Source organism: Protomyctophum parallelum (genome assembly GCF_964188405.1).
Source record: "Protomyctophum parallelum genome assembly, chromosome: 15".
NCBI lineage: Eukaryota > Metazoa > Chordata > Actinopteri > Myctophiformes > Myctophidae > Protomyctophum > Protomyctophum parallelum.
In genome coordinates this window covers 38,969,646-39,094,657 of record NC_139710.1, presented here as the reverse complement: position 1 = coordinate 39,094,657, position 125,012 = coordinate 38,969,646, and the positions used below count along the sequence as shown (strand labels likewise).

Sequence of the window (125,012 nt, the reverse complement as noted above, 5' to 3'; positions counted from 1 at the left end):
CTCTTTATAAGCTAAAAGTCATCTCCTTAGCTCAGTTTTGTTCATATTTATTTTAACAATTTTAGATAATGACTGAAGTTGTCAAGAAGATGAGGCCAGACCCATTTCAACAGAAAAAGGGTTCCATGGTGTAATGGTTAGCACTCAGGACTCTGAATCCTGCGATCCGAGTTCAAATCTCGGTGGAACCTTAGTTTGGTTAATACATTATCAACAGTCTCGTAAAGAAAGGTCACTTTCCACACTCGCGCAGGTTGCCACTTTAACAATGTCTTTATAAGCTAAAAGTCATCTCCTCAGCACAGTTTTGTTCATATTTATTGTAATTTTAGATAATGACTAAAGTTGTCCAGAAGATGAGGCCACACCCATTTCAACAGAAATAGGGTTCCATGGTGTAATGGTTAGCACTCAGGACTCTGAATCCTGCGATCTGAGTTCAAATCTCAGTGGAACCTTTGTGTGGTTAATACATTATCAACAGTCTCGTAAAGAAAGGTCACTTTCCACACTCGCGCAGGTTGCAACATAAAAAATGTCCTTATAAGCTAAAAGTCATCTCCTTAGCACAGTTTTGTTCATATTTATTGTAATGATTTTAGATAATGACTAAAGTTGTCCAGAACTTGCGGCCACACCCATTCCAACAGATATAGGGTTCCATGGTGTAATGGTTAGCACTCAGGACTCTGAATCCTGCGATCCGAGTTCAAATCTCGGTGGAACCTTAGTTTGGTTAACACATTATCAACAGTCTCGTAAAGAAAGGTCACTTTCCACACTCACGCAGGTTGCCACATTAACAATGTCCTTATAAGCTAAAAGTCATCTTCTTAGCTCAGTTTTGTTCATATTTATTGTAACAATTTTAGATAATGACTGAAGTTGTCAAGAAGATGAGGCCAGACCCATTTCAACAGATATAGGGTTCCATGGTGTAATGGTTAGCACTCAGGACTCTGAATCATGCGATCCGAGTTCAAATCTCGGTGGAACCTTTATTCTGTTTATACATTATCAACAGTCTCGTAAAGAAAGGTCACTTTCTACACTCGCGCAGGTTGCCACATTAACAATGTCCTTATAAGCTAAAAGTCATCTCCTTAGCTCAGTTTTGTTCATATTTATTGTAACAATTTTAGATAATGACTGAAGTTGTCAAGAAGATGAGGCCAGACCCATTTCAACAGAAAAAGGGTTCCATGGTGTAATGGTTAGCACTCAGGGCTCTGAATCCTGCGATCCGAGTTCAAATCTCGGTGGAACCTTAGTTTGGTTAATACATTATCAACAGTCTCGTAAAGAAAGGTCACTTTCCACACTCGCACAGGTTGCCACATTAACAATTTCTTTATAAGCTAAAAGTCATCTCCTTAGCACAGTTTTGTTCATATTTATTGTAAAGATTTTAGATAATGACTAAAGTTGTCCAGAACTTGCGGCCACACCCATTTCAACAGATATAGGGTTCCATGGTGTAATGGTTAGCACTCAGGACTCTGAATCCTGCGATCCGAGTTCAAATCTCGGTGGAACCTTAGTTTGGTTAATACATTATCAACAGTCTCGTAAAGAAAGTTCACTTTCCACACTCGCGCAGGTTGCCACATTAACAATGTCTTTATAAGCTAAAAGTCATCTCCTTAGCACAGTTTTGTTCATATTTATTGTAATGATTTTAGATAATGACTAAAGTTGTCCAGAACTTGCGACCACACCCACCCTGGGCAAGACCTAAGCTGAAAAGACTATCAGCGGAAGTTGCTGAATTTTAGTGGAAGTATTGCCCAAGGAAATGACGTTGATGCTTTACAAATCAGTTTACATTCTCAGAGAATGTACAGTGTCTTAGGTTGTGACCAGGCTTTTCTCTTCGCAGATAAGTAAGCCTGGGACCGAGGCTAGGCCACACCCCTTTCAACAGAATGTAAAACAAACATTAAATTATCTTTATTGTTAATGGCATTTAATTGTGTTAGTGACAAGATGACGTAAATGTTCCATTCATTGTAAATTTAACATAATAAAACATTTAACTAAAAACAAACATTAAACCTAAAAGCGACCCTCAAAAAAAGGTTTAAAGAGTTTCTTGTTGCAATTTGTTTGAGGTTAAACCATAGACTGGGTTAAACCCTCTAATGACTATAGGCTATAGGCCTACTAATTGTGGTATTGATACTTTTGCTTTAAGTTAACCCATTTAGACCTGAGGACGCATCTGCGTCACCATTATTTTAAACTTTAGGTGTTGTGTGCAAATCTTTTAATATAATTTCACTGTGAACATTTTTAACTCATATCTTTGCTTCTGGGGCTGGGGATCCCTGGAACAACATGTTCACATGGGTTCTCGGCCAATTAGGCCTAGGCCTACATGTAATTTTCGGGCTCCCTGACAAGGAAATAGTTTGAGAATCACTGATATAGAAACATAGGTTTTTCAGAAAACTGTCATGATTTAGTCTTTAGAGAAGGCATTTTTAGAATCTGGTCTCAGGTTTTAATGCTTAAAAAAAGCAGTGTTAGTGTGGCAGATAGGCTCATCATATGGAAGGTATTGTGCATTTTATGACTAAAGCATGAAACTTTCTACAGTGTACTTTCTATATACTATGAAGTTTGTTTTCAGACGTGGAACCACTTCTGAGTTGATGTCTGTAACTCGTTAGAGGCTGTACACATATCGGGTTGTCAAAAACATGCATTTTTCCCTTTTTTGCAGGCACAAAGACAGTATATCAATAAGAAGAGTTCTGGAACCCACTAGTCATCATCAAATTGCTTTAATAGGTTAAATTAACAGTAGAAGATATGTCAATTGGGTTTCATGGGTCATTAGGTCACACAAACACCTCACATAAACACAGACACAAAAATCGGATTTTCAACCATTTGTGTTCAATTGGATTGAGCATTTGACATCTCTTCTTTTATGACTAAAGCATGAAACTTTCTACAGTGTTTCTAAATACTATGAAGTTTGTTTTCAGACGTGGAACCACTTCTGAGTTGATGTCTGTAACTCGTTAGAGGCTGTACACATATCGGGTTGTCAAAAACATGCATTTTTCCCTTTTTTGCAGGCACAAAGACAGTATATCAATAAGAAGAGTTCTGGAACCCACTAGTCATCATCAAATTGCTTTAATAGGTTAAATTAACAGTAGAAGATATGTCAATTGGGTTTCATGGGTCATTAGGTCACACAAACACCTCACATAAACACAGACACAAAAATCGGATTTTCAACCATTTGTGTTCAATTGGATTGAGCATTTGACATCTCTTCTTTTATGACTAAAGCATGAAACTTTCTACAGTGTTTCTATATACTATGAAGTTTGTTTTCAGATGTGGAACCACTTCTGAGTTGATGTCTGTAACTCGTTAGAGGCTGTACACATATCGGGTTGTCAAAAACATGCATTTTTCCCTTTTTTGCAGGCACAAAGACAGTACCAATAAGAAGAGTTCTGGAACCCACTAGTCATCATCAAATTGCTTTAATAGGTTAAATTAACAGTAGAAGATATGTCAATTGGGTTTCATGGGTCATTAGGTCACACAAACACCTCACATAAACACAGACACAAAAATCGGATTTTCAACCATTTGTGTTCAATTGGATTGAGCATTTGACATCTCTTCTTAACATATCATAACATATATTTGCAGTAAAGAGTGTCTACCATGCAATGACATTATTAGAGAGGCCTAACAGTCTCCTGAGCATGAACAAAGGGCAGTACACTTGAGGGCAGACTTTTTGCACTTGCATCGCTTCGTGCACCCTTTCTTGCAACCACAATGTATCAGTTCATAGCAGCTCTGTGAGGCTTCTGGAAGGGTGGACCACAGTGGCTGCCATCCCAATTCTTCTTTCACCCAGCCCCAATCAGAAGGGCTAGGCTGGATGAAGGGAATGGCATAGAAGCCACATTGATGACCAACAGTGCACAGTGGCACAAGTCCTGTCGAGTAAGATACAATCAAACCAAACTGCAGCGACGGCGGAAGTCTCTTTTGGCCTTGGTGAACATGATCCTGGATGGGGCCAACATCAAACACCAGACTCAGCTTCTGGAAAAAGGAACTTCTACCGCTGCTCTTTCAATCTCACAGCTGTTGGTTTTCAGTGTCAAACATACACGAGCAGAAAAGTCATCAGGTACAGTACATCACAACCGTAACCGTGAAACTCCACTTCCTCTGTATGTGGCAATGAAAGTCCATGCTGTCACACGCAATAGAGGGCTAATTGACACTCTCTTCAGTCTGGGTATGTGTGTGGCATATGATCGCCTGCTGCAGGTGTCAGCTGACATTGCCAATGGAGTCTGCCAGCGTTTCATAACCGTGAAACTCCACTTCCTCTGTATGTGGCAATGAAAGTCCATGCTGTCACACGCAATAGAGGGTTATTGCGTGTGCTGCTCTGATGAGGTCCATTGAATGTCTTATCATGGCAGCAGAGTGTGCGTTGTCCAGGAATAAAGGCAATAGTGCATTGATGGCTGCAGGGGGGATTACTGTCTGCTGGATGTGAGCATGATAGGCAGACCATGACACCCAGGTTGCCTGGTTGGTTTCTGGATCATCCAAGGCTGCCTTCACAGTTCTCAACCACCCATCTTCTTCTCTTGTTCTTGCCATCAAGACTTTTAAAGGGCATTTTACTGGAGGGGCTCTGAAGGTCTTTGTCTCCGAGCAACTGGTGGCACATTGGTGTAGGCTTGTGGCAGTGGCATGAATGACCTAGTGGATAGAGTGGACTGGTTAATCACAAGCACACCACGGTCGAGCCTACACTTTCATGTGTAGGGTGCTGCATCAAGGAGATCCCAGTGCCATGAAAGGAGTCCTTTGCTGTTCCAGAGCTCGGATTGTGGTCAATATTGTCCTCCGCAGCTGTTGTGAAGAGTCCATTGCGGGCACACAACATCTTCTGCCATGAAACGCTGGCAGACTCCATTGGCAATGTCAGCTGACACCTGCAGCAGGCGATCATATGCCACACACATACCCAGACTGAAGAGAGTGTCAATTAGCCCTCTATTGTGTGTGACAGCATGGACTTTCATTGCCACATACAGAGGAAGTGGAGTTTCACGGTTACGGTTGTGACGTACTGTACCTGATGACTTTTCTGCTCGTGTATGTTTGACACTGTTGAAAACCAACAGCTGTGAGATTGAAAGAGCAGCGGTAGAAGTTCCTTTTTCCAGAAGCTGAGTCTGGTGTTTGATGTTGGCCCCATCCAGGATCATGTTCACCAAGGCCAAAAGAGATGTAGGTACAGACTCCTTCTGACAGTTAGGATGGAATGAGCCATCAAAGTTTAACTTCTTGGAAAACATCTCTCTCCATACCACTTGTGCTGCTCTCACTAAATGCATGGCATCACGGTAGTGATCACAGGCCTTCTTGAGAGCATCTCCGATATCATCCTGAAATGTTAATAGTGTGTCCCTTCCTTGTGTACAAGCCGTTAAATAAGCCTGTTCTTCAGTCTGGTTGTGTGGACACGATAATCTACTGTAGCACCGAGCTGTTTAAGTCGTTCTTGGTACAGTTTACCCAGGTTTGCCAGTTTGAATACTGGGGCGCAGTCATCACCTTATACTTTCCTCCATAAAGGCCAATAACTCTGCGAAAGCAATACCATGCAACTGAGTCTCTTCCTCATGTCCATCCTTTGAATGAGCCTGTCTTGATTTGTTGTAGAGCATCCGGAGGCAGTTTCGATGATACTTTGCCTCGAGGGCTATCATGTCCCCAGGTGCAAGTTTGCCTAGTAACTCAGTGTCTTCCGTTTCCAAAGCAGCTTGTCTAACATTGAAGTCCAACTGTTTTGTTGAAGCCTCATGTACGTAGCACTTTTTAGAGCCTGCTAACTTGTTGCAGAAGAAGCACACCCTGTCCTTAGTAGCCTACAGACATGGCTATCAGTGTCAGTAGACCGAGTGTGAACTTTGGGTACCTCTTCTGGCAACTTCCGCCGTCGCTGCAGTTTGGTTTGATTGTATCTTACTCGATAGGACTTGTGCCAATGTGCCCTGTTGGTCATCAATGTGGCTTCTATGCCATTCCCTTCATCCAGCCTAGCCCTTCTGATTGGGGTGAAAGAAGAATTGGGATGGCAGCCACTGTGGACCACCCTTCCAGAAGCCTCACAGAGCTGCTATGAACTGATACATTGTGGTTGTAAGAAAGGGTGCACGAAGTGATGCAAGTGCAAAAAGGCTGCCCTTTGTTCATGCTCAGGAGACTGTTAGGCCTCTCTAATAATGTCATTGCATGGTAGACACTCTTTACTGCAAATAGGATATGTTAAGAAGAGATGTCAAATGCTCAATCCAATTGAACACAAATGGTTGAAAATCCGATTTTTGTGTCTGTGTTTATGTGAGGTGTTTGTGTGACCTAATGACCCATGAAACCCAATTGACATATATTCTACTGTTAATTTAACCTATTAAAGCAATTTGATGATGACTAGTGGGTTCCAGAACTCTTCTTATTGATATACTGTCTTTGTGCCTGCAAAAAAGGGAAAAATGCATGTTTTTGACAACCCGATATGTGTAGGCCTACAGTATGTGTACAGCCTCTAACGACTTACAGCCATCAACTCAGAAGTGGTTCCACGTCTGAAAACAAACCTTTAGGTGTGTAGATGATATGCTGAAAGTTTCATGCTTTAGTCATAAAATGCACAATAGGTTTGCTTATCTGCCGTACTATGTACATGTCTGTGTGACGTCAGCACGTCCTTGCCATGCGTACACGCTCAAGATCAGTCTCCTCCTACGTCGGTCGCAAAAGCAACCGAACCAAGATGAAAACACATGAATTTATTTGGGGGCCAATCAATGCGCGATCATGCAATTCTTCTCGTCTGAAAATGATCGGAGCTTTAGTTTCTTGGGGTCGGAGAGAAAAGGTACACGACATGACATACAACCCTAATTTAGACAGTTAGAGTTAACCGACCGTTAGTAGGCTGCTACTGCTGCTCTTAAACGATGCTCGCCGTGTGTATATTATGCAGCTTCCAGTTTACGAGGAGAAGGGGAGGAGGCTGCGAGCGACGGAGAACTGGGAATAATAATAATTATAATAATAATAATAACGGGGCGGAAGTTATACCCCGTCCGTTACCTGGTGGTAAACAATAACACACAGTTTAATCTTCTCACATTGTCGTGGGGAGGAGGGGGGGATAACTTAAATGAGCGGGCGTTTATAATAATAATTATTATTATTCCTATTTTTATTATTATTGTCGGGCGCACATCATCATCAGCCGAGGAAAGGGCACGCAGGAGATGGAGAACTAAACGACACGGCACCGTTTTTGTTGGCGTTGAAGAAGAGAAGAGAAGAGAAGCGGAGTAGCCTAACCGACGGGGTAACGTTTCAACATTGTTGATAAACACTGGTGAGGTGAACGATGTGATAGCCTGCAGACGCACCGTACAGACCGCACTATCTGCATCCGACTCGACGGTTTAATATTGGTGCAGTCAATCCGAACACACAAGACTCTATAGTGTTTGTGGTGGGGTTTGTTTTTTGGACACTCACGAGTCACTATAAAACCCAAAGCTCACTGAATCCTATAGCTGCATATAGCCTATAGGCCTATATGAATTAAAAAAAATGTCCTTCACAATGGAGGATAATCTGGAGGAGTCGGGCTGGGTGGCCGTGCGGCCGAACGCCTTCGAGGAGAAGGAGAAGCACAAGTTCGTGTTCATCGTGGCGTGGAACGAGGTAAATATAAAGTCTGAGTCCACCCCCCCCCCTTTCACCATAGGCCTACTGTACTTGTTTTCCCCCTTTTTAATTTTTTACTTTTTTTTAACCTGTTTTCATAGAAGTGTATTATTTGTAGGCTACTTCTGATTAATTGAAAATGGTGGACCCTGTTGTAAACGAGTGTTATCATGGTGTCGTCCACGTCCACACAGTAAAAGGTAGTTTTTTGTATTGACTTGTGCTTTCGTTTGAAATCCTATACGCCATTCTTCTCCATACCTACTGCGAAATAAAACAATGTCAATTCCATTTCAATCAGGTGGAGGGCAAGTGTGCCATTACGTGTCACAACAGGACAGCACAGAGGAGGAGTATGGTGGGGAGAGACTCCGTGTTGTTGATGGTGATGGAGCCGGAGGAGAGTGCTAAAACAAAATGGCCCAAAACAAGTCCCGTCAGAGAGAAAGCTGTACTTCTAGGCAGTCCTGGGAGGAATAAAAATAAGGGAGCCACGGTTATTGAAGGCGTTAATAGCAGCCCTAATAAAGCCATTAAGTCGCCCCCCTCCTCAATTAAGACAACCCCTAGCCCTCCTCCTGCTGCCACCAGTGGGTCATCCTCGTGCCATCCTCGGTCATCCTCATCCCCTGCTATCAGCCCTGTAGAAGACATGGAGGTTCTGGAGCCGCTCAAAGAAGACCATGATTCTCTGCTTTCCGTGGAAACTCTGGAGCTGGAGGAGGTGGATGTGATGGATGCCGCCAGGCTGTGCCAGCAGCAGGGGGAGGACTGCTCCTGGGCCGGCCTCTTCTCCTTCCAGGTGACTCTACTGTTCATCACTCTCTCTCGTTCAGTTTATCCTATCATCAATGTGTCCGTACATGGACAAATTCATTCAAGTTGTATTTATTCTCAAAATTACACTGAGTAATTAAACTCATTTTCAGTGTCGTCAAGTAATACAATATCATATAAAAAAATCACAATACATCAGAAGATCAGGAAAAGCAAAACAAAAGGTATACATGTGAATTACATATAGGTTACAAATAGAAGCTTAGACACATTTCACAACGATCTAAAAACAGTTCATATTGTAGGGGTCTGTATGCTCACCAAGGTTTTTTAAACGACTCGGGGGTACCAATATGGTCAATTGTAATGTAGTTTTGCAGGTGATTTCATGTATTAGGGCCCCAGAAGCCAAAAGCAGATCTACCAAGATCAGAGTTAACTTTTGGTACCTTGAATTTGGGGAGGTGACTTGATCTGGTGTGGCAGGGTTCAGAGTCCCACTTCAGAAATGACGATCCGTGGCAAAGACTTTTGGTCTTGTCCATGGCACAAGATTTTATGTTTTACTTACACGTCATTATAATGTTCTTATTTTGATCATGCTGAATGTCAAGTCTCCAGGCTTTTTCTTCAGAATATGTATTTGATACTTATTTACTACGACACTATGGCTTAGTATAGTCCAACTATAGTACTAATGGTTCTCAAATGTTTTATTTGCAAGGACCCCCTTAACTCTGATAGTCGGCAGTGTTGGGCAAGTTACTTTGAAAGCGTAGCTTGTAAAGCTACAAGTAGCTCACCATGGCAGTAGCTTGATCAAGCTACATAGCTACCCCTGGAGAGATGTAGCTTGTAAAGCTACAGCTACATGGAAAAAGTAGCTCAAAGTAGCTCAGCTACTTTTTATTTTTCAGTGTTAAATTGAGAATGTACATGCGGGAGACCCCTCCTCCCCTCTGGGAGACCCCTCCCCTCTGGGAGACCCCTCCTCCCCTCTGGGAGACCCCTCCCACCCTGCTCCCCTCGGGGAGACCCCTCCTCCCCCTGCTCCCCTCTGGGATTCCCCTCCCACCCTGCTCCCCTCTGGGAGACCCCTCCTCCCCCTGCTCCCCTCTGGGAGACCCCCCCACCCTGCTCCCCTCTGGGAGACCCCTCCCACCCTGCTCCCCTCTGGGAGACCCCTCCTCCCCCTGCTCCCCTCTGGGAGACCCCCCCACCCTGCTCCCCTCTGGGAGACCCCTCCTCATCCTGCTCCCCTCTGGGAGACCCCCCCACCCTGCTCCCCTCTGGAAGACCCCTCCTCACCCTGCTCCCCTCTGGGAGACCCCCCCACCCTGCTCCCCTCTGGGAGACCCCTCCTCACCCTACTCCCCTCTGGGAGACCCCCCCACCCTGCTCTCCTCTGGGAGACCCCTCCTCACCCTGCTCCCCTCTGGGAGACCCACCCACCCTGCTCCCCTCTGGGAGACCCCCCCCACCCTGCTCCCCTCTGGGAGACCCCTCCTCCCCCTGCTCCCCTCTGGGAGACCCCCCCACCCTGCTCCCCTCTGGGAGACCCCCCCACCCTGCTCCCCTCTGGGAGACCCCCCCACCCTGCTCCCCTCTGGGAGACCCCTCCTCCCCCTGCTCCCCTCTGGGAGACCCCCCCACCCTGCTCCCCTCTGGGAGACCCCTCCTCCCCCTGCTCCCCTATGGGAGACCCCCCCACCCTGCTCCCCTCTGGGAGACCCCTCCTCCCCCTGCTCCCCTCTGGGAGACCCCCCCACCCTGCTCCCCTCTGGGAGACCCCTCCTCCCCCTGCTCCCCTCTGGGAGACCCCCCCACCCTGCTCCCCTCTGGGGGACCCCTCCTCCCCCTGCTCCCCTCTGGGAGACCCCTCCTCCCCTCTAGGAGACCCCTGCTCCCCCCTGGGAGACCCCTCCCACCCTGTGATACCAGGGCCAATCAGAGGCCAATTAGAGGCAGCTGTCAAGTGCTGATATGCCCTCAAAGCAATCAGAAAAAGGAACTGTCCTTGATTTTTCAAAGGGGGTTCTAGTACAAGAATTAACACAGCAACCAATGGTCAAAATTAATATATTTCTTTCATGTTATTGCCCAAAATTGTAGCTTGTAACTTGAGTAGCTAAGCTACAAAAAATGACCCAAAAGGTAGCTGAGCTACTTGACGAGGTACACAAATATGAATGTAGCTAAAATACCACAAGCTACAGCAAAATGTAGCTCAGCTACGTAGCTCAGCTACATGTAGCTTAATACTCCCCAACACTGATAGTCGGTGTACAAAATAATGGTGCGTTTGGTTCAATTTGTAGACTCATAGTTACAGACCTGTCATGGTCATTCAGAGCTAGCTCGTGAGTATCTGGTAATATTTGTCCGAGGCAAAAATGGAATGTTGACAAAAATGTTCAGCACAAGCTGTGTTGATTTTGTTGACTAAAACTAAGACGAAAAATGTTTGTCGACTACCTTTTTCCACTGACGAAAACTAAATAAAAACTAAGCTATGATGACTAAGACTAAATATACTGACAATTTCGTCAACAAATAAAAACTAGACAAGAGATCCAGTATAAGTCATTTTACAATTGGTTGCATGCTGAAAATAGACAATCTACAGCGCTGCGACACGTTGTGGGCTTGTAGATTGGCTATTTTCAGTGGGTGTAATATCAGCCATTACGACGGCATCAAGGCCCACCAAAATACATTTTGTTCGACTAAATCAACTAGATTTAGTCGACTGAAATCTCATATTTAGTCGACTAAAACTAGACTAACTAAAACATTCCACGTGATTAAAATGTGACTAAAACTATTCAAGAGACTATGACTAAACTAAAATCAAAATTTGCTGCCAAAAACAACACTGACATGATTATGAGGTGATCTTTTTTTTGCCAAAACGTGGCATATTATTTATTTTCAAAATACAATGAGAAAATAATAATCCCTGATATGAATATGAACAGCAAATGAGAATTTTTAATAAAAACTAAATACGATCCTGATATTTAGCGAATCAATGTTTTGATTTGCTCTGCAGCAGATCACTGGGGCGCCCCCTGCAGGAACGGAACAGTCATTACTGTGTCTGCACCGGAGAGTACTCTGAAGTTTTAACCCATTCTGGACGGGAACCCCTTTTGGTGTTTTTAACCATTATTTTAAACTTTATCTATTGAAAATTAGCAGATCTACAAGCTCATAGCACCGAGTGCCGCACTATGAGCTTGTAGATCTGCTATTTTAGTATTTTTTTTAAAATGTGGCGCAAATCTTTGAATATATATATATTCAGGGTCGGCGGCCAATTACATCATTTTTGGCGTCCTTGACATGAAATATTGAGCACCACTGATACAGAAACATATGTATTTCAGAAAACTGTCAGGATTTAGAAGACTTTTTTTTAAATGTCGACGTCAGGCCTAAATGGGTTGATGCTCTGAAGCTGTGGGGTTTCAACCCTTCTCAAATCAAGAGCCACGGACCAGCCTCTCAGACCCAAAACCTAGTATACAAGTATTCTGTTGTCGTCGGATAAGATTTTGTCCACAATTCCATGCTGTGTTCATTTTGGGAACCATTAGGAGAGATAACAGGCAAACGATGATAAAAATAACAATTCTTCTACATTCTCTAATTCTGTAAACTTCTTGTAAATTAAGTAATGCTTTAACAATAATGTAGTTCTTGAAAGTGTCAAATTAAACCATTTGGTTTCATTTTACGCTCTCAAGAGTATTACAGATCTTTATAAGAGTCCATTTGGTTACCAACTCTACATCATCATATGTGACCAAATTTGACTGCGGGACTGCCATTGGATTTTTTTACATGTCATATGGAAAGCAGGGAATCATAGCTTCAAATTGACATATTGGTTGTTCAGTTTTACCCACCAGTTTTGGAGATATGTCTTATAGAGTAATGTCTTGCAGAGAAACAGCGAGTTGAGAAAACAGGCCTGAAAGGTTCACTCCTGTGGTCTCTAACATTACACCTAGCTACATGTTTAAGCATTTATTTCATCATGTCAATTTAAGCTCTTATTTCAGACATGCTCTAGTATGTGAAGAGTCTGTCTGCCTGTGCTATTAACTCAAGAAAAATAAATAAAGTTTTTCTAGCTGGGATTTTGACTGCCGTCTCTCAGTCAAATCTGGTCACATATGGCAGTGGGGGACCATCTGGAACCCCCTCAGGGAGACCACTGCTCTAAAGGTCTACTTTTATTTTTATGAAGGACCTCCGGGCGGTCCACCTGCAGCTCTGCCAGGTCAACTCGGACCTGGAACCGTGCCTGCCAGCCTTCCCGGAGGAGCCCGGGTCGGGGTCGGGGTCCGGTGGGGGGTCCGGGGTGTGGAGCGCCCTGTTCGGCTCCACCGAGGTGCCGGAGAGCGAGATGGACGAGCTGTGCTACCGGCTGCAGCTGTACCTGGGCCACGCCCTGGACACCTGCGGCTGGAAGATCCTGTCGCAGGTGCTGTTCACGGAGAGCGACGACCCCGAGGAGTACTACGAGAGCCTGAGCGAGCTGCGGCAGTCCGGCTACGAGGAGGCGCTCGGCCGCGCCAAGAAACGCCTGCAGGAGGTAATAAAAGCCCGTGTGTTGTTTTTGGAAAGCAAATATTTAGATTCTTAGTTTTTGGTCGTAGTCTCTTCAATAGTAGTCACATTTTAGTCAGTTGTAGTGTTAGTCTAGTTTTTGTCGACTAAATACCATGAGATTTTAGTCGACTAAATTGTGTTTTGGCAGGCCTTGATGCCGTCGTAATGACTTGCTGAAAATAGCAGATTTTCATGAAAATCAACGATGATGTCGGCACGGTCGTTCTTCAATGTTTAGTGAAATCCAGGCAGTGAATGTGGTATTGCGATGTAATTAATTCTGCAGTTTGAGAACGACTGACATAGAAACATAGTTTTCTTTAAGAAAACTGTCATGATTTAGAAGACATTTGTAGAATCGTCCTCTGGTCTAAATGGATTAAAGCTAATGTGACACAGATGCGTTCCAGGCCTTAACCCATTTAGGCCTGACGTCAAAATTAAAGAAATGTCTTCAAAATCCTGACAGTTTTCTGAAAAACCTCATGTTTCTGACTGTATCAGTGGTTCTCAATATTTCATGTCAAGGACCCCAAAAATTATATGTAATTGGCCATAGACTCCCATATGAAAATACGTTGTTGAAGCAAAGATTTGAGTTAAAAAATGTCTGAAAGAATATATATTCAATGATTTGAGGCATATTTTCACGATATTTAAAAAATAGCAGACCTACAAGCTCGTAGCGCTGCACTCGGGGCCGCGCTATGAGCTTGTAGATCTGCTATTTTTCAATAGTTAAACGTATAACATAATGCTGAAAACACCAAAAGGGGTTCCCGCCCCGAATGGGTTACACTTAGATCATGAGGAGAGATACTATTTACTATCGTATGGTTTTCTGCTTTTCATCAAGCAACAGACAGAAACATCATCTCATCATCATCACATTGTGTGACGCCCTTCGACATTCCAAAGCTGTGGAACAGAGCTTTTGTTTGTATAGTTTTGTGATACTTTAAGTCAATCTATATAGCAGAGAATATAAATTATTAACCTATATCAGTGGTTATGCTTCTCAAACATTATTTATTGGCTCAAGTCAACCCCGTAAATACCCTTTTCATCCATGGAACTCCCCCGAATTACATTGTTACTTTATTGGCACCCTTTCCGACATAAGGGAGAGAGACCCACCCAGGTTCAAATCCCAGGGAGGACATAAAACATTCCTAACCCAGGCGAAGAGCTCAGATCATACAGTAGGCCTGGTTCCATGGCGTTGGCGGAAGTAAACAAAAAACGGTCTTGGCGATATTGTCTCTGTATCGTTTCCGACAGTCACTCACTCATATTTGATACAGTCTGTTTCTAGCGAAAATGTAGCAACATTAGAGTTTTCTTCTCTCTGTCAGTTGATTATTCACATCCATTCCGAGTGAAACGGCCAGGATGATTTGTTTACTTTTCAAACAGTTCTTATATGAGGCGATCTAAAATCTCCCTATGGGGATTATAATACAAATAAAAAAGTACACAAACCCGTGCCCTTTAGCGATATTGAGGTCAGACTTCGGTGCTCTATTGTGATATGCAAGAGTGAGCAGAAGCACACCACGCAGTTAAAAATGTATTACAAAAATAGCCGATCTACAATTAGTCTGCCTGCTTGCCCCACGAGATCTCCCTCCACACGGCTGATTCAAATTAATGATCACTGGCTCTGACACAAGTTGTTCTTGGCAGTAGCCTATAACTCCTATCCTGTGTTACTGGCTGATGTTGCTGCTGTGACACCTGAATCTCTGCATGGGGATTAAATTATGCTTAATTGTTAAGCCCCTTCAGCGCTTGATGGAAACTTGTGGACTAAGAAGCCTCCAGGCTTCGCCAGGATGTATCACACTTACTCCCACAGTAGGAAATACACAGACGTACCCAACGTCTGAGCGAGCAAAACGCGAGCCCAGGCAGAACTTCAGCCGTTCCCTTTGGTAGTTAGTGCCGGTATGGGTGTAACGATACATTTTAACAGCGATACGATACGTTCCACGATACATGTTTGACGATACGATACATGGATATTGGTTCATTATGACTACGATTCAATGATTTAAAATCGATACAGTAACTATTTAGCAAAGACATGAACTCTGTGTGAAACGTGCACATATCAAAAACATTTATTATTATGGATATAAAGTAAACGCAGTGTTTCTCTGGCAAATACATGGACATTATATTTGAACACGTATTGACAAACCTGCACCTTGACATGACCTTGACATGAACACAGAGAATGATTTATCGACAGTGAAAAAAATGTTCTTCTTAAAATTGCTAAATACAGCGCACAAGTGCTTAGTATTGATACAGTCCATTATTTGCATTGCAAAACGATACCGATAAATTTGCATTTCAAAACAAAGTCAAACGATACGATATGTTGAGTTTACATTTCGATATACTTAGATTCTTTAGAAGACATTCTTGTCGGGTGCATGCTTTTGGTTAGACATAAAAGGAAAATCAAAGACTTGTCAATATTCACAATTTTCAAGAAATATCAAAAGCAAATTGATGTGGGCAAGTGGACTTGCTAGCCTCGATGACCTTACAGGTGTATGCATAAAAAGGCTCAATTTATGCCATTTAGATACTATTTTATGTAGACATAGCACTCTATAGTAGTGTATTCACATTTTTGTTATATAGATATTCCACTGTTAGACGGTTGTTAGTTTCGTAGCTTACGTATGATCCGTGGTCACTATTGTTTGTATTTGATGTATTACCATGTGTTGTTGTTCTTGCTTACTGTAAATCACTCTGGAGAGCGTCTGCTAAATGCCTAGATTGTAAATTGTAAATCTACATGCCTAGCCTGAAAACCAGACCAAATCTGCCACAGGGGAAAATAGATTGGTCTGGCACTCCTCAGTTTCAATTACAGTACTCTGGCCATGCCAGGCTACTACAAGCCACACCATGTCATACGCATTGTGAGCTTGTTGATTAAGCTATTTTGACCTGGGAACGATTCTACAAATGCCTTCTAAATCCTAACAGTTTTCTGAAAAAGCTATGTTTCTATGTCAGTCGTTCTTCGATTTAATTCTTTGAGTGGCACGCTACGAGCTTGTAGATCTGCTATTTTTCAATAGCTAAATCATAACATAATGCCAACACCAAAAGGGGTTCCCGCCCAGAATGGGTTAGGCTATTTTAGCTGTTCTTTCTAATAATTATAGGGCTTGTACATTATGTGGTTTTTAAGCACGGCAAAACCCTGAAGTAAAAGTGCTTTGGCACCTGCTACTGTGAGTGACAAGTAACGCAATAATACATCACACAGCTGAAGAATTGATACAATACACTTGCAACTAGACTATCATACCAGATTCACAGCAAACTGCCCGAACCCGACCAGGCCCGACCCAACGTTTTAGGGCCGGGCCGGGCCTAAAATGTATGCTAATCAGTAGGGCCGGGAATTTGTTTATAATAATAAAAATAATAGTTCTGTTCTGTCTGTTGGTGTATTTATCTATTATGAAGATGGTTCTGACTGGCGTTTCACTTTTACTCTGTGTAGAGTTCTCAAGTTCTGCACAAACCCGACCAGGCCTCGGGCCTGATCAGTTAGGGCCCAGTTAGGGCCGGGCCTTAATTTTCGGGCCTGATGAGAACTCTAGTGTGTACAACAGCTCTAATCCCACCTTGTGTAGTACACACAAGCGTACACGGTACGTGTACGCTTAGTCCACGTTGGCTATACAGCCTTGTCTCACTGCAGAGCAGCAGTGTCAGGGGTCGGGTCACACATGTGCGACTGAAAGAGTTGCGTAAACTTCACTTCCATTCTAAGTGGTGGAGCTATGCCGGTCTTTAATTCTTAATTTTAAGAGGGCAATTATAACGTATTAACTTTAGGCATAATATAAGAGTACCAACTTACCAACGTTTCGACAAAAGTGCCTTCGGGGGCGCCCGCCCACTGACCTAGTGGTCCAGGCGCATGCCACATAATGGCTCTGGCCTGACAGTGCGTTGCGTGTTCGAGACCCGTGCATGACCACCTTTGCTGCGTGACTCCTCGCTCCCTCTTTCCTGTCAATCTTCACTTGAAACTATCAATAAAGGCAGAAAAAAGCCAAAAATATATCTTTTAAAAAAAGTGTATGAAGAAGACATTTTTTTGTGTTGAAACGTTGGTAATAAAGTATATTTGCATCGTGACTACGAGCTGTGCGACCTCTCTTCCCTGTCCAAGTTTGTCTCCCGTGGTCAGCACCTCCCCACTATTGGTGTGCGCTCCTTTGTTTGATATAAGGCGTATTGGCCAGGGATACCTTTTGAATGCTTTTTTCAGAAGGTGCAATAGGCTGCTGGTTTGAATTTGCCATTCAGACAATATAGTATATGCATACGTCAACATATTAAACTCCCTGCTTAATCTGATTGAAGCATGTGTTTGTGTGCTGGCTCTAACGTATCAGAGTTCTACTTCTACAGACATGCTAGCTAGAGCACATCAGCAATGAAACGTGAGAGTCATTTAGACCTTGCCTTAATCCCACTGCCTCGGAGGAATTTGTAATTTGAACTTTTCTGCCAGCAATATTGTTGTGTCAGCGTGTCTGCTTGCTTGCACAGCTGAGATAGGGCAGAGGCGAACGCACACACGCTTTGCGCGCACGCACACGCACACGCACACACACGCTCTGCACACACACAGAAACTCACTGAATGTCATTGTTCGCTGAGGTCTAGGAAATTTATTGCATTTTTTTGAAACCTTGGGACATTTCGTTGAGATGATATTATTAAATCATTAACATTTAAATATGCATTCCATGAAGTCTAATTTGTTTTTCTTAAAAAAAAAACTGAGTTGCCTCCGGGAGTTTAATTAAATGTCAAAACATTGATTGATAACTAAAATAAAATGAACATAAACATAAATCAAAACACCTCCTTCAGGGGTGATTTGTCATTGCACAAAGCACTTTTAAACCGCGGACCTTAGTTGCACATTTGGGATGCTGACAAGGTGCTTTTCATGTACAGCGTTTCTCACTGAAGCTGTCCAATGATGTGCAGAGTCATCTCCGCGTTGGAGAGCAGAGGTAGTGAACATATTGGCAAGGCTGACAAGACTGACAGGATGACTGACAGACAGACAGACAGACAAAATGTGACTCTGCAAGTGCAAACTGGCAACATTTTCTCTTTGTGTCCTAATCATTAGTCCACATTTTCATGTCCTCTGTCTCGTCTCGGTCTCACACCATAACCCATTTAGACCTGAAGACGATTCGACAAATGTCTTCTAAATCCTGACAGTTTTCTGAAAAACCCATATGTTTCTATGTCGGTTCTCAAACATTTTCATGTCAAGGAGCCCCGGAATTATCTGTATTTGGCCGCGGACCCCCATCTGAAAATATGTTGTTCCGCAGGGATTTGCGCCACATTTTTCAAAAATAGCATATCTACAATCTCGTAGCTTGTAGATATGCTATTTTTCAATTCGCTAAAGGCTAAAGTATAACATAATGCTTAAAACACCAAAAGGGGTTCCTGTTCAGAATGGGTTAATTTGACTGAGTTTGACTCTGTCTCGGAGCAAGAGACTGGGACTCGATCTACCCCGACCGAGTCCACTGGAGTCACAGGTCACTACAATCCAATGAGATAAATGTATTATACCCATATATTATTATGAGGAGTCATTCACATTAACATTGTCAGAGAGCTGTCTGGCGCTTTATAGACAGTTATCTTGTTAAGTATAACGGAGCGCAGGTGACAGTGTTTTCTGCACCTATCGGATGAGAAAATAGAACAACAATCTGGTTTCGGTTCTCGACTCCGTCTCGCCTCCCGTCGGTCTCGACATCGGACTAGACCCCCCCCCCCCCACACTCGGTCTTGACTTTGACCCCTCGGACTTGGTCTCGACTTGGACCTGCTTTAGGTGGACTCGACTACAACACTGCTTATAACATGAACTGCAGTTAAGACATTGATTGCCAGGTATATGAATAATCATGCACCTCTTCCTTTTCCAGTGTTTTTACCATATCCTGTCGACCCCCAAGATTGGTCCGGTTGTCACACATGGTCACGCCACAACACTTAAGATGTGCCTGGAAGAGACAATCTGATATTTTTTAATAGCTAAAGTAAAAAATACTTCAAATCTAAAATGACTGGTCTTAATGGGTTAACCCAGACCAAACACTTTGCAGCAGTACCTGCAGGCGCAGCTCAGTTTACACAACCAAAGGTATGGCTCCCCCATATCTTGCAAGTATGATTGAACCCTACAAACCCTCCCGCGCACTCAGATCAGCCAACGCAGGGAAACTGGAAGTCCCCACACTAAAAACGCCGGGACAACGCTCCACACGTCCCAAACTCTTCTCCCTTCTGGGTCAAAAACTGTGGAATGCACTTCCATTGCAGTCAGAACTGCAGCAATCACTCCCAATCTTCCGCCGTAGCCTGAAAACCCACCTTTTCAGACTCCATCATGGCCCATATAGCACTTACCCTAACCCCTTAGATAGCATTTCTGTTGGCTTAGATAGCATTTGACACAGACTTATAGCATGTTATGTAGACAGCACTATAATTGTATTGTATATAGTCATCGCACGCCATAGTACATATGTATAGCATAGTAGTAAATATGTATAGTTTATATGTATAGTGTATGTATAGTTTCATTATATAGATATTCCACTGTTACTTTCTTAGCTTACGCATGTTTCATGATAAATGCTTTTATGTGATGTATTCCCATGCTTTTGTTCTTGCTTAAATGTAAGTCGCTCTGGATTAAGAGCGTCTGCTAAATGCCTAAATTGTAAATTGTACACACACACACACACACACACACACACACACACACACACACACACACACACACACACAATGGAGGCCACGATTGATTAATTGCTCTTAATATAAACTCACATGCCCACCCACATCTCATATTCTTCTACTAATCAATGATGCACTATTAATGTAACTGCACAGAGCCATGATAGAGCTGTGTGCGTGCGTGCATGCTGTGCGCGTGTGTGCGTGCCTGCCGTGCGTGCATGCTCGTACTTCTATGCACTTTAGTGAGAGAGAGTGCCCAGGTCTATCTGTGGTAATGTGCTAATGTTTGTATGAGGACTTCACTTGTCTTGCCAAGGCCTTTCCTTCCCTGCTCTGTTTTTGGCAGAGTATATCCTCCACCACACACACACGCGCGTGCACACACACACACACACACACTCACACACACACGCGCCACAGATATAAACACGTGCTAGAACAAAGTACTCGTCTTTTTTATACTTAACCCATTTTGACCTGAGGTTGATTCTACAACATGTCTTCAGTTCTAAATCAGGACAGTTTAATGAAAATCCCATGTTTCTATGTCAGTGGTTCTCAGACTATGTCACGTCAAGGACCCCCAAATATTATTATTTATATTTGGCCGTCGTTCCAGCGACCCCCCCCCCCCCCCCCCACCCCCAGAAGCAAGGAGTTTTGAGTTAAAAACATTTGCTGTGAAATAATAATATATTCAAAGATTTACGGCACATTTTCACAATTTCTCAAAAATAGCAGATCTACAGATCTAACCGCTAATGTAATAAAATAATGATGATTTAAAGCTGCTATAAGCAATAATATGTCAAACCATTTTTTTGTAATTATTATTATTCAGACAGCCAGCAATGTGTAGAACACTCCCAAAAAATGTAGTCTCTGTGACACATCTAGGGGCCGCAATCTGCATTCAAAGATGTTCCTAGAAGCTTTGTCATTGGTCGTAAAAAAAACCCGGTCGCAATGACTAACCAATCAGGAAGTAGACAGGAAAATAGACCAATGACAAAGCTTCTAGGAAAATCTTTGAATGCAGATTGCGGCCCCTAGATGTGTCACAGAGACTACATTTTTTGGGGAGCGTTCTACCCATTGCTCGCGGTCTGAATATCAAAAATAAAATAAAAAATAAAAATAAAGGTCATTAAAATGTTTTACATTATTGCTTATAGCAGCTTTAAAGTGGTTTAAGAGCTATAAGGCGACGGCATAATGTGTGCCAGGTCTGGATGGGTTTTAAAACAGCCTTCCTGAGCAGAATGATCCAACGGCGGAGCTGTCCGTTCCTGCTGAGTGCTCTTCAACCATGCGGTCCTGTCTGTCTCCAACCAACCCAGGAGGAGAATAATTATCTGGGCCAATTCTTACAATCAGCATCAGGCACTGGAGTGGAGTGGAGGAGGCACACGGCATGATTTATACAGTTTGCTCCAAAATGTCTTCCTCTCTCCTAATGCAGTACCCTGTGGCTCTCCTCTCTACCCCTGCAGTACCCTGTAGCTCTCCTCTCTCCTCCTGCAGTACCCTGTGGCTCTCCTCTCTCCCCCTGCAGTACCTGTAGCTCTCCTCTCTCCCCCTGCAGTACCCTGTGGCTCTCCTCTCTCCCCCTGCAGTACCCTGTGGCTCTCCTCTCTCCCCCTGCAGTACCCTGTAGCTCTCCTCTCTCCTCCTGCAGTACCCTGTAGCTCTCCTCTCTCCCCCTGCAGTACCCTGTGGCTCTCCTCTCTCCTCCTGCAGTACCCTGTAGCTCTCCTCTCTCCCCCTGCAGTACCCTGTGGCTCTCCTCTCTCCTCCTGCAGTACCCTGTAGCTCTCCTCTCTCCCCCCTGCAGTACCCTGTAGCTCTCTCTCCCCCTGCAGTACCCTGTGGCTCTCCTCTCTCCTCCTGCAGTACCCTGTAGCTCTCCTCTCTCCCCCTGCAGTACCCTGTAGCTCTCCTCTCTCCTCCTGCAGTACCCTGTAGCTCTCCTCTCTCCCCCTGCAGTACCCTGTGGCTCTCCTCTCTCCCCCTGCAGTACCTGTAGCTCTCCTCTCTCCCCCTGCAGTACCCTGTAGCTCTCCTCTCTCCCCCTGCAGTACCATGTAGCTCTCCTCTCTCCCCCTGCAGTACCCTGTGGCTCTCCTCTCTCCACCCTGCAGTACCCTGTAGCTCTCCTCTCTCCCCCTGCAGTACCCTGTAGCTCTCCTCTCTCCCCCTGCAGTACCCTGTGGCTCTCCTCTCTCCTCCTGCAGTACCCTGTGGCTCTCCTCTCTCCCCCTGCAGTACCCTGTAGCTCTCCTCTCTCCTCCTGCAGTACCCTGTGGCTCTCCTCTCTCCCCCTGCAGTACCCTGTGGCTCTCCTCTCTCCTCCTGCAGTATCCCTGTGGCTCTCCTCTCTCCCAATGCAGTACCCTGTAGCTCTCCTCTCTCCTCCTGCAGTACCCTGTGGCTCTCCTCTCTCCCAATGCAGTACCTGTAGCTCTCCTCTCTCCCCCTGCAGTACCCTGTAGCTCTCCTCTCTCCTCCTGCAGTACCCTGTGGCTCTCCTCTCTCCCCCCCTGCAGTACCCTGTGGCTCTCCTCTCTCCTCCTGCAGTACCCTGTGGCTCTCCTCTCTCCCCCTGCAGTACCCTGTGGCTCTCCTCTCTCCTCCTGCAGTACCCTGTGGCTCTCCTCTCTCCAATGCAGTACCCTGTTGTGGCTCTCCTCTCTCCTCTTGCAGTACCCTGTAGCTCTCCTCTCTCCTCCTGCAGTACCCTGTGGCTCTCCTCTCTCCCAATGCAGTACCCTGTGGCTCTCCTCTCTCCTCCTGCAGTACCTGTAGCTCTCCTCTCTCCCAATGCAGTACCCTGTGGCTCTCCTCTCTCCTCCTGCAGTACCCTGTAGCTCTCCTCTCTCCTCCTGCAGTACCCTGTAGCTCTCCTCTCTCCTCCTGCAGTACCCTGTAGCTCTCCTCTCTCCCCTGCAGTACCCTGTAGCTCTCCTCTCTCCTCCTGCAGTACCTGTAGCTCTCCTCTCTCCCAATGCAGTACCCTGTGGCTCTCCTCTCTCCTCCTGCAGTACCCTGTAGCTCTCCTCTCTCCTCATGCAGTACCCTGTAGCTCTCCTCTCTCCCCCTGCAGTACCCTGTAGCTCTCCTCTCTCCTCCTGCAGTACCCTGTTGCTCTCCTCTCTCCCCCTGCAGTACCCTGTAGCTCTCCTCTCTCTCCCCCTGCAGTACCCTGTAGCTCTCCTCTCTCCTGCAGTACCCTGTAGCTCTCCTCTCTCCCCCTGCAGTACCCTGTGGCTCTCCTCTCTCCTGCAGTACCCTGTGGCTCTCCTCTCTCCCCCTGCAGTACCCTGTGGCTCTCCTCTCTCCTCCTGCAGTACCCTGTAGCTCTCCTCTCTCCCCCTGCAGTACCCTGTGGCTCTCCTCTCAACCCCCTGAAGTACCCTGTGGCTCTCCTCTCTCCTGCAGTACCCTGTAGCTCTCCTCTCTCCCCTGCAGTACCCTGTGGCTCTCCTCTCTCCTCCTGCAGTACCCTGTAGCTCTCCTCTCTCCCCCTGCAGTACCCTGTGGCTCTCCTCTCTCCTCCTGCAGTACCCTGTGCCTCGATTGGTTTAGATGCTGACTAGATGGTTTCATCTGAATCCATTCATGTTGCTAGGATGGTCTTGTGTTGTTTGGTGATAGTGTTGGTCTTTATCTCAATGAGACGAAAACTGAATGCGTAAATATATGCAAATCGAACAATAACCACATTATTTAAAAAGAAAACTCTTCTCAAACAGGTTGATGACTACAAGTATTTAGGTTCATATATATATCTTTTTCCCAAAAGGACTTTCAAACTAGGAAGGGTATGGCCTGGTCAGCCTGCGATGACATGCATAAGATCTGGTCATCCCAGTTTAGTAAGATATTTAGGACGACCGTCGAGCTGATTCTACTCTATGGACATGGACACTTTAAAATAAATTGGAGAAACGGTTGGATTGCACTTACACCTGCCTTCCTGAGAGCGCAAAATCTCTCTTGGAAGAGCCACCCATCGACTAATCTAATATACGGCAACCTTCCCTGTGTTGAACTACACATCCGGTCAGCTGTTGGTTAATATTATTTTCGCATGGGCTAACTGCGTTAGCTAGCTATCATCATTCAGTGATAACAGGTTGGCGAGGGAGAAACCCTCAAGATAACTTATACCCCCTTTATGGTTTTGTCCCCTCCACATACTAAGATTATAGCTGTGCTAACCACTGCATTGAAGAGCCATAATTAAAGTGGAAAACTACTACTTTCTTCCTTTTTTTCCCTTTTCACCTCCTCTATGACAATTTTCCTGTTTACCTCCTATGATGATTTATTTTTTACTATATAGTTGTGTATATTCGTACGTCTCTAAAAGTTTTGATGAATTGAAAATGGTGGGCCCTATTGTAAACAAGTGTAATGCTTTATGGTGTCGTCAACTCACATTTAACAGTTTCTTTTGTATTGAGTTGTACTTGAAATGTACTGTAATTCTGCAAACTGTTAATAAATCAATCAATCAGCCATTCAATCAATTTTCAACATTGAACTACATCATTAATATAACTTAACTGTTATAGCCTAGAACTGGAGGTCTAGAACTTGGGCTCAACTCGAAGTTATATAATGGCATAGTTCAATGTTGAGAATGAGTGGCATGGTATTCCCCTTCATGTCTGTTTGGGTTGTCAGTGGGAGCTTGATGGCTGAGTCTGTGAGGATATTGACTCTCTTCAGCAGTAGAGAGACATGCTTTTCTCTGACTGTGACTTACTGTAGTGTACACTCACACTTAAAGGATTTGTGCTAGTTTCCCCATTCTTTAACTGCTGTGTGTGTGCATGCGTGCGTGCGCGTGTGTGTGTGTGTGTGCGTGCGTGCGTGCGTGTTAGAGAAAAGGCTACAGAACAGGGCACCCTGCCCATTATGTATGCAGTCGTTGGGAATTAGTCAGCATGTGGTGGTGCTTACTTAGACATGAGCTCATCGCTTCTGTGGTCTTTTCTTTTTATGTCAGTGGTAATAAACCTTAAACATGTCAAGGACCCCCAGAATTATCTATTTGGCCGTCGACCCCCATCTGAAAATATGTTGTTCCAGGAACCCCTCCCAGAAGCAAAGATTTGATTTAAAAACGTTCACTCTGAAAGAATGTAATATATTAAAAGATTTGCGCCACAAAAATAGCAGACCTACAAGTTCACAGCGCAACAAACACACCAGTTAACCACGTTAACTCTCTGACGTGTCGATTAACGTGCATTGTCCCTGATAACATGATGTTCACACTGTGTGTGTGTGTGTGCGTGTGCGTGTGCGTGTGTGTGTGTGTGTGTGTGTGCGCGTGTGTGTGTTGTAGCTCCTGGAGAAGCATCGCTCCATGGAGAGCATGGTGGATCTCCTGCAGGTCTACGAGGAGGAGGACTCGGCGTACTCGGACCTTCTGGAGACTTCCACTCAGCTCTACCAGTTCCTCCTGCAGCCGTTCAGAGACATGAGGGAGCTGGCCATGCTGTGCAGGCAGCAGATCAAGGTCACACACACGCACGCACGCACGCACGCACGCACGCACGCACGCACGCACGCACGCACGCACGCACGCACGCACGCACGCACGCACGCACGCACGCACGCACGCACGCACGCACGCACGCACGCACGCACGCACGCACGCACGCACGCACGCACGCACGCACGCACGCACGCACGCACGCACGCACGCACGCACGCACGCACGCACGCACGCACGCACGCACGCACGCACGCACGCACGCACGCACGCACGCACGCACGCACGCACGCACGCACGCACGCACGCACGCACGCACGCACGCACGCACGCACGCACGCACGCACGCACGCACGCACGCACGCACGCACGCACGCACGCACGCACGCACGCACGCACGCACGCACGCACGCACGCACGCACGCACGCACGCACGCTCGCTCGCTCGCTCGCTCGCTCGCTCGCTCGCTCGCTCGCTCGCTCGCTCTCTCTCTCTCTCTCTCTCTCTCTCTCTCTCTCTCTCTCTCTCTCTCTCTCTCTCTCTCTCTCTCTCTCTCTCTCTCTCTCTCTCTCTCTCTCTCTCTCTCTCTCTCTCTCTCTCTCTCTCTCTCTCTCTCTCTCTCTCTCTCTCTCTCTCTCTCTCTCTCTCTCTCTCTCTCACTCACTCACTCACTCACTCACTCACTCACTCACTCACTCACTCACTCACTCACTCACTCACTCACTCACTCACTCACTCACTCACTCACTCACTCACTCACTCACTCACTCACTCACTCACTCACTCACTCACACACACACACACACACACACACACACACACACACAGGAAAGGATGTATATGAGAAGCATGAATATCAGTAAGTCATGCCTCGGGGGGATGAACAGTGAGAGATGTACTGTATGTTATATCCGGAAGGCCACCGGGAATCCATTCCCCACTCACTCGTTTCAAATGAATCTTGTGCCAGAAGTATCATGGGGCACCATAAGCACTTAAGCAGGCACATTGCTTACTAGCCATGGTTCATGACTCTCGTATTCATACGAGAGTCATGAAGAAACTTCACCCTGTTTTTGGCGAACGCTGCATTTACAAGATTTCCGTATATATAAACATTCAGATTTCAAATATAAAGTACTCACAATTTGTCCCACGGGTGTTAGTTAGTAGCAGCTCCAGCGATTAGAATTTCTGCATCCCGCGTTGTTTAATAAAAAGCATTTTTATCCGAGGTGTTATTTTGCCATTGGCTTTCAACTACGCGCCCCTATCGGTCGGGAGGAGGGTGGCACTCGGTGTGTTCGATATAGGTACGCTGACCGCCCTGCCAATACAGACTAATAGGCGAGTGCGCTCCCGGTGTGCAACTGTGGATTTCCCAAACGAACCCTGTTTGAAAAAAGTAGCCGGGGCGCTCGGACAAAAATGCTTTTTATTAAACAACGCGGGATGCAGCAATTCTAATCGCTGGCGCTGCTACTAACTAACACCCGTGGGACAAATTGTGAGTACTTTATATTTTAAATCTGAATGTTTATATATACGGAAATCTTGTAAATGCAGCGAGTGCCAAAAACAGGGCTAAGTTTCTGCATGACTGTCATGATAATCATCATGGCAGTCATGTTTCAGGGCTAATTGCTTACTTACTTAAGGTCGGCGAACATGCGCTGCTCCGTTCTTGCGGTTATGGTTAGGTTAGGGTTTGAGGTAGGTTGTCGGGCGCGTTTAGCTGGTTCATGTTTTGGGCCCAAACTTGCAGTACCATGCAAACAACCACACCTGAGAACTATTATCGGGCAGCTGATTGGCCTTGACAACTTGCCTGCCCAACATGTAATACCTAGAAACGCCTCTGTCTAGTATATGATGCATTCATCCCCATGGTGTATTGTGTCTCTACAGATAGAGGGTATGCCAATGCATAATATGACTGGCAAAGTGAGTTTAGCGTGAGTTTAACGTCGTTTAACCCATTTAGGCCTGGCGTCGAAATAAAAAAAAAGTCTTCTAAATCATGACAATTATCTGAAAAACGTAATGTTTCTATTTCAGTGGGGCTCAATATTTCATGGCAAGGACCCCAAAAATGATATGTAATCAGCCGCCGACCCCATCTGAAAATAATATGTTGAAGCAAAGATTTGAGTTAAAAACGTTCTCTCTCAAATTAAAAGATTTGCACTACATTTTCACGATTTTTCAAAAATAGCAGACCTACAAGCTCGTAGTGCGGCACTCGGGCTTGTAGATCTTTCATTGTTCACTCTCGAGAGTTAAAGTATTGTTAAACATCTGCATTACTTAATGTACAAGAAGTCTACACAATTATAGAATGTAGAATAATTGTTATTATCATCAACGTTTGCCTGTTATCTCTCCTAATGGTACCAACATCAACACAGCGTGGAATTGTGGACAAAATCACATCCGACGACAACATATTCTTTCGTTTTGCGGTCTGAGAGGCTAAATCTCATCAGATGGTGGATCCGTGGCTCAGATGCTGAATAAACAATGGGCCTTGGGTTGAAAAGGTTGAAAAACCCACTGTTCCAATAGAACAGAGTCAGCATGCAGGTGGTTGGACACAAAACACACCGACTAAACATGTGGTGCTGGAAACAGAGAGTGGTGGTCAGGTCAGAGGAAGTTCTCAAGCCCCTTAAAATAGGTTCTGCCGTGCGTGCGTGTGCTCACGCGTGTGCTGATACTGATATTTGCAAGCCTGGGCCACGTACTGTGCATAGACTGACCACGAGTGGCCTAACTTTCAGTGAAACTGAAACCAGATATAATCATTAGGGAAGGTGTATGCCCCCCGAGGGGTCGCGACCCACAGGTTGAGAACCCCTGGTCTACAGGTATGACTTCAGTGTCATATGTACGGATTTTGGGGTCTTTTAGTCGTGTATACTGTATGGAATTGCAATTCCGTACATATCTACGTATTTCTGTGAGATGGTTGTTGAATAAATACTGTGACCAAAATGTGCGTGCGCGCGTGTTCACTTGAGTGTGTTTCTGTAACTGTTCTTGTCCAACCTCCTCTGAGAACAATGAGATCATTGGTCATGGTGGGAGGCAGAGCAGCAGCGGCCGGGCGGCTGGTGAGCGAACACAGATTGTTGAAGCGTTCCGCAGCAGCTAGGACTGATAGCGCTGTTATATTTAGCTCATTGACTCATCAATAACACACATCTCTCTCTCTCTCTCTCTCTCTACGCTACGCCTGTCACACAGTACAGCAAGACACGTGCACTACTGGAATCAGCGTGTGCACACACGTATACACATAACACTGACATATAACGTATGCCATTGTACGCAGAGGACACACGCACGCACATATTATTATGGCCCCATTTTCTCCAGTGCCTTACCCCTTATCGCTAAACTTCTTTACCCTTTTTTACTATTTTGAGAAACATTTCTAAATAGTTCAAATCTCAAATCTACAAGCACACAACGTGTTAGGTGTAGATAGTTGACAATTTTAAAATGTTTTTCAAAATGGTAAAAAACAAACAAGAAAACAGGGCCCATAATCTCACGCACACACACGCGAACGCAAGTTTTTTATTCCTAGGATAGCTCAGGAAAGGAGCGCTCTACTACTAGTAGCCAAGGAAAGCTCCACCTGCGCGGGTGGAACTTTTGCAACCACAAAACCCCATTCTGCCAGTTGCTTCGCTAGCCTAGTGGACTACTACGCCGACTTGCAATCCACGCTTCACGTGTTTACATCCAACTGCCTCCACCATTTTTACAACCGCTGACTTTTTAATAGTTTTTGGATTAAGGTTGGTGAGGGGTGCGTTAATAGTTTTTGGATTAAGGTTGATGAGGGGTGTGTTAATAGTTTTTGGATTAAGGTTGGTGAGGGGTGCGTTAATAGTTTTTGGATTAAGGTTGATGAGGGTTGCGTTAATAGTTTTTGGATTAAGGTTGATGAGGTTTGCGTTAATAGTTTTTGGATTAAGGTTGGGTAAGGTCATTTTCGCTATTACGCAATTCCAGACGGCAGATTCGTCGCAGCATTGGATCCAAACTGCACCCGGAAGTTCGGCAGAATGCACTGGAGTCAATGAGAGCTCAGTGACCAGCTCATGAACAAACACTATTTCTGAATGACTGAGATATTTTGTAAAGTAATCACTTCTGGCAAATAACAGTTGTGTCTCCGTCACCGTCAGGGAATGTTCCCTTTTTAATCAATGAAGGGTGGCTCCACTGCCCACGTTGCGTTGCGTGATTGCATTAAAATTGCCCCGGTTCGTTTTTTGACGCACTCGACGGAGACTCAACGCGCCCGCTGGAGCCCCACTGTAACATATTATTGTCTGCTGTGTTGCTTTTCGATGTGTACACTGTAATTTTATAGAGGTATCTAAAGAGCAAAAAGTACGTTTCTATACGTGCCAAGTATCGCGAGACTGCCCACCGTTTCCTGTCTGGCACCTGTCTGTGTGGTTGGTTGGTGGTTGTGAGCCAGAATGGACCCTCCTGGATCTCCAGTTTCCTGCAGTCTCACAGAGAATAAGTCATGTCCTTGGGCCTGTAGGTGTACTGATGGGGACAGCCTTGTGGTTAGAGTGACCGCCCTGAAACTGGTCAGGTTGGGGTTTGATCCCCAGCTGGGTCAGTGTTGTTTTTGGCAGCAAATTTAGATTAGAGTTTTAGTCATTAGTCTTTTGAATAGTTTTCATTTAGTTTTAGTCAACCTGGAATGTTTTAGTGTTCTAGTCTAGTTTCAGTCGACTAAATATCATAAGATTATAGTCGACTAAATCTATAGTTGATTTAGGAGATGTCGTAATGGCTGATTTAAAACTGGCTGAAAATAGCGACGCGTTGTGAGCTTGTAGATCTGCTGTTTTCAGCATGCAACCAAGTAAAATTACTTATACTGGATCTCTTGTCCACTAGTCCCTTCCTAACATTTTAGTCTAGTTTTTATTTGCTGACGAAATTGTCAATATATTTAGTCTTAGTTTTAGTCATCATGGCTTAGTCATCATGGCTTAGTTTTCATTTAGTTTCCATATAGTTTTCGTCAGTGAAAAAAGGTAGTCGACGAACATCTTTCGCCTTAGTTTTAGTCAACGAAATCAACACTGTAGGCCGACCAAAGTAAAAAATCGGACCCAATGCCTCCCTGCTTGCTTGGCCCTCAGCAGCATCAATAGGTTTGGGATTGGGGGGAGCCCCCCCAGCTCCTTGGCTGCGGCTCACAGCTCCAAGAAACGGGTCAAATGCAGAGAACAAATGTCACTGCGGTAACATGTGTGACAAATCGTGCGACTTTGACTTCTGCCAGGATGAGAAGGCATGCACGTAGTAGAGAGGAAAAGTAAAAAAAAAATGTAATCCTATACAAAGCCAATTGTAACTTCAAACCATGATAGAGTCGTCGAATACACCCAAGTCATGGAATCTATATTATATTTATATTAAAAAGATCATTTGAAATATGAAATACATTTTTAAATGTAAGAAAAGAACACTTTATTCTTACTTGAATCGTGACCCATAAAAATGTGTCCGTGCCCACTGTCCCAAACAAACAGAACCACTTGACCATCCTGACTTCTCGTGCGTGCGTGCGGTGTCACTGTCAGACTCAAACAGCAGGAGAGAGTAAAGCATATGTCTGCTGTTATGTTAGTAGGTCAAAGTTGACAGTCAGCACTTTCTTTCAACTCGTTGCCACCACCACCATTCTCTCTTTGGTGCTCTGACTGCTATTAAGACTCTGTTGTTGTGACGCAAGTCACTTTACTTTTGGCCACAACCTCAAAAACCACAGGTCCCACCGAGATTTGAACTCGGATCGCAGGATTCAGAGTCCTGAGTGCTAACCATTACACCATGGAACCAGCTGTTTGCTCAGTCACGGGGGGGATGGGTTTCAAAGCTCTATTTGTAAAGCCTGTAACCGTGCAGCCTCTCTGGCTCTTGGCTTCCTCCCAGAGTCCCAGCAGCGGTGGTGGTGGTGGAAAGAGTAACCAAGTACATTAGCTCAAGTACGGTTGTTCTGTCCAATGTTTCAATAGCTAAAGTATAACATACTTAAAACACCAAAAGGGGTTCCCCTCCTGAATGGGTTAACAATCCATATCAGATTAATTATATGTATTTATACTGTATTGTGCTAAATGAAAACAGCAGCTTCCCCCAGTGTACCTACAACCTGTAGGCTGTAGGATTGTACTTTACTCGTTGACAACAATATCACAATGTTTTGGCAATACTTGCTCCCTTGTACGTACAGTACACTATAATGCATCATAAGCATGCTTATAATGCATTATCAACTACTTATACTGTAACACTGTACTTATAAGTAACTCATACATATGCATTATGCTTGTTATAACAATAATCATAACGCATTATAAAGCATTCATTCTAGAATTACTTAAGGTTTACATAAGGTTTGTCATAGTTGAAAACCTACCTCTACACCAAGTGATTTTCCTGGCAGTTCTTTGAAGTGTTTTTAATCTCGCTCTGTGCAGCACTTTGGAACTTTGTTTTGAAAGATGCTACTGTATATAAACTGTGTACTGTACAGGGTTTGATGAGGTCAGATCAACATATGGCATGTCAGAACAGGTCAGTATGGAGATCTAAGGGTGGCAGTGGTGGGCAGCGTCTTGAGTGTACAGGGTTTGATGAGGAGGGCCCAGGTAGGGCCGGGCCTTCATTTTCAGGCCTGTTGAGAACTCTAGTTTTCGCCGGCTGCCGGGCTGCAATAACTTTGGGGCAGTCTAGAGTTTAAATGCACTCTAGATCAGTCAAAAGGGAGACATCGAAGAGGAACATATGGAATGTCAGAACAGGTCAGCTCCATATAAGGAGATCTAAGGGTTTATGGTTTGAGGTCAGAAGTAGAGTTGCTGGCCAAAATTGATGATATAGGGATCTCCATATATGGGCATTCCCATATATGGGCTTAATATTGCTGATCTCCATCCCTGATGATGTCACATATATGGTCATGCCTGGGGTGACTAACTAATAGACGTTTTCATAGTAAATAATAATCTTGTGTATTATAACCACTTTTCTTAGTGTGATTATAACATTATGCTTTTGTGCACGAGTGCGTGTGAACATGCATGCGTGCGCGTGCGTGCATATATGAAGCTAGCACCAGTGAAGCCATTCTGTGTCGTATTGTGAACAGAGAGGTCTTTTGAGGTAACCTGAGGTTATCTGAGGATGCTGTTACTGTTTAACTTATATCCTGATGTTTTTTTTCTCCTTTCGTGAAGTTGAGTCATGTACGCCCTCTGCTGGGCGAAATGAGCACTTAAACAGTGGTTTTCAACCCTTTTCATGTCAAGTTCCCTTGTGTGTTTGGCATTTGAGCCATGGAACCACCATTTGATGACATTTAGCATCTCAGACCCAAAACTAAAGAATATTTTGTTGTCGTTGGATAAGATTTTCTCCGCAAATACACTTGTTTAAAAGAGGGTCCACCTTCTTCAATTCATCAAAACATTTAGAGACGTACAAATATACACTTCTATTTTGCTAAAGAAAAGAACAGGAATTCATCATAAAGGAAGTAAAAGGGAAAAGAAACACATACAGTGAGGGGGAAAGGGGTGGGTGGGTGATCAAAATAACTTTCTTCTACATTCTCTGAATTTTGTATACTTCTGGTAAATTAAGTAATGCAGATGTTAGACAATAATTTAAATACTCAAGCTTTTACAAAAAAAATAGGCTACTTGTATAATAAATGAATAAAATACTTAATTACTTTCCACCACTGGGTCTGAAGTCTGTTGAGGGTCATGTTACTGTTTAACTTTGTCTGCTTGTGTTTGTTTTTTTTGTAAAGTGAAGTTAAGTCTTGGTCGGGACATCTCATTGAGAAGATCAGAAAGCTAATGCGGTTAAGAGTCATTAAAGTTAATGATGAGTGGTCCTTGACGAGTCGATAAGGAGAGGTGAGGAGAAAGAGACTTTTTGACCAGGTGTGTCCCATCTAAAGGTCAGCGTCCCTGATTATGTGACGACGTGAACTTTAACCCCCCCCCCCCCCCCCCCCCCAGAGGGTCCTACATAAGACACTGTAAAAACCACTGTCACCTTAACCACTTAAAAGCAAAATTACACTTTGGTAGAGAATTGGGTTATGTAGTCACTTTCCCATGACGCAACGCATGTCGGACCAATGCATGCGCGCGACGGGTGATTTGTTCATGCCAGACTTTTGACGTGTCGGTAAGCGTGCCGCCGCACCCCGTTCTAAATAACTCCCGAGAGTCATGGGGGGTCTTTCAAATGAAAACGTTTGAGAACAACTGCTAGAGCACTTTTTCCGCCATGGTGGAAGCAGATGGCCGCCCACCTAAAGAACCTGGTCTGGGTCTGCCTGACGTGTCTTCCAGTTAAAGCAGGCGACATAGTGACTTCTCTCGGCCTCCGCTTTTTGTGTCGGTTATGAAAAACTCTGTAAATGCCTTAACCCATTTAGGCCTGACGTCGACATTTTAAAAATGTCTTCTAAATCATGACAATTTTCTAAAAAACCTTGTCAAAAACCTATATCAATGGTTCTCAATATTTCATGTCAAGGACCCCAGACATTATCTGTATTTGGCTGCGGACCCCCATCTGAAAATATGTAGTTCCAGGGACCTCCCAGAAGCAAACGGAAACGATCTGCTATTTTCAAAAGTGTGATTATAACATTATGCTTTTGTGCACGAGTGCGTGTGAACATGCATGCGTGCGCGTGCGTGCATATATGAAGCTAGCACCAGTGAAGCCATTCTGTGTCGTATTGTGAACAGAGAGGTCTTTTGAGGTAACATGAGGTTATCTGAGGATGCTGTTACTGTTTAACTTATATCCTGATGTTTTTTTTCTCCTTTCGTGAAGTTGAGTCATGTACGCCCTCTGCTGGGCGAAATGAGCACTTAAACAGTGGTTTTCAACCCTTTTCATGTCAAGTTCCCTTGTGTGTTTGGCATTTGAGCCATGGAACCACCATTTGATGACATTTAGCATCTCAGACCCAAAACTAAAGAATATTTTGTTGTCGTTGGATAAGATTTTCTCCGCAAATACACTTGTTTAAAAGAGGGTCCACCTTCTTCAATTCATCAAAACATTTAGAGACGTACAAATATACACTTCTATTTTGCTAAAGAAAAGAACAGGAATTCATCATAAAGGAAGTAAAAGGGAAAAGAAACACATACAGTGAGGGGGAAAGGGGTGGGTGGGTGATCAAAATAACTTTCTTCTACATTCTCTGAATTTTGTATACTTCTGGTAAATTAAGTAATGCAGATGTTAGACAATAATTTAAATACTCAAGCTTTTACAAAAAAAATAGGCTACTTGTATAATAAATGAATAAAATACTTAATTACTTTCCACCACTGGGTCTGAAGTCTGTTGAGGGTCATGTTACTGTTTAACTTTGTCTGCTTGTGTTTTTTTTTTTTGTAAAGTGAAGTTAAGTCTTGGTCGGGACATCTCATTGAGAAGATCAGAAAGCTAATGCGGTTAAGAGTCATTAAAGTTAATGATGAGTGGTCCTTGACGAGTCGATAAGGAGAGGTGAGGAGAAAGAGACTTTTTGACCAGGTGTGTCCCATCTAAAGGTCAGCGTCCCTGATTATGTGACGACGTGAACTTTAACCCCCCCCCCCCCCCCCCCCCAGAGGGTCCTACATAAGACACTGTAAAAACCACTGTCACCTTAACCACTTAAAAGCAAAATTACACTTTGGTAGAGAATTGGGTTATGTAGTCACTTTCCCATGACGCAACGCATGTCGGACCAATGCATGCGCGCGACGGGTGATTTGTTCATGCCAGACTTTTGACGTGTCGGTAAGCGTGCCGCCGCACCCCGTTCTAAATAACTCCCGAGAGTCATGGGGGGTCTTTCAAATGAAAACGTTTGAGAACAACTGCTAGAGCACTTTTTCCGCCATGGTGGAAGCAGATGGCCGCCCACCTAAAGAACCTGGTCTGGGTCTGCCTGACGTGTCTTCCAGTTAAAGCAGGCGACATAGTGACTTCTCTCGGCCTCCGCTTTTTGTGTCGGTTATGAAAAACTCTGTAAATGCCTTAACCCATTTAGGCCTGACGTCGACATTTTAAAAATGTCTTCTAAATCATGACAATTTTCTAAAAAACCTTGTCAAAAACCTATATCAATGGTTCTCAATATTTCATGTCAAGGACCCCAGACATTATCTGTATTTGGCTGCGGACCCCCATCTGAAAATATGTAGTTCCAGGGACCTCCCAGAAGCAAACGGAAACGATCTGCTATTTTCAAAAGATTTTTATACATTCATAAGGTCCTGGGCCTGGTGAGAGCAGGACTCAGGAGTGGACCTGGTGAGACGTAGGAGGGGCCCAGACAGGAGTCAACCCACAGAGCCCAGTCGTTCCATGAGCCAGAAGCGTACCTCCTAGCCCTGGCAGAGTAGTTCCAACGGACTGTGTGTCCTGGTCTTTCCCTAATCTAACAATACAAGGGTAGCTACTAAGGCTGTCACGATTTGCCTAATCCACGATTCAATTACATTTTCGATGTTAAGGTCACGATTCGATTTGATACGATTTTCGATACGATTCAATGGATATTTTTAAAAACCTATTTTCAGCACAGAGCGCTGTATGATCATGGAACTAAATATTTTCGGGTGGGGGTCGGCTGCCAATTATATATAACATTTTGGGGGTCCTTGACATGAAATAGTTTGAGAACCACTGACATAGGAACAAGAGTTTTATTTTCAGAAAAATACATTTTGTAGAATGTGTCTGGTCTCAACATGTCCTCAACCTCCCATTGTTCCACCGCTGTCTGTCTTCACCAGATCTCCATGGACAACGACTACCTGGGCCCCAGGCGGATAGAGGCTCTGAAGAAGGAGGATTCTGATTGGCAGAAGAAGGCCCAGGAGGCAGTGCTAAACATCCAGGAGTTCACCGTTCAATACTTTGAGATCACGGCCAAGGCACAGAAAGGTACTGGGTGGTGTTGTCACTGTGTGTGTGACTGTGTTCTAGTATTAATTCATACTGTATTAGCTGCACTGTATTGCAGCAGGATATTGATCTGTGCGCTGATGTGAGATGTGAAAAACAAGGACAAAGTATTGATCATTCCTCTCTCTTTATATTAGTCACTCTACGGTGTCTGCTTCCCTATACAGTGCTTGGTGTCTCGTCTGTGTGAACTAGTGTCTTATGGGGTTGTCCAAGTGTAAGGCAAAGCAGCTTGCAACATACTGTTCAATCTCCTGTGTTGGTAATATGACAGACTGAAGTGACCAATGTTGGCTGTGAGCCTGTGAATAAGTTTATGTGTTGCCTATATTCTGTACATTTAGGGCTTGTTTGGACTCTGAGACTGAGACACATGATGTTTTGAGTGCGTGCGTGCGTGCATGCGTGCGTGCGTGTGCTTGTGTTTATATTCGGCAGCCTAGCGCATACCAACAGACTGGTTGTTACAGAGTTCCAACAACTTGGGATGCCCAAAAAGGAGGCAAAAAGGCTGGCAAAGTATTGTAGTGTCTCTGCTATAATTGGCGCAGCCGCCACATATGGTGGAGACGCTGCTACTTATACCCATAGATATATGCTGAGTGGCATGCCTATTGTATGAAAACACATAGATATATGCTGAGGGACATGCCTATTGTAATATATGAAAACACATAGATATATGCTGAGTGACATGCCTATTGTAATATATGAAAACATGCCATGATTTTGTAAGTGTAACTCTACTGCACCTTTACTATTTGTGTCCTTGTATGCATCTCCTTTGTGTGGACAATAAATGGTTATATTGTGTGTGTGTGTGCGTGTGCGTGTGTGTGCGTGCGTGCGCAGCCGTGTACGAGCGTATGCGTGTAGACCAGCGCAGACTGGGCAGGTCTGCGTGGTCTGCAGCTGTGCAGCGCATGGAGCGTCTGCGTTACGCCTTCGCCAAGGAAACGCTGCAGCTGCAGAGAGCCAGGGAGCTGTGCCTGGAGCAGAGGAAACATGCACTGAGGGAGCAGGTACCGCACGCACGCACACACACAGTGTTGGAAAAAGTACTCATTGTGCAGAATGTGCCATTTCACAAGTTAAAAATGTGTACAAAATCTATTGAAAATAGCAGATCTACAAGCGTTGCGATGCATTGTCTGGGAAACATCTTAACTCGTTAAAGCCCTAGCTCTGAGTCAAAGCTAGATTTAAACCACCGGCCAAGGATGTCCATATATGGGTACATCCTAGTGACCTGTCCTGTCTCAGATGCAGAGTCTTTGCAGCGGCGAGGGTGCCATGGCACGCCTCGACCACATGGAGGCGCAGTACTACGAGCTGCAGCTGCGCCTCTACGACATCCAGGCTGAGATACTGCAGTGTGAAGAACTGCTGCTGACTGCGCAGCTGGAGAGCATACGCAGACAGATGGCCGGTATGTACGCAGCTGGACAGCATATGTACGCAGATGACTGTATGTACTGTATGTGTAACGCATACGCAGACAGATGACCGGTATGTAAACTAGCTAAAGCATAAAATAATGCTTAAAACACCAACAGGGGTTCCCGCCCAGAATGGGTTAACCTGTGTAATGGTGTTTCTATGTTCTCTATCATCTCAGCTAACGGCTCCTGATGTCTTTGTTGTAAATAAAAACCAGAGGTGTTCCTCCTGGAGGTCGCCTGTACCTTTGACTACAGCCTGGAGGAAGCCTTTCTAACCTTAACCCATTTCGACCTGAGATCAGATTCTATAAATGTCTTCTAAATCCTGACAGTTTTCTGAAAAGACTGTTTCTGTCAGTGGTTCTTCGATTTTTCAAAAATAGAAGATCTACAAGCTATGAGCTTCTAGATCTGCTATTTTTCAATAGCTAAACCATAACATAATGCTAACACCAAAAGGGGTTCCCGCCTAAAATGGGTTAAAGTGCTGAAATATCGACCGCTAGAGCAGACCATCTCACAGCTAGGCTACAATTATGTAAACTTAGATTTTTATCTTTGGCAGCCTATAGGGCATACATCCAAGTTGGTTGTGAGGGGCTTACAACAATTCATGTCGGGCTTCTCCAAAAGGAGGGGGAAGCAGCTATTATATTATCATCAAGGTACTGTTCAGTATCAGCTATTTGCATTAATAGGAAGCCGCTTGATTTGGAGGAGGTTTGTTTCCTTTAACTCAACTATACTGTAATAAGGTAACAATGTCTTTTTTGCCATCTATGCACTTTGTAACTGGCTGTTCTGCTATTGTCTGACTGCACTGGCAGTGTTTATGTCCTTGGTACAAGGCAGGCATTCCTTGTACTTCTGTTTATGTGGACATAGATAAACATTTCAAATGTGTGTGTGTGTGTGTGTGTGTGTGTGTGTGTGTGTGTGTGTGTGTGTGTGTGTTTGTGTGTGTGTGTGTGTGTGTGTGTGTGTGTGTGTGTGTGTGTGTGTGTGTGTGTGTGTGTGTGTGTGTGTGTGTGTGTGTGTGTGTGTGTGTGTGTGTGTGTGTGTGTGTGTGTGTGTGTGTGTGTGTGTGTGTGTGTGTGTGTATATTTGCGTGTGTGCGCAGAGCTCCGAGACGAGGTGGTGTATTACGACACCTATGAGAGTCCAGAAGCCATCGTGGTCAGGGAGGAGGACGTGGCAGAGAGAGAGGAACTCAGGAGGCTGCAGCAGAGCGTGAGGCACCTGGAGGCCAGGAGGGGGCGCATCACCGCCAAGCGCTCCTATCTGAAGAGCAAGCGGGTCTGGATTCATTCACTCACTCACCAGTCACCACTCAACATAATTAGCCCTTCACTTAAGTCCCTCCCCAACCCGTCCTTGTCCAATAGGCACGTTAGCAGCGAAGAGATAGGTCAAGCTGTCCTTCTCACCCATTGCATGTTAAATGACGTGATTTCTCCATATAAATAATGGATCATTTCAGAAGCAAAACCTTCAAAATGTCTTCTAAATCTAGTCAACCAGGCCTGCAGTAGGCTATGCAGTGTGCACTGGGCAAATGTGCATGACATTATTGCTTCCTCCCATTATGAATACAACGGAATGTCTGGTACAGTATGTGTGGTGGGTCAGTGCAGGCCTGGTAAAGCTCTGCTTTAGTGTAGAATGTAAACCCTAAAAAAGGATCACACATTTTTTACGTTGTGTTGCCATCATGTCTTCCATCCATTCCTCTCCATCTTCAGGAGATCTGTGTGTCCAACAACACGGACAAGCAGCTGGAACGTCAAGCCAGCCAGAAGGACACCACTTCCCAGCATGCCTCGCAGCAGCAGGTATACACAGTTTTCTGTGCGGTGTATGGAATGTAATGTTGCTGCATGTGATGTGATTGACTTGTCCTTGCTTTTCCTCCTGCACCATGTCGAGTTAACGTCTCTCTCTCTCTCTCTCTCTCTCTCTCTCTCTCTCTCTCCTTGTGTCCTTGTCGAACGTCCTTCCTCACCAGAGGGGGGAGGAAGAGGAGGATGAGGAGAAGAAGAACAGTAGAGTGAGTGAGGAGAGACAGAGGACTCTGGACAGGCTACGCACGTTCAAACAGGTAGAAACAGCCTTCTATAGACGTGCTTAAACGGCAGTATAGGAACACCTAATCAAAACAAATAAATCAGCTGCTTTGTTCTCCCAGAGCGCAGCCGAATGTGTTGCTATAGGTGTGTATCTTGGGACGCTACATCTGTCATTATTTTCTTTTCTTTTCTTAGAGAATATCTTAGTTTTAACTGTTGTGTAATTGCAATATTACGGTACACTCAAGGGTGTTCATTACCGTGATTAATGCACGCCTGCGATGCTGCAGGCGATACCTGCAGGCGTGCAGAACAACCTCGAGTTGTAATATTGCTTAATTACGGTGCTCTCTTTAACCCACGGTTTGTCTTTTCCGCCCTCACAGCACAACCCGGGCCAAGTGATCCTGAAGTCGGCGCGTCTGCGCGTCGCCCCCCACGCCCGACGGAGAGAGAGAGAGAGAAACCGCGAGGGGGGGAGGAGGAGGAGCGGGGAGGGGGGGGAGACGGGGTGGGCCGGGGGGCGGCGGCTGGGGGACAAAGACTTGCCCCCCTGCACGGTGTGCCACCAGAGCGCCAGCGTGCAGACGGAGCCCTGCGGCCCGTTGCCCCCCACCCTCTGCACCACCCAGCCCAGGGTCGTCGTAGCGCAGCGCTACGGCCCGCCGCCACCGGCCGCCCTGGACGTCTCTGCTGCCCCCCACGCCGAGTCGTCCTGTTCGTCGTGTTCCCTGCCCTCCCTCCTGGGTTCTCCCGTGTGTCCCCCGGCCCCACCACCGCTCCCCCCTCCTCCTCCTCCTCCTCCTCCGCAGCCCTCCAGAGAGGAGGCGTTATTCTCCTCGCTCCCCCCCAGCTCCTACAGCCCGGGAGAGGACTCGGCGCGGGCGGCGGGACAGGAGCCCCCTCCCTCCTCCTCCTCCTCCTCCTCCCTGTCCCCTCTCGGCCCCTTCGTCCCGCGCTTCTTCGACAGCAGCCAGCTGGTCAGCGCCCGGATGAAGCTGAGGAAGGTTCCCGAGTTGGACGGCCTCAATAGGAGAGGTACACCGCAAACCGCCCCGATCTCACCGCAAACTGCCCCGATCTCACCCAAACGCCATGAAATGACACGGCTTGGCAATTCCGTACATACACTACTAGAAAAAAATCAAATATATCCATGCCTTTACACCAGTGGTTTTCAACCCTTTTCATATCAAGGCTCATTATTTATTCAGCGCATGTGAGCCACGGACCACCATTTGATGACACAACGCGTCACGCTGCGACGCGTTGTGAGCTTGTAGATCTGCTAGTGTAAAATCAGTCATTACGATGGCACCAAGGCCCGCCAGAATACATTTTAGTCGACTAAATCAACTGTAGATTTAGTCGACTAAAATCTTATAGCATTTAGTCGGCAAAAACTGGACTAACACTGAAACATTCCAGGTGACTAAAATGTGAACTAAAACTATTCAAGAGACTATATGACTAAAACTAAAATAGAAATGTGCTGCCAAAAACAACACTGGCTGTTGATAAGGGCTGATGACGGAGATTAAATCTCTCTCTCTCTCTCTCTCTCTCTCTCTGCAGTGAGCTCGCCCATGGATGAAGTGCTGGCCTCTCTGAAGAGAGGCAGCTTCCACCTGAAGAAGGTGGAACAGCGCCCCCTGCCCGGAGGAGGAGGAAAGGACGGAGACGACGGTAAGGGCCTGTCACCATAGATGTATATAAGAAAGCTAGATGGCTCATTGGCACTCTGGCCAATGGAGAGCGATGTTGCTACGTGGTGGCCATCTTACCTCGGGGCAGCATAACATTGTGTCTATGGGGCATGTACTTTAAAATAACCATAACTTGCAAAATGTTCAACCGATTTTGTTATAAACGTCAGAGACTTCCGCATACTTATATGCTTTTATACGATGTTCATATTAAAAATTAAGCAGATGAGCGTCCTGAATCATAGCCACGTTGACAACGTTTGTAATAAACCAACCCGTTTGTAAATCCGTCAAGATTTGAGCGAGTTATGACTGTTTTTGTTTGAGCTGCCATTGAACATGCTGTACTGTAGTCCCAAAGCAAGATGGCCGCCGGTTGAACCACGTCAGAGACTCCGCCTTGAGCCATCTACCCTTTGTCTATGCGCGTCACAGTGATTTTCCATATATTCATTTTCAAAACGTGATTCAAAAATAGCAGTGAATAGCAGATCTACAAGCTTGCAAAACATCACTAGCTTGTAGATCAACTATTTCCGCTATTTTGTTTGTTTTGGAAAGAAGTCTAGTTTTCGTCGACTAAATATCATAAGATTTTTGCCGATTAAATCTACAGTTGATTTAGTCGACTAAAATGTATTTTGCCGGGCCTTGATGCCGTTGTAATGATTTTACACTAGCTGAAAATAGCCGATCTACAACGCGTCGTGCAACCAAGTGTAAAATGACTGGATCTCTTGTCCACTAGTCCCCTCCTAATATTTTAGTCTAGTTTGTATTTGTTGACAAAATCGTCACTATATTTAGTCCTAGTTTTAGTCATCGTGGCTTAGTTTTCATTTAGTTTCCATTTTCCGTTTCCGTCAGTAAAAAAAAGGTAGTCGACGGAACATTTCATTGGCATAGTATTTTTTAGTCGACGAAATCAACACTGGTTCAACACAAATGTTGTGATGGTTGTGACAACAACAGGCCTAGAGGACGGCGACCCCGGCAGCATCCTGGCCCAGATCCGTCGCGGCGTGAAGCTGCGCCGCGTGCCCCAGAGGGAGAGGCGGGGCCCGGGAGGGGGGGCGCCGCGGCCCCCCTCCTCCTGCACCGACCCGCTCACCCTGAGCATCCACGAGGCGCTGCGGCGCATCAAGGAGGCCTCGCCCGACTCGGACTCTGACGATGACGCCTCCTCCTCCAGCTGCCCCGACTGGGAGAGCTAGGAGGAGGAGGAGGAGGAGGACACGCACGCACGCACACACACACAGACGCTAGCACAATATGGCACTGAACATACTGTACACACACACACACAGAGATGGCACTGCACATTATAGTATGTACACACACAGCTACACTACACTGGTACCCTTCTCTTTCCGGTGCATTTACATTATCTGCTCTAACACATAACGCCACTGTCTGTTTCCTGTACATTGTCTGTCATGAGGATCACCGATTGTCTTTTTTTCCCTCACGAACGGCCGATACCGATCTTGAATGGGAAAATTTAAATATTTCCAAAATTATCAGATGCCTGATTATGTCAAAACCCACGTCAAATCTGATTGTTTTTATACCACTTAAAAGATTGGTTTCTCCAGATCGAGTCATTTGGACTGAAAATCGAGGCGGATCAATCAGAGCACCATTGACACCTCCAGAATAATCATATTAGGATAATTTATTATTATTATAATACACATTATGATATTATGATATGAAAGAGAACCACCGGTCTGCGCCGTCAGTGGTCTCTCCCTGAAATTGATATGCATAATCCGGCCGCCCGCGGACCGCCCGCAGACAACGCCTTCATCTGAGAAGGTTTCCTGCCCAGGAAGGAAGAATTTGATCCATTGGACTTTTTCTGACGATACCACCACCACGTACTCTCATACACTTTGTGTTCTCTCTCCGAGCAGTCGAGCAGCATCTGATAAAAACCGCATGTAGTCAGTGAGTCTCACCACCATGGCTGGAATCGTTACTGTACTGACCCATCCATTCATCGGTAGTCCCCCATTAAGGACCTCCCACCCCACCCAACCGGGACGGACCCCACCTTGAGAACTGACTGGTCAACAACAGTCCTACCCCGCAGACTCCGCCAAATGGAAGAGGCGCTCAATAGCGCCCCCCATCTGGCACAGTCCACACTGCATTCACCGTGACGAGGGATGATGTCACCGGTGTCTTTCTACTGTATGTACTGTACTGTACGGATCGGGTTTTCATTTCAAGGCCTCTAAGCAAATTGTAACGATATAAATGCCATGATTATTTTAAGGACCTTCATGGCCATGTTAAATAAGGACCTTTATGGCCATGTTAAATAAGGACCTTTATGGCCATGTTCTCAGCACACATTACACACACACTGCACTGCACTGTGCACTGCACTGAGCGTCTTCTTCGTCTAAACCGAACGCCTCTTCCAAAAACATATAGGCTGTGTGCTGTTCTGCATTTTGTAAAACATTCTAACAATAGAAAGGTGTGCGTGCGACCGTGCGTGCGTGTGTGGAGTCAGAGAATAATATTATCGGAACAATGTCCAATCTGGGAATTAATTCCTTACCCATAAAAAGCACTTGTTGGGCTAAAAGCGTCCTTAGCGGTCATCACAAATGTGGCTATGGCCGTTCGTAGCCCAAGGAGTGCTTTTCGTGCAAAACGAATGCCTGCAATGTATACTCTCTAGTGCAGAATTGATACTTTCACTTATAAGGATAAAATGTGAGTACTTTTTCCCAGTAGGAGCACACACGCACGCACACACACACACACACACACTTCTTCGTGTCATACTCAGAGACTAGCTGCCTCACGTCTAAAGTGGGTTTTCATGTATCATCACAATGTATCATCACGATACTTGATAGGTTATCAGATGTCTAGATCGTCTGTGCTGTTTGTTACAGTTACAGTTGTTACTTTTTGCTGTTTTGTTTGTTTAATTTCATCACCAACAAAGTACTGTGCGTTAAAGTTATAGACAAGTCCGCTTCCGGACACTATAAAAAGTTCTATGGAATAAGGTTTGATACTGGGTTAAATTAAGCCAGTAGTGAAGGTGGTCGAACCAAATGTTTCTTTAAGAATCAAGTGGATTCTTAAAAACTGTGGTTTTCAACCAGTGGTCCGGGGGCCACCAGTGGTCCTTGAGGGGGTTCCGGGTGGTCCGCATGCAGCTAAATGATGGAGTTGGTAACCAAATGGACCCTTATAGGTCTTAAACTCTAGAGAGCGTAAAATGAAACCAAATGAACCCGTAAATGGGTCCATGTGGTTTCATTTTACGCTCTCAAGACTTTCATTTTTGTTAAACATCTGCATTACTTCATTTTCAATAAGTCTACACATTTAGAGAATGTAAACATTTGCCTGTTACTGTATCTCTCCTAACAATGTTAACAAATTATATCAAAATATTCGAAGTTTTCGGTCTGAGAGGCTATAAATCTCATCAAATGGTGCTCTGTTGCTCAAATTCCGACAAAACAATGGGCCTTGAGGGGGCACGGTGGCACAGTCGGTATAGTGGGTTCGATTCCCGCTGGGGACAGTGCCCATACCCAAGGCGTGGTTGGCGAAAGGGCCCGTGTGGAGTTTGCATGTTCTCCCCGTGTCCCCTAGGGTAGGTACCCTCACACGCCTGATGGAGGGGAAAGGAACCGGTCGGAATAACGTGTTCCTTCCACGTGCTACGTCCAGCTGGGGAAACTCTCCACTGTCCGGTGAAAAGAAGCATCTTGGACTCCTCATGCAGCTCATAGATTTGTATGAACCCATTCTGAGTTTCTGACCTGAGATCAGATTCTAAAAAATGTCTTCTACGTCAGTCGTTCTTCGATTTTTCAAAAATAGCAGACCTACAAGCTTGTAGCGCGCCACCAAACACCAAAATGGGTTCCCGCCCAAAATGGGTTAAACAAAAACTTGACAGATAGAAATCATCGGATAATTTAAGCTTTCCGTGCAGCTGCAACGTTGGTGAGTTTAACGTTGTTTAATACAATCCGATAGGTCTTTTCTGTTTGGATATTTGGGCTGTCAAGGTCAAAAAGTAGTTTTCCGCCACTCAGTAGGCGTTCCCGCATAACGTCCGAGTATGATGATGATGTCACGTGTATACCCTCTATAGTATAGAGGGTATGCACGTGACATCATTCCAGAAGCCGGCATTACTGTATAGAGTCTATACCAGGGTTCCCCAATTAGAGGCCCGCGGGCCATCTGCAGCCCGCAGAGGGGGGGGGGGGGGGGGGGTCAAATGGGGTCTTGCCCTGAAATTTTATTTTCAGGGCAAGACCTCGACCTTGCGCGTGCCGACTCTGCCCCCAGTACCCTAGTCAAAATATGGCCCTTGAGGAAAATGATTTGGGGAACCCTGGTCTATACAGTACTGTTGGCTCCTGGTAAGAACGAGGTGCTGACGTTGAAGCGGCATTACTGGGGGACTTGTCATAGTTGCTTGTGAGATCACACGCAGCCATACAAACCGATTGGCGTATGTATAACCGTGGCCCCATCATCAGGGCTGCTGAACGGGGGGACATTGGGAACCACTCGGCGTAGCCATTTTCAGTGCGGGGGGTCAGTCAGTACTGGCCTGGGACGGTAGATTTCCCATGCGGTGGCACACACACACGTCTTATATGTTGTAGGTGTGTAGGACTATACTAGGTTTGTGTGATGCAGTCGTGCAGCAGAGCTCACACACACACACACACACATTACGGTGCAGAAGCCATGAAGCATGAACTATAAGCCTTAGTAGTAAGAAGATCAATCTTTGCTCCATTGACAAAATAGCCAAACGTGAGTTTGGGGGACAGAAGATGCTCTTTGGAGATGTACAGTACAGCACAACGGTAAACCCACTCTTCACCCGACTGACGTTAGCAACACAACTAGATGTGTTTTTACTTTCATCCTATAGTCTTGATGAGCGTTACTGAACGTGGCCTGTTCATCAGCTCCTATAGTCTTATGAGCGTTACTGAACGTGGCCTGTTCATCAGCTCCTATAGTCTTATGAGCGTTACTGAACGTGGCCTGTTCATCAGCTCCTATAGTCTTATGAGCGTTACTGAACGTGGCCTGTTCATCAGCTCCTATAGTCTTATGAGCGTTACTGAACGTGGCCTGTTCATCAGTTCATCAGCTCGCTCTATCTTATATTGTACATTCTAATGCCTTGTTTGTGTTTTGGTCATTTCACGATATTTTACAGCCAAAATGCTTTGTTTTGTTTTGTTTAATTGCTACCTAGACCTGTTCTAGCCACAAAGACTGTCCCGATAAGCCAGTGAGACACAAGACAAGTTCAATATTGGAGGTAAAGAAAATGTGTAAAGGAAAATTATGAAACAGATATATGGGTCGTGCATTGAGCTTGATCACCTAAAATACAGACTTATAAATACTTTCTTTTTTACACAATACTATTCTAATGATACCTTTTTACCCCTGCTAAGTCCTGCCATTTTGATTTGTTCAAAGACATAGTTTTTATTTTATTTACAAACTTATTTTCCTCTGCAGATTAATAAATCCTTGTAAACCAAATGCGCGAGAAAGTCATATATTTATTTTTTTACTGGACATTATTGCAGGACTGGAGTCAAGAATGTGTGTAGATAGATATGTAGATTATAGAGCACACATCTGTCAGAACGCATGCCCTGATAATTGTGATGTAGCCTATACAGTGTAATAATTATCTGGAGTAGCTGGTCCACTGGTGAAAATATTAAGTGCCGTGCTTTTTCCCCACCCTAAAACATGATCATCAGGTATCCTATAAGGAGGAAGAATGTTTTCCAAAAAGTATACAGTATTTGTTCAAATGTCGTTTTTATGTGGACTCGCCCACCAGTTCATTAACACGATGCACACCGAAACACCTCGCAACCGGTCAGATGACGGGTTAAGATTTAATGCCATTTACTCTCATGTCACACTTTTGTGACACTCTAAATTGTAGGTGTGTGTGTGTGTGTGTGAGAGAGAGAGTGATGGTTGGTATCACGGGGTATAGCTTACAGGCTTTAGTTCCGACATACTGATCATACATATTGATCCGACAAACCTAGCCCTAACCGCAAGCACGGAGCAGTGCATGCAAATACATTTCTGGGTGTATTAGGCCTACTGAACCACAAAACCACAGCTGGAAACCCCATATAAGCTATAAAGAACAAAGCTTGCACGGAGCATTGCAGTTCTGGGGAAAACTAAACACATTTTGGGTCATAAATCACTACATATATTATATTGCTCGCTTGTCCTACCATATCTCAATTACTGTGTAGAATGTGGGGAAACACCTATAAAAGTAACCTAAAATCACTGCATCCTGCAAAAAAAAGCAATCAGTTAACAACGAGCAAGGAAAAATATTTTGCCAGGTAATAGGCAAGTATCAGGGTCAGTATCATGGTCAGTATCATGTCAGTATCATGGTCAGTATCATGTCAGTATCATGGCCAGTATCATGTCAGTATCATGGTCAGTACCATGGCTAGCGTCATGGTCAGTATCATGGTCAGTATCATGGTCAGTATCATGTCAGTATCATGGTCAGTATCATGTCAGTATCATGGTCAGTATCATGTCAGTATCATGGTCAGTGTCATGGCCAGTGTCATGGTCAGTATCATGTCAGTATCATGGTCGGTATCATGACAGTATCATGTCAGTATCATGGTCAGTACCATGGTCAGTATCATGTCAGTATAATGTTCAGTACCATGGTCAGTATCATGGTCAGTACCATGGTCAATCTCATGTCAGTATCATGGTCAAGATTGAAAATAAACAAATAACACAACCGTTTGCACACACGGAATTATGCGGTCACTGTATTTGAATACATAACATATAATTTTGACAGTTCACAGAAGTGTGTTCTTTCTTGAGGCCAGGAGGGTTTGTCTTTGTTTTCCTTTAAATTAACAAAGATAATTGAGTTTTGCCTGATCACCAGCAGATGGCGCCGATGGACCCCACCAGCGTCTGGTTAAACCCATTAATGGGTAAAAGCCTTTCCCCTGCAAATGCGCACGCACACACACACACAGCATCTCATTACCAAATCACATACAGTAACACAAGGTACCCCTTTTTTAATATAAGTTCAAAATTACTTTGAATTGTCAAAAATATTGCCAGTCTTTTCATATACCTCTAAATGCATCGATGAAGATGATGATCATAATAATAATAATATACCTACTAATTAATTATATATCATAAGTTTACAAAAAAAATGAACAGAGTGAAAACCATCACTACTATACAAAGGCATTCATTAATATTAGCGTTAATTTTAAAGTGTTCCTGCATCTCATACTCCATGGCTGTCTCGTGTCTTCGACCGCTTATTAGTCACGTAGAGAATTCTCTGCAGGCGCAGCAGCAACACGACACATGTGAACGACGCAACGTGTCAAACGGACGATTTAGAAGATTGTTTTCCACTTAATATGATGCTGACCCAGACATGATGGGTTAGTTAGAAGATTGTTTCCCCCTCATATATGATGATGACCCAAACTAGCCTCGCGTAGCCAGCCCTTCATCTGCCTTTGCAATGCATATTGCCCCAGGCAGATGAAGTCTGGCCCCTCTCAATGCATATTGCCACAGGCAGATGAAGTCTGGCCCCTCTCAATGCATATTGCCACAGGCAGATGAAGTCTGGCCCCTCTCAATGCATATTGCCCCAGGCAGATGAAGTCTGGCCCCTCTCAATGCATATTGCCCCAGGCAGATGAAGTCTGGCCCCTCTCAATGCATATTGCCCCAGGCAGATGAAGTCTGACCCCTCTAAATGCATATTGCCCCAGGCAGATGAAGTCTGGCCCCTCTGAATGCATATTGCCCCAGGCGGATGAAGTCTGGCCCCTCTCAATGCATATTGCCACAGGCAGATGAAGTCTGGCCCCTCTCAATGCCTATTGCCCCAGGCAGATGAAGTCTGGCCCCTCTCAATGCCTATTGCCCCAGGCGGATGAAGTCTGGCCCCTCTCAATGCATATTGCCCCAGGCGGATGAAGTCTGGCCAAAATGGTGACGAGCCAACCAGATTCGTCTAGAGCCTTATATACTTATATATAACCAACCTGGGCCCAGTTTTCAAATATGGGGGAGAGAAATTGCGAGAAAATAGAATCTAAGACGAGACTAATATCCACACAGTGATATTAGTATCGCTACGCGAGTCTAGACCCAAACATGTCTGGGTTAAAGTATAGTATACACTCAGTGCTGTTCCAGGTGTCATTGCAACACACTCTCACAACCCAACAGTTAGACTGTGACTCTTATTGACCAAACGTCAACTTGTGACGTCAAAAATCTATCACAAATTGAATATGCCTTTGCGGGACTGCACTGCACTGCACTCCAGGAATGCGAAAGTTCTTAGTGTTTTTTGACAATCCAAACAAAACAAAAAGAATTGCCATCCCAAGCAGACTTAAGCCACAGGACGGGAGGCACCGCCGAGCTGTGTCGCCGTGCCGACGTACGTTGCGAAGTCCGCCTGAGTCTGCCGACTTGCAGCGCCTTCCGGGTTATGTCCCGATATAGGGACAGAAAGAATCGTAAAATCATATATATTCCCCAAAAGCCAACCCATTCAAGTCACATGTTGAAGTTTTTGCTCAAATTTGTCCCAAAAGGTCACACTATGTACTGTTGTCCCAGGATAGCACACAGTACGCTGGATAGCTCTTGGGATAGTCCTTGTGTTTTTTTTCTATCTATGATACAGTTTTAAACAATTTTACCTGAAAAAAACAATTAAACCATGTCTATTTAGGATATAATTAATTATGACAACAGAGCCATGATAATTAATACGCTCCCAGTTTTGAATAGCAGCTTGTTATCATGTTACACCCCTTGTTCGTCAGTTGGGGCTGCATACTCACTTACAGCACAGCTTTAAAGGTGCTGTATAAGTTATCAGTTTCAATTTGACCCCATTTACACTTGGCAGCCAAATCCAGCCTGAATCAGATCTCTGTGCCACATCCAGTATGGAATCAGATGTGTTTAACAAACAAGTCAACATGGAATCTGATTTTTTTTTTTACAAAATGTGACCTGTGCTGACATTTCAGAGGTGGTTTCAAATCTGATTCAAATCTGATTTCAGGAGATCTGTCTCAGTCTGAACGCAGTAACCTGATCTAAATCGGATTCCGCATGTGACTTGTTTGTGTTTAGACTTATTTAAACAAACCGGATTCCAATCTGGATGTGGCACAGATCTGATTCAGACTGGATTTGGCTGCCAGTCTGAACACACAGATCTGTGACAGATCCGATCTGGTCACTTGCAAAAATGTGAGTCGTGTGAACGGGTCCGGCCAAAAGATCAGATTTGAGAAATCAGATATAATCAGATTTGACTGGATCTTATCCTAAATGTATCTAAGAATGATTTTTTAATATGTTATTTGGATGACCCTAAGGATAAAAAAACATTGAACGATTACTATTGCAATTTATTTTGGGTTGCGCCCCTTTTTAGCTAGATTGACTGGCAGTGGTGGAAAAAGTACTCAATTGTTAAGTTGTTTAGTAAAATTAAGTAGCCTACCAATACTGCAATTTAGAACTACTTCGTTACAAGTAAAAGTACGGAATTGAAAATGTACTTGAGTAAAAGTACAAAAGTATCGGCATCAAAATGTACTTAAAGTACTAAAAGTAAAAGTACTCATATTGCAAAATGTCCCATTTCACAAGTTCAAAATGTGTACAAAATCTATTGAAAATAGCTGATCTACAAGCTCACAATGCGTCCCGTTGTGACGCATTGTGAGCTTGTAGATCGGCTATTTTCAAATGGCCGAAATGTATAGGGTTGAAGTGGTTAATGTATGTTTATTGTTTTCTAATCTAAATTTAAATCGCCAAAGTATCTATAGTAACTAAAGTTTTCAAATAATTGTAGTGGAGTAAAAAGTACAAATTTTGGCTCTGAGATGTTAGTGGAGTAGAAGTATAAGTACTGGAAAGTAAAATATGAATACCTCAAAATTGTACTTAAGTACAGTACTTAAGTAAAAGTACTTAGTTACGTTCCACCACTGCCTATTAGTGTTCAGTTTACAACTCTGTCTGCTTCTTGTTACAGTTGGTTTTCTTTCACCACTTCCCAGCAGCCACCACTATGGGAATAGAGAGCTATTTAAAGATGGAGTGCCACCATTTTGGTATTTTTCCAGTTTTTCATGTGTCTATGAGGTGACAGTACTTCATTAGACACCCTGGAGTCGTTTGTATGTGCAATGGTGTATTAACTTTGTATTTTGGGTTTCTTCTTGGAGGCTGAACCCTTGACAGTCAAACGTGCCAACGAAATAAACAGTAATATAGTGACATCACACTATCAGCCCCTCCCCTAACCCCTCCCCCTTTATCATACAACTACAGCTGTGGGTGCGGCTTCAGTGCAGGTGGATCATCACCCATCACCACATAAAAGCATAGTTTTAACAAATACTGTACACTTTTTGGAAAAAGTTCTTCCTCCTTATATTATAATAATACCTGATGATCATGTTTTAGGGTGGAAAAGAATCGTGGCACTCAATCTTTAACAATTACATTTTAACAACCGTAAATAAACAAACAAATAAACAAACAAACAAATGAATAAATCACTTAAAAGACCCCCTTTAAGCAAATAATACTTTTTTTTTTGTTCTCGTACATTCAATAGGTTGAAACAATATAGTTATACCACCACAATGTCCATCCCATTGCAAAGTGGAGCGTTTCCAAATTCTACACTGTCTGTCTGACCATTAATTTACATTATCAGCAGAGTACAAAGTTACTTTAATACCGGCCTGTGTAATAATACGTATATATAATTGACCTACATCTGAAAATATTTTATTCCAGGGACCCCGCAGAAGCAAAGGTATACGAGTTAAAAACGTTTGATATATATATTCAAAGATTTGCAAAAAAGGTTTTTCTTTTTAAATAATGGTTAAAAGGGACACTTTAAATATATGTTAATGACGTTTAGAAGATTTAGAACACTTTCCTGGGGGTCTTTATGCGTGTAATATGTGGTTTTATATATTTTAGATTTTAGCAGTGAGCCCAGTGTCTCTGATGTCATCAACACTGGGCTCACTTTCTTCCTGGACTACAATTCCCATAATGCTTTGGTGCACTGCTCCTCCTTGTGGATGGGGGGGGGGGGGGGCTGTCTTACTGAGACAACATGTAGTCCAAGGACTATTTAAAGAGGACGGGAAGCGAAGACCGTACGGTGGACTCCATGTTGCTCCCTGGAAGGAAAGAAACATGTGCAGTTGAGACCAGGAAGATGTACATGACAAATCATAGATATGGCACAAATGGCCCAGCAGATGGCGTGATGCCTGTAAATATATCACGTCCAACCAACATTACTGTCTGTGTGATGATCCATGCTGGGACTTACTTATCCACTTGCTGTTAAAATGTTAATATAAAAGGCAAAATACAATGACGTGACATATGATATACAAACATCTCTCATCTCTTTCAGTGGCATCACGCCATGCAACTTCCTGGTCTCAACTGCGCATGTTTCTTTCCTTTCAGGGAGCAACATGGAGTCCACCGTACGGTCTTCGCTTCTCGTCCTCTTTAAATAGTCCTTGATGTAGTCCAGGAAGTAAGTGAGCCCAGTGTCCATGACATCAGAGACACTGGGCTCACTGCTAAAATCGAAAATATCTAAAACCACATAATTACACACACAAAGACCCCCAGGAAAGTGTTCTAAATCTTTTAAACGATACAAAAAGGGTGTAGTGTCTTATTTAATGTGGTTATAAACATTAAAGTGACACAGATTTGTTCCAGGTCTTAATGGCATGTATATGTGTGTGGACACTAGTCTCATTGAAGCATGGAGATTGGTTTGCTTGGTTAACAAACACTTATTGAAGACACCCTGAGCCTTACACAGTGTACCACTATGACCGCCCGCACGCACGCGCACACACGCAGTGGTGGAAAGTAAGAACATTTACTTAAGTAAATGTACTTTTTGAGGTATTTGTACGTTACTTGAGTAATTCAATTATATGAAAACTTTAGTTACTAGTTACTTTGTAGATTTTGATTACTATTACAAAACACACTAACCACTTCAGCACTATATAGATTTTTTTCCCCTAAAATAGCCGATCTACAAGCTGCAACGCATTGTGAGCTTGTAGATCGGCTATTTTCAAAACATTTTGTATACATTTTTTACTTGTGGAAGGGGACATTCTGCACAATGAGTACTTTTACTTTTGGTACTTTAAGTACATACTGATGGCAATACTTTTTGCACTTTTACATTTTGAATACGGGACTTCTACTTCAATACTATACATTCATACAGTACTTTTACTTAAGTACAACTTTTTCCACCACTGCACACGACACAAAAAAAAGGTTCAATATTTGACCCCCCCCCCCCCCCCCAAAAAAGCACCCACGTCGTGGTGGGGACCATGTGGTTCTAACAAAGTGAATAAATAAATAACAAAGGCCATAATTGAAAAAAAAAAAGACCTAGTTTCATGCATGCACGATGATGTGAAATGCTTTCCTCAGTATATGGGGGAACCTTTGTGTGTTTAATTGTTTCTTATGGAACCTTTTTCCAGTTACATATAGAACCTTTCTTTGAGTTTCAAGTGTGTGTACCTTTTAAGAGCCACAAAGCCCAAAGGTCGAGAGTAGTCCATTCTATTATACTGTACTCTCAGAAAGGTATCAATCAACTGAGATGTCTCACCAGACAGGTGTCAATCAACTGACCTGCCTCACCTCTCTGTGAGTCTGCTGAGGAGAGTACCTGATTGAGAGACAGACAGGTAGACAGAGATATGATGTGAGAGACAGACAGGCAGACAGACAGACAGACAGACGGATGTGTTACCCAGAACCTGTCTGGTATTGCTGTGTGCGTGCGTGCGTGTGTGCGTGCGTGCATGGCCCCGAGTCGTTCCCTATCTATAATGGTGCGTTCACACAAGGCATTATGCAAAGAGGCAGTGGCAGTGGCTCAGGGGTAGAGTGACCGGATGGCAACTGTGAGGTTCCCCAGTTCGATCCCTGTGGGCTCCCCCCAGAGTTAGTGTCGAAGTGTCCTTCTTAAATATATATTTTTATCCCACGATTTTGTAACCCATTTTTCACCCCTGTGTCAATCATCTAATGTGATCCTGGGCTCTACACACCCTCCACCAACCTAGTCCCCATATATGGGGGACATGGGGAGAGCAACGGACTTGAACTCATGCTTCCTTCATGCCTGAGTGTCCAAGTTGCTCCTTTACACCTGACAGGGAGGAGTTTCCCTGGTTGAAGTGTCCTTGAGCAAGACTCTGAACCCCTTAATTGCTCCCGATGTGCATGTGCCCTGCATGGTTTCCTCCGCCATCGGTGTGTGAATGTGTGCGTGAATGCAATGCACAATCTATGTAAAGGTGTATGAATGTGAGTGTGTGAATGGGTGAATGTAATGCACAATCTCTGTAAAGTGCCTTGGATAAAGGTGCTGTATAAATTTACCAGAGATGCAAAGATCTCAGCATATTTGCCGCTTGGTAAAATCTGTTGCTCACACGGTCGCTGATGGCGTCAAGCCTGTGCGTCCGTATAGTGACGCGTGTCGGAGGCGCGGTGGCTGGGGGGGAGATTGATTTAGAGAAAAACAACAACAATCCAGCAGGACTAGAAGAAGCAGAAGAAATTGGTTCGACTCCCGATCCCGACGGCCTTTACGGCATGTACCCCCCCATCTCTCTCCCCATTTCCTGTCAGCCTACTGTCTATCCCTCAATTTTGTTGTGGCAAAAGCCACAACAAAAAAAAAAACATTTAAAAAGGCGTCCTTAGCCAAGAATGAGCTAACTGCTGAAGAAGTCGCTGTGTCATTGCAGCTATACAGTTGTAGATTTGCATCTGGAAGTTGAACCCACATGCAGCTCAGCTTCAATTCGTATCTTTGTAGCTTTGCATCTGGAAGTTGAACCTGCATGCAGCTCAGCTTCAATTCGTATCTTTGTAGCTTTTAGAGTCTTTTACAGCAGCTATATACAAACGTCGGATTCGCGAGTACAGGCTTTAGTTCGGACATACTATTGGTCTGCGAGTGCATCCCGGATTTTTGTTTCGTAGCTTCACGGCGCTGGCTTCCATTGACAATGAATGGTAGACCGTGTCTTTGCATCTGCCCCGTATGAACGCACCATAACGCCCCACACACACACACACACACACACACACACGGGACGTTTGGCAGGAAGGAAGACGGGTCAGTTGGCTGTGATGATGATGTGGAAGCTGTTTGGAATACAGGAGCCTTCCTCCTCTCCTGTCACGCCTCAGCTTATTCTGGGGGGGGGGGGGGGGGGCACAATGGAAGATGAATTACTCGTCTCTATATGTCATTTAAATATTATGTTCAATGTACAGTCATGTACAGTCATGATCCAAAAAAAAGAAATACAGAGTAGTTCAATATATTATTGTAAACAAAACTCCATGTCCCAGCATCCCCGGCCAGCCGTGATGTCACTGTGATGTCACTGTGTAGCAGTGATGTCACTGGTTGGTTCAGAGCCAGAAGGGTTTAGGTTACGTTGTTGTTTCCATGTAGTCCAATAAAGCACACGAACAGGACCATGTGTCCACACAATCTACACAGCACACACGCACGGTACGCACGCACGCACGAACATACGCCACTGGCGGGGGGGAAATCACTTTGGTTGGACGAGAGCATCTGCTATAGCTGGAGGAGGAGCATATTTCAGTGGGATTTACTGTACGTATTTGGCAGCTTTTTGACGCAGCAGTCTTAACAGCAATTATTATTACCAGCCGGTGACTTCGGCCGGTCGTCCCTTTGGGGAGGGGTGTGTGTGTGTGTGTGTGTGTGTGTGTGTGTGTGTGTGTGTGTGTGTGTGTGTGTGTGTGTGTGTGTGTGTGTGTGTGTGTGTGTGTGTGTGTGTGTGTGTGTGTGTGTGTGTGTGTGTGTGTGTGTGAGAGAGAGAGAGATTCTGCCTGGCTGCACCAGCAGTGATGCAGTTCCCAGATTCGGACAGCAGGTGGCACCAAGGGACATGGATCTTCACAAGCTAACCTCTCCCCCCCAAACAACCATAGACTGCATAGAGGCTTATAATAATAATTACTGTATGCTTCAGACCTGGAAAGATCAATCAATGCGGCCCAAGGTTATAGTTACAGCCCTGAACCAGCCAAGCACAAAGTGCAGGTCATCCATGTCTTTGCCAAATCTATATTATAGTGCCTTTTATTTGGGGTGGGGGCTGGAAGTTTAGCTGCCCTCTTTTGTGCCTAATTGGTCCTATGGGTGGAGGACCAATCTCAGCATGGGACGAGTCAGTGCACCGGGCAGCAGCAGAGAGGAGAGGGGAGTAGGAACAGGGGGGGGGGGGGGCGGGAGGAGGTAGAGCGGGTTGTCCGTCTCCGTCCCCCGTCTCCGTCCTCACATGTCAAAAGTGTCCTCCTTGGTCTCGTCGTAGCCTCCACTGAGTCGGTGGTCGGTGCTATAGCGTGTGAGTGAACGAACGAAGGAACGAAACCATCGTTCGGAGTGCTTTGAGTACGTTAGGAAAAGCGCTGTAAAAAAAACGCAATTTTTGTCATTAGATTTGGTGGGGAGGGGAGGAGGGAGGGGAGGTAAGGGGGGGGGGGGTTAATAAATATGGCTCCGTCCATGGAGTTGAGTTGAGTTGAGTGGGCGGGGTCCGGGACGGCGGTTGTGGGGGGTCTAGCTGGCCTCCTCGATGAGGCGCGCCAGCGTGTCCCGCAGTTCCGTCAGCTCAAAGATCTTGCCGTCCAGCATCTCCAGCAGCGTCCGCAGGCTCTTCCGGAAGCTCTCCTGCTCCTCCTGGTTCTCCTCCAGGCGCTGCTCCGCGCCCGTCAGCTGCTCCTCCAACACGCGGCCCCGCAGCTCCGTCTCCTGGAGGGAGGGGGAGGGGGTATGTATGACATACGTGGCCGGTTATAACCCATTTAGACCTGCGGACGATTCTAAATATAATGACAGTTTTCTGGAAAATGCTAGGTTTTTATGCCAGTCGTTCTCAAACATTTTCTCGTGAATTAAGGACCCCCCAAAAATATATGAAATTGGCCGCCGACCCCCTCTGAAAATATGTTTCAGGGACCCCCCAGAAGCAAAAGATTTGAGTTAAAACGTTTGTTTGAATGTATATTTAAAAAATTGGCGCCACATTTGAACATTGTGTGGAAGAGATAATGTGTCCTGAGAGACTAAAGAGATAATGTGTCCTGAGAGACCAGAGATAATGTGTCCTGAGAGACTACAGAGATAATGTGTCCTGAGAGACCAGAGATAATGTGTCCTGAGAGACTACAGAGATAATGTGTCCTGAGAGACCAGAGATAATGTGTCCTGATAGACCAGAGATAATGTGTCCTGAGAGACTACAGAGATAATGTGTCCTGAGAGACTACAGAGATAATGTGTCCTGAGAGACTACAGAGATAATGTGTCCTGAGAGACCAGAGATAATGTGTCCTGATAGACCAGAGATAATGTGTCCTGAGAGACTACAGAGATAATGGCCCAGATTTTGAAGATCCGTTTTACAATGGGGTAATACAGAAATTGCCCTCGCTCTGCGCACAATGGTATTATGAAAGGCATATCGGCCCGTGTTGAACGCACTCGGCCCGTGTTGAACGCACACACATTAAGGCATACAGCGTTCCTGAATATTTTAGCATTGTGTCCATATGTTAATTATTTTCGCTTTGCGCAATTTGCTATTAAGCCCCTTGACCTAGAAACACTCAGCGCATAACGATTAGACGTGGGTCTGACCACCTCATAAACGCAACAAGCACTGTTTGATTTTACACTTGAGCGGCTCTGGGAGGCTGCTAGAGTGTTGCCATGTCTGTTTATTATAAGCGGCTTCTTTTTCTGTAAAGTTGCTTGTAAATATTGGTAGTTGTACTATTTTGTGGTTGCTTTTCTTGTTTCTAAAGTGGTTATTTGGGCTTTTCTCCTAATGTTGTTTAAACCAGTGATCCTCACACAGCACATTCCCATGTCAAGGATCCCCAGATGAATGCATTTGCCCAACTAAGGACGGCTAATCCAAAAATTAAATTAAAAATTTCCAAGATTACTTTTGAAAATAGCAGATCTATACCAGCTCACAATGCATCACATTCATTCATTAAAACTATGAACTCTGACTGCAGGGGGATATATATAATGATCATTATAACAATGTGCAAGAACATATTTAAAAAGGAAGAACTTTATATTTGTGGACAATAAAAATATGTTTTTTTATTTTAATGTGGTGTCATTAAAATTAATCTGGATATGGCAGACTCACTATCTAGAAAATAAAAACACGGCACTTCATTTAAAATAGGTTGCAGACACTTGTTATATGCGCTTATTTTTATAGACCTATTTACTTGTTTCTATGAGACATGGCAACAGCCTTCTTTTGCGTCTTTTTTTGTAAAATGTTGAGATTAGAAACGGCCATAATTCTTTCATTTCTCAACCTAAATAAATAAAAACATCTCCATAATCCTTGGGAAGTTTGCTTTCATATGCTGTATCACACCCAATTCAAGTCTTCTTCAATACAATGCTACGAGCGAAGACCATAATACATCGGGGCCACAGGCACAGCATTAAGCAGCAACATTCAACTCATTCCTTCATCATGACTTGAATGAAATAAAATATAATAAACATTATTTTACTGGTGTTTTTCAATAGAAACAAATTATTTTGAGGCATAAAGGTGACAGCATGCAGTGCAATAGGAATAATTAACCCAAATGTGACAATGTCATGTCATGTCTTCTATGGTGCCAGCATGAAGAAATGTAATACCACGATCCCCAAAGTGCGCATTCCGTATGTGACATCAGCTGACTGGTAAAGAGAATAGTACGGACATGGGTATGTCTCAAACACGCCTTAAACACACCCATGACTAATTCAAGGCCGTTTTGCGCAATCCACGGGGTGTCGAAAGCGCTTCTTAACATGCCCAAAATTGCAATATGACATACAACACGCCCCCAGCTCATAAAACTGTAATATGATTAGTAATATTATTTGAAGTCCTTAATGGCACCCATAGTGTCCTAAGAGACTACAGAGATAATGTGTCCTGAGAGACTACAGAGATAATGTGTCCTGAGAGACTACAGAGATAATGTGTCCTGAGAGACGACAGCGCTCTGGAGATAATGTGTCCTGAGAGACGACAGCGCTCTGGAGATAATGTGTCCTGAGAGACGACAGCGCTCTGGATCTCACCTCCAATTTCTGGCTCAGTGAGTCTTTCTGCTCCATCAAGTCGTTCATGTTTTCCAGTTCCTCTTTCAACCTCTCCATTTCCTGCAGGACGCAAACCACAAATGTATTACTGCATTTATTGAGACACTTTTACACTTCAGTGTTTGGTATGGGTATAAGGCACACGACACTCACAGCCTTGTGGTTAGAGTGTCCGGCCCTGACACATGCAGGGAGGTCGGGTTTGATCCCCGGCCGGGTCATACCAAAGGCTGTGAACAATGGGACCCAACTGCAGTGCCTCTCTGCTTGGCACTCAGCATCAAGGGTTGAATTAGGGGTAAGTCCCTGCGACATACAAGCGTCATGTCCAGGGGGTGTACTTGTACATCAAGCTGCCTCACGCTACAGCCGACGCGCAGGTCGGCGGCAAAAGAAACTGATTGCTCAATAGATGCAAGTAGAGCGGTGCCCGTGGAGCCTCTACAGCGGTGCTGTCCCTTTTATGCCCATATATGGAGTTCAATGTCAGGCATGCCCAAATATGTACAGAGCACAGGCAGAGGCCCTTTTGGGAGGCGGTTCTGGTCAACCGTGGGTCCGACCGACTCGACACGGGCACTGCACCCATTGTGAATTTGAAGTCGGTGGGGCGAACGGTTCTCGAGTTACGTGGATTACACATGGACAGACGTGCAGATAGAAAGAGACTTGGTGCATTTACTGTATACAGTAGATAGTTGTAAAAGTCGTCACAGCACTGATGTGAAAAAATGCATCCCATCAAACTTTCAGACGCTGTTTTCCTCCCCGTGTGGAAGAAGACAAGGTTTGGGGTGGATGTTTACTGTGATCCCTCGCTCTTGAAAATATATAGATTCAAGACTTTATTGCCATGTCAACAGAGTTGATTGGAATTAGTTTTTTATACCTTTTTATACCTTTCATGTCCCCCAAACCACACCTCCAGTTTCAGAGGGAGCTTCTATACATATGATCACGGCTGCTTGATCACAAACCTAATTTAGGCTCCCCCGTGCGAAGATGTCGTGCGCAGAGAACAGCAGACCTCCATTGGCTGTCCTGCATGTCTATCACACTATCACTGTGTGCCTATTGGCTGTCCCGCATGTCTATCACACTATCACTGTGTGCCTATTGGCTATCCCGCATGTCTATCACACTATATTGTTGACTTGTCTGTCTAGCATCAAATGTTGGATGAGTGAGAACTTTCTCAAGCTAAATGAGGATAAGACAGAAGTTCTCATAATCGGTTCTAGTGAGCAGAAATAATCAATAATAAGCAGACTTGGCAACCATGTTACCAAGATTGCCTTTTTTCACCTTAGAAATATTGCACGAATCAGAGCCTATTTGTCCTTTGACGATGCAAAAACGCTAATCCACGCCTTTGTTTTTTCTCGGCTTGATTACTGCAATGCACTTTTTTCAGGACTGCCTAAGAAAACAACTGACAGATTACAACTTGTCCAAAATGCAGCAGCCAGAGTTTTAACTAGAACCAAGATGAGAGAACATATTACTCCAGTTTTGGCATCACTGCACTGGCTTCCGGTTGTTTTTAGGATTGATTTTAAAATTATTTTACTTGTCTATAAAGCTCTCAATGGTCTCGCACCTTCCTACCTACATGACTGCCTGCCTAAATATGTCCCAAACCGCCCCCCCCCCCCCCCCCCCTAAGGTCTTCCACTGCTGGCCTGCTCGCTTTGCCTAAAAAAATGGCAACAAAAAAATACGGGGAAAATAAATACTAAATACTAAATTGAGAGCTGTTTAACCATACAATGTAAGTCAGCGGAGAGCATATTTTGAGCATAAAATAAATTTCTATTCACAGGAGCAATTATTTTTGTCCACATGTGGGGTTACATCATGGGAAGGTAACTACAGTATACAATAGTATCCAACAAATATATATTCATATACCACTGGCCAAGTGGCTCTTATTTTGAAGAGGAAGAGGAAGTCCATTTCGGTTGTAACCAAGCTGCCATGACAAGTTGTTATGATGATGTGAACAAGAACCGTGGATTAAACACCAGCTTTTAGCTCAAGTGCATTATATTTACGACATGAAAACCACTCATCTGTGACTTAAACAATGTACACACTTTGGAAATTGGAAGTACGTTAAACATGGAACGAACCTCCACACGGCATTAGGTGAGTAGTTCATTTCATCTGTCTCATGGTGGCTAAAGTGACATTGCTCCAGTAACATCTCCAGGTGCACCATACCATGGACCATATGTAGCCGCAATTTGCAACTCTAGATTTTTTAAATAATGGGATGAATCTAGAGTTGCAATACCCTCCATTGACTCTCTACTCATCCAAATTGCATTTGCGATCTGCTTGGATTAAACTCACCAACATTGCAGCTCTAGGCCAAGCTTGAATTATCCTCTTTCAATCTGCCGAGCTTTTGTTTCATAGAAATCCACCGTAGACATGCTATGAGCGACTTTCTGTCAAGACATATTCTCTGCAGGTGATTATTTTTCTAGGTGTTGGAGTTTGGAAGCACTCGTTTTTATTAACGACGAGGTCAGTGTTGTGATCTTCATATATGGAGATGGCCATATATATGGTGGCGTGACGTGTCACGAGGCATGATGTCATGAGGCGTGACCATATATGGAGGTGTGATGTCATGAGGCGTGACCATATATGGAGGTGTGATGTCACGAGGCGTGACTATATTATGGAGCATCATAACTCCAAGCGTTATTTTGTATAGTGAAACTGAGGCACTATGCACACACACACACACACACACACACACACGCACCTCCTCTCTGACTCTGAGTGTAGATTCCAGTTCCTCGATGGTTTGGTTGAGTTCAGTCTTCTGGGATTTGATCACAGGACTCTGGTTGCTCTGACATTCCAGTTCGGTCACCTGTAGGAACACAAGCATCAATAGTATACAGGCCGGATTTGTCATATCGTATCGTATCTTATCTTGTTTTCTTGTATCTCTTATCTTTTCTTCTCTTATTTTTAGTCCTTTATTTTATTAGACTCTCCCCAGGTGGAAATATAGTGGCCCTCTGGAGTAAGTGTGGAAATATAGCCATATCTGTGCAGCACCCCAAGCTGCTATTTTGAAAGAAATCCCGGCACTGATTGTGTTAATGTAATTTACAACAATCTCTGCAGATGTATACTGAGGTGTCCTTATATGACCGACCATTGTGTTACGCATGAGTCCCTCAACTGGTTAACACTTAAATCTAGACGGCCCTTTCACTGGCTGCTATTTATCTTGAAATGCATTTGCTTTAACTACCCTGAATATCTAAAACAATATGTGACTAATTTTAACTGAGGGACTGCCATTGGATTTTTTATTTATTAAACAGACAGTTGAGAATACAGGCTTGAAAGGTTCACTTCAAAATTACATTTAGATTTTAGTTTTAGTCCTAGTCTCTTGAATAGTTTTCATTTAGTTTGTCACATTTTAGTCACCTGGAATGTTTTAGTGTTAGTCTAGTTTTAGTCAACTAAATATCATAACACTTTAGTCGACTAAATCTACAGTTGGTTTAGTAGACAAAAAAATATTTTTTCAGGACTTGATGCCGTCGTAATTACTGTTTTTTACACTTGCTCAAAATAGCCGATCTACTAGCTCACAACGCGTCGCAGGCTATTTTCAGCATGATGCAATCAATTGTAAAATGACTTATACTGGATCTCTTGTCCACTAGTCCCTTCCTAACATTTTAGTCTAGTTTTTATTTGTTGACGAAATGGTCAGTAGTTTTAGTCATCATAGCTTAGTTTTCATTTAGTTTTAACTTAGTTTTCGCCAGTGGGATAAAGATTATAGAAAAAAGAAGAAGAAAAGAAGACTCCTCATGCATTGAAGGAAGCATGAGGAAGCATGAGTTCAAGTCCGTTGCTCTCCCCATGTCCCCATATATGGGGACTAGGTTGGTGGAGGGTGTGTAGAGCCCAGGATCACATTAGATGATTGACACAGGGGTGAAAAATGGGTTACAAAATCGTGGGATAAAAAATATATTAGAAAAAAAAAGAAGGAAGCATGAGGTCAGTCCGTTGCTCTCCCCAGGTTGGCACTGGCAGGGTGAGTGTAGCGCCCATGATTACATTCAATAATTGACACTGCAGGGTGTGACAAAATGTGTGGGTTAAAATGGAAGAAAAACAGATTGTGCATGTTTCCCGCTCACCCGTTTGTGTAGTCTCTCGGCCTCCTCCTGGTAGGCTGCCAGCTGTTGCTTCCACTGTTTGACGTTAGCCGTGGACTCTAGCAGCGCCGCCGTTAGCTTAGCATTGTTCCCCTTCAGCGCCTCCAGCTCTGCCTCCCAGTGCTTGGTCATGGTGGGACTGGAACGCACGCACACATGTACACACGCACGTACATACACACGGACAAACACGCACACACGGACACACATGGAAATGTTGTTTCTCATTATGGATGAATGTGCACATGTCGTGTGTGTGTGTGTGTGTGTGTGTGTGTGTGTGTGTGTGTGTGTGTGTGTGTGTGTGTGTGTGTGTGTGTGTGTGTGTGTGTGTGCGTGTGCGTGTGCGTGTGCGTGTGCGTGTGCGTGTGCGTGTGAGTGTGTGCGCGCGCGCTTGTGTCTGTCTGTCAGCCCAGCCGACACATAAATGTTTCAGGGCCTAAATGTAATGTCTAAATGTATGCTTCCACATCTTCTGCGCTCCCTGGGAAAGTGGTGTGCGTGCGCATGCATGCATGTTAAAAAAAAAACTTACAAAAATGATTTGTGCATTTCAAAATGGTGTACATTGATGACAATAATATAGCATTCTAGCTGATCTTGAGGCCTCACTTTCATCTTCAATATGTACACATGCTCAAAGTCAAATCAAATCATCGCTATATGGGGTGATCATCAGTTCACACAAACCCGGAAAGCCGCGGGCATGTAGGAGGGGCTAGCGCCCCTCAAAAACAACCCCAGCCGGCCTCTTGTCTGTTGTAGACGGAGGGACGTGCACACATATAGACATCATAGGAGAAAGGGGGCTTCAGCCCCTGCCCTTTTACCTGTCTGTATAACAACTGCCCTCTCCAGACCACTCCTTTCCATGCCATGCCGGAAGGCGCAGCATTCAGGAGAATTCCTTTTTTTTCCCAGAAGTCTCCTGAACTTGGAACACAGCATTTTGTTTAGAAATCCAGGTCGTATACACCGCATCTCCACTATAGGTAAAGAGTGCTGGGTTGCGCCCCGAAAATAGCTGATCTTTAAGCTCTCAACTTTCGCTATTTTTGTCCAAAAGTGCCATCTTAACGGGATGTCAGCCCCTGTCCCTCTAACACTCTGCACGTCCCTGCATTGAGGCGACATCCCAAAGCCTGCACCCAATCGTGCAAGGACGCGCTGTGATTGGACACCAAATCTTAGGTGTCCCAAATCAGGAAAATGCGGAAGTAGAGCGTTCTTCCGAGTGCTTCAAAATGCTACTGAGCAACTTCCATTGAAATGAATAGCTGTCACTCCTGGTCCACTCTCTAGCTTTTATACTGTATAACTCTATGGAAATAACACACTGCTGAATATACAACCAAGCCGGTAATACAAATTTGAATGCTTACTAATTTCTTGCTAATGACCGCTCGGCGCTCGGCTCAAACTAATCAAAGGCTCGGAGCAGCTGCTGCTCATATCAATCAGTATCCATTCCAACATGACGGCCTCGTAAACAAACACGCTGTGTCGTTTACAACTAAACGTTGCTCTCAAGAATGTTTTTTTTTTAACATTTGAAGCGAGAAATACAGTAAGCTAGTGTTGCGCCCAGCACACTTTACAGAATAGAATACTTCATTACCGTATAAGTAAACAAAATACTTTGTCTCTTTACTTTGTCCCTTTTAGTACATTACAAATTTAATCTCTCATGATGACTAAAATGGATAGAGAACTCTCTTCGTGATCAAGCTGTTGGCCATTGCTTTTGAGGTCCAATCCTGGCATATGCATCTACGTTGAGTGGCCCACATTTCATGTCAAGGACCCCCAAAGTTATATGCATTTGGCCGCGAACCACCCATCTAAAAATAATTTGTTCCAGGGACCCTGAGAAGCAAAGATTTGAGTTTTCCTTTTTTTTCCACACATTTTCACGATTTCTTTCAAAAATAGCAGATCTTCAAGCTCAAAGTGACGCACACTGTGAGATTTTATATCTGCTATTTTTGAACAGCCAAAGTATAAAATAATCAATAATGGATAAAGTGGTTAAAATCTAAAATAAAACAGACCCCATTTTGGTGTTTTAAGCCTTCTGGATCGGAACCTCTTTTGGGGTTCTTGTTGCTATGTACAGTATATAGCAGCAAAAATATTTTTGTAATTTTTGAATAAAATATTTGACATTTTTCATAAAACTTAGGTCAGTATTTAGAAGGCGTTTTTAGAATCGGCCTCAGTCCGACTCCTAAATGGGTTACTATAAAAGGGACATTAAAGTCTACATATACATTAGAATTAAAGGAAGAACAATTCACCACTTAATTTGATGCGCTACAAACACTATATGAACTCTTGAGTAGCTAATTGCTAAGTTAAATGATACTACATCATTGTTTAATAATTAACATAATGTTACACCCTAGTAGTCTCAAAGGAAGAACAATTTACCACTTTATTTCAAGAGCCACGAACTGACCTGATCAACTCATCACGCATCATAATAAATGAGGATTATAATACTTGTTACACTAGCTTGTTGTGTACAAAGGTGGAAAGCGTATTTACTGAGGTACTTTTACTTTGCTAGAGTATTTCCAAAACTTTTACTTCTACTCCACTATCCATCTCGGATCCAAATATTGTACTTTTACTCCACTACATTTATTTGAAAACTTTAGCTACTCTGTAGATTTTGATTATTATTACAAAACATACATTAGCCACAAGCTCATCATGCATCGCGTTGCGTCGCAACGCAACGCATCCATTCTTCCATCCATCCATCCATCCACGCACCCACCCACCCATCCATCCAACCATCCATCTACCCATCCATCCATCCATCCATCTACCCGTCCGTCCGTCCGTCCGTCCGTCTATCCATCCATCCATCTACCCATCCTTCCATCCATCCATCCATCTACCCATCCTTCCATCCATCCATCCAACCGTTCGTCCATCCACCCATCCATCCACCCACCCATCCATCCACCCACCCACCCATCCATCCATCCATCCATCCATCCATCCATCCATCCATCCATCCATCTATTCACCCACCCACCCAAGCTCACTTGTGACTATTGTATAGGCAAGTGTAAAATCAGCCATTACGACGGCATCAAGGCCCGCCGAAATACATTTCCGTCGACTAAATCAACTGTAGATTTAGTCGACTGAAACTAGACTAAACACTAAGACATTCCAGGTGACCAAAACTAAATGAAAACTATCCGAGAGATTATGACTAAAACAAAAAAATCTAAATTTGCTGTGAAAATCAACAGTGCCCTGCATAGTATTATGAAAGTACTTGTGGATGCGTGGACTCCCTCCCTCCACCTCACTGCATGCCCCCTTTGATGTTTCTCACTGCGGGAGAGTGGGAGACGAGCTCTTACATAAACCCCACTCAGCCTGTCAGCGTGGAGGAGACCTAAATGTTCTGGAGTGCAGAGCGCGCGCACGCCCACGCCCACGCATGGTGTGGTAACTCCTCCAAGCGACACGCACAACAGGACGCTCAAACACACTCACACACACACACACACGTACACACACTCACACATGTATGCACACTCACACACGTCACACACATACAGTACACACACGTATACGAACACACTCAGAAGAGATGCTTATAGCTCGCTCCAAGACAGACAGACAAAAGGTTTCCTCTGTATGTACGACCTTGAAACAATGGCGGTGTTCTTGTTAGTGCTTCTCTGTGATGTTCACACCACGCATATACTTCCCACTCAGTCAGCAGAGAGAGAGAGAGAGAGAGAGAGAGAGAGGGACCACACATCTCACGCCCAACTCCCACCATGCATACATGCCTCCTTCTTCTTACAAAACCACTGTGTGTGTGTGTGTGTGTGTGTGTGTGTGTGTGTGTGTGTGTGTGTGTGTGTGTGTGTGTGTGTGTGTGTGTGTGTGTGTGTGTGTGTGTGTGTGTGTGTGTGTGTGTGTGTGTGTGTGACGCATAGGCAGGAGATGACATTTCATCCTACACACACACACACGTGCCGTTGTTGTACTACATCATCATGCATTGCACACATGCTCTCGTCAGGACACGCCGCTCGCTCTGCCACCAGCACACACACACACACACACACACACACACACACACACACACACACAGCAACAACACAGAGCAAGGATCCAGAGCGCAGGAGACAGAGAGCAGCGTGGAAGGACAGGAAAGTATAGAGACATGCTGCGTTCACGCGGGGCAGATGCAAATAAATATACAGCCTGTACCGTTTATACTTTCAATGGAAGCCGGCGACATATGGAGATATACAAAGATACATCCTCAGATAGCTGCTGCACAAGCTACAATTAACAGCTACAAAGCTATACAAGAACGTTGAGCTGGTTTCAACTTTCAGCTATAGAAAGATACAAATACAACTGTGTATCTTTGTATATTTTTTGCATCTGCTCGTGTGAACGCAGCATACGTTGGGTTTGGGGGGGGGGGGGGGGGTCTGTTTGCTGCTGGGGCGTACAACAGAGAGGGTATAACAGATCTGAAGTCTGTTCAGACACGCAAGGGAGGGAGGGAGAGCTCAGAGAGGTAAGCTATAGCTGCGTCTGCTTGTGTCTGTTACTATTAACTTACTTTAACTTTACTTCACTTATACTCACAGACCGTTGTTTTTGGCAGATTTTAGTTTAGTCTCTTCAATAGTTTAACATTTAGTTTTTGTCACATTTTAGTCACCTGGAATGCTTTAGTGTTATAGTCTATAGTTTTAAGCGACTAAATATCATAAGATTTTAGTCGGCTAAATCTACAGTTGATTTAGTCGACTAAAATGTATTTTGGTGGGCGTTGATGCCGTCGTAATGGCATACACTTGCTGAAAATAGCCCACAACGTGTCGCGTTGTGAGCTTGTAAATCTGCTATTTTCAGGATGCAAGTGTAAAATGACTCGATCATACTGGATCTCTTGTCCACCAGTCCCTTCCTAACATTTTAGTCTAGCTTTTATTTGTTGACGAAATTCTCAGTATATTTAGTCTTAGTTTCCATTTAGTTTTCGTCAGTCAAAAAAGGTAGTCGACGAACATTTCTCGTCATAGTTTTAGTCGACGAAATCAACACTGCTCACAGAAGAGCTCTCGTTACGGCTGTGTTCACGTCTGTTTGATTAAACCAGTTTGTTTAAAACTTTGTTAGGTTACAGTGCTGTTTGTTTTAGTGTATATATTGTAAAATACTGAGTCGTTGTCGAATGTTATGTTTTCTTCTGCTTTGTGTCACGGTACGCTACTCTGCCCTTGGACTTTGTCTGTGTTTTGGGACTTATTACTTGTATTTGTGTTCTGTACCTTATTTTGTAATAGTGTTCTGTGATTTCATGTCTGCCTTGTTTTCTGTCACCTGCCTTGTCTCACCTCCTTGTATTAGTGTAACCCTAGCCACCTGTGTTCTGTTGTCTGTTAGCCTATCCCAGTGTTGATTGTGTGTTTCAGTTCACCTGTGTGTAGTTAGTCTTGTCTATATATATGCCCCATGTGTTTTCAGTTCCTTGTCTGTTCGTTGTCGCATATGATGTGGTCAGTACCGTGTGTGTATTCTTTGTCCTAGTAAGTCGTAGTTATTTCCAAGTTTATTGTTCGTAATGATTTCTTTGAGATTAAAACCTCTTGAACATTCACTTCTCTGCCTGGTCTGGTCGTTTTGCATTTGAGTCCTATACCTCCGTGTCCACACCGTGACACTTTGTCCCCAAAATGATTAATGACCAATTAAGAACGTATCAATTATGAATAATAATTCTACAGTGTGGATGTGCTATAGGGCAAAAATACCACAACCTTTTTTTAATCTTGTACTTTGCACACTATTGTCTTTATGTCGAATGATGTGATAATTATACTCAACTGTGCCTGTGGTTCCTTGTCTTATTATGTCTGTTTCATCTAACAACCACAGCAAAGTAATTCCCACACATTTTTCTTCCAATGAAATTTCAGAACTTTTCCAAAACATTTCCAGGATATTTAACCCAATTTCCAGGACTATATACTGAATCCGCACAATTAGCGCTCATGCGCTGCAGCTGCACAGGTCATGTGGCAAACATACAGTATAAGCTTATATACGCATCACGCTGAAACGAACTGTGAGCTTGTAGATCTGTTATTTTTGTCACGCCCTATACATTATGCTGCAATCACGCAGCCCGTTGTAACAAAAACTACTTTTGTTGTCTAAAAATGTATTAATTGGAAATGCTTTTTTTATTTACAAAATAATTCCCCCAAAAAATGCATAGTTCATTTTTTTCCAGGACCCTTGATACAATTCCAGGACCTTTTGATCCAATTCAAAGCTTTTCCAGTATTGGAAAAAAGTTATTTCTACTAATTTCAAAACCTTTCCAGGAATGTCATGACCGTTGGAATCCTGCCACATGTTGCTATAAACAGTGGTTCCCAAAGTGGGGTCCGAGGACCCCCAGGGGTCCTTGAGGGAGTTCCAGGGGGTCCCCCAGCTAAATGATAGTTTGGAACCGAATGGACCCTTGTGGGTCTTTTTTTTTAAACATTTCGGGAAAAAATCTTGAAAGTCTGAGAACTAGAAGGCATTTGTAGAATCTTAAAGGTGTAGTGAAACGGAAATGGTGGGCATTTTATGTTGAAGTTTGATGATTAAGTTTAAAACTGGATGTCATCTTGAATGAGATTAAACACGGAATTGTTCTTTAATCAAAACCAGCTGTGTTGGAGGAGAACGAAGCTATGGGAATCAAACTCGTGAGCTTCATTTTTATTGGCTTTTATTGATTATCCATACAAACATATTTGTATCGACTTTTGATATAAAAACACAAAAATTAGAATTTGCCCATTTTTTGGCATCCATTGTTAGGTATGCCCATATGATGACCACGGATATGGTCTAAAACTGTGAAAAACGTATTTTTCATTTCACTACGCCTTTAACGGGATATTGTCGGGGGTTGTCTCTCGTCATTTCACACTTTGCTGCATTGCATCAGAGTGAATACCAGAGAGAGCATGTATATTGTATACTATCCATGGGTAATTTAATTTATGCATGTATGTAAATGCATAATGTATGAAGTGTAATCCGTTCTAATCACCACATGCTGAGTGCCAACAGGTGCTGCAGGTAATCCTTCCATGACGCACGCACGCACGCACACAGGAAGCACGCAGCATGGGACCGTTGTCATAGCAACAGCAAAGGAACACGTCAGGGTGTGTGGAACGGTGACCTATGACCTGTGACAGCGGTTCACAACCTTGTCCTGGATCAGGGCCCACTTGTATACCAGATTCTACAAATGTCTTCTAAATCATGACAGTTTTCAGAAAAACTTATGTTTCTATATAAGTTGTTCTCAAACTATTTCATGTCAAGGACCCCCAGAATTATATCTAATTGGCCGCCGACCCCCATCTGAAAATATGTTGTTCCAGGGACGCCCCCAGAAGCAAAGATTTGAGTTAAAAACGTCTCTGAAGGAATAAATATTCAAAGATATTTTCACGATTTTTCAAAAATAGCAGACCTGCAAGCTCGTAGCATGGCACCAAATGCTGCACTATGAGCTTGTAGATCTGCTATTTTTCAATAGCTAAAGTATACCATAATGCTTAACACACCAAATGGGGTTCTCGCCCTGAATTTGTTAAGTTGACGATTAACTGTCACACATAAAATATACAGTGTTTTATTGCATTGAACTTTGGAACGTTACAATTTTGTATGTAGCCTTTTAGGCTTCGTAATGGCAAACTGCACAGGGGCAGATATGACAACTAACTTAAATATATAAAGAAATCACTGACACGTTTAACAATAATAATAATTTAAAAAAAAAAGTAAATCACAGAGGGGAAATATTGTACTTTTATTCCACTACGATTCTTTTTTATTCTTTGTATTACAGTACGTTGAAGATTTTGATTAGGGTTAGGACTCGATACATTTTTCAATAAACTTAATTCTACTCCTTTTTCGAACATAAACATAAGTTAAGGATTATATGAAAGATCATTATTATTTATTTTTTTGACGCTTTTTTGTTTTAAATAAACACATTTTCCTTTATTTCCTTTGTCTTTTCTCATTTATATTTTAACATGTTTGGAATAAATAAATAAATGAAATGAAATGATTATTATTATTACAAAACACGATTTAACCATGCACTTCAGCCCTATTCGGCCATTTGAAAACAGCCCGATCTACAAGCTTGCATTGTGAGCTTGTAGATCTGCTATTTTCAAATGATTTCTTTTTTTTCTTTTTACATTTTACACTTTTGAAAACTTGTGAAATCTGCACTCAAGCAATTTGTTTAATTATTACTTTGTAAAAGAGTATTTAATTGCACTATGGATACTTTTATGTAAAAACATGCAAGTATTTTATTTCCACCACACGCTTGCCTCGAATCACACCGTCATCCATGTATAGCCTATGTCACTCTGCCTCCCTCTTCTCTCTCTCTCTGTCTGTCTGTCTGTCTGTCTGCTTTCTATCTACCCACACATGTGCGTTACGTTACGTATGCCCAGTGCCCATACACACACACACACACACACGGCTCACACGGCACGACGCTGACGAGGGATCTCCACTATGATGGAGACGGAAGGAGAACGACAGAAGACCCAACGCAGAACGCCATTGTGTCCGTCCTCTCTTTTCCTCTCCTCTCATTTCTTAATACCCAACAAATACCGTCAAAATAAATAAAACAACAGAGAAAGTAGTACTGCAGCCTTTTATTTATTTACTTAAGTTATTATTATTATTCAGTATGAAAATCAACTCAGTAGAGCATAATGTAATGTTGCACCATTACGTCATCTCTCAGAGACTCCTGTGCTGTGATGTGCGGTGCTGTGCGTGCGCGTGCGTGCGTGTGCGGTGCGGAGAGAGAGAGAGAGAGAGAGAGCGAGAGACAGAGAGAGAGAGAGCATCCGAGTTGTCTACACCAGTGGTTCCCAAACTTTGTCATGTCAAGGACCCCCAAATGAACACTTATTTGCCCGCGGACCCCCATTTGAAAAGATGTGCCAAGGACCCCGGACCCCCCATAAGAGAAGAGATTTGTATGGTTCTAGCTGTGATTTTCAACCATTTTCATTTCAAGGGCCCTCAGTTTGACATGCGTTATATATAGGCTACGGACAAACCTCAATTTAATGGGATTTCTATCTCTGGAACCCAATTTATATTGTAAAATCAAAGTTAATTTAACTCTGAGAGTGTACAAATGGAACCAAATGGACCCATTATTTGGTTCCATTTGTACACTCTCAGAGTTACAGACCCATAAGGGTCCATTTGGTCCAAAACTATCATTTAGCTGGGGACCCCCTGGAACTCCCTCAAGGACCCCACTTTGGGAACCTGTGGTCTACACAGTATCTCCCACCACCAGCATCATCATCTTCTGCATCTAATTGGGGGGGAAACGGTGGCAGTGAGCAGCGTTTAGAACGCCCCCACGCTGCTCAGAGAGTATATCCTCCAGCTCAGAGTGGCCTCCCGCTAACCAGAGCCATAGAGAAAGACAAAGTTACGACAAATCCGTTGGCGATGGCGGCTCTTCTACATAGACTTCTATTGAGAATATGGGGACAACAAAATAGGGACCAGAAGTAGGCAAAAATGCATTGGACGCGAGCAACAGCCCAGCTTTAATGATCTTAAATCCCTTTATTTTAGATTGTTTTGTAGTAATAGTACAACATAAACATTACAGAGACTTTAGTTGTTGTACAGTACTTTAAAACAGTTGGCATGTTGCACACATGCCTAAACTTGCTCTTATTTGCGCCACCCCCGTTGAAAACAATGTATTTCCAACTCCAGCTTGTCCCTCTCCGGGCTGCATGAACAGCGCCTCGTGCTCTCGGTTTCTGCCCCCTCAATGTCGTAACTCTTCTATTAGATGGCTCTGCCGCAAACCAGCGCCAAATGCCACAGAGAGAGTCGACCCCCTCAGGCTCAACGCTCCCACGCTCCCTCGCTGCATTAATTGACACATCAGCAGCCTGCTAGTGGGAGTTCTCTGACAGCAGAGAGATATTGTGGATAATATATTTTACATGTAAAGGTATATAATACCGTATTATACCGTGGCAAAAACAGCCAAGGTATTGATACTGTAGGTATTTTACTCTCAAGTAAAATTATTGTTAAGTGCCTTGCAATCGTGAAGCGAGGAACGCAGGTGTTGTTGCCTGGATCAACGACAGGTCTACTCCGGGTCTGTTGAAGAGGGGTGCAACAACGCAAGCGTTTGCTTGTTATCTCTCCTATACCAACATCAATACCAAATAAGATTGTTTAGTTTTGGGTCTGAGTGGCTAAAATGTAACCTCAAATGCAGAATAAACAATGGGCCTTGATATGAAAAGGGTTGAACACCTCGGATTTAGGTGACTAAAATCTTATGATATAATATAGTCACCTATAAGACTAGACTAAAACTAAAACATTTCAGATGTACAGTAAATGGAACAGAGCCTTGGTCCCACCACCATAATCAGAATAGGGTCGACAACGTGCATGGTGTCTGGTTGCTATGTGTAGGCCCCTATAGCTCACCAGAACTCCACTTGCCTCCACACGTCCACAGACTATTTATTCATAATCATAAGTAGTATAATTATACGGCCAAGGTTCTAGGCTTATTATCCCGCCCTCAATGTCTTCACATAATTGTACAGTTAATTAGGACTTAGTCGTCAAACAACGACACGCACCTGCCACCTATGGTAACATCATTCTACAGGCCACAGGTTTCTGCGTCACCCCCCCCCCCCCTCCCCTCCCCTCCCCTCATTGGTAATGGTATAACACCTATAGTAGAAAGGGCCCGAAAATAGGAAGAGTGTTTCTGTGTGCATAACATGAGCCTATTGGTCAAATCCTATGTTATTTGAATTGATGCGGAAATCGCAAAAACGACGTGATTGATTGATTGATTGACATCTTTAATTAGTAAGAAGTGTTGGAAGGTTCTACTGTTATATGTTGTTGTTCACACAAAGTTAGAATAAACTTCACTGTCCGTATAATATACTTCATTTGTGTGTGTGTGTGTGTGTGTGTGTGTGTGTGTATGTGTGTGTGTGTGTGTGTGTGTGGGTGGCATCCATGTGTGTTTCTGCAGTGAGTTCATGTTGGGGTGTCAGTGACTCATGCACACAGCCTCTCTCTCTCCCTCCCCCTCTTCATCTCTCCCCTCTCTCTATCTTGCTCTCCACTCTCTCTATCTCTGTCGCACCCCCCCCCCCCCCCCCCTCTCTCTCTCTCTCGCTCTCACTCTCTCTCTCCCTCTCTCTCCACCTCCCACTACACTACTACCTCCAGTATCTTGTATAAGTGTTACATAAACGCTGAATCAACCTTTAGGGCTAACGAGCCTCCACAACACCTCGCCAGGAGTGTTAGCCTTTTGGGCTAACGAGCCTCCAAACACCTCACCAGGAGTGTTAGTCTTTAGGGCAAATGAGCCTCCACAACACCTCGCCAGGATTGTTAGCCTTTAGGGCTAACGAGCCTCCAAACACCTCACCAGGAGTGTTAGCCTTTAGGGCTAACGAGCCTCCAAACACCTCACCAGGATTGTTAGCCTTTAGGGCTAACGAGCCTCCAAACACCTCGCCAGGAGTGTTAGCCTTTAGGGCTAACGAGCCTCCAAACACCTCACCAGAAGTGTTAGCCTTTAGGGCAAATGAGCCTCCACAACACCTCGCCAGGATTGTTAGCCTTTAGGGCTAACGAGCCTCCAAACACCTCGCCAGGAGTGTTAGCCTTTTGGGCTAACGAGCCTCCACAACACCTCGCCAGGAGTGTTAGCCTTTTGGGCTAACGAGCCTCCAAATACCTCGCCAGGAGTGTTAGCCTTTTGGGCTAACGAGCCTCCACAACACCTTGCCAGGAGTGCCAGAAACATTTACACAACATTCTGACCTCTACAAACCATAGTTATATAAAGGAGTGCGGACCGGAGTGCCAGCCCCTGCAACAGCTCTGGTGGAGTGTGGGGCTGTAGGCTAATAACTCAATCAATGTCATATAAGTGTCTGTGGCGAGTGTGCAGTGGGCTCTCCCGAGTCCCGACAGCCAGGTACGTTCAGAAATCACAACTACTACTGCACAGTGCCCCGCTTGTTTTTCACAGGCTGCAGCTGCTCCTCTGTTCACAATCGTGACAGGTACCGCCACAACTGGTGTACTTTACATACAGTGGCCCGCTGCGCTGTTTATAAGCCAAAGTACTGTCTGTGTGTGTGTGTGTGTGTGTGTGTGTGTGCGTGTGCTTGTATGTGTGCATGTTCATTTATGCAAATCCCTGAACAGAAAGCAGCGGTAGGCTATTTAATTTTTTTATATATTTTTTATATGATATTATGTTTCATTCAAAATGTTATAACAAATTATTCATTATTGATAAAAGGCCATAATGAACAGAATGCACTTTCCCCTTACTGCACCAAAAAAAGAACAATAAGATCATTGGTTATCATCATACATCATCACATTCCGGCCAATCACAATTGGCGGTTACAATTTTCTGCCCTCAATTTTTATCGTCAATAATATGTAACTTTGCTCAGCCAATCAAATGGGGGTGATCAGCCAATCAAATCATCGCTATGGGGTGATCAGCCAATCAAATCATCTCTATGGGGTGCTCAGCCAATCAAATCATCGCTATGGGGGGTGCTAAGCCAATCAAATCATCGCTAAAATGCACAAAGCAGGGCATATACTGTAGGAGGCCCCTCAAAAGAAAAAAAAGCATAATTAAAAAACAAAGCGTTGCTTCAAAACCAAGGTGGGTACCGAACCAAAATGTGTGTTCACCATTACACCGCTAATGTGACAAGGTGTTGCATGCTGGGTAATGTAGTGTAGACCAGTGGTCCTCAAAGTGGCCCAGGGGTCCTTGATGGAGTTCCAAATTATTTTTTACAATTAAACATTGGGGTCCCAGAGATAGAAATGCCATTAAATGGGGGACCGTAGCCTAATTCAGGTCAAACCTGGGGGTCCTTAAAATGAAAATGGTTGAGAATCACTGCTAGAACCGTAAAAACCTTCTCTTATAGGGGGGTCCCGGGGGGGGGGGGGGGCTCTGTGGGCTAACTAGTGTGACATGAAAAAGGCTTGGGAACCACTGATGTAGTGTAGACACCCTGGTAATACGTCACATAAAGCAAACATTCAGTAGCAAGCAAGATTAAATACACATGGGTTAAAAACAATAAAATAAAATAAAACTCATTCGTATTAGTGCACTGTAACACCCCCCCCCCCCCCCCCCCCCCCAAAAAAAGAAAGAATTACACTCATGTGAAGTGAGGGGTGCCCACTGGCTGTCACATGACGTCAGGGGGGGCATGCTGAAAAAGGTGGGGGGTGGTGGGGGGACGGGGGTCATGCTGATTTTAATTAAAAAGCAAACGTTTTTTTTTTTTAAACATTAATAGTTCATATAGACTTCAAAACAAACCACACAGGCGCCTGGTATTGTTAGACTTGGCAGCCGCATAATGACGTCACGTGGGGTGATGTTTATTTCAAACATTAAAAGTCCATAGATCTGGCTTCCACATGACGTCACGTCTAAAATGCTCTAAACAAACATTACAGAAAGCCATAGACTTGGCTGCCACATGAAGTCATTCTGAAAGCCAGAGGTTGGAGAGGGGGGGGGGCTATAGCGCCCCTCAAAAACACATGAAAAAACAAATATATATATATATATATATATATATATATATATATATGGCAAAAGTCTTTCATTTCCTGAGAAGCATCTGGCAGTTATAGATGTGCATCTGTTTTCGCTGGTCCTTAATGTCGACTGACAGTATTTATCAGCATGTATGGACGTCACAAACGTCATTCCAAAACCCTTCCAGGCTAAATCCTGTCTGTGTTTTTTTCTGGTGCCCATCGATCTGATGGATGGCCATCATTTACTATAATGTAGGTACACTCGTATAAAATAAGGATTTATGTACAACAACAACCAAAAAAAAGGACGATAGACACATTTGGCCCCAACCTCCCTCAACAACACCGATAGCACACACCTACATATAGGGGCCCTATTTTTCGCCAGTGCCTTACTCCTTATTTATACTTATGTGGTGACAGTGGTGAACACTGCACAGCTATGTAAAAACCCGGACGGCTTGATCACATGCATGGACTCTATTCTAGGGGGAATCTCTTGATCTGCTGCTGAGAATAGCTGATCTACAGCTCACTATATATATATATATATATATATATATATATATATATATGCGTCATGTTGCAGCACGTTGGACGCTTGCAGATCGGCTATTTTTGGTAGAGAGTTGGTGCACAGAGGAGTGAGAGAGAGAGAGAGAGAGGATTTAACCCATTCTGGACGGGTTCTTAAGTATTATACTTTAGCTATAACATTTGCTTTAGCTATTTTTGAAAGATCATGAAAATGTGACGCATAATGTTATTATGTCAAAACCCACGTCAAAACTGTCCATGTGTGTGGGGAGGAAGGGGAGAATGTTTAGGCCTCTCGCAAAGATGCAAAATGATATTATACTATATATCTGTATATCTGTATACTGTATATATTGACATTTATACCACTTAAATGGTGTAAATGATCGGTGTCTCCAGATAGGGAAAATTGCCGATCACAGATATGGTAAACTAAATGGCCGATTATCGGAGCATCTCTAGTTCGGTTAGCTTAGCCTGAGGGGAGGGAGGGTTGTAACGAAGCTGCCATGACAAGTTGTTATGATTCCATCATTTCCATTCCAAGCGCTAGTCTAACCAAGTAGTAAACAAGAACCCCACGTGGATTTAAAACACAAGCTTTTAGCCAAAGTGCATTATATTTACGACATTAAAACCATGTGACTTAAACAATGTTCACAAGTACTTTAAAATATGGAACCTCCTCCGGCATTAGGTGAGTCGTTTTTTTGTCAGCCTGCATGCTGGCTAAACTAAAGTTGTGGTAGAGATGTCTGCGCGCACCAGGCAACATCTCTACGTGCTCCTCTGAGAACTATATAGCCTCAACAACGTTATGTGCACCCCTGTCCATACAGAACCTCTTCCTTCAAGGGCCACTTCGCCCCTTTTGCAACCAGATCTTATTTTCATGATGTTTGGGACTCGGGAGACAAGAAAGTGGAAAACAGGAAAGTGTTTCTTGTCTCCCAAATATCATTAAAATAAGATCTGGTTGCAAAAGGAGTGAAGTGTCCCTTTAAGAGAGTAGAGTATTTTGCTAGCTGCTAGTGAGCAAGGCATTTATAAATGACTGTGTGGCAGACTGCGTTGAGAACCCTCTCTCTCTCTCTCTGCATGTTGTTGACCTGTAAGCAGGCTTTTAACTGTGTGGCGACACAAGCGGTTGTTATGAGACAACCTCGGCACAGAGCAGATCGACACAGAGTTGTGATGTTGGCAGAAGTCAGGATAAGGACAGCGTTAGTGAAAGCCTATCAGAATGAGATGACCCGACAGGCCTTAAACTGCCCCCTGGAAGAAGGAAAGATATGGGAAAAGAAAAGTGGGCATGAATCCAGTGTTCGACTTTTAACGAGCAGCAGCACATGAGATAATACATTTTGAGTCACAAGAAGAAGACGTGTGTGTGTGTGTGTGTGTGTGTGTGTGTGTGTGTGTGTGCGTGTGCGTGTGCGTGTGCGTGTGCGTGTGCGTGTGTGTGTGTGTGTGTGTGTGTGTGTGCGTGTGCGTGTGCGTGTGCGTGTACGTGTACGTGTGCGTGTACGTGTGTGTGCACGTGTGCGGCTGCATGTGTGTGTGTTGCTTGATTTACTCCATATGACTGTCTCACGTACCCAAATAGCAAGCTCATAACGTGTCGCAGTGCTATGTGTTGTGAGATCAGCTATTATGTTACTGTACATAAAGCCTCATTTATAAACTGTACGCTATAAATAATTAAATAAATGTGTGTGTGTGTGTGTGTGTGTGTGTGTGTGTGTGTGTGTGTGTGTGTGTGTGTGTGTGTGTGTGTGTGTGTGTGTGTGTGTGTGTGTGTGTGTGTGTGTGTGTGTGTGTGTGTGTGTGTGTGTGTGTGTTTCCGCCGTAGCCTGAAAACCCACCTTTTCAGACTCCATCATGGCCCATAGCACTTACCCTAACCCCTTAGATAGCATTTCTGTTGGCTTAGATAGCATTTGACACAGACTTATAGCATGTTATGTAGACAGCACTACAATTGTATTGTATATAGTCATAGCACGCCATAGTACATATGTATAGCATAGTAGTGAATATGTATAGTTTATTATGTATAGTGTATGTATAGTTTCATCATATAGATATTCCACTGTTACCTTCTTAGCTTACGCATGTCTCATGATAAATGCTTTTATGTGATGTATTCCCATGCTTTTGTTCTTGCTTAAATGTAAATCGCTCTGGATTAAGAGCGTCTGCTAAATGCCTAAATTGTAAATTGTAAATTGTGTGTGTGTGCGTGCGTGCGTGCAGACTTTGTTTTGACAGTGCTTTTCTCCAAAGCACTTTACGACGTATTTCACACATTCACACATTCACACATTCACACATTCACACACCGATGGCAGAGGAAACCATTGCAAGGCATCGACCTGCCACCCGCTTTGAATGTTATCAGCCGATAATCATCAGCAGGTTACTTCATTATCATTCGAATACAATGGAGCCAGCAGGCTCGCCTGGAGCCGACTGCTTGCGCCACCCCTTACCCCTTATCCCTAAACTTATTTTAAAACATTTTTAAATAGTACAAATAGCCGATCTACAAGCCAACAACGTGTCGATGTAGATTGGCTAGTTGAACTATTTATAAATGTTTTAAAATAGTAAAAAATGGCAAATAAGTTTAGGGTTAAGGGGAAATGGGTGGCGCATGTATTCTCCACTGCGATTAGGAAACACGGAAGTGAAATTACTGCCGCTGAAGCGAAAACATTGTCAAACTGACCTACGTGGCCGGTTAAGACCGATATGAGGTTAGGGGACTTACGGTACGTGGGCCGGTTAAGACTGATATGAGGTTAGGGGACTTATGTGGCCGGTTAAGACTGAGGTTAGGGTTAGGGTTAGATTTTGGGTTAGGGTTAGTAATAGTCAGACGCCTCCGCATTTCTACTAGGATTGTCCCGATCCGATCACTTGATCGGAAGTCGCGGGGCCATTCACGGCATTTTCCAATCGGAATCGGATCGGAAGCATATATATATATCCATATCATGATATTAGACTGGATATTGTCTGTAATTTTTGATATTTTACTATTGTGATGTGGCGTGTGTATGTGCACGTACGCACGTGTGCGTGCATGTGCATGTGTGTGTGTGTGTCTCACCTGTGTGTGAAGGCCAGGGCGTTTTGCGTGGGCTCCGGCCTCATGGTCTCAGAAGTGGGCGTGATGGTGATGATGTCACACATCTCGTCCGTGCCGTTGATGTTCTCCATGGTGGGCGGAGTAACGGGGGTCAGCGGCGACGACAGCTCCCCAGGAGACTCCTGTGTGTGGTCAAGGACCAAATTGACACTAATTAGCCCCGCAGACCCCCATTTGAAAAGATATGCCTGCAGGGACCCCCCCCCATAAGAGGAGATTTTTACAGCTCTAGCAGTGATTCTCAACCCGTTTAATTTCAAGGACCCCCAGTTTGACATGCATATTCGTCTATAGTCTATAGACCCCCATTTAATGGCATTTCTATCTCTGGGACCCCCAATTTATATTGTGTAAAATCAATGTTCTCTGAGAGTGTACAAATGGAACTAAATGGACCCGTTAGGGTCCAAATGGCTGGTGTAAAGTACATTTACTCAAGTACTGTATTTTAGTAGTCTCTCTGGTCTCAAATTTGTAATGACCTTTTTTTATTTTTTTTATTTTTTGTATTCAGACAGCCAGCAATGGGTAAAACACTCCCCAAAAACATTTAGGCTCTCTGACACATCTAGGGGCATTCAAAGATTTTCCTAGAAGCTTTGTCATTGGTCGATTCGCTTGACTACTTCCTGATTGGTTAGTCATTCAGCAGTTTTTTTCTTTTTTTTTCGACCAATGACAAAGCTTCTAGGAACATTTTTGAATGCAGATTGTGGCCCCTAGATGTGTCAAAGAGACTAAATCTTTTTGGGAGCGTTTTAGGCTACTCATTGCTGGCTAAAAAAAAGGAAAAAAAGGTAATTAAAATATTGACATATTATTGCTTATAGCTACTTTAAGTAAAACATGGGAGTACCGCTGTGTTTCTACTTGTGTCTGCAGACGGCAGACGGCATTTTTCATCCTGGAGCCGCGAGCCTGCATGGCATTCCTGTTAGTCTCTGAAGATCTCAGATTCTAATAAAAAACGCAAGATTCGCTTCGAGAACGCTTTTTTCAGTCCTTTCAGTCAGATTTTTACAGCTGTGGGTATAGTGACGGATCTCACTCGACCACTCCTCAAACAGAGCATCTATTTCATTATTTCCATTTAGTTTTTTAGTAGCACGACCTTAAAATCTAGGATGTGCATTGTGGACAGCAACATACTATAATTACAGTATGGCTGCAGTCACATTAATCCATTTAGTACCAACGAGGTCGACTAGTGGATTTACTAGTCGACTAGTTGAATAGTCAACTAGTTGCTTAATGCCCGCCTAGGTCCAGGTCCTATAGACCGTGCTCGCTGGGTTAGTTGTCGTCATCGTACCTGAGAAGGAGAAGTCGCCAGCTCCATCTTGTCTTGGCTCTTCTCCTTGGCCAGCCGAGCCGCCTCTTTGTACTCTAGAAACTTCTCTGCAAACTGAGACACAAACGAGACAGAGCAGGGTTGATTTAAACTGGACACAAACGAGACAGAGCAGGGTTGATTTATCCGACTACAAGAAAGAAAGTTCGTCGACTACCTTTTTTCACTGACGAAGACTAATTATAAACTAAATGGAAAATGAAGCTATGATGACTAAAACTAGTGAAGAGTTAAGTCTTAAAAAGACAAAAAGAGTGGCAGCACACACTGATAGCCAAAGTGCCGATTATTTAATAGGATGCAGAGTAAGAACCAACGTTTCGGCAGTACAACTGCCTTCTTCAGGGTATATATACATACATAGGCTATATACCCATTTAGACCTGACTTTGACAGTTTTCTTGAAAAAAAACGATATGTTTCTGTATCAATGGTTCTCAAACACAGAAGCAAAGATTTGAGTTAAAAACGTTTGCTCTGAAAGAATATATATTAAAAGATTTGTGCCACATTTTCACGATTTTTCAAAATAGCTAAAGCATAACATAATGCGTAAAACACCAAAAGGGGTTCCGGCAGAGCCGAAGAGTTTGATCCATCCTCAAGGGGGCCCCCCCCCCCCCCCCCCCCCCCCCCCCCCCCCCCCCCCCCCCCGCCGCAGCGCGGAAAAAAATAAGTTGTTTTCGCTGGCACTTTTAAAGCAGCTTCTATAGGCCAATGTCCAAGCCAAGGTGAGGACTTTCAGGACTATATTATTATTATTATGAGAGAGAGCGAGAGAGAGAGAGAGGGAGATATAGAGAGATACGGAGGGAGAAAGAGAGAGAGATCATAGGCGGCGGGTGCGTTTTACCTTTTGTGTAGGCTACAGAATTGCGTTGGGGGGGGACTGCCGCCGCGGATTTATTTATTTCCCAAATGGTCTAAAAATGAGTTCTTTAGCATACTTTTACCAATGAATTAGCCTATACACAGACAGCGACTGATCAGCCTATTTTGGACGATATGGGTCTTTTCTCGAGTCAGTGTGTAGTCTCACTAGTCTGTGGTTAGGTCTCTTTGGTGAATTCTTGATCAGTGTTATTATGTCACGCCTCAAGAACAACTACAAAAGAAACCCGATTAGCACTTTTTAACACCTCTTGGACGGCCGGTGTCTCTCAAGACAGACTGTTGCCTGAGGAACAACAGGGGAGGCGCTGTTTTCCCGAATATTTGACGATGGGATTCTCAGATTGCCGGCAGAGAGGTCCAAAATGTTCGGAATTCCCAGAAAATATATAATGTAAATGTAAAATGTCCACGAAAATCTTCATGGGGGCCGAAAGGGGCCCTAGGATTCTTCATGGGGGCCATGGCCCCGTGGCCCCCACAGACTCTACGTCGCTGGGTTCCGGTACAGATTGGGTTAAACTGCCTCAACCAAGGGCAGTTTCAAGTGCACCTGTTTTTCTTTCTTAGTATTAGATTTTTGTTTTCTCGCAATGTCCCGCCCCATATTTGAATGCTGGGCCCTGGTTGGTTATAACCTGGTTCCAGACGAATCTGGTTGGCTCGTCACCATTTAGGCTGTGAAGTCCTCCCACAATTGAGAGGGGCCAGACTTCATCTGCCTATGGAAATATGCATTGAGAGGGGCCAGACTTCATCTGCCTGGGGAAATATGCATTGAGAGGGGCCAGACTTAATCTGCCTGGGGAAATATGCATTGAGAGGGGCCAGACTTAATCTGCCTGGGGAAATATGCATTGAGAGGGGCCAGACTTCATCTGCCTGGGGAAATATGCATTGAGAGGGGCCAGACATAATCTGCCTGGGGAAATATGCATTGAGAGGGGCCAGACATAATCTGCCTGGGGAAATATGCATTGAGAGGGGCCAGACTTCATCTGCCTGGGGCAATATGCATTGAGAGGGGCCAGACTTAATCTGCCTTGCATTGAGAGGGGCCAGACTTAATCTGCCTGGGGAAATATGCATTGAGAGGGGCCAGACTTAATCTGCCTGGGGAAATATGCATTGAGAGGGGCCAGACTTAATCTGCCTGGGGAAATATGCATTGAGATGGGCCAGACTTAATCTGCCTGGGGAAATATGCATTGAGAGGGGCCAGACTTAATCTGCCCCCCATGGGGAAATGAGAGGGGCCAGACTTAATCTGCCCCCTGGGGCAATATGCATTGAGAGAGGCCAGACTTAATCTGCCTGGGGCAATATACATTGAGAGGGGCCAGCCTTAATCTGCCTGGGGCAATATGCATTGAGAGGGGCCAGACTTAATCTGCCCCCTGGAGCAATATACATTGAGAGGGGCCAGACTTAATCTGTCTGCCTGGGGCAATATGCATTGAGAGGGGCCAGACTTAATCTGCCTGCCTGGGGCAATATGCATTGCAAAGGCAGATGAAGGCTGGCTATGCGAACTTGCGAAGCTAACACAGCCACACAGCTTTAATCTGCTATGAGGTCAGATGTGTAACTCCAGTCATTGGCGGAACGTGGTGTCTGACTAAAGGTGATCTCAGGCTATTTCAGTGATGGCAGAGATACAGTATAGACCTCAGAGGGCGGTGAACTCAACACGCACGCACGCACACAGTATTTATACATGCTACTTCTGTGTAGAACCAGTTGGTTCCATGTAGAACCTAAAATAAGTCTCCACAGACTATGATGTATAAAGTTATTTTCAATCTGTCCTATTGGAGAGTGATACGTAGATTGCAAAGTTAGTTCAGTCAGATATACTCGAGGGTTAGGCACAGACACTCAAAACTATAGTCATATAGGAAACGGTATAGCAAAACAATGTTTGTGTTTACACAAACCCGCAAAGCTGGACATAGGTCAAAAATGCGATAAACATGCTCTGAAAATGCACAAACATTTTCAAGATTTTCGAGTGGGCCTGATCCAGGGAAGGTTGAGGAACAGTGTTGATTTTGTCGACTAAAACTATGACAAAAACTATGTTTTTTTGCACTGACGAAAACTACACTAAAACTGGACTTACAGTAACGTGTAACTCAATATTAGTTGGCGTCAGTACGGGACAGAGTGCAGCGGCTTTTAGTCTAACAGTATCAGGAGTGCAACGGATTGGAAAGACAATCCTTTCCTAATGTGTCTGATGCACCAAATGGCTTTCAAATTATTCTGTTAAACTGAGAGGAGGCTGCCGACTGGACCAACATGTGTCGAAGTGTGTGCGTGCGTGCGTGCGTGCATGCGTACGTGCGTGCGTGCGTGCGTGCGTGCGTGCGTGCGTGCGTGCGTGCGTGCGTGCGTGCGGTTTCGGATGTTCTCAGATATCATCAGCCCTTATCAAGATGCATGCAATATGCAATGGTGCCAGTATGGACATTTCCTACATATTGACCTTGTATGTAGTCGCGCCGAGGTGTGTGCGTTTGTGCATGTGTGCGTCTGTGCGTACCATACCGCAGGAGTGGGCAACTTTGACGATGGAGAGGGCCACTATATATCTCCACACTCACTCCAGGACCACATTGCATATTAGTGTTGTAGCGAAAATAGCCGGTCTACAAGCTCAAAACAGCTATTTTTGCTATATTTTAATTGAAATCCTGATTTTTTTTTTTTGCAATTTCTAAATTGCAATCCTGAAAAGTAACATTTTAATTTAATTTCTAATACCTTTCAAATGCCTTTAATTATATTTATGCTAACTTTATGAACTAAATACAAATACATTGGACATAAAAAAAGACTAACATTTTAATACTACTCATTAAGGTACTAATATAGACTGAAGTAATAATTAAAGTGGGTCATGTTTGGAATTATAACAGCTGAAATCAATAATATATCAGTATTGTGATATTAACCTGCGGGTCACATTAAGTGAAGGCGAGGGCCGCATGTGGCCCCCCAGGCCGCATGTGGCCCCCCAGGCCGCCAGCATGTGGCCCCCCAGGCCGCATGTGGCCCCCCAGGCCGCCAGCATGTGGCCCCCCAGGCCGCATGTGGCCCCCCAGGCCGCCAGCATGTGGCCCCCCAGGCCGCATGTGGCCCCCCAGGCCGCATGTGGCCCCCCAGGCATGTACTGTATGTCGTACCAGGGACGTGCACACATAGACATCAAAGGGGTCTTCAGCCCCTGCCCTTTTACCCGTCTGTAAAACAACTGCCCTTTCCAGACCACCAATGCAGCATTTCCTGTAGTGAAAGAAATGCAAATTCCTCTCCTTTCCATGCCATGCCGGAAGGCAGCATTCAGGAGAATAGCTTTTTTTTCTCCTGAACTTGAACGCAGCATTTTGCGCTGAACAAATTTGTTTACAAATCCATGTCGTTACACACCGCATCTCCACTAGATGAAGAGTGCTGGGTTTGCACCGCGAAAATAGCTGCAACACGTTGAGAGCTTGTAGATCTGATATTTTCGTCTAAAAGTGCCTTATACCTGCCTCTCTCTAAGACTCTCTGCACGTCGCTGTGCCGTGCACCGTACCTTAGCTAGGTGATGCTCCGTGGAGAAGCCCAGGCCGTAGACGGTGTTGGCTCTGCTGTCGGCCCACTGGCCGAACTTCTGTGACGTCTTGGTGAACGTCATGTTGGGACTGATGGTGCTGTTGATTATTGCCTACAAAGACACAACAAGTATCATTGGTATTATTAACCTCTTTAGACCTGCGGACGATTCTACAAAATGTCTTGTAAATCAGTTTTCTAAAAAGAAAAAGAAAACCCCTCTGTTTCTATGTCAGTGGTGCTCAAACTATTTCAGATTCAGGTTCATTTAAATACAGCATATAAATACAATGTAATTGGCCGCCGACCCCCATCTGAAAATGTGTTGTTCCAGGAACCCCCCCCCCCCTCCCCCCAGAACAGAAGTATATATTTGAGTTATAAACATTCCTATAGGCCTATGCCGTTTAATGACAGACAGTGAGGTGAGTGACAGTAAAACTGGTTTTTTTGGGGACCGATCCCGATCACCGGTTGTTTTTCTCACGATCGGCCTATACCGATACTGAAGGGTGCTGCGTAAGGGGGAAATAAAAATATTGCACTTAACAGTTTGACTGTTTTTTACGATTAACCCGCATTTTAATCAACCCCCCTTCACTGCCGAGATTGTTGTATTACCTTTAGAGCATACGCTGAATTATTTGGGCTTTTAATCCGCGAAAATCCATCAAAAAAAGCTCCCGTGGTTTGTTATGATCTGTGTGTAGCATCCACCATCTTGGTGCACCCGGAAGACGCACACAAGATTGGTTTCAATGAGGCGTTGCAACCAATGCATTTCCATTGGCCTCAATTTCCCAGAAGCCCTAGCAGCCCACAGCATGTGACGATTTCCGGTTTCGTCATCACAGCGAAGCCATCCAGTCTCATACTCCGCGACGAAGACGGATTTTCTTTTGATTCATTACATTACGGCGGATTAAACACATAAAACAAAAGGCGGGTATGTCCGATACGGCAGCGACATTAACCTGGAGTAATCCATTCGCGGCACGGAAACTGTTAACATGCAGTGACAACCGTCATGGCCGCCCCCTCGGTTCTCTTACATGCAGTGACAACCGACATGGCCGCCCCCCTCGGTTCTCTTACATGCAGTGACAACCGTCATGGCCGCCCCCTCGGTTCACTTACATGCAGTGACAACCGTCATGGCCGCCCCCCTCGGTTCACTTACATTGCAGTGACAACCGTTATGGCCGCCCCCTCGGTTCTCTTATATGCAGTGACAACCGTCATGGCCACCCCCTCGGTTCTCTTACAATGCAGTGACAACCGTCATGGCCGCCCCCCTCGGTTCTCTTACATGCAGTGACAACCGTCATGGCCGCCCCCCTCGGTTCTCTTACATGCAGTGACAACCGTCATGGCCGCCCCCCCTCTGTTCTCTTACATGCAGTGACAACCGTCATGGCCGCCGCCCTCGGTTCACTTACAATGCAGTGACAATCGTCATGGCCTCCCCCCTCTGTTCTCTTACATGCAGTGACAACCGTCATGGCCGCCCCCCTCGGTTCACTATCATGCAGTGACAACCGTCATTGATGCCCCCTCGGTTCACTTACATTGCAGTGACAATCGTCATGGCCGCCCCCCTCGGTTCACTAAAGGCTCATACATAGTCTGGATTTTCGGTGGTTAGGTGACCACCGAACTACAACATGACGTCACGAGCCGCGGTGAAGAGCAAACCACCGCTCCAGCCCTTCTCTCTGTTTTTACCCACCACCGCTCAACGTTATTTCAGCTCCGGTGGTCAGCTCACCACCGGAGCGGTGGTCACCTCACCACCGAAAATCCAGACTATGAATAGGCCTTTACATGCAGTGACATAAACATGCTGCTGCACTGCCCCTCTCTCTTCTCTGCTTCTCAGTGCACGAGCGCAAACTGCTAACACATGGCAGCGTAGTTGTATTTATACCCGAGGCGAGGGGGCCCCGAGGGGGGTGGGGTCTGCTGAGACCTTCCCGCCATTTGAAAGTACTGAAGTCTGAAGTCACGGCCTTTCCGCTAGCGTCACGTCGTAACGCTAGCGGAAAGGCATTTACGTGGATTTCCCACATTAATTTGGAATTCATGGAAATGGCCGTGAACTTGACGCTCACGTAGGTTGGTCGGAAACTCCGTCAAATCCTACGGGACGTCTTTAGGTTTATTTATTTATATATATTTCTATCATGCACGATTTGCTGCTCACTCGGCAGCCTTCGAAGTGCAACGGTTGTGAGCTTGTAGATCGGCTCTCGCGCATGTTAAAAAACAAACTACAATTACAATTATAATAAGAACATATAGGCTTATCTGCATTCTGCACTGTACGAATCCAACATTGTTTAGTGTAGTAATGCCTGCAGTATAGGCGGCAGGCCTATTGAAATTCTTTTGTTACGGAGCTCCTTGAGTCAGTTGACTGTCGGTCGGTGTGTGTGTGTGTGTGTGCAGGGTGTGTGTGTGTGTGTGTGTATGGGGGGGGGGGGGGGCAGACAGCAGCGTGCTGCCGATCCGATTCACATTGGAAAATGAATAAGGCTATATAGCCCTATATAAAAAATAGAAGTATAGCCTAATGAATGGCATCAGCGTGTTTGAAAGTCGGCCAGTCATATCATAGTTTTAAGCCAGCTCACCTCCACTCGCGCTTGTTCACAAACATGACGGACAGACTTTATAATAATGTATATTGATATTGATCACATGCATGGATGCCACACACAGAATAGTTTAACTCACTGGATAAACTCACTGGATTATAATTTCTTCAGACAAGAGGATCCCAGGCCTACGAGGTAGGCCTATAATTATTCACTTATGAATGTATAGGCTACTGTTCTTTATCGCGCAAACCGACAGTGTCGAGGGCCCATGCCCCCCTCCCTCTCTCTCTCTCTCTCTCTCTCTCTCTCTCTCTCAAAGGACGACTTTTGCATTGACATATATCCGATATTTTAAATATCGGATATGCTTTACCTCTGCAAAGGTGTGAGTGAGCACCCGCCTTGGTCCCGAACTTAATTAAATAAATTATAATTATTGCTTCAGCGGAGCACGCACCGGTGTAAGCTTGGAAATCTTTTAATTTCCTTTGGTGTCCTTTGATGGATTGATGTCAGTTTGTACATATAGTAGCCTACAGTGGTAATATACAATGGTGCAAAAATGACATAACATAAAAGCCCTAACTGTCCTGCTCCTACATGTGTAGAATTATTCAATTAATAGAGTGCGGGCTATATTCATAGCAGTGACCGCGGCTGTGATTTCTTTCCAGCAATCATTTTTATTGTAATTTGTGAAGCCGCTATATAGTCTGCGCCGGGCTGCAAAGCCTTTTTTCTTTTTTTGACAGACGGATCTCGGACAAACTGCTGTCTGCTGAGTCATGCTTGAAGCCTTTTATGGTGCGATATGGGGCGTGGATCTATGCAGATGAGGTTGTCGGATGCTTTTCCGATCACTTTGCACCCGCTGCATTCAGTATGACATACACCTGCGATACGCCTGCGCACCTGTGGTACACACCACTCTCTGAATAACACGTCATCTCAACGTAGCTTGATCGGACGGATAAATACGATATCTGTTTCCGCCACCGTTACACTCTGGCGCATTTCGTTTTTGAAGAATCAGGACACCTAAAACTGGAGTATGTATAGACCTTTTACTTTACAGAGTATTTCCACATTAGCAGTATTGATACTTTTACTTTTAGTAAAACATGCGAGTACTTTTCCCACCCCTCATGTACATTCATTAGGTGTTTCTATTCCGTTGTATTCCGTTCAATACTAAAACAGTAACAGGCAAGTTACTCAGGAGGAGTTTGAGTACTTTTTCCACCGCTGTGTGTGCGGTTTGTGCGTCGTATGCAGTGGTTCAGGGCCAAATTATCCATTGGGCCAGTGGCCTAGGGGCCCTTGGCTCTCAGGGGCCCTTCAGGGATATCGGACCGTGTGTTCCTGGGTTTGAGGCCCCGAAATGGGCTCCTGTGGCCATTGATTTTGTTAAATTTAGATTAAAAAACATGATAAAAACACGAAAATTCAGCGACGCACGCACGCTATGGGGGCCCCAAAACGATTACCGGCCCAGGGGCCCTCGTGAGGGGGTTAATCCGTCCCTGGGTGGTGCGGTTGCGTCAGGCGTGTGGAGTGCGTGTGGTGCGTAGAGTGTGCGTGTGTCGAGTGCGCGCCTGCCTGCCTGCCTGCCTCCCTGCCTGCATGCGTGTGTGCGTGCCTGCCTGCCTGCCTTCCTGCCTGCGTGCCTGCCTGCCTGCGTGCGTGCCTGCCTGCGTGCCTGCCTGCGTGCCTGCCTGCCTCCCTGCCTGCGTGCGTGCGTGCCTGCGTGCCTGCCTGCGTGCCTGCCTGCCTGCCTCCCTGCCTGCCTGCCTGCCTGCCTCCCTGCCTGCATGCCTGCCTGCCTGCCTGCGTGCCTGCCTGCCTGCGTGCGTGCGTGCGTGCGTGCGTGCGTGCGTGCGTGCGTGCGTGCGTGCGTGCGTGCGTGCGTGCCTGCCTGCCTGTGTGCCTGCCTGCCTGCCTGCCTGCGTGCGTGTGATGAACATGCTGCTTTTTTCCACTGTCCGTGCGTCAGTGTTGATTTCGTCTAAAACTAAGATGAAAAATAAATAAAACTAAAATGTTAGGAAATGACTAGTGGACAAGAGATCCAGTATAAGTAATTTTACACTTGGTTGCATGCCGAAAATAGCAGATCAAGCTCACAACGCATCGCAGCGCGACGCGTTGCACGCAAAACGCATGCAGTGTCCGACCGACTGACCGACCGACTGACCGACCGACTGACCGACCGACTGACCGACTGACCGACCGACTGACCGTACCTTGGTCCCGTCCAGGCTGATGATGCGGTACACGCAGCGCGTGCTGTCGTAGAAGAAGCTGACGGTGACGGCGTGCTTGCTGGCGGGCAGCCAGTTCTTCTTGGTGGACGGGTCGATCTGGAAGACGTGCGCCCGTGTGCTGTAGATGGGCTGCTCCCTGCGGGCGGGAAGGAACGGCACAAACAGCAGGTCATGCACCTCCTCGCGCCGGAGCACCAGGGTCTCGCCAAAACAACGTCCCCCCCCTCCTCCTCCTCTCCCCGCCTCCAGGGAGGAGGAGGACCGTCCCGCCAGACGCACCACCAGTTCCCTGTCCACCATGACGACGACGATGACGATGATGTCACGATGATGTCACCGAGGGGGAGACAGAATGAATTGGGTGTGGGTGGGGGGGGGGGGGGGTCTCTTCCTCCTCCTCCTCCTCCTATGCGAGTGTACCTGCACCTGCGGCTACTTATCCATGAGTATACACTCCTCCTGACCCTATATACGGGTTACACTGCTAGAGCAAACAGAATGCAATGCACACTAGCTGCACTGGCTCTTTGAACAAACTACAACCCACAAACTACACATGAACTATACTGCAGGGGTCAAAGACTTCACACACACACACACACACACACACACACACACACACACACACACACACAAACACACATGCACACACACACACACACACACACACAGCACGCAGTGACAGAATTACCCCATCTCTCTCTCTCTCTCTCTCTCTCTCTCTCTCTCTCTCCTAGTGTCCTAAGCGTGTTTCCGCTCTTCTCTTTCTGGTGCTCAATCTGTCTCTCTCTTTCTTTCTTTCTTTCTTTCTTTCTTTCTTTCTTTCTTTCTTTCTTTCTTTCTTTCTTTCTTTCCTTCTTTCTTTCTTTCTTTCTCTCTCTCTCTCTCTCTCTCTCTCTCTCTCTCTTTCTGTCTTCCCCTCTGTTGCAGTCCTGTGAAGGGTGACTGCTCTCTCTCTCTCTCTCTGTTCTGATATGGGAACGTGTGGTGTGACTGAGGGTCGTGGAGGGGAAAGGAGAGAGAGAGAGAGAGAGGCTGGAGGCTATTTATAGGCCATGGAAGACCAGTAGACACGCCCCTGAGTTCTGACCCCTCACACGCATAAATATTTATACACACATGGTCACAGGCTCGCACACACACAGAGAGAGACACAGAGAGAGTCACATGCACACACACACACTAATGCATCGTTATCGTTCGAAAGGTTATCTGACAGTCCAATAAACAGGCTATAAACATAAGTCATGGAATAATAAGAACTGGCATATTTTATTGCCCGGGATACTTATCCCAAAACAAATGGTCATGTGATGTGATATGATATATACATCACAAATTAGATTCGATCATATCAGTCCGTTGGTCGGGGCGCCCCTTGAAGCGCAAGCCAGAGGGGTTGTCTGTCCTGGAGAATTCTGACGTGTCTCTACTTTTCCAGACACTATATAGAAATATTTCTGTCTCTCTGTGACCTTGCTTGAGCACAGCTAGGGTGCACACTCTTATAAGTAATGGTAACTGCTTAAAAGGTCTACTTTATCCCAACGACATAAGGTTTGTTTGTGCGTGCGTGCGTGCGTGCGTGCGTGCGTGCGTGCGTGCGTGTGTGCGTGCGTGCGTGCGTGCGTGCGTGCAAGTTCAATAGGTAATCACAGCTTCACCGTCAGGCTGGTGTTATTACTAATCTCATGAATGACCTTTAAGTGACCCCTAGTGTCTGTCTGACCCATATGTTAGTGGAGATTATGATGAATTCATAATCCACCCATTCATCTTCCAGTCCATTGCAAACCATACCCCAAAGTTGTCTAACCCATTCTGGGCGGGAACCCCTTTTGGGCATATTCCCGGTGGGCCGTGACCGTAGGGGGCCGCCATGATTTCCTGCAGGCGGCAGGCCGCCAGGAAAGGTCCGGGCGTGCTGCCATTCTGCCAGTGCCATCATGATGGGCAGTAATGGGATGCGTTGTGAGCTTATGGCTATTTTCAAAGTATAAAATGGGATTAAAGTGGTAAAAATCTTCCATATTTTGATGTGGACTGCCTGGAACTTCCTCAAAGACCCCTTGAGGTCCCCAGACCACACATTGAGCATCTTGAGCAGCGTTGGGAGTGCAGTCTTAATTAGCATTTAGCAACTTTGTACAGCCGTGAGACGCTGCCTTTGAAGCGCAAACATTATCCCCAAACGATCCCCCCACCCCCCACGTCCCCCTCAATGCTGCATAGAGAATGAAAGAGAGAGAGAGGCTCTGACTCTACTCCTTACTTACAACAGTGTTTCACCGGATTTTACTGTTAAATAATTAAATAATTAGCGCGTGACTGTGAACGTACCGGGTTGAGTTGTCCAGTATTCCATAGGGGTTAATATGCTGCATTACTATGTGGGTGTATTCAGTGTGTGCAAGACCCACATGTCATTCGCTGATGTGGCAGTCAGCTGACCAATTGCACCCCAGCACCACCGGTGGGCTCTGTTATTTATGTTCCCCATGGGGGTTTTATTGTATATCTACTTCCCTGCTCTTAATGTTTAACGATGGTGTTTGATTGTGCCGAGCAGGGAGGAAAATGTAGCCAGGCCGAACGCCAAGATAAAATATTATATGCACACTTATTCTCATTCTATAATAAATATTGGTTAAATCTATTCGTGAATCTGACTGAACTGTATTCATTGATTGCCTGAGTTCCGTGGTGGTAGTTCTGCTCTGGTTTTGGTCAATATGAAGTAGTTCCGGTCATTTTGTGGGGGGCACATGGGGCCACGCAGTAAAAGTAAATTAATCCACAAAACTAATGTCATTTGTATTGTTGACCTATTTCAAAACTATTAGCGCAACGCGAGACTATCGTCTAGATGTAAAGATACAGACGTAGACAGAAACAGTACAATGATATGTATCCGCCAGGCCGTCCGGTTGACTCTGTATAGCAGCCCACTAACATTATTAACAACAGAGTGTGTGCGTGCGTGCGTGCGTGCGTGCGTGCGTGCGTGCGTGCGTGCGTGCGTGCGTGCGTGCGTGCGTGCGTGTAGGGTGGGGGGTGGAGGAAGTGAGAGAGGAGGAGAGAGAAGGGGTGGAAGTGAGAGAGGAGAGGAGAGGAGAGGAGAGGAGAGGAGAGGAGAGGAGAGGAGAGGAGAGGAGAGGAAAGGAGAGGAGAGGAGAGGAGAGGAGAGGAGAGGAGAGGAGAGGAGAGGAGAGGAGAGGAGAGGAGAGGAGAGGAGAGGAGAGGAGAGGAGAGGAGAGGAGAGGAGAGGAGAGGAGAGGAGAGGAGAGGTTTTAGTATGCAGAGTGTGTGAAGTGAGCGCAGGTGATGGAACGTGAATGTTAAAACAGAGAGGGGGGGAAGAGGAGGGGGAGAGGGGGAAGACGTAGAAGAGGGAGGGATGGAAGGATAGAGTGAAGGAGGGAGTGAAGGAGGGAGGGAGGGAGGGAGGGGGGAGGGAGGGAGGGATGGAAGGATAGAGTGAAGGAGGGAGGGAGGGAGGGAGGGAGGGAGGGAGGGAGGGAGGGAGGGAGGGAGGGAGGGAGGGAGGGATGGAGGGAGGAAGGAGGGAAGAGAAGGTGTTGATAAGTGGGGGAGGGTCAAATCCGCCGACCTCGCAACTTCTTCAACTTCAATATACAAAGAAATTACTGGGTGGTGGAAAAGCATATACAGTAATGTGTTGTTATCCAATGTGGAGCATATGTGCCCAAAGCATTAACACTACTACCGCACGCACACACACACACACACACACACACACACACACAGATGTAGAGATTGTAACATGTGTTGCCTATAGGGTATTTTTGTGCACAAACAGCTGCGTTTCTACATCAACTAAACCATCACGGGTCACTAACAAGACCTCTGCGTTGAGGTCCTGATCGAGTGCACTGAAGACAACACAACTACACCAGTACTATATCCACCAAATCCACAAACTGCCTAATACTTGGCCTCAGTGTTGAATTCGTCGACTGAAACTAAACGAAAAATGTTCGTCGACTACCTTTTTTCACTGACAAAAACTAAATGGAAACTAAATGAAAACTATAAGCTATAGGATGACTAAAACTATAAGACTAAATATACTGAGAATTTTGTCAACAAATAAAAACTAAAATGTTGAATGAAGGGACTATCATTTTACACTTGCGGTTGCATGCTGAAAATACCCGATCTACTAGCTCACAACGCGTCGCACTGCTCTAGCAGTGATTCTCAACCCATTTAATTTCAAGCACCCCCAGTGTGACATGCATTAGTCTACAGACCCCCCATTTAATGGCATTTCTATCTCTGGGATTTCTATCTCTTTGGTTCCATTTGTATACACTCTCAGAGTTGCAGACCCATAAGGGTCCATTTGGTTCCATATGTACACTCTCAGAGTTGCAGACCTATAAGGGTCCATTTGGTTCCATTTGTACACTCTCAGAGTTGGAGACCCATATAGGGGTCCATTTGGTTCCAAACGATCATTTAGCTGGGGGACCCCCTGGAACTCCCTCAAGGACCCCTGCGGGTCTCCGGACCCCAGTTTTGGAACCACTGGTCTACAGTATATCTCAACGTCACTAATAGCTCAAATCTAAATTGATGCTAAACAGATGCTTTCCTGGCTTTTCCTGACTTCTGTTCCAACCAGCATCATCCAAGGACACAATTCCTGTATAGCTCCAATCATTAAATCAAATCTTCTGTAAAAAGCAAACTCGCTTCCAGGGGGATGTTAAAGTACTGGTAATGTAATACCATTATATATATCTATCTCCTTTCTTTGTCTGAAACCTTTGAGAGTAGCTGAAAAGATATTTGATTTTGTGATGTTAAGATTGCTATGTGTCTTCTATGTATGACCTGCGTCACAAAAGGCCCTCCGTCTCTCTCACGAGAGTTCCATATTTGGAGACGACGGAGACATCTAGTGCTGCAATGAAGAAACTATATGGATTCAGGCGAACGTTGCCCTTGAGAGGAGATGCAAGCAGCGTTTGCTACACACTCCTCGCGAGAGACTCCATCGCCTTCCGTACGAGACACGTGCTGTTGATCGCCATGCAGAACACGATTTACTCTTCTGTCCTTTATAGGGTCGCAACTCCAACGGCCCTGAGGCGACTATAAGCGAGCTTCGCAACACTCAACACGGCAACTCGCTCGCTTCAGCTCGCTCGGTGGTGTCTCACGTGGCGTTGGGAGAGGAGAGGCTGGGAGAGGAGAGGCTGGGAGAGGAGAGGCTGGGAGAGGAGAGGCTGGGAGGCTGGGAGAGGAGAGGCCGTGGTTGTAAGCACAACCCAGCTAGGATTTTGAATGTCGCGTATAGACCCAAACTAGGTTATACGATAAAGAGATCAATAATGATGATGAGATGATGAGACAACTAAGATCCCATTGTCTCTAGTTGCTCTTACTCATGGTGACGTGTCTCTTGTAAGAAGTTAAGAACACAACCTCATGTGCATCTTCCCTCTTTTGACAGTATTAGCAGGGGTCAAATTTGTTGTCCAAGAAGTTGTCCGAGCAGAGAAGTTGTCCAAGCAGAGTGTTTCATTAACTGAACTTAGGGGAGAGCAGCTTTTATTTAAGCCCGAGAGAGTGCGCATGCACGCACGCACGCACGCACGCACGCACACACACACACACACACACACAATGCCAGTGTGTGTTTGCAGAGGAAAAGGGTGTGCTATAGAGTTATACATACACCTCTACTTTCTCTGTTGTTCACTCACATTTATAACGCTATAATGTGTCTACCGGTATGTGGCGGTGCGATCTGAGAGAGAGAGAGACACACACACACACACGCTTTGCAAATGGTCCAAATTCATTCATATACATTGGGAGGTGAAGCAGCGAACAGTCGACGGCCAGCGTCCTCACTTCTCACATTCACACACCAATGGCAGTGAGCTCACACCGACCGACTCACTGGAGGCAACGTGGGCTTCAGTGTCTTCCCGAGGACACTTCGACATGTGGACAGGAGGAGCAGGGATTCGAACCACCGACCCACGGATCATTGGGCGACCACCTCCTGAGCTACCCAAATGGAGCTATACGGAGCCAAGCGGCCAGGAGAGATACACTAGGCTACTCTTTTTTTTAAACATAATGCTGTCATTTGTTAATATACCATATACAGTATAAGTATATACTTCTACTGGACTCTGTGCTTGGTACACTTGGTGCTGCTTGGTCCGCTCCTTGTTGGCCAAGTGGACCCTTGCGTGTCCATTTGGTTTCATGTTACGCTAAATTATTGTTAAACATCTGCATCATTACTTACAAGAAGTATAGAATGTAGAGGAATTGTTATTTTTGATCAACGTTTGGCCTGTTATTATCGCTCCCACGACGACAAAACATTGTAAGTCTTGGCTCTGAGAGGGTTCAGGTTCAGAAGCGCTGGTTTTAGGCACTGGTGACGTAACGACTCGAGGGCCCTAGTGCGTCAGGTTATTGGGCAACACACTGATCCACGCACGTTATAAATCACAATGCCTCACATTTAACACCGTAATGCATTAATTGAAATGTCGAGTACGTCTGCTGTGTGTTGCATAACAGCAACTTAGTCACCATGCTGCAGCAGCACTGAGAGAGAGAGAGAGAGAGAGAGAGAGAGAGAGAGAGACCACCGCACTGAACCAACCGAGGCTGAGTGGGCAGCATGGATGAGGACTGTGTGCGTGCGTGCGTGCATTGCGTGCGTGCATTGCGTGCATTCCGTGTGTGCGTGGGTGGGTTTGGAATTTGTGGTGGTGGTGCAGCAATGTGTGAGTGGTTGTGTGTGGTTGAGTGAGCAAAAGGATAATGGGTGTGTGAGTGGGTGAGTGGGTGTGGAGGTGCGAGTTAGTTTGCACACTCCATTGTAACCCGAGTGATTATTTTTAATGTACAAAAGATGGTAATTCCGACAGAGCATTCCTTTCCCTCAAACCGGTTTTCCCAATAAAAGCTGCAGGCTATACGAGAGAACGAGGCACGCTTTTTGTTGTTATTCTTCCGGTTTTGAGGGAAAGGAAGTTCCAGATTGAGGTTTTCCGGCCTGATGACTACAAACCAATGGCGACAACATGACGTAGCGCTATCATCCGCTCCCCGGCCACCGGATCATAGTCGGCAATTTTGTAATACAGACCATGGCTGGTGAAGCGAAGAAGATACTTTCTGTCAGAGCCGAAGAGTTTGATCAATCCTCAAGCCCCCCCCGCAGCCCCGCCTCCCCGCACCCCCCCCGGGAAAAAAGTTGTTGTTGTTTTCGCTGGTACTTTTAAAGCAGCTTCTATAGGCCAAAACTTTCAGGACTATATTATTATTATTATTATTATGAGAGAGAGAGAGAGAGAGAGAGAGGGGGAGAGAGATATATAGGGAGGGGGAGAGAGAGAGAGAGAGAGAGAGAGAGGGAAAGTGAGAGGGTTTGCTGGGATCGGTGCGGAGTGGTGATTGATTGATTGATTGATTGCGCGGTGGCGGCAGGCAGCCGGTCACTCAGGGGAGAGAGAGACGCTGAATCACTTTTTTCTGCGAGAAATGTCACGATTGCACTGTAGTGTAGTTGGAAACAATTGCTCTCAGCGAGGCTGCTCTCACGGTCCAACACGTGGGGCACAGCGGTTTCAAAGACGAGTCTCTTTGGTGAATTCTTGATCAGTGTTATTATGTCACGACTCAAGGACAACTACCATGAAATTCTGACACGCTTTGATGTTGTGGACATCTGGCTAGGTGAAAACAAAAGAAACCCGATTAGAATTTGAGTACTTGGGTGGCCGCACCCAACACTTTTAACACCTCTTGGATGGCCGGCGGAGTAGTCTCTCAAGACAGACTGACAACAGGGGAGGCGCTGTTTTCCCGAATATTTGACGATGGGATTCTCAGATTGCCGGCGGAGAGGTCCAAAATGTTCGCAATTCCCAGAAAATCTGTAATTTAAATGTAAAATGTCCACGAAAATCTTCATGGGGGCCTAAAGGGGCCCTGAGAGTCTTCATGGGGGCTGTGGCCCCATGGCCCCCACAGACTCTACGTGGTTGCTTTCTGTCAATTGGTCCTCCACTGTAGTCTGTTGCCAGATACAGCAAAACACACGGACAGTTAAGGCTCATTCATAGTCTGGATTTTCGGTGGTGAGGTGACCACCGCTCCGGTGGTGAGGTGACCACCGGAGCTGAAATAACGTTGAGCGGTGCAGAGTAAAAACAGAGAGAAGGGCTAGAGCGGTGGCGGTGGTTTGCTCTTCACCGCGGCTCGTGACGTCATGTTGTAGTTCGGTGGTCACCTCACCACCGAAAATCCAGACTATGTATCGTGCCTTTAGGCATAGCTTCATGTGACCTTGCATAGTTATTATCAATTAAGATGGATCGTTGTATAAGTGTAAGTCCCTCTGGAGATACAAGCGTCAGCCATAGCATATATAAAATATTAATATCCTGTGCTCCTAAAAGTTTGGTGGTATATGGTTGTCAGCAGCACCTTCATGTGTGCAACAACAACACATTATCTATGCAAGAGGCGTTTTTGAGAGGCAAAAGCAAGCCGAATACAGCAACTTAAGCCTCGCTGAAGCTTGCTGCAGCCATAAATTGAAGATATGTAGATGGTCCCCAGATAAATGATGGAGAGTTGGTAACTAAATGGACCCTTATTAGATCTTTAACTCTTGAGAGTGTAAAATGAGAAACAAATAGAGTACCCATCTCAAGAGTTAAATAATTGTTAAACATCTGCATTACTTAATTTACAAGACGTTTTCACAATTATAGAGAATATAGAGGAATTGTTATTTTTGATCAACGTTTGCCTGTTATCTCTCCTAATGATACTAACGTCAATACAGCATGGAATTGTGGACACAATATATGTTATCCGATAATATATATCGAATATTCGAGTTAGTTAGGGTCTGAGAGTAGTAGGCCTACATACACACTGATTTATTGGATATTCTGACTTTCAATTGTTTGTATAGGTCTACATAATATGTTTTGTTTTGATCGTATACTTTTTTTTTGCTTTGGCATTGTAAACGTATGTTTTCTCATGCCTTACTGAATTGAATTGAAATTTGCATCTGGACCATGTCTATATACAGTAAAATCCTCACTGTAGTCTGTTAAGTTATCAATTTTGTAAATCAGAGTATATTCGTACAAGTCGAGGGTGTACAGTGTAACCAAATGGCCCCTTCTTCTTATGCATTTGGTTACATCATGTCAGCCCATACACTCTCAGATAGTTATATTAAGGAACAGTGAGGATCTCACTGCTGTTTGTCAACACATACTGTAGAATACTGTCTACATTCTATATAGGCGTATATATATACACGAATATGATATAATTATATGTTTATTGATAAGTTCACACAGGTACAGCCAATGAGGCAGCAGGGGATGTGGAGAGAGAGAGGGAGAGAGAGAGAAGCGACATAACAACATAACCAAACATACATAGGCTACTAATCAGGAGCTATGTTGTGTTGTGTTGTGTTAATCAAACTCACCCCATTGTTGTAGTTGATATAAATGACAAGCAGTCCTTTTCGCTGTGTGTAGCTTAAGTGTGCTCTGCTCTCCTCTGCTCTGGCTGACAGCAGAAGCCCTGTTCTTCTTCTCTGTAATAAGAGGAGCTGCTGTCTGTGCGTGGCGTGCCGGTGCCGAGCCGTGTTGGAGAGACAGACAGACAGATGGAGACGGTCTGCTTCTTGTCTTTAGGACAGACAGACAGACAGCCTCCTACCTATTCTCCTCTAAATGTCGGTCTTCTTCTTAGTAGGGATGTCGATCGAGGAGGGCGACCACCACCAACCAGCAGTCCCGACGATGATCCATCCATTCTCCTCCTCCTCCTCCTCCTCCTCCTCCTCCTCCACTTCCAGTCCCCCGACAAACAGCAACTCACCACTCACTGGCTGACTGACTGTCAGTGAAAAATACACGCTTCTTCTGTCGTTATGTTGATTGTTGACGCACACTCACATGATGATATCATTCAAATCATGACGGGGGTGTGTATCAAGTTTATCAACTAAAACGTTCCATTCTGGTCTGGACTGTTTTTGTTGTTGTGTGATATGTTGGGAATAAAACCTACTGGTGCTGCTGCTGTCGCGGATCGACGGTCCAAGCCATCCATACGCCTCCAGTTGCGCGTTATATATATTTTTTTTTCTTTTGGCAGAGAATTTCACGTAGAATCGATGCAGTAGAAATCGTCTATTAATTATTAGCGACCATGCATGCGTGCTGCCTGCAGTGAGCTCGATCGTTCTGCAAATTGCACATTCATCACATTATGGGTGTATTGTTATAAAAGAAAAGAAAGAAAGAATTATAAAGGCACCGCCGGTAGTCCGGTACCCATGTAGCCGCACACCACTGACTGGCTGTGAGTCAGCCTCTCTCTCTCTCTCTCTCTCTCTCTCTCTCTCTCTCTCTCTCTCTCTCTCTCTCTCTCTCTCTCTCTCTCTCTCTCTCTCTCTCTCTCTCTCTCTCTCTCTCTCTCTCTCTCTCTCTCTCTCTCTCTCTCTCTCTCTCTCTCTCTCTCTCTCGCTCTCCCCCCGATTATTAGCTATTTAATTGGTTGGACTCTGATCAGCAGCACTGCAGTATGAAGAAATGCTCTGGTATTTATGTAATAATGTGTTATTATTATAGGCTACTGTTATGTATCATTCTCATAATAACCATCATCACGTGGGTTGAAATTAAATCACATGAAAGATTTTGATTAATAATTGATTTCCTTATTTGTATAGGCGACTCGCCTTTGAAGTGTCTTATGCGCCTTGAGACGTTTTATTATAGGCTATATAGGCCTATATTTGCTTTGTTCATTTTTGCCAACACAAAAAGTGTATGTGTGTGTGCGTGGGTGTGCGTGCGTGTGCGTGTGTGTGCGCGCCTCCCACATCTGGGCCGCTACATCCGGTTCCCTCCTTCTCAGATCAGATCTCTGAACTGCTGACGTCACGACACCATCCTCCGCAGTGACGTCATGCACCCGATACTCAGGGGACTGACGTAATTGGATGTGTTGAATGATCTTTTTATATATATTAAAAAACTTTATTAAAGATTCAAACCAAGCCTATATTATTTATGATTAGCCTATGCAGGCTATAATGCTCCTAAAGTGTTAATTCATTCCAGTATAGGCTACTGTATTTAAAAACTATTTATTTTCAACCCCCACAGCAGTTTACTGTACTATACATATATGTTTTTACCTTTCGTTTTCACGATAGGTACATTCACAAGTGTGATTTTTTTTTTGTTGCTTCATTAAAGGGACATTTCACAACTGCAGTCACTGTCTCAATGTTAATAGTATTTGTAGTATAGATAACAGTAGCACAATTTAACCTATGGCCAGAAAAATTATGAAGTCTGTTTGACTACTAGGGTTGACTGGATTGCTGAATTCCTACAATGCCCATAATGCTTTAGTGCACTTCTCCTCCTTGTGGATTTTCATGACAGGTATTTGGTCATGACTCATGAACATGGCGTCATGACTAAAATATCTAAAAACAAGAATTGATTCAATCAATTAATTACCATCTGCATTATTATCTGCGGGGGTCCGCTATAACTGCCTCTGTGTCAGTTTCAGTGCAGTAGTTTAGGCATACAGTAGGAACCAAAATGATCTAAGGCGGAACTATTGTGTTCGGAGTCGTTAGTTTCCAGCCGGACATATTATTTGCGGTGCGCACATTTTAGTTTTAGTTCTTTATTTGAATCCACATATTACAATTAATTTTACAAGGAAACAAATATAACGGGGTCGACAGTTCATGTTCACTCAAGGATATACCTCTGCTTCTCCTCCACACAGACAAACTGCCTATAACAGCCAAAACAGATTAGTGTTTGGTAAGTTGTTTGGCTTTGCTCTTTGTCATGCCAGCTATTCTTAGGCCACTCATGGTCAGTTTATGCACATGGCCCAGGCTTCCGAATATCAGTATGGCAAATCTACACCGATACCCCAGGTTTGTTATAATTCCAAGTAATGGTTGGTACTTAGAATGTTTGTCTTGTAATGCCTGGTCCATGTACACATCAAATACACAGCCCACCTCCAGAATCAGGATCTCCTTGTGACTGGTGTCAACAAAAACAACATTGGTGTATTTGGGATGTTAGCAAAGACATCGCATGCACAGCTAAACCAATCTGGTAACACTCTTGAATGTTTATACCAGGGGTCCTCAACTAGAAATGATGAAGGTCCACAATTTTTTTTTTAATAAGACCGAGGTCCAGTCCCATGCGCGGCGTCCTTCGGAGAGCGGGGCTCTATGCCCGTTTAGTATGGTCAAGCCAAGCTTATACAAATCAGATCCCCTTCCACCCAACCAATAATGGGGTGCAGAGTGCAGGCCCGGAGTGGAACTCCAAATCAGGCCGGGAGTTATACGCCCTGGCAGGCCACACTCCGCGCGCATAGCGCGCGCCAGAATTTTGGAGGCCCTTGGTGGACATTTTGGGGGCCTTTGCAGCAATTTCACTTGAGAAATGTACCATCTGATGTTATTTATATTATTAACTTAAAAAAAACCAAAAAAAAAACCTTTTTTCTTTTTTGGGGGGGTGGTCCGCAAAGAGGTGGTCCGCGGTCCGGTCGCGGACCGCGGTCCGCCAGTTGAGTACCCCTGGTTTATACATTGCTGCACTATAGGCTATATGGCACATATATTCGAACTGCATCAGACACTAGGTCAACATTACGGTCGTGGCGAGCAATATAGAGACGTTTGTATACACGACTACATCCATTTGTTATGTGTGCGATGGATTCTAGGTGTTGTTCAGAATCATGATGGTTTATACAGAGTTGAGTGTTTTTTAGCTCCAATGCATGGCTTTCAGAAATGCTGTCATAGGTCAGCCAAGTCTATGGACGCAAAGGGGCGTTGTGAGATAATTTGGAGAAGCTACAAGCATCATTGCATCTTTGCATCGTCATGTCGCTGCTGGCTTCCATTGACAATGAATGGTAGACTGTATCTTTGCATCGTCATGTCACTGCTGGCTTCCATTGACAATGAATGGTAGACTGTGTCTTGTACATCTGCGCGTGTGAACGTACCATTATAGACTTCAATGTTTGCTTATAGTGCCAGCCAAATCTATGGACTTTAATGTTAGTTTAGGGTAAAGACGTCATCTCTCTGATATAAATTATAATCATAACTAAATGTATTACAAGATGTATTTACATCTTGTAATACATTTATTCAATTTTTCACGGGCATGAGAACATGCCCTCAGAATTCTGGGCGCCCCTCACTTCACACAAGTGCAATCTTTACTTTTTTTCTTTCACTGGCACGAGATGGAAAAAAAAAAACGTAGTTGATAGGTGCCGTCAGGTGATTTTGTACCCCCTCGTGCATATGGTGGGTAATGCGAGTCAGGGAAAACATCACGAGGCAGGAACCATTTTGAATCTTTGTCTCTGATAACTCCACCCCGCAACACGTGTCCAGTCATGTAGCTGTCCCGAGGAGCGTCCAGCAGCATGTCCACCAGGTTGTGCACCTTGAGGAACATGTCACTGTCGATCTTCATGGCGTACGAGGCGGAGGGGCAGCGAGATTCCAGCCACTCCATCATGACCATGGTCTTAATGGTCAGGTTGTTGTAAGTGTCCAGGAAGTCGGCCTGCAGCAGGTCCCGGTGGTCTCCGCTCTCCTCCAGCACGTCCCGTTGGACCCGTTCCACGTCCTCTCCCGTCGGCAGCCCCAGCAAGAACAGGCTCACCCGCTGGCCCAGCACTGGACTTTGGGTGTCGCCTCCCCACATCCGGCGGATGGTGTCCCGGTTGGCCCTCTCGCAGGGATTCGCCGGGACGATCACCACCACGAAAGGCTCCCGCTGTTGACATTGGTCGGCCTCGTCCACGACAAAGTGGTATTCATGGGGATACTCCACGTAGTACGATCGTCCCGGGGAAACATGCAGGTCTCTCGCCGCTGATGGTGGCACATTGGGGCTCATTGGGGCTGACACGTTGGAGATGTGTCCGCTGGCTCCATACATGGACACGTTGGGGGTGTGTCCGCTGGCTCCATACATGGACACGTTGGAGATGTGTCCGGCAGCTCCATACATGGACACGTTGGGGGTGTGTCCGGCAGCTCCATACATGGACACGTTGGGGGTGTGTCCGCTGGCTCCATACATGGACACGTTGGGGGTGTGTCCGCTGGCTCCATACATGGACACGTTGGGGGTGTGTCCGCTGGCTCCATACATGGACACGTTGGGGGTGTGTCCGCTGGCTCCATACATGGACACGTTGGGGGTGTGTCCGCTGGCTCCATACATGGACACGTTGGGGGTGTGTCCGGCGGCTCCATACATGGACACGTTGGGGGTGTGTCCGCTGGCTCCATACATGGACACGTTGGGGGTGTGTCCGGCGGCTCCATACATGGACACGTTGGGGGTGTGTCCAGCGGCTCCATACATGGACACGTTGGGGGTGTGTCCAGCGGCTCCATACATGGACACGTTGGGGGTGTGTCCGGTGGCTCCATACATGGACACGTTGGGGGTGTGTCCGGTGGCTCCATGCACAGGACGACCATCGCCATTAAAGGAGCACAATAGAATGAAAGAGGCCACGCCCATGAAGCAGCTGATCCGGGTCCTTATATTTCTTTCTTCCAGAGTTCACACAGAGTTCACAGAGAGGAGCTGTTGGCCGTGCAGTTGTTTTATAGTCTGAGCAGAGCCCTGGTCTGACGTCACACAGCAAACACAAACGGTTACCACCACAGTGCTGAACGATGTGACCGATTTGCACGGCTACTTCGTCCCTTATTTGGAAGTTGACAGTGTTTCTCCAAACATTGAGGAGTCTGGAATCATCTGAGGTCCTATGCAGGCTAGTATGTTACAGCGCCAGCACAAGTTCTGCAGGCTAGTATGTTTCAGCGCCAGCACAAGTTCACAAGTTATGTTGGTGGCGCTATAACAGGCCAATGTGAAAAGGGTGGGATATATTCCTCAGCCTAGTAGGAAAGTCTGTGAAAGATTTCACGTAAATTGCACCCTGCGTTCATGATTTGAGGCTTTTTGTTCAAAATGGGCCAATCCTGCAAACTTTGAAAGCCAATGTTAGCCAATTAGGATGGAATATGAAATATCTGACAGATCTGTCTTGAACACTATAGAGATGGTGTGTAACGATTCGCGGGATGTTTGGACAGAATCTGGAGGAGTAATATATAAAAAAGGTTTTTCAAAAGTCGGCCTCCTGGTGGCGCTATAACAGGCCGTTCTGGAAAATTTGGGGCAGAGGTTCATCGTTTGCATCCAGGGAGTGTGTGTAAATAATTTGGCATCGACCGGGTTAACGGTGCCGGAGTTTAGCTGTAACACAGATGGACGGACGGACAGACGGACGGACACATGGACGGAGTGCCTTCGGCCTGGTGGAGACAATGAATGGAGAATGTTACGTCATAGTGTCTGACTCTGTCTGAGGCAAATAGGCGTGTCTATTTTACGTCATGATGATGTACGATGATAGGAGCGCCCCTCACTTCACACGGGTGTGATTTATTTTTTATTGCGACAGTAGGTCACATTTACTATGAAAACCTGCATATCCCGACCGTCAGTTAGTCACCCCACGCCTCCATATATGGTCACGCCTCGTGACACGTCACGACACCACACATGGCCATCTCCATATATGAAGATCACGACACTGACCTCATCTAACCCTACAAGTTGCAGCCGTATGGTATGGTTACACCATACAGCTGCAACTTGTGCTATTCGGAAGCACCGCCCACGCTGCAAGTTGCAGCCGCGTGTGAGCTTCATTTTCCACCAGCTGTTTAAAAACGAAGGAAGTGACTCCTGCTCTTAGCTGCATCTTGCATCTCCGTGAGTGACGCGACTGTCTGGGAGTCTCCCTTTAGAGGAGGTTGTGCACACGCAACACGCAAAGGCTTATGGGACACTGGGAAACAGGTGGATAGAACTTTTTAGTTTGTTTATTGTTCTTCTATACAGAGATTGTCCAGAATGTTATCCAAATAATTTGTTCTCAAGTTAAGACAGTCAGTATCCCAAAAATATCAGAGCCATGTAGCAGCAGCTAGGCCTACACTGTCGATTTCTTGAGTTGTTGGACAATTAATCATCTTTTTGACTTTTAGAAGCAGCCTGCACTGCCATTCATTTCCACTGTCATCTCTTCTAAATAGTTAATTTGCATTTGAACTTTATGCTACATTGAAGATCATTTAAATTAAATATTAAAGAAATTGGTAAGAGAGCAAAGCATGCAGTCATCTCCATGGCTGTGGGTCTTCCTTAGCTGTAGTAGTATAGTCTAGTAGGTCACAATGTATCAGCCTTTACATTGTGCATAGCAGTGTTTCTTTGCCATTTAAAAGGCTATATTTCATTCATACTGTACCAAACCAGTCAATAATGTTGGGGTTGACTGTATACTGTATGAGTGAGTGCAGTGGTACCTACTGCCTAATGGAATCAAATCAAAATAGACACTGCTACCTGGTGGCCATTAGTTGTAGGCTCAGCCTCAGGTAAGGATCACTTTATCGCCAGTGTTGATTTCGTCGACTAATATACTATGACGAAAAATGTTCGTCGACTACCCTTTTTTCACTGGCGAAAACTAAATGGAAACTGAATGAAAACTAAGCTATGATGACTAAAACTAAGACTGAATTGTCAGCAAATTAAAACTAGACTAAAATGTTAGGAAGGGACTAGTGGACAAGAGATCCAGTGTAAGTAATTTTACACTTGGTTGCATGCTGAAAATAGCCGATCTACATCATTTATTATTTTAATGTAGATCGTCTATTTTCAGCCAGTGTAAAACCAGCCAATACGACGGCATCAACACCCGCCAAAATACATTTTAGTCGAATAAATTAACTGTAGATTTAGTCGACTAAAATGTTAAGATAGGCTATTTAGTCGACTAAAACTAGACTAACACTAAGACATTCCAGCTGGCTAAAATGTGACTAAAACGAAATGAAAACTATTCAAGAGACTATGACTAAAACTAAAAATCTAAATTTGCTATAAAAATGAACACTGTTCATAACCGACAAAGAGGCAGAATAGAATGGATATGGTTCTACTGCTTGTATTTATTGTAAGTCCAGTGTAATAGGTTACAAGTTACAACCGTTACATCATAACACTAGGTGTCACTGATGGGCTTTCTCACATGCCACCTATACTAGGATTCCTATTGTGTTGAGAGTGCAAGGCGCTAGTGGGTGACAATATTATCACACGACAATATGAAACTAGAAAGAGGCAATTCTGGGAAATTGCAAAGTGTGGTTGCCCACATCGCACCCGTCGAAAATGGAATTGCTTTTGTCTCTGCGTTGATGAAACCACCCTCGACCTGTGATTCAAATTTGGGATGGATCGGACATTCCGTGCGTGAATTGTGGCGTTTTTTGTAAAATAGGCCCCTCCCACTAACTTTGGAAGACGTTTACGGCCGAACGATACAGAAGATCTAAATTCTGTCTGTGCTGTTTTAATGGGATAGGTCCCGAGATCATGTGTACCGATTTTTGTGAGATTTGGTCAAAATCTGTAGGAGGAGTAGCAAAAAGTGTGTTTTGAACAAAATTCAAAATGGCGGGAAATCTATCTAGACGCAAATGGGCGTGGCCTATATGGGGAGATGTGTCATGACCCAAGGAATCCAAGGAAAAAATATTTTTTATTTTACGAGCTACGGTTCAAGAGTTATACCCCAAAAGGTAAAGTTGGCTGTTATAGCGCCACCATGAGGCCGACCGATATACTTCTAAGGTAATTAATTTTAGTAATTATTATGAATCTCTCCTCCAAGTCTTGTATGTATAGCCCTTACGGTCTCAGAGGAAAAAATACTTGAAAGTGAGTTTTTGCATTTTCCCATTCATGTCTATGGGGAAATTTAATGCACTAATTAATTCATATCAATTAAACTATTCAACAAATGTCTTAGCAAAATACACGCACACGATTCCCGATGTAGCCCGTCGTTTTGACATATGGCTCGAGTGCGTGCGACAAAAACTGTGGGAGGTATAATGCGGCAAAATAAGTTTATCTATAATGAAAAGAATAAAAGGTCACTAAAACAATAGTATGGTTGCCTTCAGGCAACCACACTAATTACCCATAGGTTCAGTCAGGACAACTCAAGATTGGATGGAATATATATTTATTGAATATATAAAAGAGCAATATATTATTATTTATTATGGTTTGGCGATGAATTGGATCTGCTTTTTAGGTACTCAGATCAAGCGTATCAGTCCCAACCATATAGGGACTCCGAATCCCCCATACCTAAACAGCAGACAACAGGTGGTAGCTGGGGTGGTGGAGGGTGAGCAGCAAAACTTTAGCATACAGCAGCGCAGCAGAATCAGCAGCAGCAGCAAGCAAGCAGGAGGAGGAGGAGTGCAAACCCTTCCAGTTTAAATAGCCGGTATGAAGATGGAGTGAGTGTGTTGGCTGAGTGAACCATGTCGATGAGAATGTGATGCTGAGGCGGCCCCGTTAACGCCAGCAGCGACTGCTACTGAGGTTTCCTGACTGAACTTCATGCTCTGCGCATGTCTGTGACAAGCGCGATGTTCATTTCCATCCTGGAGGCGAATCTTTCCGGTGATACAAAATGACGACCAACGTAATCAAAAAAGTTAACCAAAGAACAAGATTCCCATACAGGATCTCCTCACTGGTCAACAAAACACCTTGGAGACACTAACAGGAGCCCTCGTACAAGGTTTATATATGCATGCACCTCCTGTTACCACAGCACCTCAAAGGCCCTTAAAACAAGGCTCCAGACTGGTCAGGCTACTACTTGGCCTCACTCCCCGAACCCACCTCACCCCTGCCCATTGACAGGCTGGAATGGCTTTGGGTTGACGACAGAGTACAGCACCTTGCACTGGGTCTGGTCCACAAGTTCCGCTATACCACCATGATATCCATGTACCTGGCGAGCCCCTCCTAATTTCAGCTATTAGTGTACAAAAAAGTCTTCTAAATCATGACAGTTTTCTGAAAAACCTATGTTTCTATGTCAGTGGTTCTCAAACTATTTCATGTCAAGGACACCAAAAATCATATGTAATTGGCTGCCGACCCCATCTGAAAATGTGTTGTTCCAGGGACCCCCTGAAATAAGGGTTCGTTCTGAAAGAATATATATTCAAAGATCTGCGACACATTATTCACAATTTTTCAAAAATAGCAGATCTACAAGCTCGTAGTGTGGCACTCGGAACAGGGCCGGCCCCCTGGGCGTGTTCCTGCAGGGGATCTGGATGTTCCGCGGACCCGTGGGGACCCCACACTGTAACTCTGTCATTTTTCGAGGATTCTTTCCAAAAATCATCAAAGTACAGTAGAGAGCACAGTATACATACAGTACACAGTATACAGAGAGTACACAGTATACAGAGCACAGTACAGTACAGTTACTATAAACTATATTTATTTATTCTGTTTATATTCTTCATATGAGTCTAGACTCTAAAGTCTAAAACAGGTAGACTTATCACGTGATAGAATCTGCAGCAGGTGTGCTGGAGTATTGTCCACCACTACTTACCACGCATACACACACGCACGCACGCACGCACACACACATGCATGCACATGCATCCATCCATATACCTAAATGCACGCTTCCATAGTGGGCCATTATACAATCCTGCTGCTTTGAATGATTCATTTCCTGCGGGCTCCATTATTGATGCTCTGTTTGTGTGGACTACTGCAAGCCTCTCTAAATAATTGATTGGGCCTGGTTAGTGGCTATACGGTGTGCTGCTTTTGGAGACAGAATGACAGAGCTACCTACAGACAGTGGTAGGGAGGGAAAGAAAGAAAGAAAGAAAGATAACTTTTACTTAAGTACTGTACTTAAGTACAATTTTGAGGTATTTGTACTCAAAAAAAAAAAAAATACTTGAGTATTTCCAATACTTTTACTTCTACTGTACTCCACTACATCTCAGAGCCACAATTTGTACTTTTACTCCACTACAATTATTTGAAAAGTTTAGTTACTAGTTCCTTTGGAGATTCTAATTTTGATTAGAAAACATACATTAACCACTTCAACCCTATACATTTCGGCCATTTGAAAATAGCCGATCTACAACTATTTTCAATAGATTTTGTACACATTTTGAACTTCTGAAATGGCACAATGAGTACTTTTAGTACTTTAAGTACAGTTTAAATTCCGTACTTGCACTTGTAACGAAGTAGTTCTAAATTGCAGTATTGGTACTTTTACTTGAGTAAAACAATTGAGTAATTTTTCCACCACTGTTCAGCTCTCACCTTCTCCCTCATACTAGTCATATAATTATGAGATGATGAGATTCTTGATGCTGTTTGTACTGTGGAGATAAGATAAGATAAGGCTTATATACTATATATACGGTATACTGATGCTGTTTGTACTGTGGAGATAAGATAAGATAAGGCTTATATACTATATATACGGTATACTGATGCTGTTTGTACTGTGGAGATAAGATAAGATAAGGCTTATATACTATATATACGGTATACTGATGCTGTTTGTACTGTGGAGATAAGATAAGATAAGGCTTATATACTATATATACGGTATACTGATGCTGTTTGTACTGTGGAGATAAGATAAGATAAGGCTTATATAATATATATACGGTATACTGATGCTGTTTGTACTGTGGAGATAAGATAAGATAAGGCTTATATACTATATATACGGTATACTGATGCTGTTTGTACTGTGGAGATAAGATAAGATAAGGCTTATATACTATATATACGGTATACTGATGCTGTTTGTACTGTGGAGATAAGATAAGATAAGGCTTATATACTATATATACGGTATACTGATGCTGTTTGTACTGTGGAGATTAAGGCTTATATACTCGCTTGGTTCGCATCCCTCTATAACCACAGAGGATATCTCTGCTGTACAAACAGCCATATACTATCTTCAAGAATCTATAGCCCCGTTTAGAACCTCACCCTCCGCTATTAGCTCTGCGAAGAGGTTCCGACGTGTCAGGATATGTGAAATGGTCGAGGCCTCCAACAACGAGCAGTGTAGAAAACCCATTTTGCAGTGTCGTATATCCAAGAAGTAATTAAGGTATTTCCTGAGAGCTATACAGATGATAGAATTTGGAGTGGAAAGTAAAAAAATTGGAGCCGGGGTGAAACAACCGCTTAAATCAGGCGCTTAAAATGCTTATTTTAGTCAGCCAGTGGCCATGTCAACCCCACGTGTCTGCACACGCAGTACTGCTTCCGTAAGATTGCCCTGGGAAAACATGGTATGGTACTGGCTGACTTCATAAGCGGTTGTTTCACCCCTCTACAACATTTTTGACTTTCCACTCCAAATTCTATCATCCGTAGCTCTTAGGAGGAAATACCTTTACTTTATATGATACTGCGAAAAGTTATTTTCCACTGCGCTTTGGAGGGCTCGACCCATTTCTAGTATGCTAGTATGCAGGGGCATCCTGACACGGAACCTTCTTCTCAGAGCTAATAGCCAGTGGTGGAAAGTAACTAAGTACAGTACTTTTACTTAAGTACTGTACTTAAGTACAATTTTGAGGTATTTGTACTATTACTTCACTACAATTATTTGAAAACTTTAGTTGAAATGCTTTTGACCAGGTTGAAAGTGATTAAAGAGCATCACAACGGTTAATAAATCGTACGTGATTAATATTAATATGGCATCATCCACTTACAGTAATGTGAGAAGAGAAGAGAAGACACATTTCTCCAGATTTTTTTTTTAATCTAATATTGTCTGGTTATTTTTCTACAAGATTGTTTTTTCTCCATTTCTATATTTTAAAGTTGCATTGTACAATACTTTTAGATTGGCTTGAAAATTTAATTATTTGCAGGAAAGTTTCATTGAGCAATATTGTATTCAAAATGTTTGCCTCTTTCTTATATTATTTGACAATTTGGCAATTATTTTGGTATTAAAAGTCCTTAAATTGTTATTGCACTGTCATCTTGGGTACCCCTCCCCACAAAAACAAACTAATAAATAAATAAAATATAAATAAGAACCCCCCCCCCCCCCCCCCCCCCCTCTGCATGGCCTCAAAAGTCTAATATATCCCCTGGTCCATATAGGGATATCCCTTTTGTCTAGTGGTTAAGATATTGCACTTTCTCATGTAGCGACCCGAGATCGAATCCCAGGCGTTACACTCGTACATGTCTTACCAAATGTAATGGTTGGGTAAATTTTAATCGAATTTATAGCATAACCGTGTCACGTGATATGCTACTTCAGTAGGCCACACTCTAACAACAAACAGGCTATTCCCAGGACCACTGCAGGAAATTGCAGATGAACATTTAACATCCAGGAATTCTCATTAGAGCGACGGCCACGGGATAATATATCCCCCACATTTTTTCCACGTTGCCAAATGCCCAATCCATACCCGTGACTGACAGTCCAGTAAAAGCTGCTAGATTTCACCTTGTTTTTCTTCGTCTCTCTCTCTCTCTCTCTCTCTCTCTCTCTCTCTGTCTCTCTAGACTCTCCCTCTCTCTCTGTCTCTGTCTCTCTCTCTCTCTCTCTCTCTCTCTCTCTCTCTCTCTCTCTCTCTCTCACTCTCTCTCTCTCTCTCTCTCTCTCTCTCTCGCAGTCTCTCCTTCACGTGTTCCTCTTTTTCCACCTCGGTCATACATACTCTGTCTGCAGTGGTGGAAAGTAACTAAGTACATTTACTTAAGTACTGTGCATAAGTACACCCCTGTGTCAATTAGCTAATGTGATCCTGGGCTCTACCACCCTCCGCCAACCTGGGGAGAGCAATGGCCTTGAACTCATGCTTCCTTCATGCATCCAGGTCGCTCCTTTGCACCTGACGGGGGGGAGTTTCCCTGGTTGGACGTAGCGCATGGAAGGAACACGTTATTCCAACCAGTTCCTTTCCCCTCCATCAGGCGCCCCGGCTGGCCAGGGGGAGGCAGTTTAGAGACCAACATTTCTGCATATCTTTTGTGAGGTTACCTACCCTAGGGGACACAGGGAGAACATGCAAACTCCACACAGAGAGGCCCTTTCGCCAACTCCACCTCGGGTATGGGCACTGATGACGCGGGGGAGAGGACGAGCGGGAATCGAGCCCAGGACCTTCTAGCTGTGAGGCGACAGCACTACAGACTGTGCCAACGGGCCTCCTATAAGTACAATTTTGAAGGCTTCATAAGTACAATTTTGAAGCCTTAAATACAAAGGGAAGACATCATTGCACATAACAACCACACCAGGGGGTCTAATGAAGTACTGTCACCTTAAACCTTTAGGGCGGCTGTGGCTCAGGAGGCAGAGCGGGTCGTCCATGGATCCATGGGTCGAATCCCGGCTCCTCCTGTCGAAGTGTCCTTGGGCAAGACCCTATGAACCCCATACATTGCCTCCAATGAGTCGGTGTTAGCTCGCCACCATTGGTGTGTGAATGTGGGAAGTGAGGACGCTGGCGTCGACTGTTCGCCGCTTCACCTCCCAATGTATGAATGAATGAACCATTAAAGCTCCATAAAAATGCAATTCATTATTATTATTACTTGCGCAAGCAGAGCGCGCAAGTAATAGTTTCGCCCGGTCCGTATGCACTGTCCCAGCCAACCCGCCACTTTTGATGCGTATGCAAATAAAACAGCAAATTGGGACCAGATTACATACATGACCATATTTCTTACGTCATCATTGAGAGCTAGTCATACATATACTATATATATGTAATTTGTAAAATAAAATAGCAAATTGTGCCTGATTTGCTGGGACCAGAGTATATGTATATGTATATATGTATGTATAACTAGCTCTCAATGATGACGTAAGAAATATGTGGATTAAAGGACCCAATGCCAGAGTGTAATTGGTCTTCGATTGTGACGTAATGATGATATGTTTTAGTGTTGGGAGGTTTAAAGGTAATGCTCCTGTGTATACATGTATGTAACCTGGTCCCAGCAAATCAGGCACAATATGCCGTTTTATTTGCATACGCATCAAAAGTGGCGGGTTGGCTGGGACGGTTTTTGGCGCAAAGTAACCACAGTATACCGCTAATCAACTTACAAATTACATATATATAGTATATGTATGACTAGCTCTCAATGATGACGTAAGAAATATGGTCATGCATGTAAACTGGTCCCAGCATATATATAGTATATGTATAACTAGCTCTCAATGATGACGTAAGAAATATGTGGATTAAAGGACCCAATGCCAGAGTGTAATTGGTTTTCGATGGTGACGTAATGACGATATGTTTTAGTGTTGGGAGGATTAAAGGTACATGTACATGTATGTAATCTGGCACCACTGCCGTATCAGGCACAATTTGCTGGGACGGTGAATACGCATCAAAAGTGACAGTTTATAACGGTCGAAAGTACTTGCGCGCTCTGCTTGCGCACTAGTTGGCCATTTATGGCCTACTAGTGTGCAACAAGCAAGTATGCACTCAACAGAGTGCAGTTCTAGTTATTATTATTATTATTATTAAACACATAAGAAAAATACAAAGATGGCGGCACTCCATCTTTAAGTTGTATTTATAGCTGAGCACCCACTGCCTTAACCAGAAGCGTGGCATTGGTCCGACCTCGTTAGTCCGACCATTACTGACACGGGTGATTTGTAACCCGCAGCACGGGTGATTTGTAACCCGCAGCATGGGTGATTTGTAACCCGCAGCACGGGTGATTTGTAACCCGCAGCACAGGTGATTTGTAACCCGCAGCACGGGTGATTTGTAACCCGCAGCACGGGTGATTTGTAACCCGCAGCAGAGGTCGGACTAACGGGAGGTCTGACTTAAGGGCAGTCCCCCCTTAACCAAAGGAAGCGCACCTGCTTTTATTTCTATAGTTACTAGTTACTTTGTTATTAGATATTATTATAAAACATACATTAACCACTTCAACCCTATATACATTTAGCCATTTGAAAATAGCCGATCTATTTTCAAAAGATTTGTATATTTATACATTTGAAAACTTGTGAAATGGTACATCCTGCATATAATGAATACTTTCTACTTTTGATACTTTTAAGTAGCCTATACATTTTGATGCCCATACGTTTGTAATTTTACTCAAGTAAATTTTTTATTCTGGATTTTTACTTGCAACAGAGTAGGCATATTCTTGACTACATTGCAGTATTGATACTTTTACTTATCGCAGTTTGCTTTTGTCTTCAATGTTTGTGTTGGGACAATGTTTGTGTTTATACACGCACACCCTCAAAGCTGGACATAGGGGTCCTTCAAAGCTGGACATAGGGGTCCCTCAAAGCTGGACATAGGGGTCCCTCAAAGCTGGACATAGGGGTCCCTCAAAGCTGGACATAGGGGTCCCTCAAAGCTGGACATAGGGGTACCTCAAAAATGGGAGTACCTTTTCCACCAGTGCCTCCTCAGCTCTCTCACAGCACTCTCCCATGTGACTTTTCTCCTCTCTCTCACTTCTCTGTCTCGTAGCCAATTCCCATCATATTAAAGTCAAAGAGGCGACAGGAGAGAGAGAGAGAGAGAGAGCAGGAGAAGAATGACAGGAAGAGCGGCTAATAAATAGAGAACAGCCTGTTCCCTCTCCTGGCGGAGAGGGAAGCGAAGGAATTCCACCATTTCTATATCGGAGTTTCCCACCATGCGGCCTTGTGAAGCCCACCGGGGTGGGCTCTGGTCTGCGTTCCCAATACACTGTTCCCTCTCTCTCTCTCTCTCTCTCTCTCTCTCTCTCTCTCTCCCCCCACCTCTCTCTCCCTCCCACTCAGCCTCTTTCTTTCTTTCTTTCTCTCTCTCTCTCTCTCTGAAATGAAATGAAAGACGTACTTTTCTCAATTTAAAGGTTGATTTTAATGGAGCGACACAATATTGGTCTTCTGTGAAGAGTCTTGTTGGGGACTAGAGTCTTGTTGGTGACTAGAGTCTTGTCATGGGGACTCGTCTGAGCAACTGAAAACGGCTCCAAATGAAAACCCTCACCGAATGAAAATCCCCCTCCTCAACCATCGATTGTGTTTTGATTGAATGATAAGAACGGAAAGTCTCATAAGGTTCGGTTGGACATCAGTGCAGCTCAACACTAATATTCCCTTGGTGCCATGGTTTTATAGTGTTCTTTGGCTGCGATAAGCATCAGTGTGTTTATGTTGACTCTATTTCTGCTCTCAGGGTCAACAGGTCTGCTAGCTGCCACACAGTTCAAAGTCAAAAGTTACCTCACATTCGGCCCAGGCCGTAGCGTAACGGTCTGGGCACCGGACTGGTGATCCAGTCGCGGTGTGCCGCGGGTTCGACTCCCGGACCCGACACGGCCTTTACCGCATGTCATCCCCCCATCTCTCTCCCGTTTCCTGTCAGCCTACTATCTGTCCCTTAAAAAATCAATAAAAGGCATAAGCCGCAAAAAAATATCTTAAAAAAAAAAAAAAAAAAAAAAAAGAAAGTTACCTCACATTATAGTAGCAGCTGGTATCACACCATGTTACTGAGTGAGTATACATGTAGCCTCAGCCGGGAGGCGAACCCGGGACCTACAGTATATATATATATATATATATATATTCCTTATGGCACGTACATTGCCAGTCAGCTAAAGGGCCAACATGGCCCAATGTGCAAATAGCAACGACACAATACAACATGGTAGGTATGGCAGCTATTACTGTGTGTGCGTGCGTGCATGCTTGCCTATTTCTATGTGTGTGTGCGTATGCGTGCGTGTGTGCCTATATCTGTGTGCGACGCGTGTGCGTGCGTGCATGTGTGCCTAATTCTGTGTGTGTGTGTGTGTGTGTGTGTGTGTGTGTGTGTGTGTGTGTGTGTGTGTGTGTGTGTGTGTGTGTGTGTGTGTGTGTGTGTGTGTGTGTGTGTGTGTGTGTGTGTGCACGTGTGTGCGTGCATGCGTGTTTTTATATCCAAGCAGCCAGCAGCAGTACAGTACAGTACAGTGAGGTGAGCTGAAGTGGTTCAGGTACCAGGAGGCTATACAGTACTGTACTATACTATACAGTATAGTACAGTACCGTGAGGTGAGCTGAAGTGTTTCAGGTACCAGGAGGCTAATTTCCTCACAGCTAAAAATAGCCGCCCAGCATGAAAAGACGTGTGTTCTCTCCCTCCCTCCTTCTCTACGATTAGGCGACCTGATAAGGCCTCGAGTCGTAGACCTGACCTTCTTATCGCCCGGATGTTTCACAATAATTTAACTCTTGAGAGCGTAACATGAAACCAAATGTAAGTTATAAACGAAAGTTCAACTGAGAGGTGGAACGGACCAACTCGGTTCCCCTTAATTCAACCCATTCGGTCCTGCTCCAACCAGATCAGTGCATCTCATGTCCGGGCCCCTTAAAAGGATGCTTCCTACTTCCTTGTCTCCCATCTGCTATCCGCTAATTCCTGACTTCATCATGTTCCATTCAATTAGCCCTTCACTAAATCCCACCCCAAAAAGCGATTGTCCAATGCCAATCCAAATACTTTAGCAACGGTTGCTATAAAGGTCAAGCTGCTAACATGCCTATTGGACAAGGATGGGTTGGGGAGGGACTTAGTGAAGGGCATTCATTCTCAATGTAATCCTTTTTTCGTAACAAACGTCAATGCATTCATTTAGTTCTGTGTAGTGAAATCTCTTAAAGTTGAAATGGACCCGTATACGGGTTTCATTTTACACTCCCAAGAGTTAAAGGTCTCCATCATTTAGCTGGGGACCACCTGGAATCCCCTCAAGGACCACCGGTGGTCTCCGGACCACTGGTTGAAAACCACTGACTTAGGGGAAACAAACAAAGTGCAGTATAATGCCATGCCTGAGTCGTACACTTAAGTTGTGCGAGGGGTATGTCACACAAGCTACAAGCTCACAATGCGTAGCGCTATACCACACGCTTGTAGATCGGCTATTTTCGGTGTGCGGCGCTGGCATGCAGGCAACGCAGTGTACTAATGCCTTCCCAGAAACACAACAGATTTCAATCAGTGTTCTTTGTGCAGTAAGGGGAGTTAACAGATGAAAGAGATTAGGCTACATGTAGGGCAGGCTACCAGTGGGAATTAGTCGGAACAACTACTTGCAACCATTATTCCCAATGGCAATCGGTGTGACATGTCCTTAAAACTGTTTTGTTGCACAAGGAGTTGCATTGGTGTGACATGTCCTTAAAACTGTTTTGTCGCAAGGAGTTGCATTAGTGCGGTCTAGCCTTTAGCTCGGATAACACAGAATTCTAAAAAGAAATGTGATTAAATTATGGTGAATGCTTAAATTGATCAGTTGATTGATTCACATTCGCTTAATGAGTGAGTGATGATTGACTGAGTGAGTTTATTCAGTACCTCAATGACATTCAAATCATACTGACTATACTCCTCACTGAAAACAACGCTCATCGTTCTTTATACAATATTATATGTAACAATTATAACAATAATAAGAATCTTAACTCTTTCATTTTGTTCGTTTGTTTCATTTTACTATCTGTGCCTTTCCTGTCAGCCTCTCTGAGATCAGAACATTCCCACAAAGTGATGTTGGGTTGAAGAAAACTAAAATAAAACAGAATGAGCCAATTAACAGTTATGATTTAATTAACCGTGCACACATACTACCAGAACTTGGTCATTATTAATCACGTTATACAGTCCAGCACTATATGCATTGTCATACAGTATGAGGTACAAAACACATAATTATACCAATCAACAGGGAATAGCTAACAGCTTGGCACTGGGTGTTGCACAATGAGCTCGTTCATTCCACATTGTAAGTAGTAAAAATGTCTCTATTCAAATATTGGCGGTGTGTTTGTTAGTTCAGTTACCAATGGCGGCCAATAAATACCCCACACACCCCTTAAAAGTCCATTACATAAACATTCACTATACTGTACTTCATGGTCACACTCACACAGAAGGGTTCTTATTTCAGCCGTAAATCAAAAATGTTGGCGGAGACGTTTTATGCCGTGTTATGTCATGTTCCGTTCACTGCAGTTCCAAAACACTGGTGGTCCCCAGCTAAATTATGTTGGTAACCAAATAGACCCTTATAGATCTTTTAACTCTTGAGAGCGTAAAATTAAACTGCATTTTACGCTCTTATTGTTAAGATGCATCACTTATTTTAGCCTATAAGTCTACACAATTAGAGAATATAAAATTATTCTCTCCCCCCAACCCCTACGCTCAGCCTCGGTCTGCAAGCCAGATTTGGCACTGCAGTCCGTCCAAGACCCTGTGAATTAAGGAGAGAAGAAAATCATATCCCTCGGGGGCTGCAACTGTAGCCTTTGACTCTGGTCCGGTACCGACAACAATCTTGATTTTCCCACAGGAAAAAATAAATAAATAAACACACTTTGATATAACTTTTTTTAGAAAGGATCAAAGCTTTAGTTTAAAGGGACATTTCACCGCTGGAAGAAACTCCAGTCGCTCAATGATAATAGTATCTGTAGTAGCACAATTTGGAATTTGCACCCTACGGCCAGAAAGATGTTGAAGTCTGTGTGTTTGACTATAGGGTTTGACTGGATTGATGGATTACTACAATGACCACAATGCTTTGGTGCACTGCCCCACCTTGTGGAGAGGGGGGTCTTACTGGGACAACATGCAGCCCAGGAAAGAAGTGAGACCAGTGTCTATGACATCACAGGCACATTGAAATACTAAAATATCTAAAATCCCTCATATTTACACACATAAAAAATCTTAGGAAAGTGTTCTAAATCTTCTAAACGTCATTAACATGTTTGTCTTTTTTTTTTACAAAGGGGTGAATTAAGTGGCCCTGTTGGATCCTAGACATCAAAGGGTTGGAGGTCAAGAAATTCAACAGAAAAGGTGAGTTGGGAATCCCGAGAGGATCGAGGAAGTGCCTGGTTGTCTGGTTGAGTCATTATCATTAGGAATTATTGGTAGTCAATGGACCATTGGTTGAGAAACAGTGGAATGTACAGCATACACGTGGGATGCATAACATAAGTGTTAAAAAGCACTAATCTGTAGTCCATATCCCCTCCCAACATTATTATGTGGCGGTCCCTCGTTCGCAATCAGTTGAAAACCCCTGGCCTACATGTTACCATGAATGTACAGTCACTAATCACATCACAAAATGTCAGACACATTCAACAGTGCAATGTTCATCAACAACATGATATTTCACACAACGTACGTACTGTATAGCAAATGGTATTTCAAAGCGACATCATGCTGGTGATGACGTACGTGGCTCATTACATTAAAAAGAGTCCAGAATAGACATTTTTGGAGGCTAAAACTATGTCCACACCGAACAATTACAATGATGTGGTTGTATAGAGTATATTAGTTTAATCAGTAGCTTTCATGTGAGCTTAATCAAATTAATCAAAAAACAAACACCCACGTCTCGTGAGAGCATTAACAGGAACAGTCACTCATGGCACCATAGGAGAGAACAGTCATGTGAGCCAAATGAAGCACAATTATCCTATAATCTCATACTGTGGTGGCATACCGCATACTGGAATGGAAATAGTCGCAGAGTATAATGAATTACCTGCGAAATGGATTGATGTAAGCTGATTACACAAAGAAGTACATATCAGATAAAGAAAATATGATAGTCAAAAGCTGAAAATACGATTGCCAATTTACTTGTCGGGTTACTCAGAAATGTGTTTTCCTTTTAGGTAAAGGCAATGACAAATCACACATTGCAGATATTGTTTTGTGATTATATTATTAGTGATTTCATTTTACAAGAACCTGTATTCTGAGAGAGAGAGATTACATTTTGAACCACTTTCCTTAGAGAGGAGAGCACAAGTACAGCAGTATACAGCTGTGTATTAAGTGTATAATATCTTCTTTCTATAATATTTGATATGTCATCGTTGGGAGAACGACGAAGGATTGCACTGGCTCCGTGGCGTAAAGCAGCATACCGTCACAGAAAAAGACACAGACAAAACCTTTCCAGACTTGTGTTGCATGTGAATCATTGATTCACATGGTGTTTTAAACTATACTATAGGTGACTTTGTCTGCTAGCTCTTTCCCCCACCCCGATACAAACACATCTCTTTGCTGAAAGACCCACATCTCTTGTGCTGCAGACCACTGCCTTGTCATCACAGAACAGTTTCACATCACGTTAGACTTCAATTTCCTGATGGTAAATTGGGGCCCTGATCGAGCCTGAAACCTTCCCCCAAGTTTGAAGTTTATTAGACACGTCAAAAGTTGAGATTATCTCCACACACACTTTTGTTTATGGGAAGAAGAAGAAAAAAAGGGGGAAAAATAAACACGTTCATTGATTTGAACAACTGTTCGTGCTTATTTCTGGAGCATATGGAAAACAAAAGACTTTTCCACGAATACCTCGGTAACCCTATCACAGCTGTGTCCAAAGTGCGGCCCACAGGCCAAATGCGGCCCTGGGGGTGAATTTTATACGGTCCGCAGCTTCATACCTGAATTGTGTTATGAATGACCTGCCCAACAGTATGGGACATTTTTACATTAAAGTTATTTTTAACCTGGGCATTTCCCAGAGTATAATTCGTCAGTGTTCCTTGTTAGGCTGAAAAGAGGCTGAGTTGCACTTTTTGTTCACAGCACACACCTGACAAAAGACCATTGATATTAAATATTGCTGATGATAGTTAACTCAACCCTGGCTAAGGACTAACGTCTTTTTAATTATATTCCGCACCGCCAACAACGCCTTTAACGCGTTAATTAGCGCTCTAATTAATGATAAAACTATAAAGTTGGCTTACCTCTAATCAAATCTCCCCTCGCACTGCATCTCCGAGTTCAATTGCTTCCCCTTCAGGCACAATGCATTGGAAAAAGATAGTGGATGAGGCTTTTGTAGGCCTTTTTAAGAGTATTCCATTTCAAATCGCGACTGTGTTTAGTGGCTCAATAGCTCTTCCCCGTGACCGCGCATCTAAAATAGGAACGCTTCTAAATACTTTCTTAATAAATTCTTAGCGAGTGATTAGTCCTGACCCCGGGACCACCTTCTCCATTGCTGTTGACGGTATTTTCTAATATGGCCCCCTTTGAAAAAAGTTTGCCCACCCCTGCCCTATCAAATGTATACAGGCTACCATTTAAGCCCTATTTTCATAAAACGATGGTGTCGTCATACAAAAATAACCAATCTTTCAAGCTCTTTTTTTTTTTAAATTTTGCCTAAAATGACATGCCCAAAAATAGGGATGACAGGCTGCAAGTGGCTAAGCACGAAGGTTCCAAATAAAAGGATTTAGCCACTGCATCACATCAGTAGCAAATTAATTTAATCAAACAATTTGGATTTCCCCCAGACGTCACACTTTCTAAAAACAGAATCATGCAATAAACTA

At 44.4% G+C, this 125,012-nt stretch overlaps 2 protein-coding genes across 4 annotated transcripts; one reads left to right on the top strand and one right to left on the bottom strand.

The window, feature by feature from the left end:
- Positions 1–6,837: 6,837 nt before the first annotated feature.
- Positions 6,838–47,342, top strand: LOC310872345 (junction-mediating and -regulatory protein-like). Of its 2 annotated transcripts, XM_083784129.1 has the most exons (15): positions 6,838–7,779; positions 8,084–8,584; positions 12,815–13,162; positions 25,370–25,543; positions 36,392–36,542; positions 37,416–37,585; positions 37,827–37,992; positions 39,126–39,301; positions 39,748–39,837; positions 40,011–40,103; positions 40,458–41,109; positions 41,647–41,757; positions 42,750–45,979; positions 46,195–46,724; positions 46,904–47,342. In XM_083784129.1, the coding sequence occupies exons 1-13, from the start codon at positions 7,666–7,668 to the stop codon at positions 42,989–42,991; spliced, it is 2,988 nt and encodes a 995-aa protein (XP_083640255.1). In that variant the 5' UTR covers positions 6,838–7,665; the 3' UTR covers positions 42,992–45,979; positions 46,195–46,724; positions 46,904–47,342. The 2 variants fall into 2 exon arrangements, with proteins under 2 accessions (XP_083640255.1, XP_083640254.1); XM_083784128.1 differs by having other exon boundaries at positions 46,195–47,342.
- Positions 47,343–54,008: 6,666 nt separating this feature from the next.
- On the bottom strand, positions 54,009–102,219 carry LOC310872347 (homer protein homolog 1-like). Of its 2 annotated transcripts, XM_083784136.1 has the most exons (9): positions 102,037–102,219; positions 92,496–92,652; positions 87,633–87,764; positions 83,120–83,212; positions 81,769–81,929; positions 64,359–64,515; positions 62,948–63,058; positions 60,151–60,231; positions 54,009–57,789 (listed from the first exon to the last, which is right to left on the bottom strand). In XM_083784136.1, the coding sequence occupies exons 1-9, from the start codon at positions 102,039–102,041 to the stop codon at positions 57,598–57,600; spliced, it is 1,089 nt and encodes a 362-aa protein (XP_083640262.1). In that variant the 5' UTR covers positions 102,042–102,219; the 3' UTR covers positions 54,009–57,597. The 2 variants fall into 2 exon arrangements, with proteins under 2 accessions (XP_083640262.1, XP_083640261.1); XM_083784135.1 differs by lacking the exon at positions 102,037–102,219 and having other exon boundaries at positions 92,496–93,473.
- Between the last annotated feature and the right edge of the window lie 22,793 nt (positions 102,220–125,012).

Bases quoted from the DNA above. Each gene is read 5' to 3' on its own strand.
- LOC310872347 (XM_083784135.1), bottom strand. From the start codon at position 92,816: ATGGTGGACAGGGAACTGGTGGTGCGTCTGGCGGGACGGTCCTCCTCC. The intron at 60,232-62,947 runs GTGCGTGTGTGT...TGCGTCCTGCAG, and splicing joins CACTCAGAGTCAGAGAGGAG to GAAATGGAGAGGTTGAAAGA. The intron at 57,790-60,150 runs GTGAGATCCAGA...CCCTCCCTCCAG, and splicing joins CACTGAGCCAGAAATTGGAG to GAGACGGAGCTGCGGGGCCG.
- LOC310872345 (XM_083784129.1), top strand. From the start codon at position 7,666: ATGTCCTTCACAATGGAGGATAATCTGGAGGAGTCGGGCTGGGTGGCC. The intron at 37,993-39,125 runs GTATGTACGCAG...GTGTGTGCGCAG, and splicing joins CATACGCAGACAGATGGCCG to AGCTCCGAGACGAGGTGGTG. The intron at 41,758-42,749 runs GTAAGGGCCTGT...TGACAACAACAG, and splicing joins AGGAAAGGACGGAGACGACG to GCCTAGAGGACGGCGACCCC.